Below are 144,179 nucleotides of genomic sequence, written 5' to 3'. Positions count from 1 at the left end.
TATATCCAGCCTGGGTCCAAGGTATTTCATTGCCCAAGGCAAAATGAGGCTTCTTTTCTTTTACAGCATGTAATTGGATTCATTTCAAAAAGGCTCACACTCTCTCCTCCCCCCTTCCTATTCCCCTTTGCCTCCTGAATTATAGATACACTGCTAAATTATCTGGCTGTAAGAATACTGGAATAGCCATTCCCTTCTCCAGGGGATCTTCTCAACCCAGGGATTAAACCCAGGTCTCCTACATTGCAGGCAGCTTCTTTACCATCTGAGCCACCAGGGAAGGCCATATGGCTGCAAGAGATCATAAATAAGTCCACGGTCTTGTAGGATTGGGAAAGATCAGAGCCTTTAGGAAGCACAAGTGTGGACTTGTGGAATAATTCACTTCATTTCTAAAAGCCTCCGTGTCTACATCTTTAAAACTGTACGATGACAAAAAATAAGGAAATGTATGTAAAAATAAGGAAGAGTATACAAGATTATTTGTAACACCTAAGGAATGATATAAAGTAAGTCTTTGTTCTTTTTTTATAATAATTCAGGCTTTCTTAGAAATAATAAAGTCACAAAATGACTACATGTGGAAGAAGTGCTATCGGTAATTCAGACTTTATGATTTCTCTGCTAGAAGTCTTCGGAATCGTGAAGGGTCTGTCGCTTAAATAAAATATTTAAGGACCATAAATATAATCCTACCTGGGAAGGGATTTTTTTTTTTTTTTCCAAGCTTTATTTCCCAGGCAAGGGTACTGGAGTGGGTTGCCATTTCCTCCTCCAGGGTGTCATCCCGAGCCAGAGATTGAACTGGCCGTTTCCTGCGTCTCCTGCCCTGGCAGGTGGACTCTTTAGCACTGAGCCCCTTGGGAAGCCCCTTTTCTATTGCTGTGTGCTGTGCTTAGTGGCTGAGTGGTATTCAACTCTTGGCAACCTCATGGACTGTAGCTCACCAGGCTCCTCTGTCCATGGGGGTTCTCCAGGCAAGAGTACTGGAGTGGGTCGCCATGCCCTCCTCCAGGAGATCTTCCCAACCCAGGGATCGAACCCAGGTGTTCCACTCAGCTATACATATACATGTATCTGTCCCCCCCCTTTCTCTCCCCCACCATCCAGGCTGCCACAGAACATTGAGCAGAATTACCTGGGTTCTAAGGTAGGTCCATTTTAAACACAGCAGTGTGTACATGTCCATCCCAAACTCTCTTGGGAGGGATTTCGTATAGATAAACAACTGACCTGCTGGCCATAAGGACCACCTCACTGGAGGAAGCACAGAAGCTGGCACAGGCAGCAGAGCAGCTGTCAGAACTCTCACCTGTGGAGCTCTGGGCCTGTGTACCATGCAAGGGAAGCAGGGCTGACGCAGCATAGCGGACATCTGGAGGCATGATGGGATCAATAGATACTCGGGGGAAAGACAATAAACTCCTGAGAGTGATTGTGATTGATCACCAATTAAAGTGTAATTGTGCAAGTCGGGGGCCTCCTTAAGCTATATACAGACTCTCATCTTTCACAACCAGAAGGTAAGAAAAATTTAGAATCCAATCCAGAACTTAAGAGTAGCTAAGCCCCGGGAGAGGCTGTATTCTCAACATGTAGTCATTCAGTACTCCAAAGTCAGGGTTCTGATTCTGATTCTTATGGACTGGGAATGTAAGATAGAGAGTGGCAATATCTAAGTTAAAACATTAAAAATCTTAAATTCTAAGACTTTCCTGAGACATCTGGGCCTGCATAAGTGGTTCACTCCTCCTTGTTAAAGGCTGGTGTCAATGCAAATAGTCACTAAACAATCTATGATAAGGAATAGAGGAAAGTTTTATTTGAGCCAAGGACTCTAGCCCAGGAAACAGAGATTCAAGAAGTACTTAAATTGTGTTTCACTGGACTACAAAATGGAGGAGGCTTACACAGGCAAAAACTGCAAAATCTCATAAACTGTTTGTCAAGAGCTGGCCAGAAGTAAGGATGCTTGTTAAACAAGCATTGGTCACACAGTAATGAGGGGAGACCTCAAGACAGACCATAAGGTTGCAGCTGGTAGCAGATAATTGTTTTGAGAATGGCTGCTGGTGTCCTTGAATTTGAAACAGTTCAGAAAATTCAAGTTCTCATTGATGCAGAAATAAGTCTGAAACCATATCCATAATGGCCATATCTATCCATGGCTCTATTTTGGATGCCTGAGCCACAGTTTATCCGTTTGATTTTTAAATGATTTTAAATACATCATCAGTAGTGACAGACCTCTCTTTCTTAAAAATTATAAAGGAACTTCTGCCTTACGAGATCACACACACACACACACACCCCATTCCTGATCTCTTCCAACCTCCTGCCCACCAGACAAGGACTAACTAGGACCAAGTCAAAATAAAATCCTAATAAAGTATATGATCTTCTTAACAAGCAAAGAGATAAAACCTTAATATTGCCACAAGACCCCATGATGTACCAGCAGAAACTGGAGGAGTACAACGGAACTCTGGGTACCACATCGGTAGGAGCAGGACATACACCTGGACAAAGAGTTTCTATGATGGCAGGAGGCTTCTGTGACAGAGCACTTCACCCCTGCCAAGACCTGCAGAGACAGTACTAATCCATAGCTAGGCTGGCCTTGGGAAGAAAGTGACAGCCCTCACTGAATGAACAGAAACATCGCAGCTATCATGGTTAATAGTAAAGAAGAGTCAAAAGACTCAGAGACGTGAGCAAGCCAGAGTGGAATAAATAAATGGTAAAAGTGAATGAGTAAATGAATAAATATCTTCCCTTTCCTTGGAAAGATACATTTACACATGAATGTCAGAATTTTCTTTCTAAAACTCAAATCTGATCACATGACTCTTCCTTCTCACATACCAAATAAAATTCAATCTCATTGTTTTAAATGTATTATTATTTTTTAATTACATGTGTCTGGCAGGTATTTGCCATATCAAAAAACATTTGTGACATAAATGAATGGACATAGTAGGCTCACAAGACTCAGTTCCTCCCACTACCTTCCCTTCTAAATACCTCTCATTTGAAAGGACAGACACAATGACTTTCTCGCCATTCCCCAAATACGACAGCCATTCACAGTCTGTGCCTTTGAATAAACTGATCACTCTGCCTCGAATGCTCTCTCAACTTTCTTTCATCCATTCACTCAACAAATATTTATTGAGTGCTACACACAACGCTCCCTGCCAACTCCAATTCACTCTTTACGGCATCTTCTCTAAGAAGGGGTTCCAGTCTTCCCCAAGATAAGTGGGGCCCTTTGGGCATGGCACCTTGAACCTTTCCCTCTAGACACCTCCTCTTTGAACTGCTATTTGTTGGTTTACATGTCCTTCTAGTTCACTGAGTACAATCAGAGCAGGAAGACCACCCTGTAGAACAGACCCCAGTAAACAGGAAGCTGTGTTGCAGATGCTATTTGTTTGCCCGGTCTCATCTTCAACATTCTTGCAGCAACGCTCCTGCTTCTTCAGGAAATGACTGTACAGGCTGTGAATGGCTGTCATATTTGGGGAATGGCGAGAAAGTCATTGTGTCTGTCCTTTCAAATGAGAGGTATTTAAAAGGGAACGTAGTGGGAGGAACTGAGTCTTGTGAGCTTAATAGGTCCATTCATTTATGGAACAAATATTTTTTGACATGGCAAATACCTGCCAGGCATATATAGTAAAAAATAAATAAATCTATAAAAACATAAATAAATTCTCTCCCTGCTCCCCACTCTGTGTGGCTCCAGCTGCTAATCACAGTTCATTAGTCATATATATCACATACACCTTTAGTCACAGAAGTGGGCATGTAACCCAGCTCTGGCCAGCAATGAGTCTCCTTGGACATCATGCTTTGTCCAAGAATGGACACGTGACCCAACCCAGGCCAATAAGAGTTCTTCTCTGGGATACTGTATATGGCTGCTGGCATAGGGAGGTGCTCCCTCTTCCCATGGGAGTCACGAACCTAAGACAGCCTGTGGCCATGACCTCCTGCTCTCACCAAACAAAGGAAGCACATCTGTAAGAGGGAGAATGCAGGCAATGAACAGAGACAAGCAGAGTGACAAGAGCAGACCCAACATCATTTTAGTCCCTGAAGTCCTTGAGGCCAGACACAGCCCTAGTCATTCAGGTTGTTGCTGTTGTTCAGTCATTCAGGTAAATCATCCCCCCAAAACTGGTGTTTTTTTTTTTGAAATGAAGTTTTTATATATTTTTTTTAATGTTTTTTTTTTTTTTACTTTATTTTGCTTTACAATACTGTATTGGTTTTGCCATACATTGACATGAATCCACCACAGGTGTACATGAGTTCCCAACCCTGAACCCCCCTCCCACCACCCTCCCCATATCATCTCTCTGGGTCATCCCAGTGCACCAGCCCCAAGCATCCTGTATCCTTAAAAAGATGGTAATGATAACCCTGTATGCGAGACAGCAAAAGAGACACAGATGTAAAGAACAGACTTTTGGACTCTGTGGGAGAGGGAGAGGGTGGGATGATTTGGGAGAATGGCATTGAAACATGTATACTATCGTGTAAGAAACAAATCACTAGTCTAGGTTAGATACAGGATACAGGATGCTTGGGGCTGGTGCACTGGGATGACCCCCCAAAACTGCTGAATGAACACAAATGGAATTTTAAAACTCCTTTCAAAACAGTATTCATTGTCAAAACTCCATTCAAATATATTAAGTCATTCCATAAATTATTATTCAGCCTCTCCTATGGGCTGGACATTCTTTTAGATGTTAGGTTGTCACAGCAAACACTTTGAAAGTGAAAGTTACTCAGTCATGTCTGACTCTTTGTGACTCCATGGATCATACAGTCCATGGAATTTTCCAGGCCAGAATACTGGAGTGGGTAGCCTTTTTCCCTTCTCCAGGGGCTCTTCCCAACCCAGGTCTCCCACATTGCAGGTGGATTCTTTACCAGCTGAGCCACCATTATACTGCTATTTGAAATTAGCGCTTATCTCAAAAAAATAAATAAATAAACAAGCCCTTAGAATTTTATTAAATGTTTGTATTTTAGAGTGATAAGCCCAACCTTCTTTTATTGTATTTATAATCATGGTTATTGGGATAATTTATACTCTAATGTGAAAACAGATAATATCCCTTCAAAATGGTATAGATATTGGATCAGTCATGCAAAAGTCAGCTAAAGATAATATATCAAATGAGGTCAGGAATAAAAAGGTATACTATATATGTGCGCTCAATCGAGTCTGACTCTTTGCAATCCCATGGACTGTAGCCCACCAGACTCATCTGTTCAGCAGATTTTCCAGACAAGTATACTGGGGTGGGTAGCCATTCCCTCCTCCGGGGGATCTTACCAACCCACAGATTGAATCCGAGTCTCCTGCATTTCCTGAATTGCCAGGCAGATTCTTTATGTTCCCCACATTGGCAGGCAGACTCTTAACCAATGAAGAAACAGGGAAGTCCCAGAACCATAGCTTTTTAAAACTACAGCTCTCTGGGTACTTACCTACCTGTCAGATTCTGAATCAACAGATCTAAAGTTTGAGACTCTGTATCTTTTTTTTCTCAGTTCCCAAGATCAAAGCCATGCAAAACCAGATATGAGATCTAGAAAACAGACCAGCACTCCTATCTGAATCAATCTTTCTTTTTGTCTACCAGTCATCACACACACTCAACTTTTGTTATGTTTATTAAATGAAATATAAAATTTCAGGTATTGATGTGATGGTAGCTTATATCATAAAGCTACACTTAGGAAACATGATGTATTTCCATATTCAAGAATTGGGGAATTCATGAAGATCTTAGAACAACACCCTCCTGGGGACATGTGTATACCTGTGACTGATTCATGTTGATGTACAGCAGAAACCAGCACAATATTGTAAAGCAATTATCCTCCAATTAAAAAATAAGAAAGTCTACTACATCACTAGTTCACTTGTTGTACAGCAGAACCTAACACACCATTGTAAAGCAATTATACACCAAAAATTTTTTAAAGAGCACCATATCTTATAAATTTTAAGATTGCAATGGGAGCCACATGATATTTAAAATCTTGAAGTTTAGAACTCACATAGACTTACGAATGCATTCAGTTTAACTCCTTCACTTTGTAGAAGAGAATTCAGAGCTAATGATTTCATTCAGATGGCAAATGAACTCTGAAATGTAATGTTTTAGTGTAAAATTTGCAAATCCTGCTTTGGCCAGCACAAACAGCAATCTCCCAAATCACAAAAGCTCTTCCAAAATACTGAAACCAATCCCTGGAGTTCATTGTATCCCTGGGTCAGTAAATTGGGAGCTGATTCCAGTTGGCAACTGTGGCTTCCTTCCACCTGTGAAAATTGTCAGTTGACCTGATCATTCATGCCCCTCATTTGAAAAACAAGGAAGATTCAAGAGCTCAAACTGAAAAAAAAAATGTTGACAGATTATGGTGCTGTGTTCTAAGATGGAGCATATTCTAAAAGAGGGTGGATCATAACATAGGTTGGATCATAACATAGGTGGTTCAGATTTACTTTCAGGAAACACTCAAGGTTTCTTGAGTGTGTTTAGTGTATCTAGGCAGAACATGTAACTTTCTAATTGTAACAAACATGTCATTCAAAAAGAATACTACTTGCTGGTTTTCAAGAGAATTCTACCTCAAGTGAAACTGCTATAACATTCTTTGTAGACATGCACAAATTGGTTCATGTTCATATACAGTGCCAATTTTTATAACATTGAGAATAAATACACTGCAAAGTTCTTAAAAGTTATCCTTAAATGTTTAATGCCTAACTGAAGACACTTGTGGCTTTAGGTGACTTACAGTATGTCTCCATTTTACATAGAAACATTCTAAAGAGATCTGTTAAATTTAGACTAAATTTGTACAAAGCAAGACTCAGTATAAAACCTATCTCAAATCACTTCAGACATTTTTAACATACATATAAAGCTGATCAGAGACAGAATGCCCACACCAGATCTACCACAAGTCTGTAGGGTTGTAGTTTGATTATAAAACCTGAAAGTCACATTCAGGTAGCTTAAGTCGTTGGTCAGCTATGCTTCAGGCTATAAGGGAAATATTCCTGAGAATATTATAATCAGGTGAAATTATAATTTGTAATGAACAAACATGTAAGACCAAGCCTGGAGACTTCCCTAGAAGTCCAGTGATTGAGGCTCCCTGCTTCTGTTGCAGGAGGCATGGGTTCGATCCCTGGTCATGGAAATAAGAGCCCACATACTACACAGCACAGCCAAAAAAAAAAAAAGATGATATCTACATTTTTTTTTAAAAAAAAAGAAGAACCAGGCCTGAAAGTGTCAGAGTTTTTAAGATTTTAACATTGTCTCTTTTGCTCATTAACTCCTTTAGGCAATAATCCAATGAATTAAGCACATTCATTACAAATATAAACTAGCAACTTAGATCTGGAGTTTTCCATCAATAAATTAATTGGTTATATAGTATAACCTTGTTTTTTTGAGATTTACTGAACTGGAGAAAGAAAATTTACTAGCTCAGTCTGAAAACTTGGAGAAAGAAAAATATATATTATCAGCTAGTTATTCATACTGTAGAAATTATTCCAACTATTATTTAGAAACTATTGCAAGATTGTGCCCTGAGATTTTCTAAATAAGGAAAATAAATTCTCACTTGAGTTTAAACCAGTAAGTTTAAGTGCAAAGTCAACAAGTAAGGTCATCCCATCTATGAAGATGTCTTTAAATGTGACATAATACAGTGTGCATACTTCCTCATACTTATTTAGTAATTTCATCTTAACACATCTGAAATTTTAAGAAATAGTAATATTTTCCTATGCCATCAAGTTTACTGGTTATTAATTCATGAATAATATGAGAGGTAATAAATACTACATTTAGGAAAAACAATATCACATGCTATACCAGGAGTTTTTAACAGAAAAGAATGGTTTGGAAAAAATAGAATTCAATGTCACATTAAACAAATTTTTATTCTAAATCTATTAGAGGAAATATTTAGATATTAGAGGAACAAATGTGCTAATTTCTAGTTCAGAACTTCCTATCAACTCTTTTTACTCAGTTAATGATTTTCTCATACTCCAAACACCTCTAACCTCTCCAAGACTGTATAATTTTTCTAAAAGCAGTTATCAAAATGCCCTAGTTGAGAAAAAAGGGCCAGAGGCAAAGAAAAACTTAATCTTTAGTTGAATTTCTCTTTTTTCCTATCTAAAAATGAGAAATATTTCAAAGTAAAAGTTAGTGGCATGTAGAAAAATCTGTGTGCCATATTGCATAATATGGAAAATACTTGGGACATTTGCAATACCATATTGTGTTACCTTAAAATGTTTTAAAGTCCTTCATCTCTCTCAAAAAAAAAAAAAAAAGCTTGAAAGAACAACAGAAAAAGACATCTTCACAATGATTAAGAAATGAAATTATGAAATAAAAACTAATTATTGAGGAAGATGCAAATATTCCAAAAATATAACTGAGAGTGAAATTCATCTATGAGTATCCTTGACAGGTAGGGCTAAAACAGGAAACACAATCACCTACGTCAATCCTTTGAACACAGAAGTGGGAGCACATCAGTGGCTTGACTAAAATAATAAACATTAATAATATCACCTAGTATTGTTATTACATATTTGTATATAAAGCTCTTGACAACAGTTTTTCAACAAATACAGAAGTCCTCTTTAATGACTCTTGCTTATATAATCTTTGCTTTCCAGAGAACACATTCTGGAGATAAAAATAGGATCATGAGAATTCTCCAATTCTATGCCACTTGAGAAAGTGTAACCCATTTTATGTTTTTATTTTGGGGGGCTGAGTAGTCATGTATGGATGTGAGAGTTGGAGTGTGAAGAAGGCTGAGCGCCGAAGAATTGATGCTTTTGAACTGTGGTGTTGGAGAAGACTCTTGAGGGTCCCTTGGACTGCAAGGAGATCCAACCAGTCCATTCTGAAGGAGATCAGCCCTGGGATTTCTTTGGAAGGGATGATGCTGAAGCTGAAGCTCCAGTACTTTGGCCACCTCATGCAAAGAGTTGACTCATTGGAAAAGACCCTGCTGCTGGGAGGGATTGGGGGCAGGAGGAGAAGGGGACAACAGAGGATGAGATGGCTGGATGGCATCACAGACTCGATGGATGTGAGTCTGAGTGAACTCCGGGAGTTGGTGATGGACAGGGAGGCGTGGCATGCTGCGGTTCATGGGGTCGCAAAGAGTCGGACACGACTGAGTGACTGAACTGAACTGAACTGAGTCTTCATTGCAGCTCGTGGGCTTCTCTACTTACGACGCACAGACTTAGTTGATTCCTGGCACGTGGAAACTTAATTCCCCCAATCAGGGTTTGATTCTGTGTCCCCTGAATTGAAAGGTGGATTCTTAACCACTGGACCACCAGGGAAGTCTCAGCACAACCCATTTTAAATTCCTCAGCAAAAGAAAAGTCCCCTAGAATGGCTACAATTTGGCATCCACCATTTTCTTGCTCTCCTCTTCTGCAGTGACAGCTCCTGTCACTGCTGAGGCCAAAATGGCAGCTCCGCACCCCTGGCTCACAGAAGTGGCCATCAGCAGCGGGTTAGTAAGGATACTGATGCTGCTGCTGAGCGCTGGTGTCTCTCCTGAGACCGCCATCTTCCACTGAATGCACCAAACTCAGCATTACCTTAGCACCTGGCCTGAGCTATTCCTCTGCCCAGGAAGGCTTTTCCTTGAATCTTTACATGGCCAACACTCTCCGAAATCCATGTCTCTCCTCATATAGCCTACATTTCCCCGAACACACTAGCTATCCTCATCCTCTAGTCTCTCTGCATCTCATAAACCTGCTTTATTTTGGACTTGGACCAAATCACCAAAACAACCAATCACTCCTTCTTATTCTTCCTAAAATGACCAAAATATAAAACCAATCAAGTCAAAATAAACAAGCAACAAAAACACTTAGGCAGGTTAATGGGCAGATAGCAGAATGACCTCCTCAAGGCTATGAAGCATCAAATAAATGAAGAGCAGACGGTGCTCTCCTCCTATCTGGTCATGAAATTCATGTTTACTTCTGATAAATTCTGACTGGACCTGTTGCAGCAATAAAGCAAAATATTAAAATGTGGCCAATACATTTCAGGATATTTTCCCCAAATTAAATATCTGCACAAATTAATGAGGTTAAGATACTACTAACCTCAAACTTTCCATTTGTCCCCAAATTACAATCAATTAAACATTTTTTTAAAAAAAAGAGAAAAAATACTGATTCCTAAAATAGAGATGTTGGCATATATGATGCAAAAGAGAATAATTTGAACTGAAACAAGTACATCTCTAAGAAACAGCACTCTAAATCTTAGAGCAGTCAGAAACCAAGAAAATTCAGGTAGCTATGGAGGGAAGTTCTTTACTTCATGGCAAGTCCGAGCATGCAAAGATGGCAGAACTCTTTCACAAGATTGCACAGCGGCTCCTTGCAAACTGAAAGGACTATTTAGCCATAATCTAAGTACTTTCCAAAACAATTACACTGTGATTACAGCATATGCTCCACGCTGATAAGAATATTTTTATTACTCACCAAGTTGACTTCGAAAACATTCAGGCTTCATTTGCAGAATTTAACACAGGATTTACACAAGCAAATAAGTATTTATTTATGTTGTCCTTTCGGAATGTTGGCACGGGGTGAGGCTGGTGACAAAATGTTAATGTGCCAACTGCAATGGTGTTCCCAGGTGGCACTAGTGGGAAAGAACCCACCTGCCCGTGCAAGAGACCTAAGAGGCACAGGTTCAATTCCTGGGTCAGGAAGATCCCCTGGAGAAAGGAATGGCAACCTATTCCAGTATTCTTGCCTGGAGAAGCCCATGGACAGAGAAACCCGGCAGGCTACAGTCGATAGGGTCAAAAAGAGTGGAACATGACTGAAGACTTAGCACAGCACAGCACAAGAGTGTTAGCTGAACCGGATGACCTGGCATTGCTATTGAAGTCTCAAGGCTGAAACAAGATCTATTAAACTTTGGGAATTACAGCCACAGGACTCACTAGCAGAACTCGAAAAATACCGCTGTGAGATCGCAAGGACTGTTTAGTTAGAATTCAGAGTTTATGTTTCCCAGCCAAGTGTCTTAAGACAGAAAACAAACTTGGCATTGCTAAAACTCTTCTACCTGGCCAGATTTTCAGGATCAAGTATTCACAAGACTTTATGACAACAAAATTTATTTTTTTCACTTCATGCCTGTTAGAATGGATATTATCAAAAGACAATAAATAAGGTGTTGGTGAAGATGTGGAGAAAAAGGAACACTTTTACGCTTTTGATGCAAAAGTAAGTTGATGCAATCACTGTGGAAAAGACTGTGGAGTTTCCTTAAAAAATTAAAAATAGACCTACTGTATGGTTCAGCAATTCTACTTCTGGGTATTTATCTGAAGAAAGTGAAAACACTAGAACATATTAAAAAGATATATGCATCCTTATGTTTATTGCAGCATTATTTACAATAGCCAAGATAAAGAGCCTAAGTGTCTATCCATGCTGCTGCTGCTGCTGCTGCTAAGTTACTTCAGTTGTGTCTGACTCTGTGCGACCCCACAGACGGCAGCCCACCAGGCTCCCCGTCCCTGGGATTCCTCCTCCAGTGCATGAAAGTGAAAAGTGAAAGTGAAGTCGTTCAGTCACATCCAACTCTTCGCGACCCCATGGACTGCAGCCGACCAGGCTCCTCCGCCCATGGGATTTTCCAGGCAAGAGTACTGGAGTGGGGTGCCATTGCCTTCTCCAGTCTATCCACGGATAATTGTATAAATAAAATCTGAGATATAGATATACATCACACACACACACAGTAGAATATTATTCAGTCATAAAAAATAAGGAAATCTTGCCATTTACAACAACATAGATAAACCTGAAGGGCATTATACTAAGTGAAATAAGTCCATCAGAAAATAGAAATACCAGATGTCTTATATGTATAATCTAAAAAACAAAACAAATAAAAAACACAGGAAATAAAAAACGAACACATAGATGCAAAGAATAGATTGATGGTGGCCAGAGCAGAAACAGGGGATGGGGAATGGGAGAAATGGGGGAAGGAAGAGGTCATTAAGTAAAAGAAAAAAAAATGTAGCATTCTTGGAATAAGCTGCATACTCACAAGTAGAGAGATAAAAACATTAGGTAAACTTATTTATTATGTGATGTGATGTAAAATGGTTTGTGGAAAATGTTTTGAGACTTCATACCTATGGTGGTAAGGAATTAATTTTGGATCTGGGCACGTGCTGTGTGCTTAGTTGCTCAGTCGTGTCTGACTCTTTGCGATCCCGTGGACTGTAGCCTACCAGGCTCCTCTGTCTATGGGGATTCTCCAGGCAAGAATACTGGAATGAGTTGCCACGCCCTCCTCCAGGGGACGTTCCCAATCCAGGGACTGAACCCAGGTCTCCCACATTGCACGTGGATTCTTTACTATCTGAGCAACCAGGGAAACCCATCTTTAAAAAAAGACCATAATCCAAGTTAGAGCTATAATAAATAAATAACTTTAAATCAAAAACATTTTAAACTGAGTATGAAACTTTACCTTACAGAAAGATAACTAGAGATTTTATGGACATGGATGGTTAAACATATATGTAGGCCACTGAATATTTAGTTGATATAAAAAAAACTTGCAGAAAATATTTCCTTATATGTATTTGTCCATAGTAGAGAAAGCTTTTAACCTGCAATCTGTCTAGTAATCAGAGAGATAATATTTAAGGAGAAAAATAAGAAAAGTAAGATGCCCAAAACAAACTGATAATAAAATTTGTAATTCATGTGAAAAAAAAAAGTATAATTTCTCTAATACCAGGAGCTTCTAAACATCTGTAAATAAAGACCAACAAAATGTAAGCAAAGTTTAGAAACGGTAAGTCACTGAAGAGTAAATATAAATATCTCCTAAAAATATGGAAAAATCTTCAATAAAGGATAATTTTAAAATGCTAGTTAAGCTATACTGAAATTCTGTTTTTCACCCACCAGATTAGCAAAGTTTAAAAAGTTTTATGATGTATAGTGATTCAAGTGTACAGTGAATCAGGAATTAAGTTGTTCCTGGTGGTGTGTAAATGAATCCAAATTTCATGGAAAGCAATGGCAATATCTATCAAAATGTACATGCACATACTTATGGAAACGCCACCTCCAGGAATTCATCCAATGGAAAGAACTATGTGTGTGCAAAAAGAGATCTACATAAAGACCATCAGGGCAACAACAACAAATTAGCAAAAGTTTGGAAATTGCAATCAGTTAAGACATTGCTTAAATAAGTGACAAGTCATCTCAACAATGGCAGCATTCTTGTTTACCTAGCCAGTGATTATTGCCCAACATCTATTCTGGTATGTGTGTGTACGCGTGCTCAGCTGTGTCCGACTCTTTTGTGACCCCATGGACTGTAGCCCATCAGGCTCCTCTGTCCATGAGATTTTCCAAGCAAGAATACTGGAGTGGGTTGCCATTTCCTCCTCCAGGGGATCTTCCCAACACAGGGGTGGAAGCCGTGTCTCTTGCGTCTCCTACATTGCCAGGTGGGTTCTTCATCACTGGCACCACTTACTGTCCATATTTCGCTAATTCTCTCCCCAGCACTAGGATATATTAGTCTTGAAGAGTGTAACTCAATCACGGTCATTCCATTCTCCCTGTTGGAATACAATAAAATCTCCAGACCACTATTTCTGGAGGAAACCAGTGGTTGGGGGATGGGGACTGAAAAGAGATTTACTTTTTTCTAAAAGCATCTTTGAACTCTAAATTTTTCAATAAGAACAAGCATGTATAGAAAAAAGCTATATAAAATTTGTAAATAACATCATCCTCCATTTTTTATTAAGAAACTGAAGCCTAAAAATTAAAATTTTAAAGGTTTTGAAAGCAGTAGCAGAAATGAAACCTCAATCTATGTTCTCTAGCTGTAAAGTGAGTCCCAGCAAGGCCCAGCCTACCTGGATACAAGGTTTGCTGTTATTTGCTTTAATATCATCTCTTCTCTCCCCTGGTGAATATGCAGCATGGTTTAAAAACTAATAACCATAAAGTCAGGCAGAAAGTTCAAATTCTGTCTCTGCCACTCCTTGAGAGCTCTGTGAATTTAAGCAGGTAATGTATTTTCGAACCCCAGCTTATTCATTATCAAACAAAATAATAATGAAACCTCAGGGTTGTGAGAATTCAATTTCAATTGACCCTTGAACAACACAGGTTTGAACTGCAGGAGTCCATTCATATTCGGATGTTTTTCAATAAATACAGTACCACTCTCCCCTCCCTTGGAGGAATCTGTGGGTGCAGAATCCTGGATGCGGAGGGCCCACCTTGGAACTTGAGTATGGAGTATCGATGGCTTTTGATATCCACCTCGGGTCCTGGAATCAATACCCCACAGTAACAAGGGAGCACAGTAGTTTAAATGAGATAAATTAGAAAAAGCCGTTAGTCTTGTGCTGGGCCTTAATGAGTGTTCTAATAGATGCTGGCTTCCCTGGTGGCTCAGACAGTAAAGAATTTGCCTGCAGTGCAGGAGACCCGGGTTCGATCCCTATATTGGGAAGATCCTCTGGAGAAGAAAATGGCAACCCACTCGAATGTTTCTGCCTGCTGAAGAATCCCATGGACAGATGATCCTGGTGGGCTACAGTCCATGGGGTCAAAAAGAGTCAGACACAACTGAGCTACTAACACACGCTAGTGGATGTTAGTTGTAACATGCTCACTTAAAGAAGATTTAAACAAACTTTTGGTTCAATAGCTCGGAAATTTCTCAGCACTTCTTAAAATAATCTGAAATACAGAATGTGTTTGTGTGTGTGTTAGTCGTTTAGTCACGTCCTCAGCCACCTGGGAAGCCAAAATATTGCATGCTGCTGCTGCTGCTGCTAAGTCGCTTCAGTCGTGTCCGACTCTACGCGACCCCATAGACGGCAGCCCACCAGGCTCCCCGTCCCTGGGTTTCTCCAGGCAAGAACACTGGAGTGGGGTGCCATTTCCTTCTCCAATACATGAAAGTGAAGAGTGAAAGGGAAGTCACTCAGTCGTGTCTGACTCTTAGCGACCCCATGGACTGCAGCCCACCAGGCTCCTCCGTATAAGGGATCATAAAACTAAGAATGGAATGCGTGCTTGTGTACGTGCTAAGTAGCTTCAGTGTGTCCGACTCTTTGTGACCCCATGGACTGTAGCCTGCCAGGCTTCTCTGTCCTTGGGATTCTCCAGGCAAGAATACTGGAGTGGGTGACCATTCCCTTCTTCAGGGGATCTTCCTGACCCATGCCTTGAACCTGAGTCTCGGTTGGAATAACTCCTTCTAAATTAGCAGAGAAGAGGATCCTGGGCTCTGTTTCTTACACTTTAGCTTTGCCTGAATACTAGAATTACTTGGAGTAACCAGGAGTTTTTTAAACTCTTGATGTCTGAGTCCCACCTTCAGCAACTCTGATTTAATTGGTTTGGGCTGCAGTCTGGACAATTGAATTTTAAAGTTCTAATGTGCAGCCAAGGTTGAGAACCAATGGTATAGACTCTTCATAAATCATCTGTTCTTAATTAACTTAGACCTATACTAATCATGTCGGTAGAGGTTTTGAAAGCTTATATATTTCCTTCAAAGATTAGCAGCTTCACTGGGACCAGAATTATTTCTTTATTTTCTAATTGTTTTTTAACCTCTGCCTTCTAGCTTTCCTTTCATCTCATTAAGGGCCCAGTTGAATCTCTATCTTCTGTTGACTGATTGGCTCTTAAAGACTGAAAACTCTGACAGCAGCTGGAAACCTCCCTCTTTTCGAGTTTTCTTCCTCAGGTGATAACCTGCTAGGTGAGAACCAGATCCATGAGGCGGGGCACTCAGCCATACTGCCACGGCTCCTTCTACAGGCAAATGTTGCAGAAATGGATTCCATTCCCAGCCAAAGCAGTATTTTACCACTTGTTTTTCCTTTCCTCCCATTTGTTTCAACTTTTGCTGAATTAAATCACGATGTGGGCTTCCCTGATGGCTCGGTGGTAAATAATCACCCTGCCAATTCAGGGGACACAGGTTTGATTCCTGGTCCAGGAAGAGCCCATATCCCACTGAGGAACCCAGCCCATGCACTGTTGCTCACTAAGCCCAGCTTACTGAGCTGTGCTCTAGAGCCCAGAAACTACAACTGCAGAGCCCATGTGCCACAGCTGCTGAAGCTCGCTTGCCCCAGAGCCTGTGCTGCACAAGAGAAGCCACTGCAAGGAAAAGCCCATGCACCGCAACTAGAGAATAGCCCTGCTCGTCGCAACTAGAGAAAAGGCCTCCCAGCAACGAAGACCCAGCACAGTCGAAAGTAAATATATAAATAAAATTATTTTTAAAATACAATAATGATGCATGTGAAACCATTCTCAGAAGTAACCAACTACTTTGATTTTCATTTCAGATGTTTAGGGAAGAAGAACAAATAGAAGAACAATTCTGGATCTGAAAGTAGGATATGGGTGTAAGCCTATAGTCTACCGCCTATGCTGGACAGTCATTTTGCTTCATTGCCTGCTAAGTCCTTTTGGAGTCCTTTAAGTCACTCTGCAACGCTATGGACTGTACCCTGACAGGATCCTCTGTCCATGGGGTTTTCTAGGCAAGAGCACTGGAGTGGGTTGCCATGTCCTTCTCCAAGAAATCTTCCCGACCCAGGGATCAAACCCATCTCTCTTTGTGAGGCCTCAATTTCCTAATGCAGGAGCTGAGTAATAATGATATAGGGTTGTTAGGATAATGGGATTAGGGGTCTGAAAAGCACTTTATAAAATATAAAGCATGTTTGAAATATTAATTATTATGATTGTGAAAGGAATGTGAAACCTTAAACAAATGATTAAATCGATTTTATATAAAAATCATTTAGCATCTCTTAGATTAGAAATATTTCCCTTAAGCCTTTCCTTGTTTGCCAGAATCAATCAGATCTCACATCTCTGTCTAAAATTTAACTTGGTTACCATTATTCTGTATAGTCAAAGCTATGATTTTTCCAGTTGTCATGTATGGATGTGAGAGTTGGACCATAAAGAAAGCTGAGTGCTGAAAAACTGATGAATTCAAATTGTGGTGCTGGAGAAGTCTCTTGAGAGTTCCTTGGACTGCAAGAAGTTAAAAACAATCAATCCTAAAGCAAATCAACCCTGAATATTCATTTGAAGGACTGATGCTGAAGCTCCAATATTTGGCCACCAGATGTGGAAAGCCAACTCATTGGAAAAGATCCTGATGCTGGGAAAGATTGAGGAATGGAGAAGGGAGCGATAGAGGATGAGATGGTTGGATAGCATCACTGAGTCAATGGACCTGAGTTTGGGCAAACTCCAGGATATAGTGAAGGACACGGAAGCCTGACATGCTGCAGTCCATGGGGTCACAGTCAGACACGACTGAGCAACTGAACAATAACAAACCGTTATTCCAAATATGGTAACATTTGTCATCTAAACACAAAGCAGGTATGCCATTGTGGAGACATTCCTTTCCCCAGTGAACTCTTGAAGGAAGATATGATGTAAAAAGCAAAAGGAAGGAAGCTATTAGGTATTAGCTCATTCATTCATTCTCCAGGTATGTACTAAGAATCTGCCAGCTTCTTGCGAGCCTGCTGGGTGGCAAGGGCCATATGAGGAACTGTGGTTGGAGTACCGACCGGGCCCAGCAGGGAAACATCATAAATGTTACAACTGAAAGATGGCGATCAGTGGCAGGAGATCTCACAGAGTCAAAATTTATAGAAGTAAAGCTTGAATTGGCCGCTCAAGGTGGGCTGGGCAGGATCGGTGCCTGGGCATGGAGAGCAGGAAGGTCTGGGTGAGAGAGAACGGTTCATTAGAATAACTGAAAGAAGTTCAGTGTACCTGGAGCACGTGAGAGGGAAGGTGGTGAGAGAAGAAGCTGGAAAGGCAAACAGGAGCCCTAAACCTTGGAACACCTGTCAAAGGATTTGGATTATATCCTGGGGGCGTTGGGAAATCATTAAAAGATCTGAAACGAGAGTGATGGCATCGGATTTCTAGGGCTTGTGCTTGTCTGTTTTTCTCTGTTTGTTTGGTTACAGTGTGTAGCAAGCTTTTGAGAGGAGAAAGGAGACTAGACGTGATACTCCATGGGAGAAATGCTTGGGATCTAGTCTTGTGACAGAAGGAATCAGAGAAAGGAACGGAGCATTCTTTGTAAAACTCCAATCTGATGATGTCACTCTCACACTTGAGACTCTTCAAACATTTCCCATTATGCTCAGGATAAAATTTCAAAAACTTTTAACATGGCTTATTAAAGGACGCTTCATGTTCTGGATGCCTCTTTCTGCCCTCTTATGCACTGACCCTCTCTGTTCCTTGTACCGTTGGGAATATTTGAAAGAGTTTACCCATCTACTTCTCTAATTCTTTGGACACTGAGGTCAAACACACATAACCTGCCTAGAAACTTCATACAAGTCATAACTGTTTCACTGAGGAATAAACAAATGACGTGAATGATTTGTATGTATCAATAAGACACGCAGTTCATCACACTTGGAGGGGAGAAGAATCCTAAGGATGAAACAAATGTTTCTGGCTTGAGTCACTGGTTGGTTTAGAGAAACTCTGGAAAGGAAGCAGAGAAGATGGTTCAATCTGACTTATACGAGTTTGAGGTAGTTGCAATTTATCTAAGAGGAGATGCTAAATAGGCAATTGGATCTAAGTATAAACATATGCCAGATTCTGTGCCAGGCACTTTCACACATATTATGTCACGTAATTAACTAAAGCCAAATGTAGATTTAAAAAATTAACTATATGATTTAATTTTAAAGTAGGCACTACACTAATTGTGTTAATCCAGGCTATGAGTAGCCCACATCTATTCATCTGGGGAAATGAGCAATTTATCCCTGGAAAAGTTAAGTCTAGTGATTTCAACTGTTTCATTTCCAAAGTATTTGCATGGCACATTTATAGGAAGACTTAAAAACAAATATAGATGGGTGAATGAATAATTTTATTCCCATGGAGGAGTTTTAGCCTGTCCCAGTCTTTGGCATGAGTAATCATGGGGCCCAGCTCATTTTAAATAAGCCCAAAAGAGAGAAAAAGGAAAATGCCTTACCACATTCAGCTCAACCAATATTTGGCAACCTGTTTATCCTTGACACCTCTCCCTGTAAGGGTTCTCCCTCCCTACTTTTGACATTGTATTAAAAGCCAGACCTGTGAAATATTTCCTCCACCTAATTTACATATTTTATGCATCTTTGTTGCATCTCTAGCTACAATATTAGCATTCCAGAAAACATTTCCATTGCATCCTCCAAACCTTCAGACTGTAAGTTTCCCAGCAATAGAAGTAAGCTATTTTACATACGGTAGTGAATATATATATCAGTCCAATCTCCCCAATTCATCCCACCCTTCTCTTCCCCTCTCCCATGTCCACATGTTCATTCTCTACGTCTGTGTATTTCTGCCCTGAAAATAGGTTCATCTGTACCATCTTTCTAGATTGCACATATATGCATTAATATATGATTTTCTCTTTTATCATATCTCTTTGTGATATTTGTTTTTCTCTTTCTGAATTATTTTACTCTATGGGAACCTGCTGTAAAGCCCAGAGAGCTCAGCTCAGTGCTGTGATGACCTAGATGGGTGGATGAGGGAGAGTGTGGGAAAGAAGTCCAAAAGGGAGAGGGTATACGTGTACATACGGCTGATTCACTTCACTGTACAACAGAAACTAATACAACATTGTAAGGCAATTCTACATCAGTAAAATTAAAACAATTAAAAAAAGAAGAACTAAGCCCTTTGCTCCATAAGGTTTTAAAATAAGGTTTCTCAAAGTATGATCTGAGGCCAGCAAACTGGAATCAACAGGGCTGCTTGCTTAAAATACGGACTTAAGTCCTTATCTCCACGTCTACTAAGTCAGTATTTCTCAAGATGGGATCCAGGAATCTACATTTGGAAAAGGTTGCCCAGGTGCTATCTGTCACACTAAAGTTGGAGAATTTGGATCCTTTTTCTTAAGTAAGGTAGACAATCCTCACTATACATCTTGCTGTCAGAAATAGCTATGCTATGCCTTCTCATGGAGAAGTAACATATCAGAACAATAAATACATTCAATAAATTTTTGAATTCACAAGTGAAAACAAGAGGCTGAACACTGAATTGGATTCCTTGAAAAAATATTTTAAAAGATTTTACCCACCTACTGTTGCCACTAGAGTAATTGCTGGAGAACAAATATTTTACACAGAACTACTAAATACCAGGTAAGTGTTCACTGATTACAAAAAAGTAAGCTAATTAACGGGAGTGCTTTATAATTAAGGTATCTATTGACAGTAGGGAAGATCCATGTTATAGAGTAACTCCTAGGTTATGAGAATTTTGTTTTTAGATTTTGCTTTCATTTTGTGCATATTTGTTTGGTTTTTGATTAGGACTTTTCAAAGTTTTCTAAAAGGAATGGCAGAATTGACTCACTGAATTTAACTCTTAGTTATTGCCCACAAACCTTCCTTCAACATCTGTATAATTCTCAGAGAAGGATTGTATGTGTGTGTGTTATATATATATATATTTAATACTCAACCTAAATATGGATATTTCAGTGTGTTTAAAATTCTTTTGTTTTCCAAAACAAATAGACTGTTATTTGAGAGATGCTGGACAAATAAAGATATGTGAGACCTGATCTCTGCTTTTCTCTGCATTTCTTAAATTTGAAAAAGAGAAGGAAAAATCATTTTTTTGCAAACATTTTCATTCACAAAGCTTAGTCTTTTTATTATTATTATTATTCAGACACTGAAAGGTTAATTTTTAAGTACTTTTCTTTGGCAAAGTAAGTAGAAAATTCTATTACCCATCAATTAAACATAGGTAAGAAGTAACAGAGTTTGAACAGAGGAGGGGTACATATTATGCATGCAAGGAAAATTAAAACTTGAGATCTTGTAGCGGGATGCGTGTGCTTTGATGTACAAAAGAACCACTGTTTGTGTGGGACAAAACCTCCCCAGTATAGAAAGAGATAAAAAGGAGGGAGTTTCTAGCTGATTAAGGTCAACTGAGATCTATGAATAACATAAATGCTATTAACCTAGTACTGAATGAATCACAGGAGTACAGCGGGGTATGGTTCTGTGGCAGAGTTCGTGGCAGGAGTGTTTTATGTCACTTTGTATTAGATAATGAGCATATCCATCCAGATTCCTAAATACAATCCAAACTGGTGCAGAAGAAGCCTTAAGGAGCTGGAGAGAACAAATCAAAGAGCTAGATCTGAAGTTCAGAAAGGTAATAGCGATGTTTAAACAGTGCAGCAAGTTGAGATGTTTGCAGGCTACCGTACAATCTCACCCCTCGGAAGCAGCATGAGAAAGGATTTCATAGTTCGATGGCGAACAGCTTATTATGTGTAATGTCACCTCCCTCTTTATGTCCTAGTTTAATGAAGAGACACAGACAGTAATGCCTTAAAAGACTGGATGCCAGAAAACATGGAATTCTTTCCCTCTGATGACTAATTTAAAATACAAAATGAGCTACTTCTTTCTTCAGGGAAACATTATAAACTCGGTAAGTAAATATCATTCTTTTTTCAAGGTTGAATCTATCTAAATGTTTGAGAGTCCTTTTATCTAAGTCTTATTGAAATATACATTTATTTTAAATATGTTTATGTATTGATTTACATTCCAGATCCATTTTTTCTTATTTTTTGCTCTTTATTGGAGTAGGTTGATTTACAATACTGTGTTAGCTTCAGTTGTACAGGAAAGTGAATCAGCCATATATATACCTACATTCACTCTTTTCTAGATTCTCTCCCTATATAAGTCATCATGGGCTTCCCAGGTGGCACTAGTGGTAAAGAATCTGCCTGCAATACAGGAGACATGGGTTCGATCCCTAGGTCAGGAAGATCCCCTGGAGTAGAGCATGGCAACCCACTCCAGTATTCTTGCCTGCAGAATCCCCACAGACAGAGGAGCCTGGCAGGCTACAGTTCATAGGGTCGCACAGAGTTGGACATGACTGAAGTGACTTAGCACTCACACACACACACACACACATGCATCTATAAGGCAGATAAAGTCCACAGTTGCCAGCAGCCCCAAAAACCTAAGAAAGCAGCACAGGACTTCTCTCTCAGCCTCTGGAGGAAACCAACCCTGCTGACAGCTTGATTTCAGATTTCCTGGCCTTCAATTGGCAAGAGAATGAATTTCTTAATACACTGGTGTTTTAAGCCACCCAATTTGTGGTCCTTTGTGATGGTAACCCTAAGAAACTTAGTGATGCACAGAATTCATGCAAATGTCAAAACCCAGACTACAGTACCAACGAGCAGCTGGAGGAAACAAAAATGTGCTGTTTTTAACAAAATCCTCGATAAAGGGATCAAAGAATGAAGGTGGGCTCACCATCGGAAGGGATTTTTGAGATCATCTAGTGTCATCCTGGAGCTTCCCTTTTGGCTCAGCTGGTAAAGAATGTGCCTGCAATGCGGGAGACCCAGGTTCGATCCCTGGGTTGGGAGGATCCCCTGGAGAAGGGAAAGGCTACCCCCTCCAGTAGTCTCATCTGGAAAATTTCATGGACAGAGGAGCTTGGTGGGCTACCATCCATGGGGTCACAAAGAGCTGGACATGACTGAACGACTAACACACACACAATGTCACCCTATTCATTTCACAGCTGAAGAAACCGAAGGAATCTATCCTTGGCTTCCTTTCTCCTTTGTCTCAAGTGAGATACAGATGGTCTGTTCTCACTCGGGCAGGAAATCTCTGTCTGGCTGAAACCCCAGATGATTCATCTGGATTCCCAGAGAGTGAGAAGTTCTCACCAGTAAGATGGTAGCTATAAAATGCATTTACTCTACAGTACCAACCCTGTAGGTGTTCTGTGCTTAGTCGCTCAGTCACGTGCATTCTTGCAACGCTGTGGACTGTAGCCCACGGAGATTGCTCTAGGCAAGAATACTGGAGTGGGTTGCAAGCCCTCCTCCAGGGGATCTTTCCAACTCAGGGATCGAACTCAGGTCTCCCGCACTGCAGGCAGATTCTTTACCACCTAGCCATCAGGGAAGCCCAGGTCACAATGGAAGAAGCTGGAAATATGAACCCCTGTCTTTTAAAACACATCCACAACCCCAAATATGAGACCTGTTACGTTGAAGCTGTAAGCAAAATCAATGAGTATATTTTTATTTCCTCAGGTTAAAACCAATGGCTCAGAACAAGGCAGAAGAAAGGGAAACTGTAGACTATTTCCATCTATGACATTTAAAACAAGGGCAGGATGTTGCTACCTGGCTGATAGCTGACCAATTGTATAAAACCAGAAAAGAAGGACAACACACACATATTATTTAATGATGCTGAAGGACTGTCAAGGCAGTCAAAAGCTTGAGAAGGTCAAGATCCTTGGCAGAAGGAAAGTTAATTGAGGGGCTGGAGAGAAAGTGGCTGCTGAGATGCAGAAAAATTGAGCTCAACCAGTGAGACCAGCAGCTTCCCTGTTAGCTCAATTGTTAAAGAATCTGCCTGCAATGCAGGGGACCCCGGTTCAACTCCTGGGTCAGGAAGATCCACTGGTGAAGGCATAGGCTACCCACTCCCGTATTCTTGGGCTTCCTTTGTGGTTCAACTGGTAAAGAATCCACCCACAGTGTGAGAGATCTGGGTTTGATCCCTGGGTTGAGAAGATCCCCTGGAGGAGGAAACAGCTACTCACTCTAGTATTCTGGTCTGGAGAATTCCATTGACTGTATAGTCCATGGGGTCGCAAAGAGTCAGACACGACTGAGTGACTTTCACATACATGCAGTGAGACCAGCGAGCAGTCTCTTGCATCAGGATCGTCAGGAGACCCAAGATGCAAGAAGCTAAGAGCCTAGATGGCTTCCCCTGTGTCTCAGCGGTAAAGAAGCTGCCTGTAAAGCAGGAGACCTGAGTTCAATCCCTGAGTTGAGAAGATGCCCTGGAGGAGGGCACAGCAACCCACTCCAGTATCCTTGCCTGGAAAATCCCATGGACAGAGGAGCCTTGTGGGCCACAGTTCATAGGGTTGCATAGAGTCAGACACCACAGAATCGACTTGGCCTGCATACACACACCAGATCCTAGAGAGAAGGGAAACGCAGGAAAATAAGCCACTTTTACTCTCGAGTTATTCATCCATTTGTCTGTGGTGCAGGCCAAGAGATGGGGAAGCAAATCCAAAAAGTCCTTTTTCTGCTAAGGAGCTGAAACACTAAGGAGGGCTATTGGCGGTCTCACTGTGCTGGGAGATTAAAAAAAAAAAAAAGTATAGCAGCTGCCAATGTGGAGATGCCCAGGCAGTCATTTCAAGGTTTCATGTGAGATGTCCTATACTTTTGAAGTAAAAGCAAAGCTCAAGTAAAGAAGGCATAAAGATTGGAACTTGGGCTCAAATCAGCTTGTCCCCTAATTGGACTAAGGGGATCTACTCCTCTAACTGCCTTCCAGAAGTTAAAGAAACTCTCTGGAGAAAGAGAATATCTTCGAGACCTTCTGCAGTTTTTCACACATGAGTTCCAGGCTTCCCTGGAAGATGGTCAGATACACTTGAGAGAGAGGACTAGGAGGTAAAAAATCCATCATGGAACCAGACCCAGTTGCGATTTGGATATCAAAGTGATCAGGCTCAAGCTTTAAGACCTGAGCAGATGTCCACCTTCCTTCACCACAGACTGTTCATAAAGGATCCCAGACAAACTTCTAGTGAGTGAAACTAGAATGGGACCTGGCTAAGCATCTTGGTGACTCAGAAACGGGCTTTTCCTCTGAAGACACTAGTTCTGTATGGAGAGGACTTGAGGGAAGAGGAGGGAATGCTGACTATTGCCCCAGAGACTCAGTCCTTTTACCCCCGAGGGGTTACTCACATGAAGCCAGTACTTCCCAAAACGCCTGGAGTCCTGAATTAGGACACAGCACTAGAATTTTTAAATAGTAAAGCTTAACTGGATGAGAGGATAGGAGAGGATGGACTGCCTTCATGGGCAAGCGAAGAACAGGAGCTCAGAATATCAGTGATGAGTTTCCTGTGAGTGGCAGTGAGGCTCAAACCTTGACACAGGCTGTGAGAAGAAAGAAAATGAAGTTCCCCTGGACTTCGCTGGCAGTCCAGTGGTTAAGAATCTGTGCTTCCAATGCAGGGGCACAGGTTCAATTCCTGGTCAGGAAACCAAGATTCCACATCCCATGCCGTATGGCCAAAAACTACATAAATAATAAACAAAACAAAAGTGAAAATGAGTTCCTACGTAGAATTATTATTCCTTTATTTTTCTTCATCAGAAGCTGGGAGAAAGCGGGATAAGGGTCTTTGAGAATTTTAGTTCCCCTTTCTATCTCATACTGCCCCCACACTCGTGAAGTTGCAAATTAAAGAATTAATACAATTAAGACAAATCTCTCCACTACCTGTGTGTGTGCTAAGGCGCTTCAGTCATATCCGACTCTTTGGGACCCTGTGAACTATATAGCCTGCCAGGCTCCTCTGTCCATGGGATTCTCCAGACAAGAATACTGGAGTGGGATGCCATGCCCTCCTCCAGGGGATCTTCCTGACTCAGGGATCAAGCCTGTGTCTCTTACATCTCCTGTGTTGGTGGGCGGGTTCTTTACCACTAGTACCACCTGGGAAGCCTCCATTACCTGACTCAGTATAATTTCTTTGTTCTTTTCTGTCTTGCTTCCTCTTCCTGAGTTCCTTCCTTGCATATTGCATTTTATCCTCTCTCCTTAAGGTGCCTAAAAAGCTATGTGGCTACCCCCAAACTTACCCCACAGTTCTGGTACAGGGTTAGCCCTGCGGAACACTTCTGGGACCACAAGAAGGTGGAAAAGTAAGTGAGGGAGCACTGACTTTCCCCACTTGCAGCATCAGGCAAGCTCAGAACAGAGGTGAGCCTCTGATGCTGACCAGTGCCCACCTGCGAGGGAACCACTGGCTCCATGGTACCAGGACACTTAACAGGCTGTGCTCTGGTCCCATCTGTGCTCTGGTGTCTGCAGGCTTTAACCAAGGACAGGGGTTTTGCCTTCTCTTTCCCTTCTGGCTCAGATGGTAAGGAATCCACCACCAATGCAAGAGATGCAAGAAACAAGGGTTCAGTGCCTGGGTAAGGAAGATCCCCTGGAGCTGGAAACGGCAACCCACTCCAGTACTCTTGCCTGGAAAATTCCATGAACAGAGGAGCCTGCTGGGCTATAGTCCATGGGGTCGCAAAGAGTCAGCTACGACTGAGCGCACGCACACACTCACAATCCTTTCCCATAATGACTCTTAGTGGTGAAGCAGTTAAGGCAGGATTCCTCCTCTTGGCTGGAACTTTGCATTTTTTGTTGGCACTGTCTCATCCCTGGAGACAATAGCAGATTGTGTGTGGTGTTCGCAGAGATCTTGTCCTGGCAGGCAGGCTTCCAGTCAACACGCTTAACATCCTCTGCAGAGACCGTGCCTTGTTCCAACCTGACTTTCAAGTGTCTTTTATAAAGACAATCATTCCAATCACAACGGGCAACCGTGTGAGGAACTTGCACAAAACTGAAAGCAAAAATCCTCCTAAGAGAGTCTCAGGGAGGAGCAGAGAAAAGGAGGATGCTCAAAAGAAGAGCGGAGGCAGCCTCGACTGAAATCCTGGGACCCAGATGCTCCTGACACCCTGTCTGTCCCCGGATTGGATTAGAAAAAGCCCTTCTCTTCCTCACACCTCTGACCCGGTTTCGCAGTCCTGAAAAGGCTTGCTGTTGACTAATCTTAACCACAGCCATCACCCAGGTGAGGGGCTTTCCTGGCAGGAAGGTGAAGAATTTCAAGCCATGCAGAACTTCCGACCAGGGCCCGAGGGTCTGGGTCCCCAACCAGCAACCACGCCCTGAAACCACAGACCCTCCTCCACCGTTGGCTGGTCCACTGTCCCCTCACCCCTCCCAGAGCCGGAGGTGAGGGGGAGCACCACACAGATAACCTCCAGGAAAGACTGCCTCGGGGGACAAGAAATCTGAACTAAGAGAAACAAACATAGAGTCACAGTTCATAAAGCACAAAGCAGTCTAGATTTCCATGTCTCAAAAACTGATGTGGAAGACAGATTTTAAAGATAAGGAGATGGGGAGGGAGGTGGGAGGGGGGTTCAGGATGGGGGACACATGTACACCCATGGCTGATTCATGTCAATGTATGGCAAAAACCACTGCAATACTGTAATTAGCCTCTGATTAAAATAAATAAATATAAAAAATAAAATAAAGATAAGGAGACAAATTCTTCAAGGTTAAGCAGCTCACCAGAGGTCACATAGCTTGCAAATGACCCAACTGGTTATGAACATGAACTTTCTAGGGGAGAAAAGACAAATCCATCATGCAGAAAAATTCCAGATAATTTATGGAGATGCCCAAGGGAGGTAGAAGAGAACTGCCCACTCCGTATGTGTGGGCAGTACATGGTGACGACCTTCCAGGAGGATGGCATGGGAGCATGGGGGTAACTGCACTGTGGAGAAACTGACAGAGCCTCAGCCACTAGCTGGTCAATGTCAACTGAGATGTGTCATGTAGACAGTATCTACCTTTTTTTGGTGGGGGAAGGGGAGGAGAGAAGCAGGGTCCTTCATAAGCATCTAGCAGATATAGTGGAGGTGGAGGTGAAGTCCTAGGCCTAGGCCTAGGCAAAGGCAGAGGTGAGGCAGAGGCCTCCGGAGCAGAGGCCAGGCCTCCCTGACTCCACCAGGCAAGCCCTCTCCTACCTCAGTTCCTCACTCCAGCCTCCCCCTGCCTCTGGGGACACAGAGCAGCCAGAACTGCCAGGCAGGACTCTCCAGGGTCCCCACTTAGAGCAGACCACAGGATCCAAGAGGCTCCCTCCCCACTGTGGGAGATCAGGGGGAGCTCGGTGTCCCGCTCTCCACCAGGATGAAGTGGGGAAGCTCTCTGTCCTCCAGGAGAACAAACTCTTGTTCTCCGTGATGGGGGGAGAGAGAGTGGGGCTTGGCCTCTAAGCAGAACCTAGAAAGAGGCCAGAGGTGGTGCCCCCAAAGGAGATTCTCAGATGCCACTTTCACACTTGCAGTATCTCCACTTTCCCTTTTCCTCGACTCTAGGGAGCAGCTCAGAGTCTGGGCCAGGGTGACTGATGGGAAAAGGGATCTGCTCCAAAGACATCTGTGGATTTCAGAGTGGGAGTTTCCCTGACACCAAATTCACCTCTATATACACAGGGCAGTAGTCATACATGGTTGTGAGAACTGGATCATAAAGAAGGCTGAGCACTGAAGAATTGATGTTTTTGAATTGTGGTGTTGGAGAAGACTCCTTGTACTGCAAGGATATCACACCAGTCAATCCTAAAGGAAATCAACCCTGAATGTTCATCGGAAGGACTGATGCTAAAGCTCCAAAACTTTGCCCACTTGATGCTAAGAGCCGACTCATTAGAATAAGACCTTGATGCTGGAAAAGATTGAAGGCAGGAGGAAAAAGGGACAACAAAGGATGGGATAGTTGGATGGCATCACTGACTCAATGGATATGAATTTGAGCAAGCTCTGGGAGATGGTGAAGGACAGGGAAGCATGGTATGCTGCTGTTCATGGGGTCACAAAGAGTCAGACATAACTGAGTGACTGAACAACAACATATATATGCAGGGCAGCACTCTGGTGGCAGAGGAGCAGCTTCAAAGGGACTAGAAAGAGTAGCCACCCTTGGGGCTAAAGAACTGGATGGGGCTCACCAGTTCTGGGAGGTTGAGCAGTATGTACCCTTGACTGGATGTGATGAGAGTGGCATTTACCTCTGTGGTCTGCCTGCCAAAAACCCATCACCCCAGTCTAATCATGAGAAAAACAGACAAATTCCAACTGAGGGACATTCTACAAACACTTGACCAGCACTCTGCAAAACTGTCGAGGTCAGCAAAGACAGGCAAATCTAAGAAACCATCTCAACCTAGAGGAGCCTATGGAGACACGATGATTAAAGTTACTGTGGTGTTCTAGATGGAATCTAGATGGAAAAGGTCATGAGGTGAAAGCTCCAGAAATCTGAAGAAATTGTGGACTTTGACGTTGTGGTACACATGTACAATGGAATAAAACAGAATACATTTGGGTCAGTTCTAATGAGGTAGATGAACCTAGAGCCTATCATAGAGTTAAGTAAGTCAGAAAGAGAAAAACATAAACACATATATATGGTGTTGGAGAAGACCCTTGAGAGTCCCTTGGACTGCAAGGAGATCCAACAAGTCCACTCTAAAGGGGATCAGTCCTGGGTGTTCATTGGAAGGACTGATGCTGAAGCTGAAGCTCCAGTACTTTGGCCACCTCATGCGAAGAGTTGACTCATTGGAAAAGACCCTGATGCTGGGAAGGATTGGGGGCAGGAGGAGAAGTGGATGACAGAGGATGAGATGGCTGGATTGCATCACCGACTCAATGGACATGAGTTTGGGTAAACTCTGGAGTTGGTGATGGACAGGGAGGTCTGGTGTGCTGCAATTCATGGGGTCACAAAGAGTCAGACACGACTGAGCAACTGAACTGAACTGATGGAATCTAGAAAGATGGTACTGATGAACCCATTTGCAGGGCAGCAACGGAGATACGGATATAGAGAACAGAATTATGGACATGGGCAGGTGGAAGAAGGAGAGGGTGGGACAGATGGAGAGGAGTATGGAAGCATACACACTACCATATGTAAAATAGATAGCCAATGGGAATTTGCCGTATGACTCAGGGAACTCAAACTGGGGCTCTGTAACAACTTAGAAGGGTGGGAGGGAAGGGGCAGGAGGTGGGAGAAAGGTTCAAAAGGGAGGGGACATATGTATACCTATGACTGATTCATGTTGACGTATGGCAGAAACCTATATCATATTGTAAAGCAATTATCCTTCAATTAAAAATAAATACATTTAAATAAATAAATAAATAAATGATGGACTTTAACTGATAATGTGTCAACAGCGGTGCATGAACTGTAACAAATATACCATAGGAATAAAAGATGTTAGTAACAGGAGAAACTGTGTGCCCAGTATACAAGGGTGAATGCTTGGTAGAGTCTTTTCAATTTTTCTGTAAATCTAAAACTGTCCAAAAGTTAAAATTTCATTTGACTAAGATGCCCAACATCTCTGCATAACATCTTTCTATAATAACACACAATTCTGTGTCTTATTAAGCAAGCATTTTCTTGGTATGTAACTCAGTTGATTAAGTCTAGCTCTCTGACCAGACACTAGATTCTGAGAAGGCAGGGATCATGCCTGTTTACTGGGCATCAGATCTCTGCAACTTGGCACAGTGCCTAGCACATAATCAGTTCAGTCAGTTCAGTCGCTCAGTCGTGTCCGACTCTTTGCAACCCCATGAATCGCAGCACTCCAGGCCTCCCTGTCCATCACCAACTCCCGGAGTTCACTCAGACTCACGTCCATTGAGTCAGTGATGCCATCCAGCCATCTCATCCTCTGTCGTCCCCTTCTCCTGCCCCCAATCTCTCCTAGCACATAATAGGAGTTCAATAATGCTAAATGAATGATACTAGTTCCAAGGGTATTTAGAGCAGCTTTCTCTACACACATTAAATTCAGACATTCAAGCCCAGGTCAGGAAAAATGCTAAAATATTTAAAATATCAAAACAAGAAAACAGGATCCCAGTAATTTCATTTAAGATGTTAATTCTGATGATAAGAGATTAACATGGACGTATAAGAACAAAGCACAAACTATATGATCCAGCAATGTGACTCCTGGGCATACATACTGCAAAGATGAAAACTCTAATTCATAAAGACACATGTACCCCAATGTTTATAGCACCAGTGTTCATCATAGCCAACAGATGAAAGCAAGTCAAGTGCCCATTGACAGATGATTGGTTTAGGATGTGGTGGATATATTTATACAATGGAATAGTACTCAGTCATAAAAATGAATGAAATATTGCCATTTGCAGCAACATGGATAGACCTAGAGAATATCGTACTAAGTAAACCAGAAAGACAAATATGATATTTCTTACATATGGAGTCTAAATAATACAAATGAAATTATATATAAAACAGAAATAGAAAACAAATCTGTTGATTACCAAAGGAAAAAGAATCGGCAGGGAGAAGGGATAAACCAGGAGGATGTAATTAAAACACACAAATTACTGTACACAAAGTAGATACACTACAAGGATTTACCATATAGCATAAGGAACTATATTCAATACCTTGTAATAACCTATAATGGAAAATAATCTGAAAATTATATATATAACTGAATCACTTTGCTATACTCATGAAACTATTACAGTATTGTGAAGCACCTCTACTTCAATAAAAACAAAAAACCTTTTTAAAAGAACAAAGCACAAACTAGAGCAAGGTTACAAACATGAGTTGGGAGCTACATTACAAAAAAGAGGAATCAAAGTCAACAAACTTCAGTATCAGTACAAACAATGCAGTATCACATTAAAAGCCAGTATTATCAGTGTGTACTCACAGAAATACAGCATTTGTAGGCCTGCAAGCTATCCTTTCACTTTCTTAGCTTCTTGACTTTATCCAAAATTCTGTGTCCAGTTTGAATTTCCCTACAGGAAGAAGACAAAACATTTAAATGTTTAAAAATAGATAATTACCCCTTAAGGAAAAGTTAAAAGTTGAGGAAAAATTAGCCAGAAAAGTAAAGAGCTAACAAGTGATCAATAATAACTACGTAATGTGTAACCAATGTTTGTGAAGAGAGACCTGAATAGCTTTGTGGCTTCACAGAAAACTAGACAAAAGATAAATGAGCTTAAACTGCCATAAACCTTTATCATTAGGAACTTTCTCTCTTATCCCCTGGATAGTTTTAAAATTAGAATGATCAGCCACTACTTGGTTGCCATGGCCCTACCAAGAAAGAAGGGTGGCCTTCGTGAAAGTCATATCAATCTATGACTCTATTATTTGACCCTCTGGGAAATATACACATAAATAAAATAATGGTCACAAGGCTTTCTCCCACCACCAACCAGTCCACCTGGGTAGAAACCAATTCTGTTCTGTTCATCTCTCTCCTTAGCACCTAACTTAGCATCTAGCTGTTGGTGCTCAAATCAAGATTTGTTGAACAAGCACATTAACAAGTAAATCAACCTTGAATCATGAAAAAGACAGCCAGTCATATTCTGCTTTTTTAGATTTATGGGAATGGCACTCCACTCCAGTACTCTTGCCTGGAAAATCCCATGGATGGAGGAGCCTGGTGGGCTGCAGTCCATGGGGTCTCTGAGGGTTGGACACAACTGAGCGACTTCACTTTCACTTTTCACTTTCATGCATTGGAGAAGGAAATGGCAACCCACTCCAGTGTTCTTGCCTGGAGAATCCCAGGGATGGGGGAGCCTGGTGGGCTGCCGTGTATGGGGTCGCACAGAGTGGGACACGACTGAAGTGACTTAGCATAGCATAGCAAAGTAGAAGAAAAGAGCAAAAAATGTTATCGTTGATTTCTGAACTAAAGAAACTGAAGTAGATATTCTAAAGGGAAAAAGCATTAACGCAGTATCTGACCCATTATAGACACTGTACCGTTTGTGCTGTGCTTAGTCCCTCAGTCATGTCCCACCCTCTGCAACTCTATGGACTGTACCCTGCCAGGCTCCTCTATCAATGGCGATTCTCTAGGAACAAATACTGGAGTGGGTTGCCATACCCTCCTCCAGAGGATCGTCCCAACCCAAGGATCAAACCCAGCTCTCCCACACCGTGGGCAGATTCTTCACCGTCTGAGCCACTGTGGCATATGTAACTCACAAACCCATCTCCCACGCTCTTCTTACAAAGTGACATTGATATGCCTCTGACATTCCCTTTCCTTGACCACAGACACACCTTATAACTATCCTAAATGTTACAAAAATGATGTAGTGTGATTTCTGAGGGTAAGTTATAGAAGGCTTTCTCTCTCTCTCTCTTAGAACGGTTACCCTCGAAACCCAGCCACCATATTGGGAAGAAGCCCAGGCCACATGGAAAGGCCGCTTGTGGTGACCCACTATCAAGCAGTAGACATGTGAACAAATGAACCTTAGGACAATTCCAGCCCGCAGCCTCTGAGCCTGCCCTTGGGGCCCCCAGTCATTATGAAGCCATTTCTCCTATGCTATGCCTAAAATCTGGACTCATCAACATTGTAAAAGATAATATATGATTATGTTTACTTTAAACTATTGAGTTTCAGGTAGTTTTCAACATAGCAATAGATAACTAATAGAGGTGTAACTAAATGTTAAATTGGTTTAATTGGCTTGAATATCTCCAGCTGAAAAAAATTTGCTGAATACCTACTCCTATGTGTCTGGCACCGTGTTAGGGGCTAGGAATGTGTATGTGTTAGTTGCTCAGTCATGTCTGACTCTTTGCAACCACATGGACCCCACCAGGCTCCTCTGTCCATGGACTTCTCCAGGCAAGAATACTGGAGTGGGTTGCCATGCCCTCCTGCAGGGGATCATCCCATTCCAGGGATCAAAGCCAGGTCTTCCACATTTCCAGCAGATTCTTTACAATCTGAGCCACCAGAGAAGCCCAGAGGCTAGGAATACACACACTTGAATCAATGCCCTCTCTTCTACTAGCTTCTTTTTAAGGGGAATAAACACTAAACAGTTAATTTCAGAATAATACGATCTAACTTTTTTATTATACTGGTGAGTCCTTCTGTAACTCAGCAGGACCCTATGAGGCCTTCCCGGAATAGACCCTCCCACCCATGATCTCCGCCTGCCTTTTGTCTGTAGAAAAACTTTACTCATATAACAAACTTAATCAGAGAAGTTAGAAAATGCAGAATGAAAGGAAAATAGTCAAGCAAGACAAACAATAATAATTTAGCCATTAAACAAACTTAAGGACCTTTAGTTCCTCCTCAAGAGCTTCCCTAGTGGCTCAGTTGGTAAAGAATCTGCCTGCAATGCAGGAGACCTGGGTCTGACCCCTGAGTTGGGAAGATCCCCTGAAGAAGGGAATGGCAACCGTCTCCAGTATTCTTGCCTGAGGAAATCCCATGGGCAGAGGAGCCTGGCGGGCTACAGTCCATGGGGTCACAAAGAGTCGGACACAACTGTGCAACTTTCACTTTCAGGGTCTCTAGATAATATTCTGAGCCATGTCCTTTGAGCTGTTTTGCATATACTGAAGCCCCCACCAAGTGGAAGAAATTAACTGTATGCTGTCCACAAGCACATAGACCCCAGACCAGCTGGAACCAGTACGTTGATGATGGTGACTCCCAATTACCTCACCGCCAACCAATCAGAAGAATGTCCATGAGCTGATAACACACCCCCAACCACCCTTCCTCACCCTATCTTTAAAAAAAGTTTCCCTGAAAGCCTTTGGGAGAGTTCAAGTCTTTTAAGCACTAGCTACTCTGGACTTCCTGCTTGGCAATAAAGCTATTTGGGGAACTTCCCTGGCAGTCTAGTAGTTAAGACTCTGTGCTCTCAATGCAGGGTGCACTAGTTCCCACATGCCACTTGGCGTGGCCAAAAAAAAGTTTAATAATGCTATTTTTTTTTCTATTTCACCCAAAGCTCTGTCTCCAAGATTTGAACCCACACCGATATACAGAGGTCAAATTTCAGCAACAATTGCTGGCTCAGGCTTGGATCCTGAAATGGAGAGCTGGTGACAGCTGTGAGCACCTCTTAGAACTTATTGACATGTGGTCTCCTGGCTTTTCTTGCGATGGTGGGACAGAAAATTACCTAAAGAGGAGGCAGAGGTTTTATTTTCAGTGGACGGATGCTCCTGAGCAGAGAAAGTGATACAGAATGAAGGTTGGCATTTGTAACACACCCCAGGCCTGATTTTGAGTCCCTCTGAGAGAGGAATCAATTGAAAAATGGACTTAAGTTCCTGAAGGAGCTTATGAAACCCTCAGAGGGGTCAGGGCTGTTTCAGGGGGGCCAGATGGTAAAAACATCAAGCCCTGTGTTACTGTATTGGTTATTTCTCATTGAACGAATACATTCATGGCCTTGAGTATTTATTATGATAAAATATATGTAACATACAATTTGCCATTTTAACCATTTTTAAGTGTGCAGTTCAATGGCATTACCTCTGTTTGCAATATCATATAACCATCACCACCATTTACCTCCAGGACTTTTTCATCATCCCAAACTGCAACTCCATCCTAAATAACTCCCCATCTGCACCCCCTGGCCCTGGTAACTTCTATTCTACTTTCTGTCTCTGCAAACTTTACTATTCTAGATGTTGGTTCACAAACTCAGCATCCCAGAGATATCCAAAATGGCAATGAAGGTACAGGGAGAGACCCAAGAAGCAGGCAGCTCACCCCAAATGGGTAGGTAGCAGTTTTCTCAAGCAAGAGAACTTACGAGGCTTGTCTTCAGCAGCCACAAGATGGGTATCTGTGCACACTAGCCAGAGCATCTTAACAGTTTATACAGAAGCCTTAAGGGGGCTCAGTTATAAGTGTATCCAGACAGTCTAAGCAACACACTGCTCTCTCTCGAGTCTGTGTCCTTGAAAATGGTTCCCAGCGTGGGAACAGCAGGTGAAATGTACATTCACGGGACTCAGGCGGAAGGAGGGGAAGAGCCTCCCCCGGCCGGATTCAGCTCAAGGGTGAACCAGCGATCACACCACCCCCACGACCAGCTGTTACAATTTTACATGCTCCCTTTCCCACCCCCGCCCCCAACAATTTTCACCTGAGCGGTCATCAAGGGGTTTCACTAATTTGGTGACTCTCTGGCTGCACTGGAGGCAGTAACAATACAGGGAGATGCAGGAGAAAACACAGGTTAAGATAGTGATTCCCAAAATAAGTAACATGCTTTCCTATTAAAAGTCTCATCAGGACTTCTCTGGCAGTCCAGTGATTCGCCTTTCAATGCAGGAGGTGGGGCTGGTTCGGATCCCTGGCCAGAGAGCTAAGATCTCACATGCCTCTAGGCCAGAAAAAATAAAAATAAATAAAAATAAAACAGAAGCAATATTATAACAAATTCAATGAAGATTAAAAAAAAAAAAAGGCTCACCATCCAAACTACTGGTTTTTTAAGTCCCTTAGGGCCAGGTTTCCACTCATTTGGAACATTCGCTTGTGCTCTCGTGTGACTTAATAAAGACACATTAGCAGACTCATCGGATGTGAACACACAACAGTCTGTCTGGATCCTGACACAGGTGCCTCCTCCAGGGCTGTATAATGTCCAAGTCCATCCTGTTTGGGAGGGCAGCTTTTCTCATTAGAGATTTCAGTATTCGGTAATTGCCAGGTCTCATTTAAGTCTTGCTGCAGGCCAGCAGAAGGGACAAAGACTGTGGCCAAATGATCGTACTCATGGTAAACAAAACATGCTCATCTGGCCCCAAGGAGAGGAAGGTTGGCAGTGTTTGTTACTATGGGGTGGGTTCTGTCCTGTGCCCAGGGAAAACCCAAGCTGGAACTAGCATGCTTAATTCATCTGATGTGACAGAATGATTGCAAGATTCCAGTGATATTCATCCCCTATTCCTCATACAATTAGGTTGGTTATTTTTATAGTGTAATTGTTCCATCCCCAACATAGGGGTGCCCAGGGGCTCAAATGCCTATTACCTGGATGATGGACATGAACACCCCCAATCTGTGTAGCTACCCAGGGCGCTGGTGGTGGTATTTTTAGGACTCTGTTGGTCAGCCGTTTGATGGGCTACCTGTGTAGTTTGACTGACAGAAAATGAATACCCAGACATAGTGATAGCATGTGTCACAGGCCAGGTTTCCAGATCAGCATGGGCAATACCAGAGGAATTAAGCATGCGAGTTCCAGCTTGTTCTTCCCTTACGTGCTTTAGTGCTTTCCACTTCCCTTCCTGGAAAGGTGATACCCACCATCCTGACCAGCGAGAGGGGGCAGCTGCCCACATACCCCATAGATGGATCAATTCCTTTGCCAGGCATACAAGTGGGCCCCCTGTAGAAAGGTATTTCCATCCTTGACCCATTCCATGACCAAACACCATAAGAGGAGAGGAAGTCTAATGCTGAAAAGACAGATCAGTAACTTGTACGGGAAGGTCTTCCACTTCTATAAGAATTACACTTGTGTGGGCTTCCCTGGTGGCTCGGGGGTAAAAAAAAATCTGCCTGCCAATGCAGCAGTCACAGGTTCAATCCCTGGTCTGGGAGGATCCCACCTGCCACGGATCAACTAATCCCATGGGCCACAACTACTGAGCCTGTGGTCTAGAGCCCAGGGTCCACAACTACCGAGCCCTTTTGCCACAAATACTGAAATCCATGTGCCCTAGAGCCTGTGCTCTAGGGAGAGAAGCCACTGCAGGGAGAAATCTGTGCACTACAAGCAAGAGTAGCTCCCACTCACCCCAACTAGAGGAAAGCCTGCGCAGCAACAAAGACACAGCACAGCCAAAAATAAAATTAATTCTCTCTATATGTGGCCTGATCCTTCGATGTGAATGGGACGGCAGATTTAGAAATCTACCCGGTTGTACAGACCCTCCATGTTGGCTGGGAAGGCAGCACGGTGAGGGGATGCACTGGGGGTGGGAAGGCCAGAGGAGATCCGCCACCTTCTCTCTTTAGTCGTGCAACATGCCATTCCAGCATCTCAGCAGGTCCTGTTTGCAACAAGACAACAGGATCCCAGTAAAGACTGAGTGCTTCCCCCTCACCCGAGGGTGCCAATTAACCCATCCATCCCAGTGGGCCATCCCATCGAACATTCTAGTGGATTAATGCCTTTCCCAGCACGATGGGACATGATGTTCTCAGCATACAGACAGTGATCCATGGTAAGAATCAGAAGAGTGTTTTTTTCTTTTCTTTGAAGGAGGTGGAACCACTTCAACGTCATGTTCTTTTACCCAGTCTTTCCTATCATGAGTTTTGAAATGTGACCCTTGATTATCATCAATTTGATAAGGGGATTCGTACATGGTGGGCTTTCCAGGTGGCTCAGTGGTAAAGCATCTGCCTGCCAATGAAGGAGCCTCAGAAGTTTCACTCCCTGGGTTGGGAAGAACCCCTGGAGAAGGGCATGGCAACCCACTCCAGGATTCTTGTCTGGAGAATCCCATGGATAGAGACTGGTTGGCTACAGTCCATGGGGTTGCAAAGAGTTGGACACGACTGAGCAACTAAGCACACAGCACAGCATCCTATGAGCCAGGGCAAGGAAGAGGGCGAGGGTGTCTTTCCACACATTCTGACCCCACAAGGGCATATTCACAATCATCTGTCCCTTGGCTTCCCACTGTCCTAGCCACAGGGTTAATCCCTTCAAAATAGCCCAGCTATCAGTGCCAACGGCTAGGGCCAGGACTCCTGAGTGAGCACCACCCAGACCACTCCGTTCAGCCCATGGGCTGCTATGGGTCGTTCCTGTTTCCATCCAGATGGTGTCACTGTTGGGCTAATAGAGTGCAGTCCATGGAAGATGGATTGCCCCACTATATCATCACATACCAGACATCAGCAGGAACTTCCCCAACCCCCATGGGCTGCAGGGGAAGCGGGGGTGAGCATCTGGAGAATCCCCATCCAACACAGGGCCTAGGGGCACCCCCCATTTCTAGAGACAATGGGCTGGCCGACAGGGCACTCTTGTGCTACAAAGTGTTAGTTGCTCGGTCATGTCTGACTCTGCAACCCCATAGAGTGTAGCCTGCCAGGCTCCTCTGTCCATGGGATTCTCCAGGCAACAGTATTGGAGTGAGTTGCCATGCCCTCCTCCAGGGGATCTTCCCAACCCAGGGATCGAACCCGGGTCTCCCGCATCGCAGGCAGATTCTTTACCGTCCAAGCCACTAGGGAAGCGTGCTACAAAGGGGCATGTCATTCAGTCAGTGTGGGAGCTTGAGCCATGAGAGAGAAGGGGCAGCAGAACATATTTTTAACCCACACCTTGATAGCCTCAGTGTCAACCAGAGCTGTCACCTTTAGTTTATTTCTAGGGGATCAGGGAATAGTGACCTCAACATGAGGTCTTCTGTGGCTCCAATGGCCCTTAGATGGAGGTGAGCTTGGCCTGCATCCTAAACCCCAGGTGTGGGGGGTACCCACCCTGACTAGGACAGTATCCCTGAGGCCTCTGATGGAGCGGGTGGGGCATCGGAGATGGGCAGGGCAGGTGGGTAGGTCTGCACTGTCCAGGTTTTCACAGGAGACCAATACTGCATTTCAGGTGGGTCCTGGTTAGCCATGAGGTCAAACGACATTTGCTTTCAGGTTATTAATACTTTTACCAGATCCTCAAAAGCTGTTTGGGATAGCTTTTAAAGCTCCCTTTCTGTTTTCGGTTTTTCCAAAGCCCCTACTCGTCCCCAGGATATGTCAGTTTCCCCCAGATCAGCAGTGGGTCACCCCCATGTCATAAATGTCTGGCCCACCACGGGGTTCAACATGGGTATCAGTGTCCTATGCCAGGGCTGGCTGTATTTCAGTCTCTGTTCCTGCAGAGAATGTGGTCCAATCAGGGCCTTCCAAGGCAGGGGCTGGTTGGTCTATCTCACCACCAGCTCCCCAAGAAGCAGTGGCACCTCCTCTGTAAGATTCCCAGGGTCAGGCATGCCCAGCAAGGCCTCCCCTCATTAGGCCAAGCCTTCCCACAGGCCAGAACAATCCAACCCATAAGGGAGTGAGAACAAAGGGTGAACCCAACCCCCCAGGGCACCGCGGGAGCATAGGGTGTGCAGTGATGTTCCTCATTTTCTCTGCCTCCTGGTGGGTCATAAAAATGCCACTACGCCCTGGTTGTTGTTCAGTCGCTAAGTCTTGTCCAACTCTTTGTGACTCCATGGACGCCAGTCTTTCCTGTCCTTCACTATTTCCCGGAGTTAGTTCAAACTCATGTCCATTGAGTCAGTGATGCCATCCAACCATCCCATCCCCTGTCATCCCCTTCTCCTTCTGCCTTCAATCTTTCCCAGCATCAGTGTCTTTTCAAATGAGTTGGCTCTTCGCAACAGGTGGCCAAAGTATTGGAGCTTTAGCATCAGTCCTTCCAATGAACATTCAGGGTTGATTTCCTGTAGGATTGACTGGTTTGATCTCCTTGCTGTCCAAGGGACTCTCAAGAGTCTACTCCAGCACCACAGTTCAAAAGCAGCTCAGCCTTCTTTATGGTCCAACTCTCACATCCATACATGACTAGTGGAAAAACCATAGCTTTGACTATACAGATCTTTGTTAGCAAAGTAAATGTCTCTGCTTTTTAATATGCTGTCTAGGTCTGTCATAGCTTTTCTTCCAAAGAGCAAATGTCTCTTAATTTCATGGCTTTCATCACCGTGATTTTGGAGTGCAATTATTTTGGAGCCCAAGAAAATAAAGTTTGTCACTGTTTCCCCATGTATTTTCCATGAAGTGATGGGATCGGATATCAATAACCTCAGATATGCAGACGACACCACCCTTACGGCAGAAAGTGAAGAGGAACTAAAAAGCCTCTTGATAAAAGAGAAGAAGAGAGTGAAAAAGTTGGCTCAACATTCAGAAAACGAAGATCATGGCATCTGGTCCCATTACTTCATGGAAAATAGATAGGGAAACAGTGGAAACAGTGTCAGACTTTATTTTGGGGGGCTCCAAAATCACTGCAGATGGTGATTGCAGCCATGAAATTAAAAGACACTTACTCCTTGGAAGGAAAGTTATGACCAACCTAGATAGCATATTCAAAAGCAGAGACATTACTTTGTCAACAAAGGTCCATCTAGTCAAGGCTATGGTTTTTCCAGTAGTCATGTATGGATGTGAGAGTTGGACTATAAAGAAAGCTGAGTGCCGAAGAATTGATGCTTTTGAACTGTGATGTTGGAGAAGACTCTTGAGAGTCCCTTGGACTGCGAAAAGATCCAACCAGTCCATCCTAAAGGAGATCAGTCCTGGGTGTTCATTGGAAGGACTGATGTTGAAGCTGAAACTCCAATACTTTGGCCACCTCATGTGAAGAGTTGACTCATTGGAAAAGACACTAATGCTGGGAAGGATTGGGAGCAGGAGGAGAAGGGGATGGAAGAGGATGAGATGGCTGGATGGCATCACTGACTTGATGGACATGGCTTTGGGCAGACTCCAGGAGTTGGTGATGGACAGGGAGGCCTGGTGTGCTGCGGTTCATGGGGTCGCAAAGAGTTGGACATGAATGAGCGACTGAACTGAACTGAACTGATGGGATCGGATGCCATGATTTTCATTTTTTGAATGGTGAGTTTTAAGTCAGCTTTTTCACTCTCCTTTTCACCCTCATCAAGAGGGTGTATACCCAGAAATAGAATAGTACCACATGGACAATTACAGAGATGCCTTTATCAGAGTCTGTCTCAATTCTCCTGCATTTCCAATCCATGCTCAAAGCCTCCCAAGTAAAACCCCAGCCTGGGATCCAGGCCACCTTCACTGTCCTTGCCTCAGGTGGCTGGGAGGCTCTTGTACAGCCATGTAGATAGGCTGGAGTACAAAAGTCACATGCCTCCAGCCTCAGCTGGGCCCACCCCACCCATAATATTTCCATTGTTCTAGAACTCGATATCCACTCATGCAGTGGCTATTCCAAACCTTCACCACAACCCTCCAGCCCTTCAACCTTCCTGGGTTCTCTCTGTTCAACACCTCACTTCACCTCTTAAGTCAAGGTTTCTCCAACCTCCTTCATTCACATTGCACCTTCATGATTTTTGCTCTAATCATCTACCCTCAGTCTATCACTTAATATATCTCTTTAAATCATTTAATTTTCAATTGGTAATAACATCCAGAAATGTCCCATCTGTGCTATACAAGATCTTTTTTCTGTGACAGAACTATTCAAAATATTCGTCCACACACCATTTAGAATTATTGCCATCACTAAGTGTACTATAATTTGGAAAAGTCTTCAGTGAATGAGATGAATGGTATTGAGCACGTACCTGTTCAACCTCCACAAAGTCTCTTACATCCACACCCAGGACACCCCACCACCTGGAATCTTAACTCTTACCACCTGCTGTCTTATTAGGAAATTTGATCCATCAGAAATCTCCTCTCTCCTCTCATATTTTGACCTCTTGCAGCTCATCTGGCTCCCATCTCACCTGTCACCACTTAAGTCTCCATGTTCTTCTGCTATCACACCCTCTAACTTTTTGCTCAGAAACACTGGACTGGTTTTACTCTCACCATCTTACCAGTGCCCTTACTTTTCTCTGACTGTAATTCCTTTCTCTGCCTCTCTTCTTCAGGTGTAAAAGAAAAACTAAGAACCTATGAACAGATGGACTTCCCTGATGGTTCATCTGTTAAGCCCCTACAGTTTCACCGCAGGAGGCATGTGTTCCATCCCTTGTGGAGGAACTAAGGAACTAAGATCCCACATGCTACACACTAAGCCAGAAAAAAAAAGAATCTCTGAACGGAAAGACGATAAGAAATTTGATTTCTTTCTTTTTATGTTCTCTAATTCTAAATGGACACAGCATATGGGCCAGTTACTCACGTTCCTCAGTTTTATCACCATCCTTGATTCCCAGCCACCACCAATCTTTTATAAAACTCTATCATAAAAATTTTAATGTTTTTTCCATTCTATACTCTGGTATCAAAAGACTTTGTGGATGCATAATACTGACAGTAACACTATCAAGTCCAAAAGTTCTGCTCTGAGTACAAAGTAAAAGAAATGTGTCCAAAATGTCTTTTGTCACAATATAAAATTGCTCTCAGTAGAAACATACTTTTGTCTGTTCAGTTCAGTTCAGTTCAGTTCATTCACTCAGTCCTGTCTGACTCTGCGACCCCATGAATCACAGCACGCCAGGCCTCCCTGTCTATCACCAACTTCCGGAGTTCACTCAGACTCATGTCCATCAAGTCCGTGATGCCATCCAGCCATCTCATCCTCTGTCGTCCCCTTCTCCTCCTGCCCCCAATCCCTCCCAGCATCAGAGTCTTTTCCAATGAGTCAACTCTTCGCATGAGGTGGCCAAAGTACTGGAGTTTCAGCTTCACCATCATTTCTTCCAAAGAAATCCCAGGGCTGATGTCCTTCAGAATGGACTGGTTGGATCTCCTTGCAGTCCAACAGACTCTCAAGAGTCTTCTCCAACACCACAGTTCAAAAGCATCAATTCTTCGGTGCTCAGCCTTCTTCACAGTCCAACTCTCACATCAAACATGACCACAGGAAAAACCATAGCCTTCTCTAGACAGACCTTAGTCGGCAAAGTAATGTCTCTGCTTTTGAATATGCTATCTAGGTTGGTCATAACTTTTCTTCCAAGGAGTAAACATAAATTAAATCTTTATACCCTATTAAGATAAAAGTGCTAATTTTATCTAGATATCAGACAATATAAGTATTTAGAAAGTCTATTACACTTAATATGACCATCTTTCTATTACCAATTAATAATTATAGAATTACTATATATAGTATAATGCTTATGATTTGCTCAAATTATTTGACCAAGGTAATCTTTCCTAGAACATATCAAATGGATGAATTTTGTCATCAGTATTTTTATTCATGTTAATATTTGCAGGAAAAAGAAAAGCTAAAATCTAAACTCAAATTTAAAAATAATTAGACAGTATTTAAAGGGAAAATATTCCCTTTCAGAGACACAAGTCTCTTGAGGATCTTATGAAATTTCTTCTTAAGTTTAATTTTTCCAAAGTCACAAAGAAGAACAGAAATTTTAGTTTGCCATTTCAGTTTCCATGTCTAATATAGGACATGAAACTTTCTATTACAACAGTAAAGCAGCAGGAATTGCAAGACCTTTCCTTCTTGCTATAGCCCCCCATAAATCCCATATTCCCCTGGATTCTGGACAGCGGTTATTAGATGAAGGACATTTCAAATGTCAGCTTTTCATAGAACATCTCTGCTGCTGCTGCTGCTAAGTCACTTCAGTCGTGTCCGACTCTGTGCGACCCCATAGGTGGCAGCCCACCAGGCTCCTCTGTCCCTGGGATTCTCCAGGCAAGAATTCTGGAGTGGGTTGCCATTTCCTTCTCTAATGCATGCATGCATGCTAAGTCACTTCAGTCGTTTCCAACTCTACAAAAAGATTAATCATTTCAATGTTGTTCACAATTATCCTTGAAACTTGATAAGCTAGTAGTTAGAAAATGTCCCATATTTTACGCTTCAACGTGCTCAACCTATAATATCTTACATTGTTTTGTTCTTTCACATATCTCACGTCATCTCAACCATAATCCTGCTTGTGTGGCAAGTGCCCTCTTTCCTTATTCCACTTCCTACTGGGAGACACTTACCTTAACCTGCATTTTGGGAAGCATGTGCTGCAGGGGACGGTGGATAATTCTGCCGTCTTGTTAGCTCATCAGCTGTGATGATGAGTTTGCCTTTGCCGGTGACTGGTTTGGAAATAACAAAGAAATGTGAGGAGACATCTCTGAGGGACCACCAGAATGGGAAAAGCCACCAGGGAATCGAGAAAAATGGTACAGATGAACCTATTTGCAAGGTAGGAATAGAGATACAGACAGAGGAATGGACACGGTGGAGGAAGGAGAGAGGGTGGGATGAATCGATAGAGCAGCATTGCCATATATCCGCGACCATGTGTAAAATAGCTAATGGGAAGCAGCTCGGTAACCCAGGAACTCAGCTCTGTGCTCTGTGACGACCTCGATGGGTGGGGTGGGGTGGGGAGGCTCAAGAGAGAGGGGATATATGTATTTTTACAGCTGGTTCACTTGGTCTTAAAGCAGAAATGAACACAGCGATGTAAAGCAATTATACTCCAATAATAACATTTTACAAATGAATGAAGCACGCCAGGGGAAACTCTCCCTTTCTCTGCCCCTGAATATTGTAGCCACAGAGGAAGAAATGAGCTCATGAGAGATGGTGGGTCCAAAACCCAGGCATTAAAGGGAGTAGATGGGAGGGAGGAAGCAAAAGGACTAAACACTTACAAATAATAAACAATATATATAAATGTAAAATAAATATATATGCAGCATATAAAAAATGTACAATAGCATGCTGACATATATCCTTAAGGCTGCAACCAAAACTGCAAAGCAACAACACATCTCAACAGAAGAGAAGCTGAAGCAAAAAACGCCAAGGAATAAATGACAACTATAATATTCTTCTGTGCTGCTTATTTGTGGCACATGTGTGTACATGTGCTCCGTTGCATCCAACTCTGCGACCACACAAGCAGTAGCCCGCCAGGTTCCTCTGTCCATGGGATTCTCCAGGCAAGAATACTGGAGTGGATTCCATTTCCTCCAACAGGGGATCTTCCCAACCCAGTGATGGAATTTGTGTCTCTTCCATCTCCTGTGTTGGCAGCTGGATTTTTGACCACTGCGCCGCCTGGGAAGCTCATATTGTAATTATAGTTGGGCTCTTCAGAATTCTGATTTTTGGCACTAATTTTCTTCCAGTGAAAACTCTTATCTTCAACTACTGCCCCTGCCGTGAATGTCATATGTGCATTTGAGAACATGAAACTGAAAATTGCCTGTTTGTTTGTTATAAGTCAAGGCCCCTACTTGATAGTCCTGGCATTCCTGTTCTAATAGCCAGACAGAGACCTGTAGTGGGCTTCCCTTGTGGCTCAGCTGGTAAAGATTCCACCTGCAATGAAAGAGATCTGGGTTTGATCCCTGGGTTGGGGAGATCTCCTGGAGAAGGGAAAGGCTACCCACTCCAGTATTCTGGCCTGGAGAATTCCATGGACTACAATCCAGAGTGTGACATGACTGAGCAACTTTCACTTTCACTTTTGGGGGCTTCCCTGTGGTTTAGATGGTAAAAAATCTGCCAGTGAGACCCTTAGTATTACCTCCCCTGTTGCCTGACTGGAGAACATATAGTATGACTCATGAGGCAGCCAAGGAAAGAAGTATAGGTTAATATTTTAGGTTATTGCCTCATTACACCAAAGAAAATTCTGCAGCTGTTTTTTTTTTAAAGAATTTTTTAATTGATAAAGTTTTTGTTTTTATTGTTTGTTTTTGTTTTTATTGTGGGATCTTATTTCCTTAACCAGGGATCAAACCAGTGCCCCTTGCATTGGAATCACAGAATCTTAACAACTAGACCGCCTGGGGGAATCCCTGCAATTATTTTTTGCTATTTCATTTCAAAATAAGTATGGTAAAATAAATATGGTCAAATGTATGATATTTTCCTTTAACTTATCCTAAATAAGTGAAATGGAACATTTATTAATGCATACTAATAAGCAGCAAATCTATTCATGAAAACCCTGATTTATTTTCATTTTCAGTTTAATTTTGACATAATGTGCGGGTTCTTAGTTAAAGATGGGGGTGTGAACATTTCTTAGGTATATTTCCAATAGGACAACCATATCCAACAAAGACCCAAAGTCCCAGTTTGTCTAGCCAATCCAATGGATGTAGGTCAGAACTGCAAAGGATCCATGGGCGTCAGTCATAAGCTCGGCTCTTTCTATCAAAGAACATTTACAGTTTGCACTGGGAGCTGGAAATGTGACCTCTATGGGACCAGCCTCACCAGGCTGCCTGCGTCCAAGGTTTCAGTGCAGTTTAGCCCAGTCCGTCTGTACTCTTTTCCTATCAAGTTACTTTCTCCTAGTTTGGATTCCAGAGCCAGGTGACTGGGGTCAGCTCCACACAATCGTGCTTCCTTAAGGGAGAGCTTGATGGGAAAGAACAATGTCTACAACTTGTCAACTCATCTCTGCCTGTGGCACTGCCAAATTTGGGGGAGTGTTTCACTTCTGTTTTGCTCTCAATGCCAATGAATAGTTGGGCCATCCCTGGGGCTCCCTTATTCATGAGTCTTCTCCTCTCATTCTGTCAGTCAAGTGAATTTTTTGTTCAAGATATAACACAGAAGGCACTGCTGTAAGACTATTCAGGCCGCTGTGACAATCAGCTTGACCATCAGGGTCCCAGGAGCTGACCAAAGAGCCACAATCAGAACCTTGATCCTTTTGGCTACTGTTGAAAAAAGCTCTGATGTCATATTCTGTACAATTTATAGGCCATGCTTTATCACTGCTCGACAGTGATCACAGTCATCATTTTATTATCACCTATAAGGCTACCATGAACTCTTTATAAATAATTTTTTTCTTCACTTGAATGTTTTCCACATGATAAATTCCCATAAGTGAAATTATTAAAACTATCACAAATAATAATTATGACAACTGTATAGAATTCAAATTTAGGGTAAACTATCATTAAGAAAAAAAAGAAAACACAACTTGCCTGAAAACTTACAGGCACTCTATATGAGGTCGAGACCTGGGTGGAAAGTGTCAAAATGGAAAGTGTATCAAGATAATGAGATTCTGATTTTTTTTTCCCCAAAATAAGTAATTTTAAATTTTGCTGGAATTTTTAAAAAGAGCATTGAAGTTTTCTAATATAGGAGCACATTAGTTTCTTCTTGAAAAGGTATTTATTCTTATTCTCTAAAGAGTATATGGGGAAATAGCTGCTTTTCTCAGAACATTATAGCTTTTTAATGACATAGTCAAGTATACTTGCATTGTTTGCTGGGGTTTCAATATTTGAAAAGCATCTAAAGAACAACAAAAAGAATTGCTAAGTACTTTGTTTTTATTGTACTGCTCTTTCTCATAAATATGCACATTTAGGGATTGTAATACTGCCTGCTCTATTAATTCAACAAAATTGAATAATCATTTTTTCATATTTTGGTCTTCATTCATCCAGATTTGAATTTAGTTTACATCTTGTACATAAATTCCAGAGGAAAGACAAACAATGAGAAGGAACAAAGACAAACAATAAGTGGCCTTGCTTTATATGGACAAGTATTAAACATTTCTTCCATTTGTAAAATTGCCTTTTAAAAATGGATAATAGCATTAACGGTTCTAGTTGTTTACTTTAAATCAATATTTAGGTCTTTATTCCTTTTGCTTCTAAGTATCATCATGTATTACTTTGTCCTTCCTTCAACAATTAGGTAAGCTCTAGTATTGAATAGAAAGTTTTTGTTTTATCTAAAATGCCTATTTAGGTTAAAGCAGATACTATATTTCAATGCCAATGTGCCTAATTAATTCCATTCAGAAAAATCACAGTACAAAAATGCTGTAGATGGCTGCTGTGAATGCTGGCGAGTCGTTTTTGGAGGGAGGGGTTGTGTGTTTGGTTTGGGTTTGGTTTGGGTTTTTGCTTAAGAGTTTAACGCCATTGTATGGGGGCTGTGTGTGAGAGACAGAGAAAGATTCCTACCTTGGTAAAGTTCAGATGGGAGAAATACAGGAGAAAAGTTACAAGGTAAAAGTTTCTATCAGCTTGTATTTGCTAATCCGGAAGAGAGTTTTGCAAATAGGTCACTCATTAAAAGTTTATGTGGTTGAAAAAAAAGTTTATGTGGTAAATTCAGGAAGGCTCATCACTAGGAGAACAAGAGTGAAGGTTTTATAGAGCATTCTGGGTGGGCAGAAGTGTCTGCAGAACTGAAAGCTTACATAAACTGTTGCTCTTCTTTTAAATTCAGATCTCAGCTTTTACTATTTTAATTTTTATTGGAGTCTAGTTGCTTTACAATGTTGTGTCAGTTTCTGCTGTACAGCAAAGTGAATCTGCTAAATGTGTACATATATCCACTCTTTTTTGGATTTCCTCCCTTTTAGGTCACCACAGAGCACTAAGTAGAGTTTCCTGGGAGATACAGTAGGTTCTCGTTAGTTATCTATTTCATACATTAATGTGTGCTAAGTCGCTTCAATCGTGTCTAACTCTGCAATCTTATGTACTGAAGCCCACAAGGCTCCTCTGTTCATGGGATTCTCCAGGCAAGAATGCTGAAGCGGGTCAACCCAGGGATCAAACCCGGGTCTCCTGCATTGCAGGTGGATTTTTTTTACTGTCTGAGCCACTGCTGTTGCTGCTGCTGCTGCTAAGTCGCTTCAGTTGTGTCCGACTCTGTGCCACCCCATAGATGGCAGCCTACAAGGCTCCCCTGTCCCTGGGATTCTCCAGGCAAGAACACTGGAGTGGGTTGCCATTTCATTCTCCAATGCATGGAAGTAAAAAGTAAAAGCGAAAGCGCTCAGTCGTGTCCGACTCTGTGCGACCCCATAGACGGCAGCCCACCAGGCTCCCCCGTCCATGGGATTTTCCAGGCAAGAGTACTGGAGGGGAGTGCCATTGCCTTCTCCGGTCTGAGCCACTAGGAAAGCCCTATTTTGTACATAGCAGTGTATGCATGTCAACCCATTGCTCTTTCAAATACTCTTCCAGCCCTTCAATGAGCATTCAGTTACTCCTTCCCCTTAAGTAAACACATCTAATTGCTGTTTTCCTTCTCAGGACATCAAAGGGAGACAAACTCAGTTAATACAACTAAACATGTTATCCGTTTCTCATGCACCTTTTTACTGATACAAGAATGCTAAAGAGTGCTGGACCTGGGGGAGAGGAGTGAACTATTTAAGGAATTAGTGGTACTCTTTTATTTTCTTTACTGAAGAATGTCATTGTTTCCATCTTTAAAGATTTTCAAAAGTCACCCCCAAATCTGTGGCATCATTAGCAACAATATATACTAGAAAGAGAAATGTTTAAGGTTTTTTAGAGCATTTTAGATTTTTACAGACATGAGCAACTATTACTATATAATCTACTTCCTTCTCCAATAAAAGCTAAAAACTATTCCTACCTCCAAGAATCTTGCTAGCTTTATTTTCCAGATATTTCTGGAAAATTTTCAGCATTTGCAGGCCCCATTGTATACCTGGACTCTTTAGTCTCACGATTTAAGGTCATTGCTTTATGGTTCTCTGGGTAATGTGTCCTTTGGGATAGCAAAAACCCAAGCTCCCATCACCAGGGCTCTATGTTTCACACAGCACCAAGTTCAAGACTTAATAATCATAAAGCTTTACCTGCTTCTATTAGCATTATTGAAACACACTGAAATAAATAACCACTGACTATAACTGGTATGGTTTTTCTCCTATCTAAATGACTTATAGGATTTAAGTACTTACTTGAACAGTCACGTGAAAATTTCTTGACATTTTTTTTTCCTGGTTTAGATTTTAGTAACTGCACAGCTGAAATCCTCGTTATATGGCAAGAGATTTTGAATGAAACCTGCACCTTTCATGCTAAACTATGAGCCTCTGGATCTTGGTGAATACCTTCTGTTTTCTCTGGCTTTCTCTAGCCAGGAAAAGGAGTTGTGGCCTTGGTATTGAAGGCAGAGTAGAAACCCAGATCCCCTATTTGGATTGCTCTGATGCTCAAGAAGGAGACCTCCTCATTACTGCTGAGGAAGGAAGTGTATTCCAGCTCCTCACGTGGTGTCCACTCACCCTGAGGAAGGGTGGCCTTGTTATCACTGTTGGTGAAAGTCCTAACTCCCACTAGACATCTTCTGCTTTTCATTTTTACTGATTTATTTATAGAGTTATTTGGCTGCCCCAGGTCTTAGTTGCAGTATGTGGGATCTAGTTCCCTGACCAGGCAATGAATCTCGAACCCCTGCCTTGGGAGCATGGAGTCTTAACCACTGGACCACCAAGGAAGTCCCAGTCATAGACATTAAAAATAAATAAATAAATCCAAGACGAAGAACCCATCATTTGTAAGAGGAAGCTGGTGAAATAACCTATCCGAGAATCAGAATCAAGCTGCCCACCAACCTACTTTCTGATCACTTCCCAACCATGTCTGCAGTGCACTGGCTCCCTGAGCGAAAGCCACAAGTCACCAATGACCAAGTAACAGCATCTCATCGTGAAATTCTAAGGGACTAGCCTGCAGGCTTCCAAGCTTCACCCCAGAGAGACATGTGCACGCTTCCTCTGCCCCTACCAGCCAGAGCACCTCACTGCTTGGCACACAGGTACCTCCCTTCCACTCTGTGTGTGATTACGCCTCTTAAAATTAATGGTCACCTAAGCAACATTTGCTTGAATTCCCACTTGCTTCAGAGAAGATACGAGGAGCAAGTACTGGGTCCACATGATCCTGCTGTGATCACTCTTGTCAGAGGGTCTGGCAGATCAAATGCCCATAGCAGGCAGGGCCCTGCTTCAAGTCCTGGAGACATCAGCTAACACTAATTGGCAGCCTGGTCAGCAAACACACAATATAATGTCTACCTCTTTCGCATAAACCTCATGTAATCCTCAGATACATACACACTGTGCTTCCCAACAAACAGGTGAGGAAACTGAGACGTTGGTTAAAGAAACTGCCTGAGCTGGCATGAGGGCTGATATTTGAGTTCAGGTTTAGCCTGGCTCCAAAACCCTGTCTTTCTGTTACACAAAGCCACCTCCCTTAATCAGCCACAGGCTCTTCAAGGATAGAGAAGGCAAGATACAAGTGAGAAAAAATTACTTTTTCTTTTTTTGAAGCAAAAAAAAAAAAAAAAAATCAACTGGATGATCAGTCCAATTCTGCTCGTGTTCCAGAAGATGGAGAAAGAAATTGTCTTCTCAGCACAAACAGTTCTATTCTGTCCCAAGTCTCCCACACGACCCTGGAGACACAGCCTTGCAGACAGCCATGTAGGATGTTTAAAGGCAGGAAAATCAGAAGGCTCTCAGTGAGAGAGGTCAAAAAACAACTCTAGAAATGCTCATTAATGTTTTAAGATCTGTTTTATGCACCTTTTCCTTGCCCGGGAAAAGTCTGATCGATGCGTTGATCCTGACACTTGTAACTTTCTATCCTTAGTACACAAGGAGCTAGATACAGAGAGGGACACCTGATAAGAGAGGAATCAGCAGTACTGCTAGATCGAACTCCCACCACTTCACACTATGGAAAGAAAACGTGCGGTCATGGGGCAGACGTATTGCATCGGAACCTCTGGAAATTGAGGCTGGGGTGTTAACTTGCCCCAAATTCTGGGTTGATTATAATGCACTGTACTGATTAATGGACTTCCCTGGTGGCTCAGATGATAAAGAATCTGCCTGTAATGCAGGAGACCCAGGTTTGATCCCTGGGCTGAAAAGATTCCCCTGGAGAAGGGCATAGCAACCCAGTCTAGTATTCTTGCCTGGAGAATCCCATGGACAGAGGAGCCTGGCAGGCTACAGTCTATGCAGTCGCAAAGAGTTAGACACAACTGAGTGACTGACACACATACTGAAAGACAACCACAGCTCTAAAGGAAGGTTCTGAGAATCGTTCCATCAGGAATTCATCCCTGGACATCCTGTAGAATCAGGGAAATTTATGACTCAGCTGTCTCTCAAGTTTGTAACTCTCAGCTGAAGATTTAAGGTGAGGGTTTTTGCCATTTTGGCAAGTTACTGTTTTTCTGGGTCTCTCCCATGTTTACATATTAAACTTTTGTTCGATTTTATCCAGTTTGGGCGGGTGGAGTTCATTAATTAGGTGAACTGATGCTTTCCATAGTAATCATCATTTTAAAAGCCTGGATTTAAGAAGTGATATTTTACTTCCACTATCACCACCTATCATATTAGGATGAATGGTCAATGCTTGTTAGCAATTAATGGTCTTCAGGTCTTCTCTCTGAATGAATAAAATGGGAATTAAAATTTTAGAGCCCAAATGCAAGTTAGTAAAACCAAATTACTATGCAGGAATTTAGATGGCTGAGAAGCTAAGTTTGATGGAAAAGAAACAACGTATTTCTACACTAGGGATTCCTGCACAAGTACAGTTCTTATACCTCCACAGAAGAGTTCATACTTTCCAACAGGGTAATTTGTTGCTTTTCACATTCTGAGAGCAGAGGCTGCCCTCCAGGTTTCTTCTGAGCTTTGAACAAACTCTGGTCTTTTGTGGATCCCATGATGCTCTGGTAAAGCTACAAGATGACACAGCTTTAAGGAAGGATAACCAGTGTCACTAAAGGTAAAACACTGATTTAAACATGAAAGAAGTAGGAATGTAACTGAAAAATGAGTTTTTCAGTTTGTTTTGGAAGCTTGAAAGAGAGGAAAACTGCCTCCAAGATTCTGTGGACCAGGGGCTTCCCTCCTACCAATGCAGGAGACACGGGTTCAGTCCCTCATCTGGGAAGATCTCACATGTCGCAGAGCAGCTAAACCCGTGCACCATGGCTATTGAGCCTGTGCTCTAGCCCTCGGGAGGTGCAACTACTGTGCCCTAGAGCCCCTAACAAGAGAAGCCATGGAAATGAGCAGCCCACACAGGAACAAAGCCCCAGCACAGCCAAAAACAAATAAAATTATTATATCTATAAAAGGTTTTGTGAACCAGTATGGGATTTGGGTGTGCTATAAGCTCAGCTGTTAAAGGGGCAATAACTCTATCTCTTCCTTATTTGGGGCTCAGTGGTAAAGAATCCACCTGCCAATGCAGGAGACGCATATTAGATCCGTGGGTCAGGAAGATCCCCTGGAGAAGGAAATGGCAACCCACTCTTCTTGCCTGGAAAAATCCCACAGACAGAGGAGCCTGAGAGTTACAGTCCATGGAGTCGAAAGAGTCAGATATGACTTAACAACTAAACAAGTTCCTTATTTAGCTGCTGGATTTTTCACTGGTTTCCATGAAAACCAAATGGGTTTTTAAAAGCATATAGCTCAACCTCTCAAAATCAAACAAAAATTGAAAGCTAAGTTAAAAACATCAAGAAAAATTAAAACAAGAAAACATACTGAGCTCTAAACAAACATTTTCCTTTTAACTTTTATGAAGTAGGGAATGAGTTTTTTCTTTTTTTCTAACTAACTACAGGGTAGGTTGCATTTTAGGTCGTATGCCCCTGGTGGCTTAGAAGGTAAAGCGTCTGCCTGCAATGTCGGAGACCTGGGTTTGATCCCTGGGTCAGAAAGATCCCCTGAAGAAGGTAAAAGAAGGTAATGGCAACCCACTCCAGTACTCTTGCCTGGAAAATCCCACGGACGGAGGAGCCTGGTAGGCTACAGTCCATGGGGCCCCAAAGAGTCGGACACAACTGAGCGACTTCACTTTCCTTTCCTTTCTTTCCCTAATGAGTATATACCCATAAGCAGGTCTGATCTATGGTGACCACTAATCTTTTGCAAAGTAGAAATAAACATGTTATTTGCATTTATTAAAGTTAAACTGCAACCTATCTCCCAACATACAAATTACTCACTCTCCAACCTAATTCCATGCCAGTTGTTTTCCACATAACGTAAGTTCAAGCATATGAACATTTTGTGGGGCCAAGATGTTGCTAATATATTGTCGATCAAACTGATTTTCAAAAGGATGCATGACAGGTTCACAGTTCCACATTTACTGAACTTTATTAACAAGTAACACACATATCAACATGTTCTATATATGGGAAAGGACATTCAATAATAAATGGCACATTATCATCTAACAGTTGAACTTTATCAACAATGAAGTTTTAAAAAATAATACACATATTTCATGACTACTTGAATTAACAAAAAAATTTAACAGCAGTTTAAACATATAAAAGCTCACTATTTACTAGTTACCGTAAGTGGAATCATTTCAATACTTCTATTTAAAACAAAAAACAAAAAAAGGAAAAAATATATATGTACTGTATCTTCTACAGGCCTAACAGGTGTCTAGGCAAGGCTGTGACAACAGTAATTGACTCCTGCCTTGATACTGCAGTTCCCTCTCTCAAGGCAGTAGATTTAGGCAGTCACTTCTCAATACAGTGGAGAGTTATACACAGGGTGATCATACAAATTCTCCTCCAAATTAGGACACTTATGAGAAAGGAGGCACGACTTAAGCTCAGGAAATAGTAATCACCAGGTCTGTTATGAGCAACTCAGGATATATGTCACTCTAGTGAAATTCAGTTACCCGATGCACTGTCATTACCTTTGTGCTTCATGTCGATAGACCAGTTGGAAAAAAACTGTGGTAAATTAAGAAACCCTGAATTCTTCTCCAACTAGACCCTTGGAACTCCACTTTTCCTGTCATTAGAGGTTTTGCTTGAAATATTAGTGATTATTGTCTTAGGTTAACATTTATGATCTTCAAAGGCATGGGATATAGCTTATAGACTCAAAAGGCTAGCATTAGTATTTTTTTTCTATTAAAAAGAGGTTTTCATTTTAACCAGGTATAATAGAATTTGCATTTTAAATTCCTAAAATGTATTCTGGACACACTGTATAGAAAATGTATTTTTACTTTAAATTCAGGCTTTTTTTTTTTTTCCATGAAAACATAAAGATGGATTTTTCTGGTCATAATGAGCTATTTCAAATATAACAGAAATAATATAATACATTTTTTTTTGTATTAGCTTCCAGCCTCCAATTCACATTCATTCAAAAATTGTTCATAGGTACCCTAACAGGGATTTTAATTTTCAATTTATTTAAGGCAGAGTGCAAAGGCGGTTAAGTGTCTCCAAAACACAGCAGCAGCTATGCTGTCCAAGCTCACAGGAAATGAAGGGAAGTGTGTAGGATTTGATAAATCCAGGAGAGAATGCTGTTTTCTAAAAGAATATTCTGAGTCTCCTCATTGGATGATGAGATTTAAGACTAAAAATGAACTCTACCAATTAAAGAGGATTAAGTAACAACACACTTGAATCTTACAGATTTGTGGGGGTAAAAATCAAAACAAAAAGTGAAGTTTTGATGTCGGGTCAACATCTACATGCATAAACCAAGCATTAAGATCACAAAAACAAAAATAAAAATTTAATAAATTGATGTATGATAGATGATCTAGTAATTTTAACTTACTCTGTATCATTTAAAAACTATTACAAAGTACAAGTTTATAGGAAATTAATACACAATAAAAATTCTAACATGAGCTCACATTTCTTATAAATAAATTCTAATTTTAATTAATTTCCAATACAGGCAACTAAATCAAATATTTTGTTTTCTTTATCCCCGGCTATTGTTAAAGGGTACCTTAATCAATAATCAAGGGTTCAAGATATTTTAATCAATAATAAAAAGGTTATGCAGGGGAGGAGAATAAATGATGGAAACAAAAAATAGGAGGCTCAATCAGAAAAACAAAATGACATGTTCAGTTTACTAAAGACAATGAAGTAAATGAGAAAACACAGAGAAATACAAAAAAGTTATAAAGCATAATAAATTTTATTTTTTCAGAAGTGGAAAATGACCCTGAATAGTTTTAAATGTATCTCTTAGTAGTTGGTGTCTAATAATAAACAAGCAATCAATTTTAAATGTTCTATATATAGTTGTATTAACTGATTTTTAAGTTTAAAAGGTAATTTTTAATGTTGGCATTCAAAAGCAAAGATATAACTGAAAAGAAGACAGATGAACCATAAAATGATCTGCAAAATGTAGTAGCTTATGAATGCAAAATAGATTCCAGTTGTAATAACACATATTCACATACACTTTCGCAACACACTCACACCCCCATATTCCACAGACACATTTCCATAACTTGAAAACAAATATTTCATGTATCTTGATTCAGGAAATGATTTTTACAAGTTAACCTTACAATCAGAAAGCAAGAAGATATTAAAAGCACAAGTTTTTATTTGCTAAGCTAAACATCTAAAGGAAAAAAATATTACAATGATACTGAAAGATATTTTTATTGGTTTTTTAAAAGATAAAATGTAAATGAGAGTATCTTATTCAGAAAATTAATTTTCAAAAAGTCTTAAATGAAATAAATATAATACCTAATACAATCTCTTCCTCTAAGAATCTATAAGATGGACAATGCTAAAAACCAAGCTTCTCATCTGAGAATCCCCAAAGTTGGCATGTCCTTTTAAAAAAAAGAAAAAAAGATTTTCTTATAAAGGAAATGTGGCATACCCACGTTTTCTAAAATTTGTCCTAAAACTATCTTTAACACCCAAATTTTCTAAATATATTAAGTCCACTTAAATTAAGGAAAAGATACCTAGATACAATTTCTAAGAAAACAATGCAGAAAGTAATTTATGCATGGTTTGCATGGTTATTTACAGAAAGTTTTACTAAATAATGATATAACTATCATGTTCAAAAGTCTGACAAATCCTTTCTAATAATCAGCACTGCAGGTTTCAAAAAAACTTTATATATAACAAAGAATGTTTCCTGTGTAGAGTTACTAGATAAATCTGAAAGCCAGAAACTAAAGCATTTGACATGGTTAATAATTTCATTTTTATTATACTAAATGTCAGGTCAGAAGTCAATGGCATTTACATGCTGGAAGACTGTTTATCACTCAACTCTTTCAATTATATCAAACACTGATTAATCAAATGTGACTGGACTTGACTGCAACAACTGCATGGTTTCTTTCAAGTATATGCAACTCTTTTAAATGGGCACATATGCAACTATGCAAAACCAATGAAACATAAATATTTAAAAGAATGAACAGAAATGGCTGTTAAGCATAAACCACTCTGCCATTCAATTTTGAAACTCTATCTTTTCTTCACAAATTTGTCTTCTGTGTTTAGTAGTCTTCTATCCCATTAAAGTTGCAGGTTTACAGATGATCTGGAAATTTCACATTGATGTAAGAAAGGAATGTCTGGTCGATGCAGTCTAGGAACAGAGAAAGAATTAGTCTTAAAGTGTATTAAGCTGCAATTATCCAAATGATGGTACAATGAATATAGTATGACATCAAGAATATAATAGCCTTTTGGTAAGAATGACATAAGTAGCACAGATCAAAATATATTCTAAAGTAAACTTCTAAAGGAGAGCATCTAAAAAATATTTACATTATATTTTAAACTCCTGAAGAGGAAAACAAGATAATCACACTGAATATTCACAGAATATCATTTACATTAATAAAATTACAAACTCTTCAGGTCACTGTAGACAAGTTAAAGAGAAAATGTGACATCTTCAAGGGGAAGGAAGAAACCTTAATGGAACATTTAAAATAATACTTAAATACAATCCAGAAATGCAACTGCAATCATCTTCAGCAGAATTAAGTAAATTATGTTAGCTTAGGTAACATATAAGCATAAAATTTAAGCAACCAAATCACAAACCATATAATTTACATATACTTAGTCATAGCAACTGTGAAACATCTTGTACTTGGAGACACATCAGGAAATTAAGTGTTTCAGTAGACCTTTGGCTAATGCAGTTCAAATACTTGAAAAGTTCAAAACAATGAAGTGTATAGTACTTGCTTTTAAAGTACTGCAGTGAGGTATGAGGTCTCTTCACTGACGATCTACTAGCCCCACAATAAATAAATGCCTGTACTATAAACACAGCCTCCAGAAACTTACTTGATAACTAGTAAGACAATCTCTGCTCATTTCTTTATTCTTCCATTTATTCAAGTTGTAGCCTCCCATTGTTGATATAAACTGGTACATGTTAAGAGAACAGTAGCAGAGCTCCTATTTTCTTTGCACAACCTTTACTCCTTGATCCAGTTTGTTAAGATCAGTGTATGGCACTGCTTACAATAGCCAAAACATGGAAGCAACCTAAATGTCCACTCAAAGAGGAACGGATGAAGAAGATGTACTACACATACACAATGGAGTATTGCTCAGCCACTAAAAAGAAGGAAATGACGCCATTTGCAGCAACATGGATGGATGCAGATTGTCATACTGAGTGGAGTAAGTCAGAGAAGGAGAAATAGCATATGACATCTCTTATTTGGTTGCCAGGGGGAAGGGACAGTTAAGGAGTTTGGGATGGACAGGTACACACTGCTATATTTAAAATGGATGATCAACAAGGACCTACTGTGTAACACAGGGAACTCTGCTCAATGTTATGTAGCAGCCTGGATGGGAGGGGAGACTGCGGGATAATGGATACATGGATATGCATGGCTGAGTCCCTTAGCTGTTCACCTGAAATTATCACAACATTGTTTATCAGCTAAACCTCAATAAATCATAAAGATTAAAAAAAAAAATCAGTGCATAGCAAATTGCTTTTCAGTCACAGATTTGGTTTTTTGTCTGTTTTAGCCTGCAGATATCTCTGTGAAATTCACAGTGATGCAAAATGCTCATTCTTTCTGTGTAAGTGCTTTGTCTTACTGTTTTTCAAGCCTTTAGATGCTGTGCTAGTGGTTACTTCGTATACAACCTGTAGCCAAGCTTTAAACAGAAATTTAAAGGTCTGATTTAAAGTTTTAGTTTACTCATAATGTATTTTTTAAAACTAAAATGTAATGAAATTCAATTTTTTAAATGGAAGTTATCTTAAAAGTTTGTAATTTTTAAAATTTCAATACTGTTAACAGTATTAAAAATCTATTAAAAATGCTAAATTTGAGTAAACAACATGAATACACATTAAGCATTTAATATGCCTGGGGTGAAGGGCTTCCTTGGTGGCTCAGTGGTAAAGTAATCCGCTTGCCAACACAAGAGACAAGGGTTTGATCCCTGGGTTGGGAAGATCCCCTGGAGGAGGAAATGACAACTCATTCCAGTATTTTTATCTGCAAAATCCCATGGACAGAGGAGCCTGGCGATCTATAGTCCACGGGGTCTCAAAAGAGTCAGACACAATTTAGTGACTAAACAACAAATGCATGGGGTGAATTTGAATACAAAGGGAATAAACAGTTAATATATTAATATTTCTTACCTCTATAATAAGAAGAAATACCTTGTTCTATGAGCAGCTGCCATACTTTCAGACATGTTTCTGACTTTTAGATAATTAACAAATCCTCTGAAGAAAAGAAGCAGGCCTGAGGAGGTTGAAATATATGGATATATTATGCTCTTAAAAAGAAAGGGGACATGATAAATTTGAAATAGACAATTACAAACAAGGTCCTCTTGGTCAAAGGAATTTAACGTGTAGGATTCCATTCATTCCACATTTTACACTATAATGATAGCTCTATTGTAAGGAAATATAATAAAATTTTACTGCTACCTCCAAATTCTTTCAATTTGTTAAGCCTAGATGTATCTAAAGTAAAGCAAATGTAGCCATGAAGGTCCTAACTTACACAAAAATACACACTTATTAAAGTATTTTTTTAGCAAGGAAAACTACCTAATGTGTTTAAACTGATTCAACTCACAGATACCTCATTTTACATGCAACTTTTAAATCACTATAATGACTAAGCAAACTAAGACGTATTTACTGATATAAAGTATTCAAGAGAGAACATATGCAGCATATGTAATTGCTAACAATTGTAGGATAAAACCAGTAATAAGCCTGTCTAGCCAGATCAGGTGCCTGTCAGCTGCAAAATCTATATTTAGATATGTGAATTGTGTAAATAATTAAATTATTAGTTCTTATTTCCAAGGAATAACAGTAGGTTAATTTATAATTAAAAATTTGAGAAAAATCAAGACAGGAGACTTTGGAAGTAGCCACTCTAGTGAGTTCTTGAATGATTTGAGATACATCTTCTATTTCAGTGTTCTCCTCTGTAAAACAGTATTTTTAAATAATAACCATTTACATCACAAGTATCTTTAGTAATCAATAAAACAAAGCCTGTGAAATGTATCAAAGTTTCAGATGAAAAATATTAGCTAAGTGTCAAAAGCATTACCATTATTAGTGGAGTCTTTGATATACTTAAGCATACAATTCTAAGGGAAATATTTTTTAACTCTGGTAAATTTCTAACCAGGTAATAAGGGGGTGAGGTGGAGGTGGGACAAGAAGCAGATGATATGTACGCAGGGAACTTTCCTCACCAGGAGGACGAGCCTGTCAATTTAAATTCAAAGTCTCAAATGAAACTTGTAACCCAATTCTAAGACAATAATCGAAGCCCTAAAATAAGAAGCATGGTTACAATAAATTAGAGACAGAAGAGAGGCACAAATAATGACTTAAAACAAGCGGTGTAAATTTCACCTAAATCTGATCCCATCTGCTTCCCATATCCTCTTTTCCATGTGTGACTCCCACTCGGAATTCCGCCCTTATGCCCTTCCAGATGCTGTTCAAAGATAATGACATTGTGATCCAAACATAAAAGTATTACTGAAAAATGTAAACCAAAATTACTTGTGAAATCCCTTCTTTAGTCTATGAAGCTGCTGTTGCTAAGACCTATTTTGCTCTGCTCAGGCATTTTCCAAAATTAGCCAATTCCCACCTAGAAACCAATCAAGCAGCAGCTATGGTTTCTCAGCGTTCCGGGGTGTGTGCAACATTCTTCTGGGTATGTGACAGCAACATTCCCATCACGGATTAAGCTTTCATATTCCCCTAAATGCTAGATTATGGCTCTGATGAGGAACTGGGGCTGTGCCTGCATTCTACTGTGTTCCACGGTTGTCTTCATAAGACTCCTCAATCCCCTAATAATATTTATAAGCAAGAATCTCACTCAATGTGCTTAAACACCTAAAAGACATTATAAATTTTTTCACTTTTGAGTAAGAAACTCAGTCAAGCACACAACTGGTCAGAAAACAAGTAACAAGACAAAAAAACTGGTTAAACTTTTGTCCAATCTTACACCCCAACAAAATCACAAGAGATATAAAAATAATTGGGATAATTTCACTATAATATCAGAAAAAGAATCTAGGCTCTTTAGTGACCTTCGCTAACCACTAAGATTTTGTTTCCTGAAAGATCCTACAGATGCAACAGCAGGACTAAATAAAAATGCCAGGGGAACACTGCCACCTACTGAAGTGCTGTTTTCCGGTACAAGTAATTTACTACAGAAATGGCTCCTAAACCTAAAGAGAAACAACCTGTATTTTTCATGCTGGTAAATAAATTTGAAATGTGGATTACAAGTATAATGTGATTTTAAGATTAACTTAATTATCATACATCCAAAGAGGAAAACACAAGAAAACACAGATTGGAAATCCATAAAATTCATCAATATTAATAAATGACATGCCTGGTAAGAAGAAAACTCAACAGAAGCACTGTGATCATTAAGCATGAAGCCTTCCCTTACGCCTGACTGATTAATGATTAATGCAGAGTGCACTTCAAAAGTGTAAAGAATGTTTCAATGATCCAAAAATAAAAGAATAGGTAGAATATCCAATTAGCCTCCTCTCAACATTTCCTACGATCATTAAAAGAAACTCACGCATGTCTATTTTCCAAAATAAATGCTGAAGGCAATTATTTTTTAATCATTTTATGATTTTCAAGTTTTGCAGTATTCAGTTCATTCAACCACTGATTCTTTAAATTGACAGGCTCTGAATTTTAAATCAGAAACCAGAGTGTTATGTAGAACTATCTAGATAGCCAAGATGACATGTGTTTGGATATGAGAATTTTTCAATAGAAAATTTTTCTTTCACTTAAATAACACAGTATATTTACATCTTACAATTTTAGGAAATACCAAAGTTAAACTAAATGCAAATTAGTCATACTGAAATGCATTAAGAATAAACTTACCAAGTACAAGAAATATCCACCAAAGCCAGTATTGTCCATTGAAATATCCAGTAAAATAATCAGAAAACTATGGAATGAACATAAATATATTTACTGTATTTATGGACCTAAATTTGAAAATCATAATTAACCTCAGTTTCAGAATGATTTAATTCAAATAATCGTCAGCACATAAAACAGCACAAAAAGAAAAAGAGAAAAGAAAAATATTACACATAAAATTATTTGAGGAAAAAAAAACTTTTAGAAGTTTTTTATCAGCAAACAAACTTATGCAAAATATTTAAGAAATAAAAATTAGTTTCAAACTGCCTGTAAGGAAGAAAGATAAGTGTTATGTATCCGAATCCAACATTTTTCTCATTAAAGAGTTCACATGTCAGTTCTTTTCTCATAATCTCTCAAAGCCACAACTACCATCCCAAACACACTACAGCAACCCGCTGCTTTAGATATTAACACCAAAAGCCACATTAGTTTAATCTTATCAGATGGGGATGTTCTGCTGACCTCTAAAAAGAAGAGCTTTTGACCTTCTGCACACCCCCTACTGTTAATCACTGCCAAGAATACTAGGCACATAAAGACCCCCAACTCATTAGAGTCTTTTTTATTTTCAAACTAGATGCTCCAGCATTCATTTCCCAACAGTGAGCTGAGAACAGCTAAATGAACCTTGAAGTGGCATTTCAACAGCTCCTATTAGTGGCCATGGTAGACAGTTTATAAATTCTCTGTGAAATGAGAACGTGAACAGACAGATGGAAGGTAGGGTTTGATGCCACTGAACACAGGTATCTTTTCCTTGATTTGACTGTGGACATGATGATATATTATTTTTTAAAAGTTTTCTTTTTAGATCTGTCTCATTTTCCTGTTTGTTTTATCTACTCTGTTTCTACCAGTCTCCAACCTGAATTTAACTAAAAATGAGTTTGTTAAAAGCATGTTTGTCCTCAGATGTATCTAATTCCAAATTTGTACATAACTATTTCCAACTTTTCACTGGTAATTTCCACAAAAGATTTAAAAAAAAAATCTTACAAGTTTGGTAAGAATAAAAACGCTTACAAACTGTAAATAATGTTACTGTGTGGGAAAGCACATCCACTAGAGGGTATCTAAATGTTTCTTAAAGCTTTTAAAGTAATTTCCCAGGAAGTATTTATAATACATGAACCATGATCTAAGTTCTCACCTTTGAGTCTGAGAAATTTCAAAGAATAGAGATTTCAAAGTACCATTATAGATACAAAGCCCATGTATTCCTATACCTTTAAAATATGTACAATGAAAGAAGAATTGGAAAACTGTGAAAATATAGCTTGTAAAGTAGGACAGCTGCATTACTTTTTAATCAAATGATTAATAAGAAACAAAAGGCTTTCATATAGGTTCTAGAGATTATAAGAACAAAAGGAGTAAAGAACTAAAACCACACATTTTTACCTTTCTAATTCTTAAAATATATTTAATATACAATATCCACAACAAGAGGCAACCAGAAAAGAACAATGTAATTCTTCACCAGAAGTACCAACCTGCAGCTGTTCTTTATCTGTTCCCAAGTAAAGAATATAATTATCTTCATTTTGAAGTCAAAGGGAAAAACTCACTACATAAAAAGAGTAAACTAATAAGCTTTGGAGCTCATTAGTAAGTTATCAAACGTGTTTCAAAATACTAAAATATCAGAGGGCTCAGTCAAGTTGTGTTTTTGGTTTTTTAATAACTCATATTTAGTAGTCAACCACAGGCTGCAAGAAATCAAACTTTGGAAAATAAATTAACGAACAGTAAGAATTTATCTGACTTAAATTTTTGAAATAATTATGATTTTATTTTGTTTAAATATGACAGCAGTATTTTTTTGTTTACTTCCTACTTTTAAAATAAACTGTCAGCTTTTAATAAAATATATATGCAATTTTAAACAAATAATAAAAACATTAAAAGCCTTGGAGAGAATCTTGGGCTAAACATATTTACACTAAATGTGAGGCTCACAGCAATTCAGAAACAAAAAGAAAAGCAGCAATGTGATTTATAAATTACTTATTATCTAATAAAAGGAAATGCCAGGCTTTTAGGAAAAAACCTTTCCCTCAGCACTGAACTCCAAGGAGAATTTATTGCTTGGAGCATTGTAACAAAAGTCAAAGTACAGTCAAAGTTACAGAGGCAGTACAAAATTAGGGAAACAGGCACTGAAAGGAAGTCAAGCTAGATTCTAATCCACAAACTGTGGGACACTCAGCAAGCTATTAGGCTTTTTATTCTGTTTCATCATCAATAAAAGGGCTAGCTTGTCTCCAGCATCATTGATGGATGACACAGGATTATTCGGTGTTTATAATGAATCATACCTGGAACATAGTAAGTACTCACTGAATGACAACTATTATTTTAAAACAGAACATTCCTTAAAATCCTTTTCTTATATCAATTCTCAATATACACTGCAGGTATAACATTAACCTTAACTCAGTAAAGGTATTTTAAAGGGAAACAGTCCCAGGGATTAAACTTCATGCTATTAAATTCCTTACAAAACTTTGAGAAACTCCAGTCTTTGAATTTAAGGTCCCATCTTATCACACTGACTGGAGCTGATGAGGAGACAATCTAACTCCTTCGGAACCTGGGGTTCTACGAAAGAACTAGGCCTTAATATACTAGAGTCGAACATTGCATATAATGCACTGATCTATTTTTTATGTTCTAGAATGATAGTGAAAGTGAAGTCGCTCAGTCATGTCCAACTCTTTGTGACCCCATGGACTGTAGCCCGCCAGGCTCCTCTGTCCATGGGATTCTCCAGGCAAGAATACTAGAGTTGGTTGCCAATGATACTAGCAATTCAATAACCTTAGGAAAACTGAGAAAGTCAAATCATTTTCCATGTTCTGTGACTCAGACCAGAAATCCCATTTGAATAATAGTCATTAATTCTATTACTAACATAACCAGGGTTGGACTAGATTATCTAGTTCCAACTCTTGAGTTTTTCCTACTAGTAACTTCTGCAGGGGCAGGGACTGTCTCTTTATCTCTGCATGCCTCATAACACCTAACAGTTTTAGCTTGTGGTGAGAACCTACTTTACATTTTTCAAATAAAATTAAAACAAGGAACTGCCAGGGGCAGTTCTTACAATGGCCAGGTTTTAATCACCTTAAAGGAAGCCAGTTTGCAGGTCCCACCAAGAATCTGGGAGTGTTTAATAACCACAGCCTATAATCTGGTCTGAACAGAGACACAGTCTGACAAGATTACTGAAACCCTGGGAAGTAATAAAATAAGTTTAAAATTAATGAAAAAACACATAAAATTCAGTTTTAGTATTTTTGTAATGGGTGATTTTCTTAAGATATTTGATAATGTAGGTGCGTAAATGAAGTGTCTGAAGCACTGAAGCTGACATATTAGTATGTGGTTCTACTGAAAGTTTCAGGAGGACTTGACTCATTCAATTAGAAGTCATTGTTTAAATACACATGATCTGTGGAAAGTATATATTTTATTAATTGTATATAGCATTAAAATGTGTGGGTTACTTTTAATAAGAGTAACTAATTAACAAAGCCACTTTCTTAGCTGAAGAAACCAGGGGAAAATCATTGTAAAAAGGAACCAAAGGGGCCTTCAAGAGGCAAAGGAAAAGAGCTGGGGGAAGATTATGCTGACAATAGTACTACCTGTGCAATGGTTACAAAAATTTTATTTTTTTGCCGAGACGGGAGAAAGGAAAGAACTTACTGTTATCTCCCTACACTTCATTTTGTAAATGACATGAGGGAGACAGAGGGTGATTTCCAGAACAACTGGAAAATGAGAAGAAAGGCTTAGAAGGAACATAAGGGTTGAACCCAGGTCTCCCACATTGCAGGCAGATTCTTTACCAGCTGAGCCACAAGGGAAGCCCAAGAATACTGGAGTGGGTAGTGTATCCCTTTTCCACCGGATCTTTACGACCCAGGAATCGAACCGGGGTCTCCTGCACTGCAGGCAGATTCTTTACCAACTGGGCTATCAGGGAAGCCGATAAAGGAAAAGATGAGTTCTAATAACTACCTTAAAGGCGTGTACTTTTACTTTTGGGGGCCTCCCCAGTGGCTCAGTAAGAGAATATTTAAATCCATGATAATTTCACTAGCCAATGGAAATGTTTATGTCTTAACTAATTCCAAGCAGACCTATGCTTTATCACAATAGTGGCAGCCATGATTCACTGAGCACATATACCTGAGCAGTAACTGGGCAAGGTACTCAAAATATGTCCTGTTCTTAGCTCACAAAAATACTGAAAGGCACCTATTATCTATTATGAAGAAACTAACGCTCTGAACAATTTAAAAACTTAAAAGTCAGAACAATGATATAAAAATGATGAGATTCAAACTCAAATTTATCTGATTCCAAAGTTCTTTCCACATACTAACGAGTTCTCATACAATACAGTCGGGAAATTCACACCACAGAGATCACTATAATAATTAAGGACAGAAGTTAAGAATAAGTCTCAAAATAACTGAACTCATATACACAAAATATACAAAATGAACATTTACAAATCACAGAGGAAATTTCATGTACTTTAATTTTAGCAATTAAAGTGGTAGAGGCTATCAAGACACTCACCCTGACAATAAGGATCCATTTGATCAATGAAAGGCCAAATCCACAGATTGCACCATACCTTCCAGCGATGGTGTTGGTGATACAGAAGGATAAACAAAATCCAAGCCAGTTGAAAATAAATGCCACTGAAAGCAAGAGAAATAATTCTTTTAAAAGACCACACACTGGAAACAAATGAACAGAGACCTAATTCAGAAGACCTGAGTTTGATCCCTCGGTTGGGAAGATCCCTTGGAGAAAGGCATGGCAACGCACTCCAGTATTCTTGCCTGGAATTCCATGTACAGAGAAGCCTAGCAGGCTACAGTTCATCATGTCTCAAAGAGTAGGACATGACTGAGCGACTAATGCCACTACTACTTCGTGGAATATAAATAATACTTCACTGCTCAATGGAAATAGCAGTTCTCTTTCTTTTAACTCTGTACTAATTAAGTCTTCCTTACAAACTGTAGTCTACCTTTTTCAAACATCTTTAGTTGTTTACTATCCATTAACAAATGGGTAAGCTTGGTTTCTTGTCAGTTTGGTCAAAAATCAATACCTTAGAGCTTAAAATCCAAAAGGTGAACTGTAATTTTAAACCAGTTAAAAATTAAGTCACAAAGTGGCTGCCATGCAATCCTACCCAAAAAGTCTAGTCTAAGACACCAGCTGACCAAATCAGCTTTTTAAAAAAGCAGTATTAAAGATGAGCTGAATAAATTATGTATTTTAATAATATATAAATTATACTAATGTTCCAGGAGCAAATACTGTTCACAGCCTCCTCCTACCTAACAAAACCTGTGGTTCCCCTTCCCAGGAACCCACTCACTTCTAGAGCCTGTATTTAAGGGGTGGCTGGACTCCGTACTTAGCCCCCAAAGGTGAGTCCTGAGTAGTCTGGGAAAAATCACAGGAGGCCCAAATCCCCTGCCAGTGATTTTATTTTGTAAATAGGACTTCTGAAAAACATTCTTAAAAACACAGGAAGGACATAGAGGATGGAATTTAGGATAAATGACAGTAGCTCTAAATTGATCCTTGTTGAAGCTGGGTGATGGATATGCAGATGCTTTGTTTTTTTAATTGAAATGGACTTGATTTACAATGTTGTGTGTGCTTACTTTAAATTTCTGGCCACATCCTAGAGCATGTGGGATCTTAGTTCTCCAACCAGGGATCAAACCCTGCACCCCCTTGCACTGGAAGACTGAGTCTTAACCACTAGACCACCAAGGAAATCCTACAGAGATGTTTAATATACTCTCATCCAGCTTGAGAATTTCTACAATAAAAGCTTTAAAAAAAGGAAGAAGAAGAAAAAGAAGAGGCCCTTCTTCTTCCACTGGATGTCACATTTAATCCTCATACCTGAAACTGCTACCATCATCCTGCTATCAGCCTGAGAACTAAACCACCATCCTGTCTGCTGGGGAGGACTGTGGAGGGGCAGATGGGTAGATGGTGGCTGGGAGGGTTTGTGTGCACGTGAGCATGTATGTGTGTGTTGTTTTCGTGAAGAAGAAAGTAAAGCAGAGCCACAGCACTGGCAGTCTGTGCCTGAGGTCTGCCTATCCAGAGACTTCTGCTTTTATGGGACAGTCTCCTAACTATTTACAACAGCTGAGTGAGGGTTTCCTACTATTTGTAGCATAAACCATTCTGATCTGGGATTATATCCCAGGTCCCTGAGATATAATCAGAGTGCCATATTTATGTTCACGATACCAACAATATCACAATGATAATAGCAATAATAAAACTGAAGACCAACGTGAACATAAGTCTTGTTCACTGCTCATCCTCTCACCCTAAATATCTCCAACCAAGCCCCAGGGAGAATAAAGTAAATTACCTAGAGAAATTCTGGTTTTTCAAAATTCTAAAGACCTAGAGGAAATGTTTTAAGATAAGTTTAAATGAAATGGCTATTTCTTTGAAGCAATGCCCCTACTATTATCATTTTTTCCTTCCTAAAACTTTCTAGATGCAGCCTTTTTGATCATTAATGGGAAGCTATAATACATGGTGATACAATAGCCAGAAAAATGAATTTTTAAATAAGAGACTTGTGTGTTGAGTCACAACTCACTCACTGGATATACAACCTTGGACTCACTGCTGACTTCTGTTGAGCCACAGTCCTCTTATCTTTAAGCACTGACTTGTGAGATTGATAAGAGGATTAAGTGAGAATGTAAAAAGCTTAGCACAGCACCTGGCACATGGTGGTTGCTAAAAAACGTCTGCCACCATCCCTATACATACAAAACGATCTCTCCACGTAGGTCCCATCTTTCCTACCAAAAACATTTCAGGAGACACTACTATAAATAAAGTGTGTCGAAGTGTGGAAGTCTCTCAGTGGTGTCCAACTCTGCAACCCCATGGACTGTAGTCCTCCAGGCTTCTCTGTCCATGGGATTCTTCAGGTAAGAATACTAGAGTGGGTTGCCATGTCCTCCTCCAGGGATGTTCCTGATCCAGGGATTGAACCTGGGTCTCCTGCACTGCAGGCAGACTCTTTACATCTGAGCCACCAGGGAAGCTACACTATATAAAGCTTGTTTATTCTCTAATTTTAGCTGCCATACTGGACAACAGAGATAGAACATTTCCATTGTTCTAGAATAATCTATTGCATATAGCAGCTCTCTATCTAACTGGCTGATGTTTGTGTTAACTGTGGGGAAAGCAGATAACAAAACCAGTTTTATATCTATTTAAAGAACTGACATTACCAAGCAGCAGTGGAGATTACCAACTGGTTGCTGCATATGTGCTAATGGCAAGCTGAGGTATTTCTCTCCTCAACCCTTAGGGCAGGCAGGAGAGGTCTGGGGCAGAGGACAGATATCGCCAGTCCTGAGCACCCCATCCCAGTGTGCTACGAACATTCTATCATTTTGCAAGTATCTCACGTCACAGGTTATCTTCCTACATTAAAACACAGGAAGCACTGACGGGAGAAATCCAAAACAGCAAAATATTTCAAAAGTGTTATTTTTTTTTGTACCATTGAGCATGTATATGTTTAGCTTTGGGGGAAAAAAGCATTTAAACACTGTCCAGTTTCCTCAAAATCAGACCTACCACCATCTACTAGACATATCATTGTGCCTTAAAAGAGGAACAAGATTCAAAAGGATGAAAAAGTACTTAATGAGGTGTCATGTTTTCTTTATGGGCTCCACCAGTGGTATCAATTCCTATCAACTGTGCTCACGTGATATAATTTGTTATTGACTGAACTGCATCCTCCTCGAAACTTGTAGATTAAAGCCAGGAAGAGAACCCTCAGTGTGACTTACATAGAGATAGGGTCTTTAAGGAGGGAGTCACAAGTACCTGAGGTTATAAGGGTAAAGCCGTAATACAACAGGACTGGAGTCCCTAGAGGAAGAGGCAGAGATGGCAGAGAGTTCTCTGTGTACACACGCAGAGGAGAGGCCATGTGAGGACACCGCAAGAAGACAGCCATCTGCAAGCCAGGAGGACCCTCACCAGAAACCAAAGTTTCTGGCTCTCTGATCTCAGACTTCTAGCTTCCAGAACCGTGAGAAAATAAATTTCCATTGTTTAAGCCACCCAGGCTGTGATATTTTGTTACAGCAGCCTGAATAGACAAACATGTAACTTAATCACCTTTAACTGCCCTCACATACACATGCGCTAGTTAAACAGGGAAGCTGTGACTACTGAGGCATAGATAGATCCACTTTTTATGCCCTTTGGCCTATAAGACAGAAAGTAAAGCTGAGTAAGTCTTTAAGGTACAGAAAGGGCAGAGCATTCCATTCTGGATCCTCACAGGGTCCCCAGCCTCTGGGATCTAAAGCCTGATGATCTGAGGTAGAGCTGATGTAACAGTTGAAATAAAGTATACAATAAATGCAATGCACATAAACCATCCCAAAACCAGCCCCCTCCTCCCTGGTCTGTGGAAAAATTATCTTCCATGAAACTGGTCCCCGGTGCCAAAATGTTGAGTACTGCTAAGACATGTCTGAATCGTCAGGAGAAGGATTTAATAAACATACACTAAACCTTAGGTATGGAAAATCCATAAAAGACTGTGTAGTAGAGACAGGTGAACAGATATCAATACCTGCCTAAGAGAGAAGACATGAATACTTTTCTTTCAGCTCCACCTTCATTTATGCATGTTCCGCTAGAGAGCTAGAACAAAATAAGGAAGCTTAAAAGGTGTAGGGAAGGGACTTTCCTGCTGGTCAAGTGGCTTTGACTCCATACTCCCAATCAGAAGTCTGAGATCAATGAGTCAGAAAATTCCGTTTCTAGTGAGGGTTCTCTTCCTGGCTTGCAGATGGCTGGTCAGGGAACTAGATCCCACGTATCAAAATTAAAAATCCACATGCCACAACTGAAAAGATCTCACAGACAGCAGTGAAAACTGAAGATCCTGCATGTCGCAACTAAGACCTGGCATAGCAAAATAAATCAATTTTAAAAAAAGAAAAAAGGTGGCGGTCACCTATTCCCAACACAGCAAGGCCCAAGATGGAACCCAGAGAAGCAACAGGTCCATATAAGCTATACTCCTGTGGAAAAGTAAGATTTGGAGGAGTAAATAACAGGGAAGTAGGAAAATTAGCACAGGAAAGTTGGTAAAGTATGCTCAGTGTTGCTCCAATTACAATTCTCCGCTTGCGGTCCTTTTTTTTCCCTAAGAGCAAATAAGGCAGGTTTAGACAGGTGAATGTCATCTGAAAGAAGGCTGCCAATCAAATGACTTACTGGAACTCAGAGGTGAAGCCTCAGTTAAGCATGAGGAAGGAGAACACCACCTGCAGTTAACAGCACTCATAATTCACGGCACTTCACTATATTAACTCATTTGATCCTTACATTAGCCTTTTAAGAAGGACAAGATCAGAATTAATTCCCTTTCACAGAAGGGCAAATGAAGACTCAGAACAGTCAGGCTCCACACACAAAGTCACAAGGTAAGAAGCGTTGTAGGTAGGACTGTGGCACCCAAGTCTTTTTCTTTTTTTGCAACCAAGTCTTTTACACTTGTATACACTGATCATTTTATATATATACCTCCCACCTACCCAAAGAATTTGTCGGGTAATCAGAAAGCAATAGTATATACTATAGTTTATCCATTAACTTAGTATGGCTACACTTTTAAATTTTCAATAGCCACAAGATATGTATTAATAATAAAGGGGAAAAGAGTAACTCCACAGTGGAGAAAGCTGACGGACACTACCTTATCCTGATGAGAGTTAACATCACTAGTAATAAGATACCTAGTAACAAAATACCCAGTAATAAGGTATCTAGATCATTGCCTTCTGATATGACGCACTGAAAACACAGCATTTCTGTGGTATTCTTGGTGGTGGGGGGGGCGGTGCGAAGTGGGGGCAGAATGTACCACCTGAATCTAATAACTGGGAAACATTAGCTAAATCCAAATTGAAAGACATTCTACAAAATACCTGACCAGGACTCTACAGAAGAATCAAAATTGTTACAAAACAAAGACAGACTAAGAAACTGTTCTGGATTGAGGCAGATGATGGAAACACAGAGGCTAATGACTTCCCTGATAGCTCAGACAGTAAAGCGTCTGCCTACAATGCGGAAGACCTGGGTTCAATCCCTGGGTTGGGAAGGTCTCCTGGAGAAGGAAATGGCAACCCACTCCAGGATTCTTGCTTGGAAAATCCCATGGACAGAGGAGCCTGGTAGGCTACAGTCCATGGGGTTGCAAAGAGTCATACACGACAGAGCAACTTCACTTCACAATACAATGCGTAATCCCAAAACAGATGCTAGACCGAGAAAAAAGACATCTGTGGGACAGCTGGGAAAATCTGAAAAAGGTCTACAAACTAATCAGTGTTATTTCATGATGTTAATTTAATTTCTCAGTGTTGATCACTAAAGTTATGTATGTTAACACTTGGAAAAGCTGGATGAAAGCTATATGCCAATTGTACTGTTTCTGCATTTTTCTTCCTAAATTTGAAATTATTTCAAAAATGAAAAGTTTAAAATGTTTAAAATTTAAACAATTTAATACTTGCTCTGAAAACAAACAAGTGAATATTACAAATGAATGAACACCAATATAATACTGACATTAAGCACTTATTAATTTTATCAAAGAAAAATCCTCATTATATATAAATGCACCACATTTCAAATACAGTGAATTCCCAAAGTATAATCGATTTTACTATACTTGATTCTGAACTGCATAAAGGCAAATTTCTGTCTTATCCTCATGCAATTCTCTTTATTTAAACCATCAACAGTTGAGAAAAACATGAAGCTAACAACATATTAATTTTCAGCCATTTCCATTAAGCTAGAAGCGATGAAATGACCAAAAAATTATTTTCCTTATAAACAGAACAAATTCAATAAAATTTAATACTTCACAAATATGAGTTTCTTAAGGTACAGTTATAACTCTTAGATATCTCCCTTTTCTGGATGCAATTACAATATGTGAGCCCAAAGCTATATAAAAACCTAGCTCTATATGAAGAGAGTAAGTCACTGATGCCTAACAAGGCAATCGATGCATGGTACCCAGATAACCTCTTTAAGAACTGTTGCTTATATGACTCATCCATGGTAGGTACTTCAAAGTACTTACTGAATAAAGATGTTCAATATCACTAATCATTGGGGAAATGCAAATTAGACCACAACTAGATACCACCACACAACTATTAGATTTCTAAAATTTTTTAAACTCTCAGTACCAAATGCTGATGAGGATGGAGCAATAGGAACACTCATTCACTGCTGGTGGGAACGAAGAATGGAACCGGCAGAATTTCTTACAAATCAGAATTCACATTTCAAAACATCCTTCTAATTCTTTTTAAACTTACTTGAAAGTGAAAGTGAAGTAGCCCAGCTATGTGCAACTCTTTGCGACCCCATGGACGGTAGCTTGCCAGACTCCTCCGTCCATGTGATTTTCCAGGCAAAGATACTGGAGTGGGTTGCCATTTCCTTCTCCATGGGATCTTCATGACCCAGTGGTTGAACCCGGCTCTCCAGCACTGCAGGCAGACTCTTTACCGTCTGAGCCACCAGGGAAGCCCAACTTACAAACAACCTAGTATCTCTTTAACTATGTTTCCCTCAAGTCTAAAATGGGAATAATGCAAGTGATTAATTATTATGATAGCACGCTGATATGAAGACTCACGCATGGTACAAAAGGATAAACCTCAGAAAAGTTTTCTAAGCTAAATACAGATTATGTTTTTAAGCACTAGGGTTCAAGGTAATTTCCACAGAATGTCACTTATCCAATGAACCAAACCTTAATTTCTAGTTTTTAACTAACGGATGTATACCTGACTTCTATTTCATTCCCTTTGAGAGAAAATCTGTTAAAAATAGGCTCAGACACAAGGAGATAAGACATATATAAGGCATTTTGTGGTGACACTTCAAAGGATTTACGAGAAGGAAAGCATCATCAGGGGATATACACATTTCTTTCTTTACATTTTCTGAACATGAGCAAGCAACTATCTTACCAAATTTATGTGTAAACTTAAGGTAACATGTAGTAAGAGACTGAATCATGGATGGTGAAAACAGAGAAAGTAAAATAAAACCAACAAAAGGTTTAAATTGAAATATTCTTACTGAAAATCACTATAGTTTTATTTGCACAACTTATATAATCTGAAATGTTTAAATTATAAACCATGTTAAAGAAAATCTATTTCCAGACCTTAGACAGCAGAACAGAATCTAAACAATAACTTGTTATTGTTTAGTCGCTAAGTCATGCTCAACTAGCTGCTGCTGCTAAGTCGCTTCAGTCCTGTCCAACTCTGTGCGACCCCATAGACGGCAGCCTACCAGGCTCCTCTGTCCCTGAGATTCTCCAGGCAAGAATACTGGAGTGGGTTGTCATTTCCTCCTCCAGTGCATGAAACTGAAAAGTGAAAGTAAAGTTGCCCAGTCATGTCCGACTCTTCGCGACCCCGGGGACTGTAGCCTACCAGGCACCTCTGTCCTTGGGATATTCCAGGCAAGAGTAGTGGAGTGGGGTGCCACTGCCTAGCTACTGTATAGTTTATTATGTGGAAAATGTAGCACATTGCAATTTGTAAACAGCCACTAGATGGCAGTGACTACAAATAAATCTGAAGCACTGGCCTATAGCCTTTACCCAAAGAAATGTATCACTAAATGAAGGTGACAATTTATATAATCTTACTCTTATAATATCAGTGCAATATTTGTCTACAAAGATTCCTATTCTAATAGGAAGCATAAAGATATAAATTGTAGAAACTTAATTTAATAAAACTGTAATAATAAGCAGATAATTCACATTAACATATTAAATGTAAACATTTACATTCATATCAATTAATATACCACCACTGACCAAAAACAGAGGCAACCAAGTGCCTAGGTTACTGTGCATTTACAACACTGGTGTATCAGTAAAATGCTTTCAGACCTAAAAACACAGATAGAGAAGATAGCACAGTTAAGTGAAATACAGAAACGCAGAGATGATAACTAAGCTCGAGTCAAATAATTAGATGGTGTCAAATAACATGTTTTTATTTCTAAGAAAGAGGTATTTATACTACAAATAACTACAATAAATTTAAATTCTTCCTTTACCAATTAAGATTTCTTAAAAGACAACCATGTAAGGAATTAATGCTTACGCTGCTCTTTTCGTAAAGAAAATTTGTGGGAAGCCTGTAATTAATATAAAGAATTACCAGTTGAACTAAGAAAAAAATTAAAGTTTACTAGACTAACAGAACAAAGACGAATTATTTTGCAGCCAAAGTGTGACTTTCCTTTTCGTTATACTGAGCATGTGTGCATTAGCCACTCAGTCGCACCCAACTCTTTGCAGCCCATGGACTGTAGTCCTCCAGGCTCCTCTGTCCATGAAAGTCTCCAGGCAAGAACACTGGAGTGGGGCAGCTGTTCCCTTCCAGGGGATCTTCCAACCCAGGGATCAAACCCAGGGCTCCTGCATCGCAGGCAGATTCTTTACCGTTTGAGCCACCAGGGAAGTCCCGTACTTAACATATCTAACGACAAATTGTAACTAAAACCACAGGATATAAATATTGCATATACATTATCTGATTGCCAACCTGCATATAATTTAGTAAATCTGAAGAGGAAAATATAACTGCCTGCACATCCATCCACATACTTCTGATACTTCTATTCTTCAGCAGATGAAATGAAAGAAAGAAAAGAAGCAAGAAACCATTTCAAAATGGAGGAAAAGGTAACTGAATTTTTAGACTCAGAAGTAATTCAACTCGGGAAGTATGTATTTTCTATACTGCCTATTATTAAAGTTGCATGTTGTACTTTAGGTAAAACATTCCTCAGTTTTATTATCAAAATTAACTAGACAGTTCAAATACATTAAGTCAGCATGCAATCAAAGAAGGTATCAAAGCTTGATCACTTTACTAGTTGAGGGCAGAAATTAACCCTATCGTAATCTGATAAATTTACCTACTTGAATACTGGGTTTCTTTTTTTTTTTTTTTTGAATACTGGGTTTCTAAGAATTATTTTAGCAATTTAAACAGTTTGAGTGTCACATTATTATTTACGGAGTGTACTATGTGCCAATCCCTGAGTTAGGGAATGAAATAATGAAGACTATGACGAAGTCTTCTTAAAGCATAATCTACTTTATCAAGTCCAATGCTAAATTAAGAGTGTTGCAAAACATTAAAATAACTATTACTCAGGTTTCTGGTCTTCTAGTGATTCACCATTCTCCACAAATAGGACAAACTCCTATTTCTGTGTCTCAAATCACATTGTCCCATTTGCCCAGATTACCTCCTGTTTAAAGACACTCAAGTGGATGTTGTCTGCTCCAAAAACAGAATTTACCATTTCATTATACATATTCCTATGGCCCCAAATGGACATGTAGAACTTCACATACAAAAACATATCTAGCTTTCAATATGCTTATATGTATCTCTATACAGTAAGCATCTAGCATAATAACTGCAATATAAAGTTACCTGGTAGGTGCTGAACAAATTCAAGGACTTGCATCATAAATATGATCACAGTTAGTTCAAAATCAAGAGCAATTTACATTTTAAACAATGTCACACACACTGACAATACTTGTCTTCCTTCACTGTCCACATTACTTTAAATACACACACAACTAACACCTGCAAGAAAAAGGTCTGGAAATGAAATATTACTTACTGAAAAATGCCAGCATGAAAATCCCATCATTACCCACTCTGAGCTGGTCTGCGTCATTGAAGTCATCTCTTGGTGGACACTCTTCCTCTTGAATCTGTAAAAAATTCACCATTAGAATAGTTCACTAAACTAATTACAACTTTATTACCTTAAGTGAAAAGACAAAAATTTAAATAAAGTCTAATGTCCTCAATGTAATATATAAGCAAAAGGGTTGAGATGATACAACGTCTGGCACGTAATAAGTACTCAAAAAATGTCAGTAATTATTAGTTTCCATGGGCACCCTTAAAAAGAGTAACTTTGAAAGAGAACACAAAAAAGATAAAAACTGAGTAACACTGTATTAATGAAAATGGTACCAGAAAAGAAAGATGTGACACTGCTACCTTAGTGTCAAAGTGAGAAAGGATTTTTCATAATCAACAGTGAACTCTGATACAAACTCCATGGTTGGCAATTTGGCAATATTTATCAAAAATTAAAATGTATACATCCTTTGACACAGTGACTCCAGCTCTTGAAAATCACTTGTAAGAAATGATGTATTAAAGACAATTCACTGCAGCAATGTTAATAAGGGTAAAAAATTAGACACAATATAAATGCCCATCAGTAGTGGGCTACTGTCAGGAGACAATTATCTGTGAGTCTTCGGTGTTTCTACATCTTCCAGGTAGAGGTACTAGCTGTGTATTATCTTTTCAAGGATGTTTATATAGTACACAGCTTTGAGAGAGACAAACAGTATCCCCCTCCAGAGCAGGGATCCCTGAAAGCTCAGTTGGTAAATAATCTGCATGCAATGCAGGAGACCCCGGTTCCATTCCAGAGTCTGGAAGATCCCCTGGAGAAGGGATAGGCTACCCACTCCAGTATTCTTGGGTTTCCCTGGTGGCTCAGCTGGTAAAGAATCCGCCTGCAATGCAAGAGACCTGGGTTCGATCCCTGGGTTGGGAAGATCCCCTAGAGAAGGGAAAGGCTACCCACTCCAGTATTCTGGCCTGGAGAATTCCTGGACTATACAGTCCATGGGGTCACAAAGAGTCAGACATGACTGAGTGACTTTCACCAGAGCAGAGAGGTAGGTGTGCTTATTGACCATTAGAAAATATTGGGTTCCCCTAAACTCAGGGTTCCACACTACAAGTAGAGGCATCACTGGCTTTGTTTGAGCTGCTGTGTGGGATCTGAAGCTCAGGAAACTGGCATGAGCAAATGATAATACTCTGACTACTACTACTGCTGCTGTGAATAATAAAGTTTCTGTCTGATGTCTTCTGTGAGCATCCACAAAACTGTGACAAGCTAATCAGACAGCTTGCAAGCAGGGTAAGACTGTTGATAATTCTGAGACCAGTGAAATAAATTATTGTATATTGAAAGCAATGAAATTCAAACAGCAAATATTTAAAAATAAATGACAATTTCCAAAATATACTAAGTGAAAGTCATTTGTACAGTACAATGCTTTTGTGTACAAAAATTATACAAACACATTAATGTAGTTGCTTGTAAATGTTGAGAAAGTTCTCTGAACGTACATACAAAGTTTGTTATCACTAATTGCCTCTAATATTCAACAAACATTGAGTATTTTTGTTGACAGAACACCCATTCTACATACGACTTCACTTCCTGGTACTTGGGATACATGAACGTAAGTAAAACCAAGATGTTTGTCTTTCTGAAGCCTATATCCCAGTGAGGGGAACCAGACAACAAACAAAGATATAACAAACAAGTTACTTATAAAATTATTAAAAGGTGTAAATGTTCCACAAAAAAAAGGCGGGGGGGAGGATGTTTAGAATGTTAAGTAAGGATTACTGTTTTAAATATGGAGGTTGCACTGGCCTCATTAAGGCAAAGACTTAAAGGAGAGATAAGGTACGGTGGCTATACAGATATCTCATAGAGGAGTGTTTCAGGCAGAGGGACAAGCCAGTGCCAAGGACCTAAGATAGAATCAGACCCGGAATGTTACAGAAATAGCAAGGAAGCTGACATGGTTGAGACTACTGAAAGCAAACAGGAAGAAATGTCAGAGAGTCCACGAAAGGACCCTAAGTTTTACTGAGTGAACTAGGAGGTCTTACAGAATTTTTAACAAGTAAGTGACATGACCTGATCTACAAATATATTATCTCCATGTTACATACACGTACTCTCTCTGGGTGTTTTGTTTCAACTTTGTGTTGGTACAGACAGAGCTCAGAGAAGCTAAGTACCCTGCCCAAGATCATATAATTAGCTAGGTCAAGGCAGGACTTGAACCCAGGATACCAATGTTCTTTCCATCCAAGCATGGCTGTCTCACTACATATATTGTTTTCCTGAAGGAAAAAGATTTTCAAAACCATACTGCTCATTATTTAGGCAAAAAGATCCCTTAAACTCTGCAATCCTATATCCAAGGCAACCTTTTGATGGTCAGTGTAATCACTAGCAATGATTAAATGCGTATTAATAAATTTTTGTATCATTTTAAGCTAATTCAAGAAATAAACACTAAAGCATAGTAGGAGCTCCAAATAAACACTGTCAATATAATGGCAAGCATATAAATATTTCATATTCTTCTGAAACACCAGTCCAGTCCAAGAGATTTTACCATAGGGACATCATTTTTACAAAGATAGGTGACATATACACAAAGCTATCCTTCATAACATTAACACTGGAAACACACTCTTGAAAAGATTCTAACTGTTCACTAGAGAGAAATGGCCCCTATATTAGAGTATATTGATTCCATGGGATCTCACTCAACCATTAACATAACAGAAAATACATAAAATGCTTAAAAAAATAAAAGATGGTAGCTACACAATAATTTCAATTACATTAAACATTGACTTAGAAGCCCTTTTAAGAAAAAATTTAAAACAAACAGCCGTCTTAGGACAACAATAGTATTTTTTCTAAATTCCCACACTGGCTATTGTAAAGACAGCATCCATTAACCTAATTAACTTATCTACTAAACACCAAGGATGTGCTAGGTAATAGCAGGTATTAGAAATAGTTTCAGGGTTGTGCATAATTTATCAAGTGCTAGCTTTTGTGTCAAAATTGTACTCACAATTTTAAACAAGGTGCAAAAAATGAATTCTATCCACCTTATAAGATGAGACCAAGTGGCAAGCCATGTTTAAAAGTTTTATAAAGTGAATTATGTGAAATTCAAATATTTTTCATCAGTTCAGTTCAGTTCAGTCGCTCAGTCATGTCCGACTCTTTGTAACTCCAGGAACTACAGCACACCAGGCCTCCCTCTCCATCACCAACTCCCAGAGTCCACCCAAACCTATGTCCATTGAGTCAGTGATGCCATCCAACCATCTCATCCTCTGTCGTCCCCTTCTCCTGCCCTTAATCTTTCCCAGCATCAGGGTCTTTTCCAATGAGTCAGCTCTTCGCATCAGGTGGCCAAAGCACTGGAGTTTCAGCTTCAACATCAGTCCTACCAATGAACACCCAGGATCGATTTCCTTTAGGATGGACTGGATGGATCTCCTTGCAGTCCAAGGGACTCTCAAGAGTCTTCTTCAACACCACAGTTCAAAAGCATCAATTCTTCAGCACTCAGCTTTCTTCACAGTCCAACTTTCACATCCATACATGACTACTAGAAAACTATAGCCTTGACTAGATGGACCTTTGTTGGCAAAGTAATGTCTCTGCTTTTTTAATATGCTATCTAGGTTGGTCATAACTTTCCTTCCAAGGAGTAAGCGTCTTTTAATTTCATGGCTGCAATCACCATCTGCAGTGATTTTGGAGCTCAGAAAAATAAAGTCAGCCACTGTTTCCCCATCTATCTGCCATGAAGTGATGGGACTGGACGCCATGATCTTAGTTTTCTGAATGTAGAGCTTTAAGCCAATTTTTTCACTCTCCTCTTTCACTTTCATCAAGAGGCTCTTTAGTTCTTTTTTTTTATAGAAATATTAAAAATGGGTAATGCATTTCAGTAAATCTACTGAGTCATCACATAATCATACCTGCAACCCTACACAATAAAAATAAATAGTAGAAAACAGTATTGTTTCCAAGTGTCCTGACTGCCTACATTCCCCCAATGAAACTGGGTTTAAGAAATAAACTTTCAGTTAATCTAGTTGAGATTTATTTACAACTGAAGTACTCAAGTGCTAATCAGATCAGTTTTTTATCCGAATCAGGTAGAGAAACTCATACTTGATGATAATCTGCAGAAAGAGGGTGCTGGAGCAGGGGGACAGAAACAGACAAATTTGAAAGATATTTTACAAGGGTCAAAGTTAGTTTCTTTGTACAACTCTGTTTCTACTTTCCGTAATATTTTCCACAATCTTCACAAGCTAGAGTTAAAATGGTCTCAGAAACAAGTAAAAACAGAAAACTTTTCTTTATGGGCATATTCCAATTCAGGCAGAGAATCACATTACTTTCTAAAACAAGACACTGGAAATGACAACAGTGAGAGGTTCTAACAGTAACACTTCAGTTTTCTCTCTAAAAGGTAAAATCACTTCTATCTCAAGACACAGAGAACAAGACTTAATGGTTCTTACTTTCTCTTTAGTTTTGATCCAATGGAGTGGAAGTTAGGGCAACAGAGGACGTAAAGTCCTTAACATCCTTTACTGGAGTGGGTACCCATTCCTTTCTCTAGGGGATCTTCCCAACCCAGAGATCGAACCCGGGTCTCCTGCCCTGCAGGCAGATTCTTTACCATCTGAGCCACCAGGAAAGCCCTAAAGACCTTTCAGTTCAGTTCAGTCGCTCAGTCATGTCCGACTCTTTGTGACCCCATGAACCTCAGCACGCCAGGCCTCCCTGCCCGTCACCATCTCCCAGAGTTCACTCAGACTCATGTCCATCGAGTCAGTGATGTTACCATTTCCAAAGTCCCCAGGGAGACATTCCCTGAGAAAAGGAGCTGCTGTCCCACGTCACCAAGAGAGTGTGTGAATGTCTATACAAACACGTACATAAGCACACATGCACTAGTAAAGACCCCACAACTTACAGGTCTGTCCTCCTGCTCTATAATGCTCCCCTCCCAACACCAAAAATCCTTGCTGACTGAGCTATATTTATACCACGGTCTTAACAGAAACTTACTTAACTCTCAGATGGAAAATGCATCAATAATAAATTTGTGGTTTATTATCTTTACTTATGTGCCTCAAACTACTTATGATGATGTTTAACTCTGTGTGTGCTGGAGGACGTGAGGGGGAAAAGGTGTGGAGACGGTTGTGGCTGATGAAAGAAACCCGACCGCTCACCCATCAGACAATCTACTTGTTGGGCGCTGGCCTGTTGGTGGCAGGGTGAGAATGCTGCACGTACAAACACGCTCCTCCCCACCTTGGGCCCTCACCTCATTCGCACTTTCCTCCATGACATATGTTGTGTTCTTTTCCTGAACAAAATGGGGATGAATCCAAGATTTGAAATGACATCTCTAAATTCTAAGGCAAGGAAAAAAGGTAACAAACTCTAGTCCTGCTTGCAGCCACAGTAAAATGTAATTCCCCACTTTTTACATGACTGAAGAATAACAGCATACATACAGCTCATTCCCTTTTATCGAGATAGCCACTCCTTTACCAGGACAGGAAATAACATATGCATCTATCACTAACTTGATTACCAAGACAGGGAGGATGGGGGAGAAAGGGTGGTGGAATCTTTGACCATCATTCCCAAATCCTGGGGTGGCATGTGTTCAAAGGACAGAAAAAGAAAAAAAAGTGAACTGACAAACAAGTTTGTAGGCCTGGTAAATTCTTTGTGTTTTAACCTCAGTTCAGTTTAGTTCAGGTCAATCGCTCAGTTGTGTCCAGTTCTTTTCGACTCCATAGACTGCAGCACACCAGGCTTCCCTGGTCATCACCAACTCCCGGACCTTACTCAAACTCATGTCCATTGAGTTGGTGATGCCATCCAACCATCTCATCCTCTATCGTCCCCTTCTCCTCCTGCCTTCAATCTTTCCTAGCATCAGGGTCTTTTCAAACGAGTAAGTTCTTCACATCAGGTGGCCAAAGTACTGGAGTTTCAGCTTCAGCATGAGTCCTTCCAATGAATATTCAGGACTGATCTCCTTCAGAATGGACTGGTTGGATCTCCTTGCTGTCCAAGGGACTCTCAAGCATCTTCTCTAGCACCACAGTTCGAAAGAATCAATTCTTTGGCACTCAGCTTTCTTTATGGTCCAACTCTCACATCCGTAAATGACTACTGGAAAAACCATAGCTTCGACTAGACAGACTTTTGTTGGCAAAGTCATATCTCTGTTCTTTAATATGCTGTCTAGGTTTATCATAGCTTTTCTTCCAAGGAGCAAGTGTCTTTTATTTTCACGGCTGCAGTCACCATCTGCAGTGATTTTGGAGACCCCAAAAATAAAGTCTCTCACTGTTTCCATTGTTTCCCCATCTATTTGCCATGAAGTGGTGGGACTGGATGCCATGATCTTATTTTTCTGAATGTTGAGTCTTAAGCCAACTTTTTCACTCTCCTCTTTCACTTTCATCAAGAGGCTCTTTACTTCTTCTTCATCTTCTGCCATAAGGGTGGTGTCATCTGTGTATCTGAGGTTATTAATATTTCTTCCAGCAATCTTGATTCCAGCTTGTGCTTCAGCCCAGCATTTCTCATGATGTACTCTGCATGTAAGTTAAATAAGCAGGGTGACAACAAACAGCCTTAATGTACTCCTTTTCCTGATTTGGAACCAGTCTGTTGTTGCATGTCCAGTTCTAACTGTTGCTTCTTGACCTGAATATACATGTCTCAGGGGGCAGATAAAGTGATCTGGTATTCCCATCTTTTGAAGAATTTTCCACAGTTTATTGTGATCCACACAGTCAAAGGCTTTGGCATTGTCAATAAAGCAGAAGTAGATGTTTTTCTGGAACTCTTGTTTTTTTGATGATCCAATGGATGTTGGCAACTTGATCTCTGGTTCCTCTGCCTTTTCTAAATCCAGTTTAAACATCTGCAAGTTCACGGTTCATGTATTCTTGAAGCCTAGATTGGAGAATTTTGAGCATAACTTTGCTAGCATGTGAGATAAGTGCAATTGTGCGGTAGTGTGAGCATTCTTTGGAATTGCCTTTCTTTGGGATTGGAATGAAAACTGACCTTTTCCAGTTCTGTGGCCATTGCTGAGTTCTCCAAATTTGCTGGTATATTGAGTACAGCACTTTCACAGCATCATCTTTTAGGACTTGAAATAGCTCAACTGGAACTCTATCACCTACACTAGCTTTGTTCCTAGTGATGCTTCCTAAGGCCCACTTGACTTCACATTTCAGGATGTCTGGCTCTAGGTGAGTTATCACACCACTGTGGTTATCTGGGTCATGAATATCTTTTTTGTATAGTTAGTCTGTGTATTCTTGCCACCTCTTCTTAATATCTTCTGCTTCTGTTAGGTCCACACCATTTCTGTCCTTTATTGTGCCCACATTTGCATGAAATGTTCCCTTGGTATCTGTAATTTTCTTGACGAGATCTCTGGTCTTTCTCCTTCTATTGTTTTTCTCTATTTCTTTGCACTGACCACAGAGGAAGGCTTTCTCTTATCTCTCCTTGTTATTCTTTGGAACTCTGCATTCAAATGAGTACATCCTTCCTTTTCTCCTTTGTCTTTAGCTTCTCTTCTTTTCTCAGCTATTTGTAAGGCCCCCTTAGACAACCATTTGTAAGGCCTCCTCAGACACCAAAGAGAGATACCTCATGTCAAAGGGCAAAGGAGAAGCCCCAGCAAGATGGTAGGAGGGGCAAAATCATGTTTAGAATCAAACTCCATACCTGCCAGAGACGCTCAGAGGGCTCAAACAAAACCTTGTCCTCACAGAGACTGAACCAGACCTGCTTTTGAGTGCCTGAATGTCTCCTGCAGAGGTGCGGGTCAGCAGTGGCCTGCTGCAGGGGCAGGGGCTCTGGGTGCAGCAGACCTGGGTATGGCTAAGCCCTCTTGGAGGAGGTTGCCATTAACCCCACCACAGAGCTGCCAGAACTTACACAGGACTGGGGAAACAGACTCTTAGAGGGCACAAACAAAACCTTGTGCATACCAGGACCCAGGAGAAAGGAGCAGTGAGCCCACAAGAGACTGACCCAGACTTGCCTGTGAGTGTTTTAACCTACCGCAAGTACACTCATAGAGTCACTGGACTGGCTGTGCTAATGTATAAAAAAATGAATAGAAAATAATGATTTATAATTATAGTTATGGACCACAGAATCTAAGCTACATAAGAAAGAAAGTAAAGACACTAAAGGCACTTCATTAAGAGTGAAGAGGTCAACAGGGTGGGGGTAACTTGCATGAGGAAGTCAGAGGGATGGCAGGAGGAAGGGTGGGAGGGATGAGTCTTAGTGCAGGAGATGCCTGAAATCAAGTTTAGAAAATGATACATTAGTGGTAAAAAGAACACCTAGATGACCACAATCTGAGACAGGGTGCAGGAAAAGACCAATAGAAACAAAAATGAGGGGGATCAAGGAATGCAGAAGGTATATTTCACTCAGAGAGTGCCAAAACACAATGACACAATGAGCAGCAGTATAGAAACTACTGAAAAAAAAAGAAAAATGCATGCAGAGAGAACTATCTTGGATATTATTCTCAAAAGGAAACAGTAACAGTGTCTTACTCTTTGAGATGTTTCTGCTGCTGCAGCTGCCATTGCAGCAGCTTTGGCCTTTTCAGCTTCATCGTACGTGGGAAGAGAGGTAGCAACACTGTAAGGAGGCGGCACAGGATAAAACTCACTGTAAACTTCTGTATCTGAAGGAAAGGGTTTTAAAAAAAGATAACCATTAAAACAAACTAATGACATTTTTACAGCCATAATACATTTAACAAGTTACAGAATACCACTGAGGATGATCACTGCCATTTGTAGTCCTACATTAGAAGCTGTACAACATATAAATTTTTACTACATCATATTCTTGGAGTCCTGTATTTATTGAGAAAGGACTGATAAATATCATCCAGAGACTGATACACAAAACAAGAGCATCAAGAAGGAGACTCTGAAAATGTGTGCAACACAAATGAGGTAAGAAACTCACCATATGTGAACATGCTCTGTGCGCCCACTTGCTGTGCTCAGAGAATTTATCTGCCCATAATCTCTCAGTCAAAAAAAGTAAAAGCAGCAGGAATAATAGTTTAAAAAAAACCCAAAACACTGAAATAGCACTAGCCACCTCCTATACCACTTCTAAATACATTAACCTCAGCAACCCTGAGGTTCAGAAAAGGTAGGTGATTTGCCCAGGATCACACAATCAAGAAGTGGCAGAACCCAGAAATTTCCGGACTCCATAGACTTTGTTCCGCTAATATATGACGTTAATTTTTCTACATGGGTCAATTTTAGCAACTCCTAAGCAAACTCAGGATTTCTCTTTGCTAAAAGATTAATGCTTTTAACTCTTTTTTACTCTTATCCCTTCTCCCATTTTCTCTGCATCTACCTAGCTCTTTAAGTTTTCCTTTTTTGGAAGAGTTTGCCCTCCCCAATTTTTAAGCTATTTTTGAAATATGATCTCCAGAAGTATATTACAATAAACTATTTTAAGCTGCAACATTTATTGCCAACTTGTGTATAAGTAAAATCATATACATAGGTCAATCAGTCGACTAAGATGTGCTAGAATTACTGACATAAGTAACAGGCAGATTCTAAAAGTAGTACATACCAGTGTTTAACACTACTTTTGTGATTTCCTCTATTATAATGACAGCATTTTCACATTTTCTATATTGTTTATAATTTTACCTATCTTTATCAGACTTTCTTGCATTTTCTACACTCCAGCAAAATTTTTCCTATTGTGTTTTAATGTCTATAGGTTTTAAAAATAAGTATTTTTAATGCTATCAATAAGAGCTAAGGGTCTGAAGTTAGGCAATTTCTCACTTAATAACAGGAAGTGGTGAGCGGCAGCATAATACTGAATGTTATTCAGTGCCAACAAAAGGCACAAGAGTCACAAAGTCTTAGAGAAGACTTATTATTAGGATGTAAAAACACTGCACACAGTCAAATAAATAGATTTCTTTAGTTCTGAAGACTAAAGTAGAAGCAAAACTTCAGTAAAAACAATGATTATGAAGTTTAAGGCAATAACATTAAAATTATAAACTTTTAAAACTGAAACAATGGTGGCTTCCCTGGTGGTCTAGTGGTTAAGAATCCACCTTGTACTGCAGAGGATGCAAGTTCAATCCCTGGTCCAGAAAGATCCAACATGCCTCGGGCCAACTAAGCCTGCGTACCACAACTACTGCAGCCCAAGCACCCTAGAGCCTGATCTTGCAACAAGAGGCGACATGACAATGAGAAGCCCACACACCGCACTGAAGAGCAGCCCCTGCTCACTGCAACTGGAGAAAACCCACATGCAGCAATGAAGATTCAGCACAGTCAAAAATAAGATAAATAAATATTTATTTAAAAACCTGGAACACTGGCATATATATTATCCAAGGTAATAAGATCCTTTACCTTAAAACTAGATGTGAAACACTGTAAAGCAATTATTCTCCAATTAAAAAAATATATATAAGTTATTAAAAAGTTTTAACACCCATGATAGAAAAAATACCTCTGCCAATAACAGGTAAAAGTTGAGAAGACGCATCTTTAATTTTCACTTGTCAATTTTACTTCCTTTTTTCTCCCTTTTAAGGCAAAGGTTGGTTCTCAACCACAGAATCTTAAGTCTGGGGAGTTCCAACCGTAGCCTTCCTTCTTGGAAGTTGTGTAACCTCAAGCACATCACTTAAGTCTTATGAAATCCTCCTTTCTCATCTATGAAGCTGACCCAGCGATGTATTACTTGCTATTATGGGATAAAATAGAACAGTATTCAAGAGGACTCTGTAAAAAGTGAAGCATTATATACAAATGTCACCTTTTATAACTGATGTTGCTCAGATCTATAAAAATAGTCATAAAGTGACCTACTGAAGAACATAATCTCCAAAGAAAACAGGCACTGTCCATACCAAAAATTTAACATTGACCAAAAAGCTAAAGAAAAATAGTATAATAGCTTTCATTAAGCAGAGACCCAAAATTCTAGAATTACCTAGTTCTTACTCTCCATTAGTCAGGGATGGACTTTTAGCAGAGGTGAAAAAATTTAAACGACCAGGAATCACAAAGGAGATGGTGAGAATAACTGAACATCTAGGTACCAGGCTTCACTTGTTTCACAGCTGAAATTCACCTAACCTTTAAAAATATCATGCTACTTTATCAAAACTACTATACATCATAGAAAAATGAGAAGCTTCTCAAGTCATTTTATGTTGCTTTCATAAAATTTTGCTTTCAACTTTGCTTTCCAACAGTTTGCTTTTTCCAAACCAAAAAGACAGTTACAGATCACATCAAAAAAGCTGCAAAAACACTAAAATATTAATGAATTCAAATCCAGGAAACACTGGAACATGATGACAAAAAGTTCAAGCACATAGGGATGGATTAGCTTCAAGAAGAAATATGTTAATAAAATATTTCATGACAACAAAAACTGAAGGAGAAAAACCATATGATTTTGTAATAAGATACCAAAAAGCTGACTCCCCAGTTTCTGGCCTGCTAGAGCCATTTACTGAAATAGGGGAGACTGTCAAAGGAGCAGGCCTGGTGGCAAGGAGGCTGAGGCTGTATACAGCTGTGGTGGTTTTAAACCACAGTCTACTCTTTGAAACACTTCCCATGAAGAGGCAGAGACTAATTCTTCAATAATCCTGAAGAGAGACTAAACTGACTCACTTCTAACAACCTGCACTGTGACTTTTGAGGCAATATAACCCGTTCCATCTGGGTTTCTCTCAGAACGCTTGTTCTTAGAAGCCAGCCTGCATTCAGAGAGGAGCCCAGACCACAAGACGAGGCCACCAATAACTGTTCTGGCCAAGAGCCTCAGCTGAGGCCCCAGCTGAAGCCTGCCTCAACCAGTAAATAAATGTGTGAATAAGTAAGCATGCAATTGCCTCCATCGGACAACAATCACAGGAGACTCTAGCAGAGAACTTCATCATGGAGCCAAGTTCACCCTCCAAATTCTGAGAATTGATAATAATGATTGTTATTTTACTCCATCAGGTTTGAGGTGGTCTGTTAAACAAATCGTAGCTACAACAGAGGGACATTTAGCAAAGGGACTTTCACTCTTAGCATCTTCCATCACAGAATGATTAACTTAGCATTACTGGGAAAATATAAATTGTGGCCAGAGAAACAGATGAGGGTATTCTTGAGAATGACCTGAAAGGATGAGGCGAGAATCACTGCCTTATATTCAAGAAATATTACCATGTGCAGGGGGGAACATTATGTACACCCTTCACCTCCATTCACATATGCAAACCACATTCCCACTCACGTTCATCATGAATAATACCTGGTTTTATGACTATACAGGTAAACACACACATGTATGAGTATGTTAATACATGCATGTCTGTAGGCATTATATGTGTGCATGAATCTATAGGTATGTATATTTCTTCCAAAAGTTATATAGGTTAGTCCACTGGAAATGGATTCTAGCAAGCATAAGAAAGCTTGACAAGCTACATTTTTAAATTAATTTTTAAAATGTGAGACACATAAGGCACAGAGTAAATTATTTTATAAACTACCTTTAGAAAAATTTGTTTTAAAAAATCATAAAACTAGAGAAGCCCATTAACAGACTTGATAATTATACAAAACCATACTGGTAAAAAAAAAAATTAATTGGTTATTAAAACCAATACTAGTAGTTCCCTACTAAGAAGAGCAACAATACCTGAAGTTGTAGGTACTTCCACGGTAATACTACTGTAAGGAGGAGGAGAAGAGTCAGTCTCATGTCCAGATGCTGAAGAAGCAGCCTGCACGGTGTGTGGTGCTGGGTTTGAAGTAGATGGCTGCTCTACAGCAGATGATTCTGAATTATCCTCTTCATTGTGAAGCTGAGAGAACAAAGGAAAATGAAAACATTAATGTGAAGCACATTTTTTTTTAATTTTTAAAGATTATTTCAGGCAAAGAATCATTTTTATTTTTTTAGCTAAAAACAAGCTAAAATAGCATTTAAAAAGATGAATAAAATTTTTGAGAGACATAATCAGTCATTAAGTTTAGAATTTTTATAATTTATAAGAATAAAGGTCAAATTTTTAGTAATTTATAGGAAAAAAAGATAATGATAACAAACAGATTCAAGTTCACTCAATCCTGCAATACATATTGTCTACCACGTATTAATCACTGTATACATCAAAGAAAAGTAAAACTCCTAATACAACCATCCATATCTATTATACTAGTATCTTATGTAAAATGAATTAATGAAATATAATAACAATTTATAAACATTCTAAAAATGTGGAATACTCTGAGGTTGTCCTAAGTACCAAAAGAATTACTTATAAAGCAAAATAAGTCACTGTGCATATAAAACTTTGAAAACTATTCTTCATTACAACCAATTTATTCAAAGTTCAATAAACATTAGATAATATACTGAGATCTTTATGGTTTAACTCATTTAATCCTCACAACAAACAAGAGACTGTTAGACTATTATCCCCATTTGACAGGCTAAAAGAAAAAAGGGAAAAAAAAAACCAACCAACCAAACCAAAACCACCTTGGACATGAAGACTTAGAGTAATTTGCCAAACATCACAATAGGTAGGAAGGCTAAGCCATGAATCAAATCCAAGCAATGTGGCTGCACACCTCCTGCTTTATAGTAAAAAAAAAAAAAAAAGGCTTGTCAAGAGAATAAATCTGCATGCTGTGATATAACGCATTTTTAATTTTAGAACATGAAAATTATTACTCCACTTTCTATAAGCTTTACTAAACTTATTTTCTCTGTACCTTAGTGACTACACATGTAAATTCTAAATGAAATGAAAATCCTCACAGAACTGTAAAATAATATTTGAAAATCAACTAGTGTAATGCCAAACACACAAAAGGCATTTAGCAAATACTAGTTCTACCCTTCTTCTCTTTTAATATACTTTATTTTATAAACTCAAAAACAGAAATTATGCAGTGCTTCAGTCTAATAAGTAGTCACTAAAGAATTTTTTTTTAATATGTGAAGTAAAACAGGAGGTCAATTTACTTCATTGCTGTTTGGATGTGTCTTGGGCTAAGAGATTACACTAGCAAAACACTTTTTTAAGTTCATAAATGTATTATAATTTTTAACAAAACAAATCAACCTAAAATCATCTCAAGAATACAACCTTTTTCATAACACTGTGGAAAAATGTTGCCTGTCATTCCAGCAAACAATGAAGGTTGCCTACCATCAAGCTACCAACCAACACCACCAACCACATTCACTGTACCCTGAGAGATACTCAGGATGGTGAAAGAGAGGATACAGGTCCTGGGTAGTTAAGAAGCACATGTGAAGAATAATTTCAATAAGCCCAGACTAACATCTTTTGCACAAAGGGCCTCCCAGGTGGCACAGTGGTAAAGAATCCACCTGCCAATGCAGGAGACACAGGAGGGACTGGTTCGATCCCTGGGTCAGGAAGATCCCCTGAAGGAGGAAATAGCAACCTGCTCCAGTATTCTTGCCTGGAAAATCTCATGGACAGAAGAGCCTGGCGGATTACAGTCCATGCAATCACAAAGAATCGGACATAAGTGAGCAACTGAACACACGTGCACACATAGCTGCTGCTAAGTCGCTTGAGTCGTGTCCGACTCTGTGAGACCCCATAGACGGCAGCCCACCAGGCTCCCCCGTCCCTGGGATTCTCCAGGCAAGAACACTGGAGTGGGTTGCCACTGCCTTCCCCAATGCGTGAAAGTGAAGTCGCTCAGTGGTAGAAAAGAACTAAAATCATTAACTTCAGATGTCTGTTTTTTGTGATTAACAGTATTCTTTTCATGTTCTACTACTCCCCTGACCTTCCCCCAGAAAAAAACTCCTACGAATCCTGGCTTCTCCCTAACCTCTTCAGAACAGTTCCTCAGACCTACCTGAGAGGTTGTCTCCGGGGCTACAGTCCTCACTAAGGTCTCCAAATAAAACATAACTTGCAACTTTTAGGTTATGTGTTTTTATTCCATCGACAGCATCAAAATTTATTTAACAAAATTCACTCACAGAAAGTGAATTCAAATAAGCACAAAGTCAACTCTATGAACTTTTACATTTATTTACCTGCAGGGCTTTTCTAAGTAGGCACTAAATGAGCAACCTCTTGACTAGCAACACTCTGCTCTAGGGTCATAAAGCATATTCTATGTTTCCCATTACAAGGCACTCAGGAGAGCTCCCAATGCATTCAGCCACCTTTGACCACATTTTTAAGAGCAAAAATGTCAGATGAACAAGTCAAGTCAAACAAAGTACAGATATATACTTAGAAATAGCTTATATTTAGTAATTTAGCCTATATGAGTATATTTAGTATATGTAGAAGTTAGTGTTACTAAACAAATAATTGGAGAAGGCAATGGCAACCCACTCCAGTACTCTCACCTGGAAAATCCCATGGATGGAGGAGCCTGGAAGGCTGCAGTCCATGGGGTCGCTAAGAGTCAGACATGACTAAGAGACTTCACTTTCACTTTTCCTTTCATGCATTGGAGAAGGAAATGGCAACCCATTCCAGTGTTCTTGCCTGGAGAATCCCAGGGATGGGGGAGCCTGGTGGGCTGCCATCTATGGGGTCACACAGAGTCAGACACAACTGAAGCGACTCAGCAGTAGCAGTAGCAAACAAATAATAGTGAAGGTGTCCAAATAAAAAAAAAGGGGGGAAACCATTTTCCAAATCTACTATTAACATTGCAAATGGAGATGAACTGTACTAAAAAGAAAACCCTGTATGACAAACAGTTCTGCCCTAATTCCTCACAGGAAAACACCCCTACCACATCGAATATGCTCCCCAGAATGACCAACTCTCTTCTTCAACCTATCAAAACACATTCACATAACTACAATAAAAACAGTTACTACAGACATTTTTACATATGATCTCAGAAATAAAGTTTTGGAATTTACACAACAGACCAATTAATTTCAACCGCCCTACTAACACCTTCAGTTTCATTTTTACAAAATTATAGTATACAGTGAACAGTTGCTCTGTGTCAACAGTAAAACCCAATAATTCAGTCAATAGTCTCTGTCCACTGCGGCACAGAACTTCCAACTCACTTTAAATGTAACACTGTAATTTTGTATATATCTTTGGTGTCTCTACAGGTTAACCTATAATGTGATAAAACAAACTTATTTTTAAGGCAGGACAAGAAAAATTTTAGCATAAACATTTTTCTGCTGTTTTGAGTCACCACCCCTTCCCTTCTACTGTGCATTGTGCATTCACTATTGCCTAGACTGGATCCCCTTAGAAGACAAAGGAATGCCTGCTCACCCCCAAAATGCAATCTCCATCTGGCACCAGCAAGGTGACTCCTCAGGAGGTAACCCTGCTCTCTCGGTCCTGTGCGGAGTCACAGTGACCCCACTCCCTACCTTGTTGGACTATGTAAAGCGTCAGGATGTTGTTCAGTCACTAAGTCATGTCCAACGCCTTCAAGATCCCATAGACTGTTGCCTGCCAGGCTCCTCTGTCCGTGTGATCTTCCAGACAAGAATACAAGAGTGGGTTGCCATTTCCTCCTCCTCCAGGGAATCTTCCCAACCCAGTTACTATGATGTATAACTTTTTGTCTCAAAAACTTACACATTTGTGCTTTTACTTTTAACAGCAATCAGAACTTTCTGAAAGACTGTCTCCTGAGTTACAATCCTCAGATCGGCTCCAAGAAGAATCTCCACTCCTTTCTCAGATGGACTACTGTTTAATTTTTTCAACACCTGACTGCCTTTCCTCTAAATTCACACAAGGATTCAAATTAAGCAATACGTTTATCAAATTAGACAATGCCATTTGTAGAAATTTTTCCCTAATTATGCTGTTATGCTGTTCAATGGTTCTATTTTACATTCTGTATCAACTTCCTAAATAGCAGAAAAAGAGGGGAAGAGTGGAATGGGACCCATATATACACAGTAATGAACCAGGCTCTGTGTCGCATCCATACATCACCTCAAAAGTTATCCTCCTAGCTTGTCCTATTTATGGGCCTCCTGGGGAAAAAAAAAAAAATGGGCAACAGCACATGAAAATTAAAGTATCTTTAACCCAGTGACCAGAGTGATGAAAAGCTGTACAGGAAAACACAATTTTTTAGTCTGAAGGATATAACTGTAGCTAGTTATTATACATGTACATAAGTATTTTTAATGATGAGAAAACTGTAAGCATTGTGATTAGCTAGCTGGAGATCTAGCCTTCCTGTGTATAAACTACTGTTTCTTTAATTGGAATTGGCATGCTCCTATACGTATTCCTTCATTCTATCTTAAGGTGATAAAACATTAAGATAATAACTGGAAAGTCTGCTTTTGAGAAGCTAGAGATCTCACTGAAAGTTTTCTAAACATACAAAGATAACAATTATGGATGTGCTGTAAAATGTTGTTTAGTGAATTCTACCCAGTACCAGGGCCTGGTGGGTTAGTCAGCAGCATGGTCTTTTCTTTTTTTTCTCTAGCACAGAAACTGAATTACAGGGAAGAACTGTAAGACTGCAGGGCAGGGGGGTAAGGGGGGACTATTTTTTTGGTGGTTTTTTTTTAATTTCTAAAGAGCTAATATATTTTGTATACTGCCATATACTGACTACGTTTAGTACCAGAGGGCAAAAGCTGGAAAGAAGTTAGTAGTTCCAAGGAGACAAACTTTAGCTCAATTTAAAATTTTTTAGTTAGTACCTTTTAATTTTTAGAATACTAGCTTTTCTGTGGGGCAACAAATCCTTTCAGGCAGATTTTGAATGACTATCTGGCAAGACTTGTATAACTAGGATGACCATACAGCTGTTTTCCCCAGGACACTTTATGCCTGTTGCACCAGGGCCCCACTCATTTTAGACTTTTCTTCACCTCTTTCATTCTCAAAAAAAATAGCAGGGTCAGTCAACCAACATCTAATGGGATTCTTATCCTTCATACAAAAGTAGGAGATGATAAGGGTTTCTTCTAACCCTAAGGTAACAAGACTCTAGGAAAAAAAACTCTGGTAATCTCTGTCAGTCAATGTTGCCTTATCCAACACCTGATTTAGAGAAGCAAACAGATAAGGGCTACAATAAAATCAATCTGTAGCTGTAGAGTCAAGCTACTGAGTTTAGTCACCCAAGAAGAAAGTAAGCTGCTGTATCTATACTCCCAGGGGTAAGGTAATAGCCAGTGCTAAGAAATTTCTACAAACAACCCAAGTGTTAGAACCAGTAGCTCAGAAGACAGTCACACAAAACACCGATGCTTAGCAAATGGAACTAGATTTTCGTACAAATAAAAGTGAATTTCAGCAGACTTCCTCATGCACACATATACCATTAAACAAATTAACAGAATCTTTAGTTTATTTCCCCACCAAATTTTTTCCACTAAACTTCTGCAGTGTCTGCATACCTTTCCGTTAATGAGAAAGAACCTATAATAAAGCAGTGATCAGGAAATGATATAAATGTTTAGAAAAGAGTACATAAGCAACAAGTAAATATTAATGGAAAAATATGCCTAATTTTTAGCTTCTTCTTTTGAAAATACAGAAGTTTGGTTGCAGTTTTATATTTCATAATATAATACAGGCATATTTCTGCTGGTCAAAACCTTTCTTGCTCATACAAGAGAATACCATTATTTCATGGTGCTCCACAAATAACACCATGGGCTTCAGAGTCTCCATGACCTGAAGGAGTCTGTAAAACAAATGTTTAAAGCCAAGGATCAACAGATATTTTATCAAGACACAATTGTCTTTTAAATAAACAGGGCTTTTATTTTATTTGTAAACTGCTACTGTCTGCTCATGATATGTAAACTGAAAGAAAGGTATAAAAAATTATCTACAGTATAACTGAATTTTTTAAATAAGAAGAAACACAACATCACAAGTCAACTGTATATCAACAAAATATTTTTGAAAGCTATTTCCTACAAACTTCCCCTCCCCCTAAAGAAGAGAAAAAGATTATCTGTGTAATATATATAGGCAATCAAGATTTCTGGAAAGATACAGAAGAAACTACAAAGAGCTGCAGGCAGGGAAGAGACTTCATCATCCTCTACTATTTGACTTTTCACCCTAAACATAAATTAATTTGAATTTTTAAATTTTTAATAACTAAAACCAAAATGCAAAAATCCTCTAATTTCTGGTTTGGCATGTCTCAGAAGCAACAACGTTAAGGTAAACATGATATCCTAGGATAAAAAAGCTTTTTCCACATAAAATACCATCATAATATTATAATAGTTCTTTTGGTTTATGTATGTACAATCTTCTGCTGAGAATGACACAATCTGAAACTGTAACCACAGAAAAAATACATTTGAAGAACAAATGAGCAACTCTATCTGTTTTTTTGAAAAGAAAAAAGAGGTAGAGGCATAATTAACAGGAATAGAGTGATTAAAGAATACAAGACTAATTTTATACTGTCACACTGGACAGTTCTGGGCTGCTGACCTAAATATCCACTCATTATATCCACTTCTTAAAATTAAGCATAATCACATACTACAAGGGGGTTCTACATTAGTCGCTCAGTTGTGTCCAACTCTGACCCTACAGACTATAGCCTGCCAGGCTCCTCTGTCCTTTGGAATTTTTTTCAGGCAAGAATACTGGACTAGATTGCCATTTTCCTCCTCCAGGGGATCTTCCCGACCCAGGGATAGAACCAGCATCTCCTGTGTCTCCTCAATTGCAGGCAGATTCTTGACCTGCTGAGCCATCAGCGAAGGCCGAAAAGGGGCTCTAGGCTCTGTTAAATAACACACATACTGCACTGCCTACTTGACTTTTACACACTGTTCAGATTTTAGCTTAAAATCAAGTTCACAAGAAAATCTTTCCTACCTCTCAAAAGTAGATGAGGACTCTAACACAATCTTTTAAGCCAGCTTTTCACTCTCCTCTTTTACCTTCATCAAGAGGTTCTTCAGTCCTCTTCACTTTCTGCCATTAGGGTGATGTCATCCTGAAGTTACTGATATATCTCCCGGCAATCTTGATTCCAGCTTGTGATTCAAAAAACTAAGATTATGGGATCCGGTCCTATCACTTCATGGCAAACAGATGGGGGAAAACTGGAAACAGTGACAGACTTCATTTTCTTGGGCTCCAAAATCACTGCAGATGGTGACTGCAGCCATGAAATTAAAAGACACTTGCTTCTTGGAAGAAAAGCTATGATAAAACTAGGCAGCATATTAAAGAACAGAGACATCACTTTGCTGACAAAGGTCAGTATAGTCAAAGCTGTGGTTTTTCCAGTAGTCATGTATGGATGCAAGAGTTGGACCATAAAGAAGGCTGAGCACCAAAGAGTTGATCCTTTTGAATTGTGCTGGAGAAGACTCTTGAGAATCCCTTGGACTGCAAGATCAAACCAGTCAATCTTAAAGGAAATCAGTCCCAAATGTTCATTGGAAGGACTGATGCTGAAGCTGAAGCTTCAAAGCTTTGGCCTCCTTTTGGCCATGTGAAGAGCCGACTCATTGGAAAAGACCCTGATGCTGGGAAATACTGAAGGCAGGAGGAGAAGGTGATGACAGAGGATGAGATGGTTGGATGGCATCACTGACTCAATGGACATGAGTTTGAGCAAACTCTGGGAGCTGGTGAAGGACAAGGAAGTCTGGCATGCTGCAGACCATGAGGTCGCAGAGCTGGGCTGGACATGACTTCCAACTGAACAACAACAAAACAACACAATCTTAAAGCACCCTGTTCTTCTCAGCTCTTATCACAATAGAAAGTATTTGTGTAATCATTCACTTACAGTCTGTTTTCCCAGATAAAGTAAGAGCTCTACAAAACTGGATGTTATGTCTGTCTTGTTGAACACTATGAAAATAAGCTCCAAGGTATTTGGAATCAGCCTTGATTAAAATGAAAAGAAAATGCAATGTAAGTCACTCGGCACAACAGTATAAAATGCAAAGGCTGGAGAAATAACCTTGCTATAACCCAAGTACTCTGAAGTCTCTGAGAGAGTGAAGTCACTCAGTCATGTCCAACTCTTTGCAACCCCATAGACTGCAGCCTGCCAGGCTCCTCTTTCCATAGGATTTTCCAGGCAAGAATACTGGAGTGGGTTGTCATTTCCTTCTCCAGGGGATTTTCCTGACCCAGGAATTGAATCCAGGTCTCCCACACGGCAGGCAGACTCTTTACCATCTGAGCCACCAGGGAAGCTGAGATCCAGGCTGCGATCGCAGGCTCAGGAACTGATCCTGAAGTCTCTAACAGTTAGTTATTGCATTAGGAAGTTAAAGGAGAAAGAGTATATTTACATCCCAAAGACCTCCAAGGAACAAAGAAACCAAACAGATGGGATAAAGATCTTATATAAACTTCTATTTTTAAAAGAATTTAGGCTCCCGTTAAATTCCTTTTTATATGCTAAAACTGCAACCTAAATACGCTAGATTCTAAGATTATTCTCTTTGACTACAAAATGCTCTATATACTACACTCATTATTCGTGTTCATAACCCTTTAATTAATGGGTCTGTAGCCTGCCAGGCTCTTCAGTCCATGGACTTCTCCAAGCAAGAATACTGGAGACGGCAGTTATTCCCTTCTCCAGGCAATCTTCGTAACCCAGGGATAGACCCCTGGTTTCCAGCATTGCAGGCAGATTCCTCACCATCTGAGCCACCAGGGACGTTCAAATGACAAGAACCTGACCTTATTCTGAAATGTTTATGTCGACAGAAAAACAGTTTCCTCAAAATTCTGTTTGGCTTTCTCAGACCTTACCTAAGAAAACACGTATTTACAAATCTGCCCTACAATTATGCCTCTCTAGCAACAGATAGATATGATCTTAACACAGATTACCAACAGATTATCATAGACCAAGGGGGAAAAAGAGAGAAAAGACAAAAAGAAAAAAGAATCTGTGTACCAACTGGACTGGCAGCTTCTCATACTTTGTTACACCTAAAGTTGTCTGTTTACATAGCACATCTGCCTCTCAGTCTTCATGGACCTTCTCAGTCTCCCCATAATCTCTCAATCTAGCTCACATTAACTCAGCATGAAAAGACCATAAATGTCTATATATTTCATCACAGGAAGATGGTAGTTTCAGCCCTGCCTGCCATGGTTTGGTTTTGTACCAAAATACGTGTTATATAACATAAATATGTTTAAGTTTACTTTAAAAAAAAAAAAACACCTCATTTTTCAAACCTGGTCACGAACTTGGGTTTGTGTCTCTCTACAATTCAAGCAGTGTTTTGAGGTATACTTATTCATGACTATGCTGTGGTCTTAAGCAATCAGGTTATCTATGGCAGACATGGGACTGTCCCCCTTAAAATCCTGTCCATCACTCTTCCATTACAGATACCTTACAATACCTTGGGTGAGGCTGAAGCCACCATATTCCAAAACTATACCCGGACACTCTACATCAGTCAGGGTACATCAACTCCTTTGGCACAGCAACTGTTTCCCAATCAACCTCGCCCTCCTCCTGGGCAGGGTGCCTGGGTCAAAGGTGGGCAATAAAATAAGCAAAGATTATCCACTTAGAGAACATAGAAAACTGCTGTGGAAATAATAATACAGAGCAAATTCAGGGTTTACGATTCCCTTAAGTAGTTTGAAGACCATAATTTAGAAACCCCAATGGAGAAAGTACTGCTACACATTTTTTATAAGCAGAAGAAATTTTTAATGATGATGTTTAAACTTACAAATCTATTCAAATTTGGAGCTTTCAAAATAGCTCCATGCTTTGATATTTACAAGCTAACATATCGGTATTTGTAAAGAAAGGAATGTGACCTGCCATTCCAGTTCTACAAGGATCAAGCCATTAGCTACTGCGGTGGAAGGGCCACGCACTCTGAGGGGAATTCAGGATGGTGAAAGATGAGGAACTTTCTGGGCTTTGGATGTATAGCCCTTAGATAGTGAAGATACACATCTAAGAAAACATTTCAAATGATCTCAGATTCTTATGTCTTCCTATCCACAGAAAAGTACTAAAATCACTCACTTCAGATGTCTGATTTTGTGATGAGTTCAGTTCAGTTCAGTTCAGTCGCTCAGTCGTGTCTGACTCTTCGCGACCCCATGAATCGCAGCATGCCAGGCCTCTCTGTCCATCACCAACTCCCGTAGTTCACTCAGATTCACGTCCATCGAGTCAGTGATGCCATCCAGCCAGTCAGTGATGCCATCCAGCCATCTCATCCTCTGTAGTCCCCTTCTCCTCCTGTCCCCAATCCCTCCCAGCATCAGTCTCTTCCAATGAGCCAACTCTTCAGTAATCTTTTTATGCTTCACTATAGCATTTTCCCAGCAAATAAAGCTCATATACATTCTGGTTCCTCCCTTACCCTCTTTTCTTTGAGGAGTTCTAAGCTGAGGGGCTATCTCTCAGGCTACAGTCCTCAGTAAGATCCCCAAACTCACAACATGTACACTGTGCATGTTTATTTCGGTCAACATATCCTTTCCAGCATAAGCAATGATCAGTATAGTGACAATGGCAGCATGCAATGAAAGGTTTCCTTCTGTTTACATAATCAAATTAAATAAGAACACTTCCATAGATTCTCCAAAGAGTTACTTATTTGTATGTGCCAAAGTAAGCCAGCAAATGCAATACCAGGTCAAGTACAAGAAACCAAACTGGCTAAGGAGCATACTTCATAATAACGAATTGAATCTCAGATATTAAAGTGTGTGTGTGTGTGTGTTAGTTGCTCAGTCGTGTCTGAATCTTTGCAACCCCATGGACTGTAGCCCACCAGGCTTCTCTGTCCATGGAATTCTTCAGGCAAGAATACTGGAGTGGGCTGCCACGCCCTTCTCCAGGGTAGCTTCCCACCCCAGGGATTGAACCCAGGTCTCCCACATTGTAGGCAGATTCTTTACAGCTTGAGCTACTTGGAAAGCCACATTAAAGTATAGCAATATTGAAGAATCCTTGCAGCACTATTTCTTATTTATTTTTTTATACTCTTTTAATTTTAGTGAAATCCTATAGAACCTAACAACTCTGTGGACAGAAATCTTTATCTAGAATTCAGCAGTTCTTTAAAGATTTCTTTCCTTGCCATTAAAGTCAAACAAAATTGTATTTCATACTCTCCTTTAAAAAAAAATAGTATGATCTCTTTCTTATTACATTATTCCTGTCTATAAGCACAAATGGAAAGACGTCCACCAAATGTCAACATAAGGTATTTTGGGCTAGTAGGATTTGGGTGCCTAACTTGCTTCTTTTTCTGTACTTATACTGCCTGTATTTTTAAAAATAGTTATGTATCCTTTTTTATGAAAATTTAAAAATTATTATAAAAACATACTTTAGCCCAGTGATTGACTGGGAAAGTTTTAAGACTACATTTTAAGACTACATCCAAAGAAACTAATCAGAAACAAAATTTCTTCATAAAGCTGTTCAACACAGTGTTATAATAATGGAAAACTGGAAACATCCTATTCATCCAAAATAGAATAAACACTGTTATCAACATAATAGAATACAGCCATTTAAGATGGTGCTTCCAAAGGGACTTCCCAGGTGGTGCAGTGTTAAAGAACCCGCCTGCCAACGTAGGAGACACAAGAGACCCAGGTTCAATCTCTGGGTCAGGAAGATCCCCTGATGGAGGAAATGGCAACCCGTGCCACTATTCTTGCCTGGAAAATCTCATGAGACTACAGAGAATCAGACAGGACTGAGAGGCCAAAGGATACTTGATGAAACAGGAAACGTTCATGATACAGTGTTAAAGAATTAACAAGACTGTGTGTGTGTAAATCATATATTCTTCATCTTATTTGAAGTAAGATGAAATGTTAGCAGTTTCAAAATGACTGTTAACAGACAAATGGCTAGCATGGGTGCTTGCAAACGATTCTCTTGGGTTTTTTTTTTTTTTAACTTTTCAGAACAGAGATCAAAGAAAGTATAAAACAATCTTTTTTTTGTTCTTAATGCAGGACAGCATGTGATAAGTTAAAAAGGTTTCCATCTATGCTTTAAAGGAACAAGTTTCTACAAGTCAGAAAACCAACATTTGTAAAACTTCTCAATAATACTATAAAGAAAATCACCACAGTCTCTGCATCCACTCAGTAACCTTTTATAACTACTACCCCATCACTGTATTTACAAGAAAAGAAAGTCACGTACATAAACCCAGATACTATGATGTTTGTTATTTTCCATCAACCAGTTAATGGTACTACACATAAAGCAGTATCAGCATGTATCCATTTGAATGTGATTATATTCTATTCTTTTTCTTTAATTGGAGGCTAATTAGTTTACAGTATTGTAGTGGTTTTTGCCATACATTGACATGAATCATCCATGGGTTTACATGTGTTCCTCATCCTGAACCTCCCTCCCCATCCCATAAATGTGATGATATTCTAAAGAAACCCATTCTAGAGGTCAAACTGATTCATGAAGCTTTTTCTTTGTCTCTTTCCCACCTATAACAAGTGTATTCTCCAGGGTGCTCTCTGGCCTTAAATAGTTGTTAATCACGTTATGTATTTGTCTACATAATCTGTGTGTGTCGTGTCCAACTCTATATGACCCTATGGACTGTAGTCTACCAGGCTCCTCTGTCCATGGAATTCTCCAGGCAAGAACACTGGAGTGGGTTGCCATTATCTTCTCCCGGGGATCTTCCCAACTCAGGGATGGAACCTGGGTCTCCCTCACTGCAGGCAGATTCTTTACCATCTGAGCCACCACAGTAATATTATCTAGTCCTCAGAGCTTCAGTGAGGATGGCACTAGCACTGTCAGCAGCACAACACCAATGTTCCAACTGCTTTATTCTATGGCCTAGCTGAAAAAAAAAACACTAAAACTCCACAAACTTTCCACTAACGACTCTGAGAAAACGTTCATTAAGCACCCAGCACACCAGCAGTAAACTACTGTGGCAACAATGATTGTGTCAGTCACTGCTCTTCCACTGCAGCCCTACATATAAAGCGTAGACGGTGCTTCCCCCATCCAAACTGAACTGCAGAAATCAGATATGTTCACATCATCTAACTGCTGGATGGCAGGAAAGTGCAAAAATGATGGGGACTTGTCACAAGCACATAGGAACAGATGGTCAACCTGAGATCATCTGAGTCTCAAAACGATGGTAGTATGAGAGTATAATCAACCAAGTTAAAACCCATGAATTCGTACTAACTGAGATGAATAAGTAAACTGGAGGCTACAAATGTTCTTCCTTACAGAATTCTACAGAATAAATGCAGAAGAAACGACAGAATTCAGAAATCGCCATTTGACAACCATCACTGTAAATCTTTCAGATAATAATAACCAGGGAGTTCTAAAAATCAATGCGTCAAAGTATAATTAAAGGTCCTTTGTAGGGTATACTATGAAATACTTCATATGAATCTTTCCAAAACATTAATCTAATCTGTAACAAAGAAGATTAAAGAATTGTTCCAGATTAAGGGAGACAAAAAGACACAATAACTAAGAACAATAGCTGATCAGGGACTAAGATCCTAATCTAAAAATAAGTTGCTGTGTTTTTTTTTCACAATAAAAGACATTAATAGAGAAGCTGGTAAAATATATTTATAGATTACAGTAATGCATTCATGTCACTGACTTTGATAACTGCACATTGGCTTGTAAAAGAATGTCTTTTTTTTTTTTTTTTAGAAAATATACACTGAAATATTTAGACGTAAACAGATAACATATCTGCCATTTACTTTCAAGTGTTTCAGAAAAATATAGCCTGTGTGTATATATACACATATATACAAACAAAATATCACAAGGCATATGTAATAAAATATCAACATTTGAGGAAATTATATGAATGGTATACAGGAATCCTTTGTACTAATTTCCCATACTTATAAGTCTAAAATTATTTTAAAATAAAGTTAAAAATCAAAATGCAATAGGACAAGAAAACAGAAAAAATACATTGCATAAACAGATTAATTTAAAACTCTACAATCCCAGCTTCTAATTTCCACTCTATCACTAGAAACCTATATGATCATTAAAAACCTGAACACTGTATAGACTGGTCACTTTTGAAAATGATTTCTCCATATTTCATCAAAACCCTATTTTCCCTGAATGGCATTACAGTACATCTCTCAAAAGCCTCTCAAACAAGAATGTTAATCCTCACCCCACTCTCCCTTATCTGGAAACAAGAAGACAAAGAAAATGTTCTTGGATACAGCCAATACAAGAAGTTCACAATTCCACACAGTCCTCCAGACTTCTCTAATCCTGTTCTTATATAATTCCACAGGGAATTAAACTTACAAGACAGCCCCCTACACCTCCAATACCGTCTCCTCTACCTTAATTCCTACTACAATGTAAGATGTATGCACGTTTAAGTCAGTCATGTTCAACTCTTTGCGACCCCATGGACTGTAGCCCACCAAAATCCTCTGTCCGTGGAATTCTCCAGGCAAGAATACTGGAGAGGGTTGTCATTCCCTTCTCTAGGGGATCTTCATGACCCAGGGGTTGAATCCAGGTCTGCACTGCAGGCAGATTCTTTCCTGTCTGAGCCACCAGCTAAACCACCTTACACTTGAGCTAAGAAACAGGAAGTAATAATATTCAAAGTTGAGTGGTCTAGTAACTCCATCAGTTCTCTATTTCCCTGACCTAACGATCATCTAAAATGCTTCTACTAGAAAACACTAGATTGCTACATCTTAATTACTGATCACAACCTCCTCACCTTTACCTTTTTCACTCCCTTACTTCCATTAAGTTTCTTCCTTGGGCCCTCCACTCACTGTCACCTGGTTTCACTCTCTATCCTATGTGAAGCAGCCTGGACTTTAAAGTGAAAAACTCGAATGACACTCACCCTCAGTTTCCTAGCTCCCATATCCTCTGCCACATCTACCCCACTGAGACTCAATTTGAGAGGAGTCTGTCTACTATCTCCTGGTAGAAGGAGGGAAGCAAATCCCATAACTGTATAGATGGGTCCTGTAAAAATTTGGTTTCCAATTCCAGCAAGGCCATCAGAACTAGTCATCACCATGGCAGATGTTTCAGCTCACCACTCTTCTAGCCCCCACTTCCAACCATGGAACTCTCAGTCAAAATTTTTGCTTCCTACTTCACAAAGGAAAACAGGATTTCGAGCAAAAACTCCTTCAATTTCTCTCCCATGCAACTCTAAATTTAGCATATGGCTTCCACTTATATTCTTTACTCCTAAATGCGAGATAACCACACAGAAAAGATCCTGCCTCCCAAAGGATTGGGTTGTTTTTTTTTACATTATGTCTCTTCTTTCTTTTCTCCACTAACTTCTTTCTCTCTGCTCACATGTATATTCTATTCACACCATACTTAGGAAAAAAACCTGTTCCTAGCTAAAATTTAAATTTCTATCTCATGCTTTTTGAGCTACTTCCATCTTATACTTCTTTTCCTTTAGTGACAAACATCCTATAAGAAAAACAAAAATTCGGTGCACTTCTAATTCTCATTTCCTCCTGAATCCATTACCATCTGGCCTTTGCTCAAATAGTTCTTGCTAAGAACTATGACCTTCTTCCTAACTGTAAGGTCCAAAAACCCACTCATTCTATCAAAAATCTTGAATGCAATTGTCCCTGGATAACCTGGTATTCTAGGATCCTCACTCCCACAGTGCAGATACTCAAATCCTATATAAAATGGCATAATGAGAGTCCAGCCTCTGTATCTGCGGATTTCAGAACCGAAGAACACAGAGGGGGTACTATGTACATTCAACACAGTTGACTGTAGTTCTAATTGGTTCTTCTTTGGCTTCCAGAGAAATATTTCCTCTGGTTTGCCTCCTATCTTTGACTATTCACTGCTTCTTTTCTAAGGGTCCTTATTTTCTTCTGCCAACTTTAAAGAGTCTTAGCAAAAATTGAATCCATAGCCGTGGATACTGCCTATTACACACTGAGGACGATAGTCTGATGGGAAAAAAATCTAAATTTAAGATACAGATTTACCATCTCCTGTATAATCCTGACTGGGTTTTTTAGCCTCATCTTCTTTCTGTGATTCATTCATTTTCACTCAGTTATTAGTCACTCAACCAGTAGTTACTAAATGCCTACTACATTATGTCTGAGATCCTAAACTGGATGCAGGAAATATGTGCAAATCCCAACCCATCAGTCCCTAGAACTTCTAACAACTAGGAGTTCTGACGCAAGGGCATAATTCAACACGACCAGGGCAGCCACATGGGGCATTCAAATAAAAAGTCTGCATATTCTACCACAGGTAAATTAGGGAGCCAAGATCAGCAAGGACCAGGCCTGAAATACCAGCCTTCTTCAGAGCAAGTTTCATTCTCTCCTCAACTGAAACAGAGAAGCTAACTCTCAGACAAAGCTCAATACAGTAATATCAATTACCTGGACATGCTGCTGGTGGTGAGTCATCTAGGAAGCAGAGCAAACGCCAAGATGCCACTGCCAGAGAGAGCTAAAAGGACTCATCCATTAAAGCGTTACATGCCAAAGCAAAGCCTCAAAAGCCGGTTGATAAATATGAATATGTGATCTGAATAACTTCATGCTATCAAAAGCCAAACACATACACACCCACTCTCTCTCTCAAAAAGTTGGTAATTATGTGCCCCTGAACTGATTCACCTTATATAATTCCTTGTGTAAATGATACTTACTCTCTATTAAAATGATTATTATAATGCTACAACTCTAAGGTATTTATCAATTTAAAAAAAAAGAAACTATTTCAACAAGATTTTCCACAACACTGACATTTTCTAGTAAAAATTTACACACACATGAATTCATTACTGCAAGGATGCACAAGACCAAAATACATTATAAATTGTGCCTCTGAAAAAACCAGAGCGAAAATCCTATCCCAAGAGGAACTGGATAGGTGATTCTTTATGGCACACAAATTCTGTCAGCAAAGCCATCTCAGCACACACACACAAAACAAACTTACCATATAGTTTTGGAGAGGAAAACCTCTGGTAAACTAAAATTTTAACTTTACCTTTTGAAAGACTAGATTTTGGTTTAAAGAGAAACCTGAGTTAGCATAAGTAAAACATTGATAAAGATGGGCCTAAAATATTTCATTAGACACTACAGTAATTTTGCTTTCAATTAATAAGTTGTGTAATAATAATTAATAATTACTGTGTAGGACAATATCATGTACCAAAAAGCAAATTGGGACAAACAGTTCTAAGCCTGTCCTCAACCACCTACACTGGGCTAAGGATATGAAACATACTGGTTAAGTACAAAGGCTTCGGAAACAACTTTTTAAGACTCAAACCTAGGCTCCGACACTTACCAACTCTGTGACCTACTTGGGCATTTTTATCATCTACAAAATGGGAGTCTATTTCTCTTACAGAGCTTTCATAAGGATTACAAAAGTTAATACCTGTAAACACTTAAAACAAACCCTGACATAGTAAAGGTCCAATAAATGTTACTTTTTAAAAAACAGAACAAAACAAAGGCACTTTACTTATAGCATCTACCCTACTTCCTACAACAACCCTCTGAGATGAGTATACTGGAACAAGCTTTAAACAACTGAACTGACACACCTCGTTGGGGCAAAAACAAGATTCAGACTCAGGTTTTACTGTCTCTAAATTCAGATTCTCTATTTCAAAATGCCTCAAATAAAAACTCACAGGTAGTAATCTACTCTGCCACAGCATTACCTTCATGAGTACTTCTGATTCTAATTCAAGTACACACACACACACTCCATCACCACCACACCACACACATCTTTGAATCCACCCATCTACTTCTCTTTAATGCTACTAATTATCTAATTACCTAATCCAAGCTACCAGGACTGCCTACCTAAACTACTGCCATAGCTTCCTAACTAAATGGCAGACTCTGACACGGGAGGCCCCCCAGTGAAAAGGCTGGCTCACCAAGAAATGACACAATCCTGGATGAACAAGTCAAGAAACACAAACACAGCTTACAGAACATAAATAAGCAAAGAAAGAGCACCCAAATTTAAAGAAAACCTCTCACATGAAAGAAAAACAAACAAAAATAATAGGAATAAAGTTAATGCAGGGAGTAGAAAAACAAAAACCTCACAAATCTATAGTTGGCTCAAGTTCCAGCATGGCAGGCCCCTACAGTAGAGCCCTCCCCCAGACAGCCACTACAAACTTGAAGTATAAAAAAGAACTATCTGCACATTCTGAAACGTAAGGAAAATAGGGATTTGGAGGGAAATTAAACCTTGGAGCAACCTGCACAAAGGAGAGTGTTCCCTTTCTGTTCATTTTGCAGCCTTGCTGTGAGGCAGAACCATAGTTGTGGTGAGGCACCTAGGCTGGGGCTACCAAACCCCCAATAGAACCCTTGCTATTTCCATCCAGAGGAAGTGAGGAACAAACGGAACCCAGGCAGGCCAGGGAGTGAGGGGAAATCACCACTCTTCGAACCATGCATATGCAGGACTGAAACTAAAATAGATGAATGAAGGCCTAAGGAATTAAGCTTAGATCTGAACCACTACACACAGAATGGGAGACAGTACTTAAAATCTGAAGCTGAACTGACTGCTTCTAAAACAAAAGACGTATGTTTTCCAGAGGACCATAGCAAAACACTCAGAAGATCCAGGATAAAATCCAAAGTTACTAGAAATACAAAATATTAAGGAATATAAATCACTCTCCAGGGAAAAGGCCATCAAGAGATGCCAATCCCAGGATGATTCAGATTACAGTTACTATGTGTATGCATGCTAAGTCACTTCAGTTGTGTCCGACTCTGTGCAACCCTATGGACTGCAGCCCACCAGGCTCCTCGGTCCACAGGGATTCTCCAGGCGAGACTACTGAAGTGGGTTACCATGCCCTCCCCTCCAGGGGATCTTCCTGACCCAGGGATCGAAGCTGCATCTCTTATGTCTAACCTACATTAGCAGGTGGGTTCTTTACCACTAGCACCACATACAAACATTTTAAAGCTGGTATTACAATTATGTTTTGGGAAATAAACCAATATCACCTTGAAACCAATAAAATGAGAGGGAATCTCAGAAGGTTCTATTTCTGCTTTATTGACTATGCCAAAGCTTTTCACTGTGTGGATCACAATAAACTGTGAAAAATTCTGAGAGAGATGGGAATACCAGACCTGGCTCCTGAGAAACCTATACGCAGGTCAGGAAGCAACAGTTAGAACTGGACATGGAACAACAGACTGGCTCCAAATAGGAAAAGGAGTATGTCAAGGCTATATATTGTCACCCTGCTTATTTAACTTAGATGCAGAGTACATCATGAGAAACGCTGGGCTGGAAGAAGCACAAGCTGGAATCAAGATTGCCGGAAAAAATATCAATAACCTCACATATGCAGATGACACCACCCTTATGGCAGAAAGTGAAGAGGAATTAAAAAGCCTCTTGATGAAAGTGAAAGAGGAGAGTGAAAAAGTTGGCTTAAAGCTCAACATTCAGAAAAATAAGATCATGGCATCCAGTCCCATCACTTCATGGCAAATAGATGGGCAACAGTGGAAACGGTGGCTGACTTTATTTTTCTGGGCTCCAAAATCACTGCAGAAATCAAAAGACGCTTACTCCTTGGAAGGAAAGTTATGACCAACCTAGACAGCATATTAAAAAGCAGAGGCATTACTTTGCCAACAAAGGTCCATCTAGTCAAGGCTATGGTTTTCCCAGTGGTCTTGTATGAATGTGAGAGTTGGACTATATAAAGAAGGCTGGGCGCCAAAGAATTGCTGCTTTTGAACTGTGGTGCTAGAGAAGACTCTTGAGAGTCCCTTGGACTGTGAGGAGATCCAACCAGTCCATCCTAAAGGAGATTAGTCCTGGGTGTTCATTGGAAAGATGTTGAAGCTGAAACTCCAATACTTTGGCCCCCTGATGTGAAGAGCTGACTCATTGGAAAAGACCCTGATGCTGGGAAGGATTGAGGACAGGAGGAGAAGAGGATGACAGAGGATGAGATGGCAGGATGGCATCACCGACTTAATGGATATGGGTTTGGGTAAACTCTGGGAGTTGGTGATGGACAGGGAAGCCTGGTGTGCTGCAGTTCATGGGGTTGCAAAGAGTCAGATACAATTGAGCAACTGAACTGAACTCAGAAGGTAAATAGAAAACAAAAAACTGAACCAAATAAAACCTTTAGACTGGAAAAATTAAATACATGAAACAAAAAATTCACTGGTGGGACCCACAGCACAGTGAATTTAAATTGATTTAGAGAATTCACCCATTCTAAAGAACAGGAAAGAAAAAGAACAGAAAAAATAAATATGTTAACAAACAGAGCCACCAGAACTCTAAACCTTTAAAAGGTGTAGAAAACAAGCAACTTGAAACTCACAGAAAAACAGGAAAAAGAAACTGAAGAAATAATGTCCATAACTCATCAAAGTAATGAAAGGAGTAAATTAACAAATTCAACTTCAGTGAGGCTAAAGCAGAACAGATTCAAAGAAAATTACACCTAGACAGATCATAATAGAACTTCTAAAAATCAAAGATAGGGACTTTCCTGGCAGTCCAGTGGTTAAGACTCTCCACTTCCAATGCAGGGGGCAAGGGTGCCATCCCTGGTCAGGGAACTAATACCCTACATGCTGCAAGGTGCAGCCAAAATAGAAAAAAATAAATAAAAATCAAAGATGAAAGTGAATGGAGCAGGCTGAAAAACAATATATTACATACAGAGAAACAAGGATTCAAATAAATACAGGTTTGTCATCAGAAACCACAAATCATCACAAGAAAATGGAACAAAATCTTAAACGGCTGAAAGAAAACAAACTCAGTCAGGAATTTTCTGTTCCCAAAACATGTATCTATAGGGAGTCCCCTGGTGGCCTAGTGGCTAGGAGCGCACACTTTCACTGCCCTGGCCTGGGTTCAAATTCTGGTTAAGGGGGCTGAGATCCCACAAGCTGAGATCTGACATTTATACAACACTGTATCCAACAACTGAAGAATATACATTCTTTTCAAGTGCACACAATACATCACCAAGGTAATATACTAGGCCATAAAACAAGTCTCAATAAATTTAAAAGGAATCAGACCACAGTGAATGTGGTCTCTTGCCACCAAAAGAAAAAAAAAATTAGAAAATTTTATAAAGACATATAACAAAATCCCAAATAAATGGAAATCAAATGGAATTCAAAATATAGAGGATCCAACATAGCAAAGTGATGAAGAGGAAAGTCTCGGTATGACAGCTGTGTGCCAGGCCTAAAGAACAAATATTATTAGTTAGAAACAGCAGGATGGAGGGCTCTAGGAAGAATGTCTTCAAAGAACAAAATGAAGGAACTAATACCTATCCAATCCATGTGATCAAGCCAAAAACACAGCTGAAAAGCAAATTCTGAAAAATGACAGAAGATCTGTAAAGAATTAACCACAGATACATAAGGGGGTGGGGGTAAGGGATAAATTAGAGGAGGTTGGGATTAACACATACACACTACTGTGCATAAAACAGGTAAACAGCAAGGACCTGTTGCATAGCACAAGGAACTATACTCTATATCCTGAATGCAGTTATATACACAACTGAATCACTTTGCTGTATACTTAAAACTACTGCAGTACTGTAAATTAACTATACCTCAATAACAATAAAGAAACAATGAAGAAATAAAAACTAGGCAACCCTATGAAAAATTTTAAAAGTTATACAAAACACACCACTTTGACTCACCAGTGAACAATGCTTTCATAATCATAAAATGTAAACACTATTTATCGACTTAACCAAATGTTAGGAGCCTTTCACACATTTGCTCTTCCCAATAATTCTATCTATTAGCAGTAAGGGAAGTACCTACACTATATCCTTACTTTACAGGTGAGGAAGCTATGGCACAGAGAAGTTACGTAATCAGCCCAAGGGTTACAGTAATTTAAGTGAGAAGCCAATATGTGAGCCTATGAGGTGAGACTACAGAGATGATCTGGGAAGGAAAAGCAGGTCATGGAAGAATCCAAAGCAAAACAAACAAATCAAGTAATATCATTACATTTAAAATACAAAGTTAAATAACCAAAGCAGCTAAAACAGTTAAAGACTGTGTTCTTTTGAGGAGAAAGCTTGGAGGACCAAGCCTGGGAAAGGAGAACTGATGTTTCTCATTGTCTTTTTCGACTCTAACTTTTGAAACTGTATACTTGTATTGTTTTGATTTTAAAAAACATATGCTGGTCAAAGAAAACTCACTTCCAAGCTGAATCCAGCCCACTGAAAGATTACACAGTTTTGGGTTCTCGACAATCGGCTGGCCAGTGACTACCAGGTTCTTCCTATACTGGTCAAGCCCGGCAGTATCACCATGTCTGGTATCGCCATCAATAAAAGGAAGGTAACCAAAATGACGGAGAAGGCAATGGTATCCCACTCCAGTACTCCTGCCTGGAAAATCCCATGGACAGAGGAGCCTGGTGGGCTGCAGTCCATGGGGTCACTAAGAGTCGGACACGACTGAGTGACTTCACTTTCCCTTTTCACTTTCATGCATTGGAGAAGGAAATGGCAACCCACTCCAGTGTTCTTGCCTGGAGAATCCCACGGACGGGGGAGCTTGGTAGGCTGCCGTCCATGGGGTTGCACAGAGTCGGACACGACTAAAGTGACTTAGCAGCAGCAGCAACCAAAATGAAAGTTCTGTTTCCCAGCTTTTAACTCAGCTGATAATGCTTATAAGTAAGAGAAAAAAAATCTGTCCTCCAAGCTTTGCTGAAAAACCCCTGAACAGATCCTCCCTCAGGCAGTCTTCTGTAAAATGAGATGGCTGAAGAAAGTGATCCCTGCTTTCACAATATCTGGGAACAGTTTTCTTCTGTCCATAAGTAAACCAAATAACCTAACCATGGTTAATTATTTGCAAATGCAAGTCACCAGTCAGATGAGGAATTATGTAAAACTACCAGAATCCATCTAAAGAGATTTCTCTGCACTATTCTAAAAGCAAAGTATATACTCTAATTATGGACATCCAAAATATCACTGTATGGACTGCGCAATATAATGTCACTTTTACATAAAAGTACTCTGGAAATCTATTCACTTTATAAATATATCAGTAATCTCATGGATATACTTGAATTCATTCAGAAATAGCATGTTTATTTCTTCAGTAAGCATTTACAATGCACTATACGATGGGCCCAGACCTACACTACGTACTATTATAAATAAGACAGACCTAAGCCCTAATTCGCACTGAGTTTACAAAATGAGTACCATGGAGCAAAGACTATGACAAGAGCACAGTATTAAAAGCGTACAGCGAGCTTGGTAGGAAAGGGGGGAAATGGAGATGGGGAGGCAGAGGATGATGGGGGGTTTTCCGGAGAAAAGAACATCTAAACAGATTTGGATAAAGAATAGAAATTCATCCTGGAGGAAGAAGAATGAAAAGAGAAAAGGGCAACAGTATGTTCCAAAGCCAGAAGGCAACGGAGAGCATGGTGTGGAGTGGTGGCTGGCAAGGTACAAGGTAAGAAAACAAAAAGATTACCGTTCAAAACATGCACACGTGCAGTGCAGTAACAAATAAAGCAGAGAGAAGTTAGCAGGGACTCATACTGAGCTCTAAGCTCTAATGTTTGACAAACAAAAATTTAAAAGGGTCAAGTAGTATTTCAAGTGCTCATCCTTCCCCTTTGGAGGAAATCACACAAAGTCACCCTGATATAAATGAACACTCTACCCAAATGAGAACAAATGTTCTTTGAAACTACTGGGTTTCTTCAGTCTAGCATTCAACAGGCCACAAGTCCCAAGAGCCTCAAAATTCGTTAAGAAATAAAACTATCCAGTTTATTTCCTTATTCTCAAAGCCTCTGCCAAACAGTCCAATTTCTTTACATAATGTAATGGGTAATTCTGGAGAAACACCACAGAGAACCTAAACCACAGCACATTCCTAAACTTTTAAAAATTAAAGTACTGATGTTCACATCTTAAAAGTAGGCAAGTCAAAACCCTGAAATAATCTGATAGTAAACCTCAGACTACTGCAGCATTTCCCAACTTGCACTTGGCATGTCTTAAACAAGAATCTTACCCACACCTTAGTTCCAGCTAAGTGACCAAACTTTTGGAAGAAACCATAACATGAAAACACAGATGACGATTCATAATCACATGATAGATAGGCTAGCCCTAACTACAATGCTCTTTTGAGTAAATTTACATTTAATAAGGTCAGCAGAATGTATTCCATAGTTATTTAAGCTTAAGTCAGGCCTCTGCATGTAGAATATATATAAACTTTTAAAATAATGTATTATTAATACACATATAATCAGTGTTTTAGCATGTAGATGTGACATTAAAGAAAGAATAAAAAGAAAATACTCTGTAAGTAGTCAATATAAAACAGATGAGGAAAATAAAAGCAGGACCCACAACTCCACAGTCAATGAAGGTAGTAAGTAGAGCCACTGCACAAGGCTCCGTGAGTTCCTTACTGAACAACTCTATGGGGCCAATCACGCGTGTGTGCACATGTGCGTGTAGAGAACGAGTAGGGGAAGGGAGAGGAAAAGACACACATAACACTAAGAAGCATACATTAAGCTAGAAGGTAATGCAAAACACACACATACAACCTGAGAGAGTCCAAGTCTCGGTAGCAGGGAAAAAACAAAAGAATTCTTATAAAAATGAGAATTAGAATAAAAAAACAGACACAAGGTTTTGAATCTATGGAACTGGCCTTGAGCTGACACCAATCACTCATTCTTATTAAATACTTCCTAAGTGCCTAGCATATGCCACATATTGACAGATATCAATCAGTCAGGTCAGTCACGTCCAACTCTTTGCAACCCCATGGACTGCAGCATGCCAGGCCTCCCTGTCCTTCAGCAACTCCCGGAGCTTACTCATGGCCATGAGTCAGTGATGCCAGACACGGCAGTAAACAAAACAGATAGGTCCTTGTGAAGCTTACACATGGGGGGTGGGGGGCAGAAATTAAACAAATATTTGAAAATATCAGGTGGTGACAAGTACCACGGAAAAAAATGAAACAGAAAATGGGAGTACTGTGAAGGGGGTACTGTGTTTTAAATGGCCTCAGTGATGTGACAATTCTAACAGAATGAAGATTCTATGAAATATGAAAAACTTAGTCTCTGCTTTTTTCACAGGAAATGTCATATTGTAATTGGGGTCTCCACACCAATTCTAGTGATAGACTAGGTGCCTGCCTGATTACCAGTTACAAGAAGTAAGAGATGCAAAACAACTTTAACACAGTTCCTAAGGATTTAGTTCAAGACTGAATGAAATAAACATCTGTCAGAAGCATCCTGCAACACGCCCAAACTTATGGCCTTTACGAGGTACATTCCTCTTTCATCTACATCTGCTGCTGCTACTGCTGCTAAGTCACTTCAGTCGTGTCCGACTCTGTGCGACCCCAGAGATGGCAGCCCACCAGGCTCCCCTGTCCCTGGGATTCTCCAGGCAAGAACACTGGAGTGGGTTGTCATTTCCTTCTCCAATGCATGGAAGTGAAAAGTGAAAGTGAACATCGAGGGTGGGCAAATTACAGCTAGCAGGCCAAATGCAGTCTACCATCTGTTTTTGTAAATAAAGCTTTCTTAGAACACAGCCATGTTAACTTGCTTATATATTAAGTTGGATACTTTTGCACTGAGACAGCCAATCTGGTACCCAATTGTGACAGAAACCACATGACCTGGAAAGCCTAAAATTCTTACTATCTGGTCCTTTACAAGAACGTGTGCTGACCTCTAGCCCAGACCACCACCGCCACAACCCTCACAGTGAAATGCCTTTCAGGGGTCTCTTTAGGAGCATGTGACCAGGGCAGTCACATGGACCCAGCCACTGGAGAGCCTCATGCCTGGGGCTTAATGCTCCATGGTCACCTTAAAAAAAAAAAACAAAAAAAAACCTCCTTCCTTTCATTCTTTATTCGGCTGCACTGGGAGCCTGTGTGCCACAACTACGGAACCGCAACCGACGCTCCCACAGAAACCTGGGCTGGATTTACGGCTGCTTTAACCAAGTGAAAGAAAGTGAAAGTGCAGTCGCTCAGTCACGTCCGACTCTTTGCGACCCCATGGACTGTAGCCTACCAGGCTTCCCCATCCATCGGATTTTCCAGGCAAGGGTACTGGAGTGGGTTGCCATTTCCTTCTCCAGGAGATCTTCCTGACCCAGGGATTGAACCCAGGTCTCCTGCATTGTAGGCAGACGCTTTACCATCTGAGCCACCAGGGAAGTCTCTTAACCAATAGAACGCAGCACAGATGACATTCTGGAGTTCTAAGTCCAAGCCTTAAGAGGAATGGCAGCTTTGTTTTCCCTTCTATGATGGGAAAGGCCACAGTCACACTGGGAGGGCACATGAAGAGGACACCCAGAGGAGAACCAAAATGATCGCTGGTCAAAGCTGAGCTTCCAGTCAATAGGCATCATCAACAGCTAGTGAAAGGAGTGAGTCATCTTGAATGTTCCCATCCAATCAAGTCCCCAAATGGCTGGAGCCCCAGTTAACAGCCCATGGAGCAGAAGCACCGGTCTACTGATCACAGCCAAACTGAAGCATAATAAAATGCTTGTGTTTTGAGTAGTCTGTTATGAAACAATATAAAACTAAAGCATCAAGATGTGAATACCAGATCCATCACACCTGGATTCATACACATGCCTATTATTTAACCTCTTTATGTCTCATTTTTCTCCATCTGCAAAATGAGGATCATGACGTTATCTATTTCACAGAATTGTTCTAAAGAATAACGTGCTCTTAAGTGTAAAAGCACACAGCGGAGTTCACAGCATATTCCTGACATATAACACAAAAAAATATTATTGTTCTACTATTGCTACTTCATTATTGATAAAATGTATTATTTATTCCAGCATCCTGCTTCACTTTCTTTAAACCACCTATTACTATCTGAAATTATGCTTACTTATTTACCTGCCTTCCCTCCAACAAAGTATGAGCCATGAGATAAGAACTGTCTTGTTTACCAGTACCTAACACAGAATTTGGCAGATAGAGATACTTTAAAATTAATATTGAATAAATGAGTTATAGGACCTTGGTTTCACAGTTAATCAATAATGATATCTAAAAACTGCTCCCATGCCTTATTTTAAGTATAAACCTGACAAGAGGCACTCAAAACATACAACATGCACATATGCTATCTATAATGTTATTTTTAGGACATAATCCCAATGCATTTACTTGGGACTGCCGAACACTACACCATTATTAGCTCATGGAATGCTCAAATATGCATAAGTGATGGCTAGCATCTGATTCAGCATTGTTCAGGCATTCTCAGGTAGCTCACTTGTTTGTATAATTTTTTTAAATGAGTTGTACTCAAGCAAACTAATGACACACTCTTAGCCACTATTGCTACATGCACAAAAATGGCCAGAGAAACTTTAACGTGGGGTCTGTCCAAAAACAAACTACCCTGGCAACACAAATTAACATAATATTAATCTTTGAGCTACGGAAACCTGGTTTTAAACACACCTGAGTGTGCATTTCCTCAAAGTTTAAAATCTATATTAAAGAGACAATAAAAATCAGACATTCCCAGAACCCTGAAGCACCTCTAGAAGGTGCACAAAAAAGTACAAAAACACGATTCAGAATAACAAGTTCTCTGACACTGTGATTCTCAACTTTCCTTCTGCCATGATGGAGAGATGACAGATCCATGAAACTCACCCTGCCTCCTCTTCCAATATAATTTCATAGGAGTTTTTACATTTAGGAACCGGATTTTATAAAGCAAAAGAAACCACAGGGTTGCGGCACAGAACTTTAGATGAGAAACAAACACGTGTGAAGTCAGGGAAGCACGAGAGAAGACATTAGGGCCGACGCTAATAAGAAGCACGTCCTCCTGGACTTCAGTGGTTATTGCATAAAAATTAAGGGGGAGGGGGAGATTGCTAAGATGCAGCATTGTATAGGTATGGAAAGGTCCAGTCAAGGAATCTGCATGTTAAAAACCTAAATTTAGTGGCTTCCCTGGTGGTTCAGTGGTAAAGAGTCTGCCTGCCAATGCAGGGGATACGGATTCGATTCCTGGTCTGGCAAGATCCCACATGCCACCGAGTGACTGAGCCCGTGAGCTACAACTACTGAAGCTCATGCGCCTACAGTCCGTTCTTCCCAAGGAGAGAAGCCACTGCAATGAGAAGCTGGAGCACCACAACTAGAGAAAAGTCCACATATTATCAAAGACCCTGCACAGCCAAAAATAAGCAATTTTTTTAAAAAGACTCATTTAAAAAAGAACAAAAATTTATACTTCAAAATTCAGTAAGCCCACTAAAATGGCTGAAAGTATAAAGTCTGAAAATATCAAAATTCTGGCAAGGTGGTGAAGCAGCCAAAGCTTCTATACATTGGTGGTCTAAGTGTAAAATGGTACACGTGGAAACAGTACACAGACTTGGAAAAAAAGTCTCATAAAATTAAGCATACATCTACCCTATTACCCAGTAATTTCACCAAAGAGAAATAAAAACATATAACCACAGAAAGATCTGCATTAGAATATTCCTAACCACTTTATCTGTAATAGCCAAAAAGTGGAAACAACCCAAACGTTGCTCTATCAACAGAGCAATGGATAAACAAACAGTCATACATCCATACAATGAAATACCATTCAACAATAAAAAGGGATGCACTAATATATACAATAACATGGATCAATCTCCTAAACGGCATGCAGAGTGAAAGAAGCTTGGCAAACCATATGCTGTGTGATTCTAGAATTAGGTAAATCTAATTTGAAGTGAAAAACAAAAGAGTATAACAATCACCTGGTGGGTATGAACCAACAGGGAAGAGTCCTGAGTGAACTTTCTATAATAACAGCAGCATTCTGTCCCAATGGTCAGTAAACTTTTTCCATAAAGGGCAGAAGGGCAAATATTTCAGGCTTTCTGGCCTCTACCTCAAAAGCCAATCTGCCACTGTAAATGAATGACATGGCTACACTACCATAACACTTTACAAAACAAGAGTTAGAATGTAGTTTGCTGGTCCCTGCTCTATATATTAAAAGTGGTTTGGGTTACACTGATGTTATGTACTTGTTAAAACTCATCTAATAGGCCACGGAAGATCTGTGCATTTCAATATACGTCAATTTTACACAAAAACCAAAAAGCAACAGTTAACTCTAGGCTTATGATAAGCATGTGGTTTTCAGTGAGGTACACCGATATCTGCAACTTATTCTGAAAGCTCAAAAAATAAGATGGATACAGTAACACAAATACTAAATTGCCAACATCTGCTGAATCATCAAAAAAGCAAGAGTTCCAGAACAACATCTATTTCTGCTTTATTGACTATGCCAAAGCCTTTGACTGTGTGGATCACAACAAACTGTGGAAAATTCTGAGAGAGATGGGAATACCAGAGCACCTGACTTGCCTCTAGAGAAACCTACATGCAGGTCAGGAAGCAACAGTTAGAACTGGACATGGAACAACAGACTGGCTCCAAATAGGAAAAGGAGTGCATCAAGGCTGTATATTGTCACCCTAGTTATTTAACTTATATGCAGAATACATCATGAGAAACAATGGGCTGGAAGAAACACAATCTGGAATCAAGATTGCCGGGAGAAATATCAATAACCTCACATATGCAGATGACACCACCCTTATGGCAGAAAGTGAAGAGGAATTAAAAAGCCTCTTGATGAAAGTGAAAGAGGAGAGTGAAAAAGTTGGCTTAAAGCTCAACATTCAGAAAACTAAGATCATGGCATCCAGTTCCATCGCTTCATGGCAAATAGATGGGGAAACAGGGGAAACAGTGGAAACAGTGTCAGACTTTATTTTGGGGGGTCCAAAATCACTGCAGATGGTGACTGCAGCCATGAAATTAAAAGACGCTTACTCCTTGGAAGGAAAGTTATGCCCAACCTAGATAGCATATTAAAAAGCAGAGACAGTACTTTGCCAACAAAGGTCCGTCTAGTCAAGGCTATGGATTTTCCTGTGGTCGTGTACCAATGTGAGAGTTGGGTTATAAAGAAAGCTGAGCACCGAAGAATTGATGCTTTTGAACTGTGGTGTTGGAAAAGACTCTTGAGAGTCCCTTGGACTGCAAGGAGATCCAACCAGTCCATCCTAAAGGAAATCAGTCCTGAAGTCATTGGAAGGACTGATGTTGAGGCTGAAACGCCAATACTCTGGCCACCTGATGCAAAGAGCTGACTCATTGGAAAAGACCCTAATGCTGGGAAAGATTGAGAGCAGGAGGAGAAGGGGACGACAGAGGATGAGATGGTTGGACGGCATCACCGACTCAATGGACATGAGTTTGGGTGGCCTCTGGGAGTTGGTGATGGACAGGGAGGCCTGGTGTGCTGCAGTTCATGGTGTCAAAGAGTTGAACATGATTGAGCAACTGAACTGAACTGAACTGGGAAATGTAGGCCCAAGAACTGGTATATGGTATATGGAAGTTACTGTACAATTCTTTCAACTTTTGAATATATTTGAAAGCTTTTGTTTTGTTTTTGGCCGCATTGTGTGGTCTGTGGGATCTTAGTTCGCTGACCAGACATCGAACCCACGCCCTTAGAAGTGGAATCACAGAGTCCTAACCAACAGACCACCAGGGAATTCCCTGAAAGTTTTAATATTAAACTAGGGGGTGGGGGAGATTCAATGAGGCCACGGAAGATTTTTAAGCAAGGAAATGAAAATCAAATTTATATTCTACAATTCATGCAGTGCAAGCATATACCAAAGGATGATCAGATGAAGGAAGAAAGTTCTAAGCAGGCTATTACAACAGTCCATGCCATAGAAAATATCAACATTTGAAGAGTAAGTACAAAGTGAATTCACGGACAGAAGAAAAATCAGGGCAGTCAGTGCTTAGCTGCTCAATCACATCCAACTCTTTGCGATCCCATGGGCTGTGGCCCACCAGGCTCTTCTGTCCATGGGATTTTCCAGGCAAGAATATGGGTTACCATTTCCTCCTCCAGGGGATATTCCTGACTCACGGATCAAACCTACATCTCCTCTGCCTCCTGCACGGCAGGCCGAGTAGAGAGCTCCTTTATTTCAGGAATGAGGAAAGAGTTTCAAGGAAAAGTTCACAATGTCAACATAAAAGAACTTAAGCATGAAAAGAACGAAAAGTACCTAGATTAAGCAATGGACCCTGATGATGTAAATAAAAGAGGTGTGGGAAGAATGTAAATCAGATAAAGGATATTAATAAGTTCAAAGGAAACAAACAAGTGGCAAGTAATCTCACTGGGACAAGAGAGGAAGGAAAAACTGAAGCATAAAGTAAAAGACTGAAATATTTCTTTTAAATGTGAAACAAAAGTACATGACTACACCTAAAAGTCACATCTTGCCCAGAACCTGTACTCTTGGCTAAGGCAGCCAGCCGTGGGTCTGAGTGTCCCTGCACATTTTTACTGTGTGTGACAGTCTGCAAAGCTTGTCCATTTCATGATACTTCGGGGATTCTTATAAGTCACACAGGCAACAAAGAAGGTCAAGGTGACCACAGCTGACAACTGCCTCTCAGGGAGAGGTAAACTAGCTTGTCTGTTGTTTGCTTTAATGCCTGCAGCTTGCTTTAAAAAAAAAAAAAAAGTGCTGGCCCCTTGGTCCTGAGTTCCTTAGCTGTGATCCACTATTTGCATCCATCTAGACCCATCATCCTCATGCGACCTGGTTACAAGGAAAGACAGCACAAACAGCCTAACGTTCATGAGTGTGCAGTGCTGTGAGTAATAACATCACTTGTTTCTGACCTGGGAGTCTCCTGTTTGTCTGCCAGCAACCATGAAACATTAACAGACTAAGTGTCAGCTTGTAAATATGGCAAAATCAAATCTTGAGATTTTTCAGAGTTCTTGACATGGACCACAAAGAGCTAGTTGATTTTTATGTTGCTAAATAAGAGACAAAAACACAGACACCAGCAAAAACTGCAATTTATGTAACATTTTATAGTTTGTTTACCTTGCATTATTCATAGTATTTATTATATATCCGTCTCTACACTATATTTTATACATGTATTACATTATATAATTCTTGTAATAATCCTAATGAGGTAGGTACTAACATGAGGAAACTGAGGCTTTAAGATGTTAGATAAGTAAGGCAAGGTCTCACAAATTGTAATCAACACAACCTAAATATAGGCTCAGATGATGTTAAAAGATGTGAGGGTTTTGTTTAATCATTAATAGTCAACCTCCTTCCCAGCTGGTTTATCAAGAGCAACTCTAATTCACCATACGTTAGAGCAAAGCAGCTATATCATCATAGTACGAATACTTCATTCTTATAGAAAACTAACGTTTTGGAAATGTTAATAGAATCAAAGTTGTCTCTAATCAAAGTTGTCTCTAAAAACCTGTGGTTTAGGGAGAGCTAGGTTAAACAAATTCAAACCACTGTCTTCAGGGCAGAAGCTCTCACAGTTTTAATATGCAACTATATGTTCTTCCAGGTGGCGCTAATGGTAAAGAACCTGCCTGCCAATGCAGGAGATTTAAAAGGCCTAGGTTTGATCCCTGGGTCGGGGAAGATCCCATGGAAAAGGGAATGGCAACCTACTCCAAAACTCTCGCCTGGAGAATGCCATGGACAGAGGAGCCTCACAGGCTACAGTCCATAGGGTCACAAAGAGTCAGACATGACTGAAGCAACTTAGCACACACATATGCTAATATGTATTCTATTTCTTCTAAAACCATCTATTATCTTCATTCTGAATGCTCCAGTTTGGAAAACTACTGCTGCAATCAACAGTGCCAATTGAACTTGTACACAAAATACCTTTGAAAACTTAGCAGTCAGCTTGGTGGTTCAAGTACACAAGTCCTTTAAAATAGAGAACGTCAAAGTCAGAAAGTGGCGTAACAGCTCCAAGCCAAGTCAACTGCTTCATAGTCTGGTAACACTGCCCATTTCCTACCAAACAAAAGTCAGCTTCCCATAACACAATGGAACTACATGGTTTTTCTGAAATTAGAAGGGTAACAAGGCAAGGTGTTTATATGTGTAGCTCTGTACATTGTAAACACTGTTTTACTGAACAAAATTTAGACACTTAACAATGGAGCAGAGATCACAGAAAAAGTAATTTTCACATAAAGCTTGTGAATTCGTAAATGACGGTAAGTTATTCTGATGGTCCTAGGCATCACCGTTAACTCATCTGTTCCTGGGATTCTCCAAGCAAGAATACTGAAGTGGGTAGCCATTCCCTTTTCTAGGGGATTTTTCTGACCCAAGGATGGAACCTAAGTCTCCCAAATAGCAAGCAGATTCTTTACCATCTGAGCCACCAGGGAAGCCCCAACTTATCGATACGGAAAACTAAATTTTAACTCTATGAATAAGTGGAAAATTAACATCGTATATACCATTTCGTCACCGAGCATATTTTCCTGTCTTCTACTTAGTCATCTCTAAACATTCGACAACTGAAACTGCTCACTGCTCCGTTGTTATTAATCATTCCAGAGTTTTCAAAAAAGCCAGCCGCACAAAAGTTGTGTTAGTCACACAAGCCAGAGCTGTAGACTGGTCCCTAGCTTAATGCCAACCAAATCGGCCGCCTTTTTGGTTTTTTTTTTCCTTGCCCTCTGTTCTGAAGGAATACCTCCACCCATTCAAAGTCTACATAGGACATATCTCTAATGGGGGGGTTCGGGGTCAGGGATGTGGGGAATATACCAAGAAAAAGTTATTGATCAGGCCATTCTCAACAAAACCAAGAGTTATTCTAGACAGATGAGATTACCATGTAATTACACAGGAACTGGAATTTAAATCTAAACGTAAACTGTACTAAGATTCTCAAACACTTCACCTTACAAGGGAAGTGATATCCTACCTACTTGAATCGAGAAGTATCTTTAGAAGGGCAGATTTTTGCCCTCTGCTCTGAAAGATTGCCTCCACCTATTCAAAGTCTATGTGGGGCACATATCCACCTAGGAAAAAAAAAGAAGGGCAATAAAATATCATACTGTCCACTATTTTGAAAGCAGTTGTAGAGAAAAAGAAAGTATCTTAAAGGTCACAGAGCAATTTCTAACATTTTGGTTTTAGGAATTCTTAAAAATATACAATTAACCATAACTACTGAAAGCAAATGTGATATTATAATAAATCACTTTAAAGCATAGATACATCAGTTAATAATGTTTTGAATAGGGATCTGTATATGAGAACATGGTTGATTCTTATAAGCAAAACCCCAAAGAGAAAGAAGTTGAATCGGCTAACACTATTAAGGGAAACAAACAGGAAAAGGAAAGAAACGTGATAAGAGAAAAGAAATAAACCCACTGGTAACAATATTCAATATTTTATTTTTACTAACATCTGCAAAAATAGGAATATGCCTTAAAAAATTAAACCATCAAAAGTGCATACACTAACAACTTGAAAAATGTCTTCCCATACTGGCAGCAATATTTTCCAAACCATTCTGAAAACACTGATAAATTTTTACAGAATTCAGAACAATAACTTTATCGTGGTATACCCCCCACACCCCCACTTTACAGAATTCAGAATTCCAAACGAACATACATCATTTGGAGGTTTTACCAGATGTAAACAGATGAAACTGATGCATCGTGAGTTTTTATCTTAAAAAAAAAAAAAAAAACGCAAAACTACATACATTGGGATTTTAACTTTCAGTACCCTTCATATTTGTCAAAGTACACTTATTAATAGAAATTCTTAGTTCACAATAAGTCTCACCTGTGTAAATAGATTTGAAGCATGAAATCTGCACTAACATATCTAGATTTGTAATTCTCACAAACAGTACTGTCAATTGTACCATCGGTGCTCCACAATTAACGTTTTTCTCCTTTCCCTCAGAAAATAGGCTTAACTAAATTACCACCTCAAAGTTTACAGAATAACATGCTACCTAGCTGCAAGGAAGTAGTCAACTATAGCTGAGTCCATTTTTAAACAGGGTTTACCTAGGACTCTCCAATGACACCATCGGAATTAGTATCAGAAGAAAAATATATATTAGAAAAACGGACACGGGAAAAACAGAGGGGCACTTTTCACTCATTTCAACTTACAAAGGATTTATATGGTTAAACTGGAAAACCTTGTACTTAAAATTTATTTTTCAAACACGATGAGCATTTTAAGGAAAACTTCCTGTTTCCCCTCCCACCAATTAAAAAAAATAGGAAAAAAAAAAGTCGCTTTTCTAATAAAAACAGAAAAGGCCAAAATGACAAGGTTAACTAGGACTAAGAAATAAGATCAGCCCCACGACTATTCTCTACGGTTGCGCAATTTTTAAACCCACACTTTTTTTTTTTTTTAAACCAAATCCACATCCCACCCCACGTAGGGCTTACCTCTCCCTCCTTCCCACCCACTCCATCTATGACGGCGATCACCTTCCCAGCAGGTATGTGAACTCATTTCCAGTATTCAATCCACTGGAAAATCTCTGAAGTAACTGGGTCAGGGCATGACGAAATGATCGAGAAAGTGAGAAATAAAAGACATATAAGTTCTAAAAGGGGAGGGGGGGTGTCTAACAGCGGAAGGATGAGGACCTAAAAGACGACCTGGGTCTAGAAAAGAAGGGACTCAAAGGACCCACAGGCAGCCTCCAATACGAGAGATGTGAAGGAAGCACGGTCCTGCCAGAAGAGCCAAAAGCAAATTAGCCAACATGCCCCACCGGGCATAACCCGTGGAAAGGGGCTCTGGAGTCCGCGGGGGCGTGGGGGGACAATCCCGGGGTTCCGGGCGGCGCAGGAGGCCGGGGCCGGGGACAGAAACTCACCACCTGGTAGCGGCCAGTCCCCGCCTGGTGGTGATCCATCCTGCCCGGCTCGGGGTCCGGCTTCTGAGCGGGTGAGTCCCCTCGGCACTCAGCCCCCTCGGCCACCCCCTTCAACGACGTCGTCGCCTCAGCGACTCTTCCGCCTCTGTTTCTGCGGCCGCGGTCGCCCGGCCCGGCCGCCTCACTTCCCGTCGCTGCCGCAGAAGCCGCGGAAACCTCCGCGTCGGCCGCAGCTGGGGGGCGAAGCTCCGGGGCGCCGCGCGCGCTACTGAGCATGCTCGGGATGGTCGCGCATGCTCGCTGGGTCCTCCGGCGGCCCATCCGCGTCGCGAGGAGGGGTTTCGCTGGGTGGGATGAGATGGAAAAGTCAGGCAAGTCGGGGGGAGCGACCTAGGTTGTCAGCCTGTCGGGAGTGGGTGGTGGCTAAAGGAGCGGAGAAAAAAAAAATATCACCGTCCTTGATTGGTCTTTTCAGTCCGACGGATTGCGAGCAGGCAGAGTCACACTGTCGAGGAGAAAAGAGACGCATTCCAGGAACACCTGAGGACAGGTCATCGTGTTTCCTCACTTCGTCTTGTTATCCACCCAGCCTAGAACAATGGTAGGACACTCCTAAAAGACTTATTCAAAAACCATTAGTGAGTTAAGGGATATCTTTTTAGGTTGTTTTGTTTGTCCCCTTCTTGATAATGAGATGTAAGAATCCAACAAGGAGTCTTCAGCCATACTCATGTATCTCGCAGAGGAAAGGAGCTCCTAGAGTACTAGGTTACTGAAAGGATACACGAAGATAATGAAATAATATAGGACTCTTCTAGGGTCATATTCACATCAGTAATTCCAAAGGGCTTAGTAAAGATTCGCTTTGTGTGCAGTAAGACGATCTCAATAACCGGTTAACCACACTTGACCTACCGTGTGTATCTCCCACCAGACACAAAGCATGTTTCTCTAGCAAGTAAAAGAATATGATGGGGCGGCGTACTTTTTAACCCAAAGAGTTTCTATACACTGAAAACTATGATTCCACGTGGTCTGGCTCAGTTGTCTTTTCTATTTCACTTCCCTCCTGAATCCCCAAAGGAGATTCCCTGCAATGAAAAAGGCTACTGGATGCGCCTCATCACCTAGTTAAAAACAGCAAAAATACAATAAGGAGAGACATTCATTGAGAGAGCAACTGAAAAGTGTAAGCCTTCCCCGTTGTTTTATTTAAAGCATTGATCAGTTCTTGGTATTTCTGCCATCTTGACACATCCAGTGGTGGAAAGTATTAATAGGCTGATACAATAAGAGGCAACGATGTCATACTTAAATGTCTTTAACCTTTCTTTGTGCTTAGTTGCTGAGTTGCTGAGTCCTGTCCCACTTATTGCGATCCCGTGGACTTTTGCCTGCTGCTCTCCTGTCCATGGAATTTCCCAGGCAAGAATACTGGGAGTGGGTAACTATTTCCTCCTCCAGGATATCTTCCCTACCCAGGGATTGAATCCAAGTTTCCCACATTGCAAGCAGATTCTTTACCATCTGAGCCACCAGGGAAGCCCAGGCTTTCTTCAGGTATAACTTAACGCATTTTTGATTCTAAGATAATAAACATGACATTTCATTGTGTGGCTATACAGGAACTCACTCTCACAATTTCATCCCAAATGGTATTACCTTTCAACAATCAAGACAACCACCAGTGTCAGCAAAATGAAATTAGAGCCCTACATCACTTATGATCTATACCGTTCGTTTAGAACTTAATTTTATATGCAGCTGCACTTTCATTAATCATTTATATGTCCATTTGTCTTTCAAACAAGCCACTGCACAGAAGGGAGGCCATTGTTTACACCTAGCACACCCAGAACAGTAATGAGAACACAATGGTGAAAACCAGTGACCTGACCCAAAGTAAACGTCCTAAATCTTATTAGAGTAACAGATCTTTCAGTTTTACTCTCCTCCCACGTTTTGTGAATGGTTTGCTAACCTAGAGAGCAGGTGACAAAATTCAACAGGAAAGTGTCTTTTCAGTGAAGAGGAGGAAGAGAAAGAGGGGAAAGAGAAGGAGAAGAAGAGCTGGTATGTGTTGACCCCTTCCCAAGCCAAGACCTGCATGAGCTATGTTATTTTGTCTTCACAGCATCTCCATGATGTGGGCACGATTGTCATCCGGGTTTAACAAATCAGGAAACTAAGGCACTGGGAGGTTCAGGAACTTTCCAAAGCCAATTGCTAACAAGTGGTGACAGATTCCAGAGCCTCCACTATGTTAAGCACCATGCTGTAATACACCCTTAAAATGAACCATCCGACCAGCAAACCAACTCCTTTCTCTTTCCCTCCTCTGTTGCACTGTTGCACTTCGTTGTGAAATGGGCAGAAGGAGCTCAGAATGGCTCTCCAGAGGACAATGAGAATTTCTGATCTCACACAGATCAAGGACGTGGCGTTTCAGGAAGTCAGATTGGATCTTTGAGGCATCACAAGCAGAAGAGGCCCTGAGTTGTCCCATAGGAGCAACTTTTGGGGGAAGGCATGGGGGTAATGATATCCCTGATCATTTTAGAGGCCTTAAGCAACATTTGATATTTTTCATCTTTAATCTTTTGGTGGTGACAAGTCTAGTTACCCAAGGTGGTGGTCTACCACCATAAACTCAAGTGGAATTTTGTAAATATTTATTTGTTTTATTATTTATTTGGCTGCATTAGATCTTAGGTGTGGCATGTGGGATCTTTGCTGTGTCACCTGGGATTTTTCATTGTGGTGCTTGGTGTCAGTATCTGCAACATACAGGCCCAGCTGCTCCAATTCATGTAGGATCCTACTTGCCTGACCAGGGATCGAGCCCAAGTCCCCAACATTGCAAGGTGGACTCTCAACCGCTGAACCACCAGGGAAGTCCCTCAGGTGGAATTTTAGAATTAGAGTACACCTCACAAAGACCTCTTCATCACCAAATACACTGCCAGCAAAAATTTAATTAGTGTCCCACTTCGGTACTGGGGCAGATGTGGAGATAAGATGTCTGGATTCCCTGTCATGAAAGTACCCTCTGCCTAGAGCCATCCAGCTGTTAGTTTTGTTGGGATTTCCTTCAGCTTTTTACTCTGAGGTCCCGCTATTTTAAAGGCAGAGGCACACGTCTAACTGTTTTGCCTGACACTGGACCCCTTTAAGGGGCCATCTGCTCCAGAGTTCCCTGCTGAACTAGCAGAGATTTTGTCAGCTCTGCAGTATGTTGTGACAGCTCTCCACACCCAATCCTCTGTGCTTTCACAGATGTTAACTCTCTAATAAAGCTCCTGCACTCATAATTTCATAACAGTATCTGCTTCCTTGAGAGCCCAACCTAGACAAGTACCAAGATGGTCAGTCGAAAGAAAAAACACACAAAATGGCTTTGAGTTAAGTTTTACCTGAGGAACTTTTGTAAGGCTGCGGCCCCAAAACAGCTTGTCAGATAGCTCTGAGGAGCTACTCGGAAGAGGGAAAGGAGGACCCAGGATACCTATAAAGTTTTTTTGCTGGGGAAAAAATATGTAGTCAAGCCTTAAACAATTACTGCTAATCACAAAGAACAGATATCTCACATTAAAATTATCTTTAGTCTGCCTAACTCTGTATGGGAAGATGAAAGAGTCTGAGGTCCTTTGAAATTTTTCCTTAGATGTTCTTCTGAACTAAGGGCCAGTATACCCAAAGCAAAGAATGTTTTCTGATGTTTTCCGTCCTCAATTCCCTTCAGGTCACACTCTAAAATATGTGATGCGTAATGGCTTGATCCTTGTAGAACTGAAATGTAGTCAGCATTTTTTTTACATAAGATAAAAAGTGATGGGTCATCCCTGGTGATCCAGCAGTTAAGAATCTGCCTGCCTCGATCCAAAAGTCTACAAGCAATAAATGCTGGAGAGGGTGTGGAGAAAAAGGAACCCTCTTACACTGATGGTGGGAATGCAAACTAGTACAGCCACTATGGAGAACAGTGTGGAGATTCCTTAAAAAATTGCAAATAGAACTGCCTTATGACCCAGCAATCCCACTGCTGGGCATACACACTGAGGAAACCAGAATTGAAAGAGACACGTGTACCCCAATGTTCATCGCAGCACTGTTTATAATAGCCAGGACATGGCAACAACCTAGATGTCCATCAGCAGATGAATGGATAAGAAAGCTGTGGTACATATACACAGTGGAGTATTAGCCATTAAAAAGAATACATTTGAATCAGTTCTAATGAGGTGGATGAAACTGGAGCCGATTATAGGGAGTGAAGTAAGCCAGAAAGAAAAACACCAATACAGTATACTAACACATATATATGGAATTTAGAAAGATGGTAATGATAACCCTGTATGCGAGACAGCAAAAGAGACACAGATGTTTAGAACGGACTTTTGGACTCTGTGGGAGAGGGAGAGGGTGGGATGATTTGAGAGAATGGCATTGAAACATGTATACTATCATGTAAGAAATGAATCGCCAGTCTATGTTCAATACAGGATACAGGTTGCTTGGGGCTGCTGCATGGGGATGATCCAGAGAGATGATGTGGGGTAGGAGGCGGGAGGGGGGTTCAGGATGGGGAACTCATGTACATCCGTGGCTGATTCATGTCAATATATGGCAAAACCAATACAGCATTGTAAAGCAAAATAAAGTAAAAATTAAAATTAAAAAAAAAAAAGAAGAAGAATCTGCCTGCCAATGCAGGTGACAGGGGTTCAATCCCTGGTCTGGGAAGATCCCACATGCAGCGGAGCAACTAAGCCCTCGAGCCACAACTACTGAAGCATACACACCTAGAGCCTGTCCTCTGCAACAAGGGAAGCCATCGCACTGAGAAGCCCACACACCGCAACCAGAGAGCAGCCCCCACTCGCTGAAACTGGAGAGATCCCGCGCATAGCAACAAAGGCCCAGCACAGCCAAAAATAAATGAAGAAAATAGATATTTAAAAAAAATTAAGTGATTGAACGTTGTTATTATCAAAATTGTGTTAAATGACTGCAACTGTCCTTTCACTTAACTGATATTTCATCTCCAGAATAACCCTAAGTACCCTCCATTGTGATCATTTTCTCATGGGGATGCAATGTATCTATAACCTTCCTGTTAAGAATGACTTTGATTTTGTTCTTTAGAGTGATGCTGTCAGGCCAAGTCACAGGGCCCCTTTACCTGGACATACTTCCCACTGGGAATCCCTCTTATTCTTCCAAAAGCAGAGGAATTCCCTCCAGAAGTCAACCCAGTTCTTATCCTCCTTGAAAGAAAGTGAAACTGTTAGCCACTCAGTCATGTCTGACTCTTGGTGACCCCATGGACTGTAGCCCACCAGACTCCTCTGCCCATGAAATTCTCCAGGCAAGAATACTGGAGTGGGTAGCCATTCCCTTCTCCAAAGGATCTTCCCAACTCAGGAATTGAACCCAGACCTCCTGCATTGTAAGCAGATTCTTTACAGTCTGAGCCACCAGGGAAGCCCTCCACATCCTCCTCTTATCTCTAACCAGGTATGCAGGATTTTTGTTGAGATTCCCATCTGTTAAAGAGCAGTAGACATGCCATTGCTTGCAGATGACCATCTACAGAGGCCTAAATCAAGGCAGGAAAAACTCCAAATTTTCTTTACTTCTTCAATGATTTTTAGTTTTTTTATATCACTTCCTCTACAACATACAACATATTGGGTTGGAAAAATAGTTCGTTCAGGTTTTTCCATATGATGTTACAGAAAAATCCAAATGAACGTTTTGGCCAACTCAGTAGAACTACTCCTCAGTAGGTATTGATGGTTAGTGTGACCACAGCTTTATCTAGAGAATTATCAAAAAGAGGTAGAATCACATTCTCTATCTGGAGCACACATCTGCAGATTTCTATGTCTCTAATAAAAATTCATTAGCCATTATTTTCAGTACATGAATTCTAAAGTAGATTTTGGAAAACATAACTGTTATCATTTAGTAAATAAAAATAAGCATACTTATTACTGCAGTTTTATCTCTGTTACCATGTATGTGGATCTCTTAGGCAGTTTGTAGGCATGAACCTCAATTTAGCTTCACATAGTGTTCCTTATTTAACTGTTTCTGAGATTCCTGTCATCTGTTCAGCTCTATAATTTTAGAGAGGAAATCTTGTAAAATGAGCAACTTGACAATCAGGTATCTACTTCCTGTGCCTCTTTCTTCTCTTTCCAGTATGTTTGAAGAATCTAAAACACAACTAATGTTCTTTATCAGTCAGCTCAACCAAAGAGATAGAACCAATAGAAGATGTACATAAAGAGATTTATTGCAAGGAATTGTCTTACACTGTTTGGGGGGCTTGCTAGGCAAGTCCAAATCCATTGCACAGGCCACTGGAACTCTAGAAACTGCTGTCTACAGACAGAATTTCTTCTTCCTCTGAGAAGTCTCAATTCTGCTCTTAAAGCCTACCCAGATTATAGAAGATAATCCCCTTTACTTAAAATCAACTTATTTTGGAACTTGAAAGTGAAAGTCGCTCAGTCATGTCACTCAGTCGCTTTGCAACCCCATGGACTATACAGTCCATGGAATTCTCCAGGCCAGAATACTAGAGTGGGTAGCCTATCCCTTCTCCAGCAGATCTGCCCGACCCAGGAATCGAAACAGGGTCTCCTGCATTACAGATGGGTTCTTTACCAACTGAGCTATCAGGGAAGCCCCTTTTGAACTTTAATCATATCTACAAGATAAGTGCACAGCATGCTTAGATTAGTATTTGATTGAATAGTTGGGACTATAGCATAACCAAGTTGACAAAGCAAACTATTGCAAGTTTTTTAAACACTACAAAAAGAAATTGTCTCTGTACAATCAAGGATAAAGGGAAAAGGGAGAACGAGAGAGAGAAAGGAAGTACCAGAGAATTAGCTTACAGATTTAAAATAAATTTTCATAGTAAGTATTTCCTCTCAGCTTTATTTTATACATGGATTGTTGGATATAGAGGGACCAACAGGTAACAGTTAGAAAACATTTGATTTTTGATAAGCTACTTCTCAGGTAACAATATTTTTTATTAAAATTTTTATTTTTTCTTTGTTAGGTCATGAGCAGCAAACCTAAGCAAATCAGCAGCCATTTTGCCTTCAGGATTACATATTTTTTAAGTTGGGCTAAGTTATAAGTCACTGGGGCTTCTCTGGTAGCTCAGACAGTGAAGAATCCGCCTGCAATGCAGGAGAACCTGGTTAGATCCCTGGGTCAGGAAGATCCCCTGGAGATGGGAATCTAGTATTCTAGAGTACCCACTCTAGTATTCTTGCCTGGAGAATCCCTTGGACAGAAGAGACTGGTGGGCTACCAATCCCAACCCCAATTGGTGGGCTACCAATCCCAGTGGGGTCGCAAAGAGCTGGACATGACTGAGCGACTAAGCACACAAGTTATAAGTTATTAAAATGGTCATTGCTTTACCTTGAACATGGAAGACTATTCTTTAACCACACTAAAGCATGACTTTTTGTGTTGTTCTTTTTTTCTCTGAAAGCCTGATAATCACTTTCATCACAGAAGAGCAGGGCTGGCACTGAGAATATTGCCTATTCAGGTTTCCCTTGACTTACATTTGATTATTGTGTAAGAAAAGAAAATAAACACTATTTGTATGTGGAGGGGAGGGGGGAGTGTAAAAAATATAAGAAAGAAAAGTGTCTTCTACATATCAAAGTGTTCTTTACATTTTAAAGATAATGTGCTCACTTTCTTCATAGGAGGCACCAGGCTTTATTTGTTAAGTAGCCTGCAGTCAATATGCTGCTTCACTGTTAACAACATAATACAACATTAACAATAAGGTCACCATATAACAAAGTTGTCTCATTTCAGTACTGAGGGTAAAGGACATGGATTAAAAAAAAATCTGAAGGGACAAAATGATGTCAGTAATTAGACAGAGTGACTTACCACATGGAACTAGGGAAAAATTCATACCCATTACCCAGCCTTAAGATTCAAACTGGGGAGGGACGTCCTTGGTGGTCCAGTGACTGAGATTCTGAGTGTCCTATGCAGGGGCCCCAGATTCAATCCCTGGTCAGGAAACTGAGATCCCACGTGTGGTGCAGGCAAATAAATAAAAAAAATTTTTTAAGAGATTCAAATAGGGGGAAAAAGACCTAAGGGCTTAACAGAGCCAATGTAAGCCCAGATAACGGGTAAAAAAGAGGTGGTGGTGGAATTCCCTTTATATCTGGAAGTTTTATTCTAGAATAAGTAAAATAAATCCCAGTTTACCTGTCAGTAATAAAGTTTCCATGAAATATGTATAAATTATGCTTATAGAGAATGATCATTGAGAAATCTGATGTTATTTCCCCAATACATCAAGTTCAAATCCTCTTCTTTATCCAGTGTCTTAGTCTGTTTGGGTTGCTATGACAGATTACCACAGATTGGGTGGTTTATAAACAATGGATATTTATTTCTTGCAGTTTTGGGCGTTGGAAGTCCAAAATCCGAGTGCAGCGTGGTCTGGTTTTCCCCAGAGTCCCTTTCTAGGTTTCAGAGCTTGGCATTCTTGTTCCCACAGGGCAGAAGGGCCAGTGAGGGACCTCTCTAGGGACTTTTTTTTATAGTTACTTTAGTCCCATTTACGAGAGCCCCATCTCTGGACTTAACCACCTCCTGAAGACCCCCTTCTTAATGCCATCAACCTGGGCATTAGATTTTCAACAGCTGAATCTAGGGGAACACAAACATTCACACCATACCATCCAGATACTGACTTTTTAAAAGAAAAGCATCAGTGTTACAAAAACACACACACAGATACACATAGAGTAGAAAATTGAATGTAATTTATTCTTGGTTTGAATGAGGCAGATGATCTGGTTCACTACAGGCCCTTGAAATTTCCTTAGAATCCGTCTGTTTGGAAAAGAGAGGAATGTTTGTTTTCATGGAGCTATAAAAACTCTAGCACTTGAAGGGACTTTCCAGATCACCCACCCAGACACCTTGGTTTTGAAAATATGGAAACTGAGGCTCAGAGAGGTAATGCAACCTTAAAGGGCTATCTGTAAAGCTACCAGTCTACTTTCAGCTTGGTTCAAATGTGGTAACTCATAAAACAATCCAAAATACTCCACTGACTGTTTCCACCACATCCAGCCAGAAATAACCCTCCAAAACAGTACAAATCAGAATAAACATTTAGAACTCTGACACATCAAGAACTCAACACATCAAAATTTCTTTGGAAGAGATATTAGTCAAATGTTTTACCACAAAAGGATTAATTCTAAGATAGTTGCTAATCCTCTCAGGGGTTGCTGCTTTGGAACAAGTAAATATTCTTGAAAAATTCTTTTTAAAATAAAATGAATAGGTCCTTCAAAAACATAGTCTTTGAAAACAGAATAGGTACCTAACATTAGTTGTATGTGTATAAGCTTAAACATCAAACAATCCCAACCCCATACATACTTATACATCTGTTCATGTAAGGTTGAAGATGACCTAACCATATAGAATTAGCCCAGTTCCAACCCCGACCATGGGACTTGACCTTGATTCCTGAAACAATATAACTACACATATATGCAATAGCCCCTAGCTACATGCAACCAGGGATTCCCAGGTGGCTCACTGGTAAAGAATTCGCCTGGCAATATAGGAGGTGGAGGAGACTTGGATTCGATCCCTGGGTCAGGAAGATCCCCTGGAGGAGGAAATGGCAACCCACTCCAGTATTCTTTCTTGGAAAATCCCATGGACAGAGAAACCTGGCAGGCTACAGTCCATTGGGCCTCAAAGAGATGGACAAGACTTAACTGAGCATGCATGCACATGTGACAATATAAATTCAAATTAATAATATTAAAATTTTACCTCCTCATTGACACTAGCCACAGGTGTTTAGTGGCTACCATATTGGGCAGTGCTGATAAAAAACATTTGCATCTTCACTGAAGTTTCCTTTGGACACCATTGCTCAAAAACTCTCTTACTATTCACCTTAAATTAATCTCCTTCATTTACTTCCTGAATGAGCCACACAATTTTCTAATGGCTTGTGTCCCAACTATGCCATATCTTAGCAATGAGGCTGCTGAGTAAGTCACTTAACCTGCTGAGCTTGTTTGCTCATCTTTAAAATCAGAATACTAATTCCTTCCCTGTCTCACAGATTGTTTTGACGTTCACAGGAAATGTAACCATACAAATAAAGCAGGTAGTTGTTTCTGAAGGCCCTTTTCTCTTCTTTCATTTTCTAGTGACTGCCAGAAAAAAAGTGATGTTTAACACCTTTTACACCTAACATGTGGAACAAATATCACAACATACGGGGACTTCCTTGGTGATCCAGTGGCTAAGACGCCACATTCCCAATGCAGGGGAGCAAAGTTCCATTCCTGGCCAGGGTATTAGATCACACATGCTACAGCTAAGACATAACACAGACAAATAAATAGCATAAATAAATATTTTTTAAAATATCACAATGTAGGGAAGATGAAGACTAAAAACACAGAAGCTGGTTAGGCCTCCCAGCTTGGTCACATCTTATTTTTCCTAGCCCAAGTGACTGGACTTATGCTCTACATAAGTCATTATAAAATAATAACTCCTGCTTTCGAACTGTGGTGCTGGAGAAGACTCATGATAGTCGCTTGGACTGCAAGGAGTTCAAATCAATCAGTCCTAAAGGAAATCAACATCAACCCTGAATACTTATTGGAAGGACTGATGTTGAAGCTGAAGCTCCAATACTTTGACCACCTGTTGGCCAAAGTATTGGAGGAAGAGCCTACCCGTTAGAAAAGACCAGGATGCTGGGAAAGATAGAAGGAAGGAGGAGAAGAGGGCAACAGAGGATGAGATGGTTGGATGGTATCACCGACTCAATGGACATGAAGCGTTTGCACAAACTCTGGGAGACTGTGATGGTCACAGAAGCCTGCCATACTGCAGTCCATGGGGACGTAAAGAATGGGACCTAACTTAATGACTGAACAGCAACCACAAACAGTGTGTATAAGTACACAGAGTACTCATTGTACACACTCTTCTATGACATGTATAGAAAGTATGTCAGTTGTTGTTCAGTTCAGTCGCTCAGTCATGTCCGACTCTTTGTGACCCCATGAATCGCAGCACACCAGGCCTCCCTGTCCATCACCATCTCCCGGAGTTCACTCAGACTCACATCCATCAAGTCCATGATGCCATCCAGCCATCTCATCCTCGGTCGTCCCCTTCTCCAACTATTCTGTAGTATATTGTTGGGCTTTATAATTGTGGTGATAATGGATAAGTGCTTTTACTTAGGGCTTTCCTAGTAGCTCAGGTGGTAAAGAATCTGCCTTCAATGTAGAAGACCTGGGTTTAATCCCTGGGTGGGGAAGAATCCTGGAGAAGGGAATGGCAACCCACTTCAGTATTCTTGCCTAGAGAATTCCATGGACCGAGGAGCTTGGCGGGCTATAGTCCATGGGGTCGCAAAGAGTCAGACAGGACTGAGCAACTTTCACTCACTCACTCATATATATCTCACTATATTTCACACCAAACACATGCAGTTATTACATGTTGTTATTACAATTTTACATATCAGGAAAGTGAGTTATAGAATCTTAAGGAATTTACCACAGGTCACAAATCAAGTGGGGGAAAGGGGATTTGCTGAGTTTTCTTTTTTTAACTTTAAACAGTTTTTTTAACTGAAACAAACATATATACACAAAAGCATGAAATTCCTAAGTGAACAGCACAAAGATTTTTCACAAACTGAGCCTCTGCGAACAGCAACCGTATTAAGAACTAGGATATTTCCAGAATCCCAGGAAACCCCGTGGCCCACTCCCAGTCTCTACTCCCATACAAATATTAGCCATAATCCTGACTTTTAATATTTGTATACAAACTTTTGACTTTATCTGCATGGAATTGTACCTTTTGTTCCCTGCAAGTCTGATTGTCTTGATTAACTTTATGTTTGTAAAATTTATTCATACTGTTTTTTTTGTTTCTTTGTTTTGGGTTTTGTTTTTTTTTTTTTGCTGTGACACACAGCTTGTGGGATCTTATTTTCCCAACCAGAGATCAAACCCATGCCCCTTTCATTGGAAGCACAAAGTCTTAACCACTAAACCACCAGGGAAGTCCTGATTTATTCATATTGTTGGGGTAGTTGTAGTTAGTTCACTTTGCTGTTGTATAGGATTCCATTGTGTGAATATACCATACATTATTTAACTATTTACTGAGTAAATTGGCATTCAGTTTGTTTCTAGTTTGGGACTTGTATTAGTTTCCTAGTGCTATGGTAACAGAGAACCACAAATTGAGAGGCTAAAGCAACAAAAATTTATTTTCTCACTATTTTAGAGGCTAGAAGTCACAGATGAAATGTCGGCAGGATTGTTTCTTTGGAAGGATGTGAGGAAGAATCTATCCCACACTTCTCCCCTAGCTTCTAGTGGCTCACTAGCTCCTCTGTCCATGGAATTTTCGAGATAAGAATACTGGAGTGTGTTGCCATTTCCTCCTCCAGGGATCTTCCCAAGCCAGGGATTGAACCTGCATCTCTGATGTCTCCTGCGTTGGCAGGCAGGTTCTTTACCACCACGCCACCTGGGAAGCCCCTCTTCTGTTATGCTTGTGTTTAAAATACCAAAGGAGAGGGTGGGGGAAATCATACTCCAAATTAGGGTCAAGAGGGACTTCCCTGAGTGTCCAGTGGCTAAGACTCAGCGCTCCCAATCCAGAGGTGGGGGCTGGGTTTGATCCCTGATCAGGGAACTAGATCCCACATGCCACAGCTAAGTGTTTGCATGCCTCAACTAAAGATCCCAAAAGATCCCACGTGCTGCAACTAAGACGCAGCCAAATAAATAAATAATAAAATAGGGTTAGGAGGAATACATTGGTACAGAACTATCCATCAGCATCTCATCTATTTGAATATATTTTTAAATCTGACCTTTAGTTTCAGAGAGTAAAACTTGCTTGTCCACGTGAGTATGAGACTGCCCATCTTAGTGTCTATTCCTTTCAACATCACCTTCAAAAGGCTTTAGCCGTTTGGCCTGCTCACCTCTCTTTTTCACACCTTTTTATGAGACTTACTTCTCCTGCCTTCAGGCCCTACCTGCAGAGGATAGGATGTGTCTACTTTTAGTAACCAACATGGGACCTTGCATAAAGTAGGCCCTGATTATTGATTTATTGTCTATAACTGATTGAAGCCTCCATTTCAGGGCTAGGCTCAGAAGGTAAGAAATCTGCCTGCATTGCAGGAGACCTGAATTCGATCCCTGGATTGGGAAGATCCCTTGGAGTAGGAAATGGGAACCCACTCCAGTATTCTTGCCTAGAGAATCCCATGGACATAGGAGCCTGGTGGCCTACAGTCCATAGGGTCAGAAAGAGTCGGACACCACTTTGCGATTAATACTTTCTTCTTTCAATAGATGCATAACATCCATTCTTAGGAAGCTGTCTTATTTTTTAAAGAGTTTTTAATATCAACAAAGAAATACTCCAAAAGGAAAACAAAATATATACTTTGTAAATGAGATTTAGGAAATACCTAATCGTTCCCTATGAAATTTTCCCTGGTTTATCCTAAATGTAAATAGAACTAGGTCTGGCCACTTAAACAACATCTCATTAATGATCTCCTTCCCACTTCCATTTATTTTTATAGATTAGTCTCTTATGATCCTCAATCTTGACTTGGTTCTATAAAGGGCTAAAGTGAAAGTGAAAGTGAAGTCGCTCAGTCATGTCCAACTCTTTGCAACCCCATGGACTGTGGCCTGCACCAGGCTCCTCCATCCATGGGATGTTCCAGGCAAGAGTACTGGAGTTGGTTGCCATTTCCTCCTCCAGGGGATCTTCCCGACTCAGGGATCAAACCCGTGTCTCCTGCACTGCAGGCAGACGCTTTACCCTCTGAGACACCAGGGAAGCTCATAATGGGCTAGAACTCTACTATAGAGTCTTCATGAGTTGCTTCTTATTGATTATTTTAACTGAGGCTTTCCAGGTGGCACTAGTGGTAAAGTGCCAATGCAGGAGATAATAAGAGACATGTGTTTGATCCCTGGGTTGGGAAAATTCTCTGGAGGAGGGCATGGCAACTCATTCCAGTATTCTTGCCTGGAGAGTCCCATGGACAGAGGAGGCTGGTGGGCTACAGTCCATGGGGTTGCAGAGTCAGACACCACTTAAGCAACTAAACACAGCACATTTTTACCTGAACAGTTCAGTGGCATTAGTACAATCATACTTTGTTGTGCCATCATCACCACCATCTGTTTCCAGAACTTCTTTATAATCCCAGGTAGAAACTGTACCCATTAAACCCTAATGCCCCTTTCCCTTCCCCCCAGCCCCTAGCCACCATCATTCTACTTGATGTCTCTATTTGACTATTTTGAGTACCTCAAACAAGTGGACTGTACAATATTTGTCCTCTTGTGTCTGACTTATTACACTTAGCATTATTTCCTCAGGCGCATCCATGTTGTAATATATTTCAGAATTTCATTCCTTTTTTAAGACTGATTAATGATTCATTATATTGTATACCGGGCTTCCACAGTAGCTCAGCTGGTAAAGAATCTGCCTGCAATCCAGGAGACCCTGGTTTGATTCCTGGGTCAGGGAGATTCCCTGGGGAAGAGATATGCTGCTCACTCCAGTATTCTTGGGCTGCCCTGGTGGCTCAAATGGTAAAGAATCTGCCTGCAATGTGGGAGACCTGGGTTTGATCCCTGGGTTGGGAAGAGGAAGGCATGGCAGCCCACTCCAGTATTCTTGCCTGGAGAATCCCCATGGACAGAGGAGCCTGGTGAGTTGCAGTCCATAGGGTCAGCAAGACTGAACGACTAAGCACAGCACACATATGTATATACCACACTTTGTTTATCCATTCATCCATCAGTGGATGTTTGGGTTGTTTTCTCCTGGGCTCTTTTATTTAATCTTCAGAATTAATACCCATGGTAGAACTGAGTATCAAAGTTGGCTCTGTCACTTATACAGAAACTGACTCAGCCACATTGAATTTCCCTTTTGAATATCAATTTTCTCATTTGTAAAATGGAAATGAAATTACTCATCTCACTGGACTAGAGTGCCTTCCAGAGAGTCAGTGTTCAATAAATGACAGCTAGAAACAATGATTCATGTTGCTAGTCAGCAATTAAAAAGCCAGTTTCATAAATTTCAGGAGAAGTCCTGACTAACGTGTGTGATGTAGCCCCCTTTATGAAAAAGTCATCTTAAGTCATGTACATATGGCATATCCAAAAGGTATTTTTAGCTTCTAAAATACTCAAATCAATAATGGAAGACAAATCATTTGTGAAATATGTACTTTTTATTCTACCCACTATCTATTTGCCAGCCTCACAGAGGTTAAAATGTCAGTTCAAAGAGTTCCATTTTAAGGCCTACCAAAGACTTGTCTCTTTAGGTTAAAAAAAAAAAGTTTCATTTTGTTTAGCAGACAAATAAGTAAAACCATATCTTTAAGGAATGTGGACCTAATAACTTATTAGAAATAAAAGTATTTTCAGAGTCAACTAACACTAAGTCTCAGACTGAGCATCTGGGAAAATAAATAGCTAAAATTTTCAAGAGAATTTTTAATAAGCTTTCCTAACAAACTCAATTTAGATTTCCTCTAATACCAAATATTAATATTGACCATAAAGAAGTTTTAAATATGCTTTATGATTTTAGTAACTAAAGTTTTTTCATAAACATTTTTCTTATAGAAAATTCGAACATACAAAAAAGACAAAATATTTATTTCTGGTCTTTTTCCCTAAGTATAGTTTCTTAGAGGGGCAAGGAGGAATAAACATAGTAAGTGATTCTCTGTATCCAATTTTACATCCTTTTTTACTTAACCTTGTAATACAATACCTTACATAGGTTTTTTCCTAGTGATGAGAAACTATGAACACATTTTTTTCTTTGAACATTTTTCTTCAAACTATGAACACATTAATTAGTGGACACACTAATTCATCATTCATTCTTACTCCTTTTCTGGCCAAATTATTTCAAAAGAGGAAATATAGCAAAGCAATTAAGAATATGAACTTAAGCCAAATTTCTGGGTTCAAATCCCCAACCCTAGAAGTTGTTAGCATAAGCTTGAGTAGGTTACTTCTTTATTTCAGTTTCTTCACTGAAAAATGGAAATGTTAATAGTGTACCTACCTGTTAAGGTTGGTATAAGGATTAAATTTGTTAATCTTTAATATGTTGAATACATATAAAATACCTAAATAGTGCCTCACATATGCTAAGCATTCTATAAATATTACCTGTTTTTAGCTATTAAAAATCTTTGATATCGTATACTAAAAACTGAAATTGTAAAGCAAGATAAATGTAATTGACTAACTAAATTTAAAATCTTTTAACTTTATTTGTAGATAATATTTATAATACTTTCTAAGCTTAAATTTTAACATCATCTATAAAGCTGTATTAGACTTCTAATCACCAATTTTAAATTTATGGACTAAATTTGTAATTGTTTTTTACTTGTCAAAGGGATATACATCTTCACTGAAAAATATGAGTTGTCAGATCTTCTAATGAAAAGCACTTAAAAGTACAAGTGAAAATCAATAGAATTTAAATTTTAATTCTACAGTTTCACTAGCCACTTGGTCATGACAACCAGCTCAATATCCATATGTATAGTGGCTACTATATTGGAAAGCACTGATATAGAACATTTCCATCACTGCAGAAAGTTCTATTGGACAGAGCTGTGGTACATCTTTCAGCAAAAGTAGACTTTGCATTATGGGTCTATTTATGAGTAATGTGCTTTTGCCTCAATTTTATTCAACTAATCAAGCAAATTTTAGTAATTAAAATGTTTTCTAATATTATACAAGCTTAATATAATTTGAGAACACCATCAGTCGTCTATGCTAAGATTAAATGCAAGAAAAACAATATGTGACTGTGATATACATGTTTTATTTCACTTTACTTTCTGCATTAAGTGAAAAGCTACTCTCACCATACTACCATACTTCTTTTAATATACTTAACTTACAGGATTAAACACAGCTTAAAAAAACGTTTTATAAAGAGAAACTATAATTTCCTCAGAAGACATGGTACCCCACTCCAGTACTCCTGCTTGGAAAATCCCATGGATGGAGGAGCCTGGAAGGCTGCAGTCCATGGGGTCGCTGAAGATCGGACACGACTGAGCGACTTCACTTTCCCTTTTCACTTTCATGCATTGGAGAAGGAAATGGCAACCCACTCCAGTGTTCCTGCCTGGAGAATCCCAGGGGTCGGGGAGCCTGGTGGGCTGCCGTCTATGGGGTCTCACAGAGTCGGACACGACTGAAGCGACTTAGCAGCAGCAGCAAAGACACTAATACAGCAAACCTCCCTGAATCTATCACTGAGCTTCAACAGTTATCAGTTAATGACCTATCTTTTTTCATCTGTAACCTACCGGCTCTCACCTTCCACCATCCACTGGATGATTTTAGAGCACATTTCAGATATCATTTCATTTTTCTCTGTAAACATTTTTTTTTAATTTGAAAATATTTATTTAATTTCTTGGCTGCACTGGGTCTTAGTTGTGACACGAGAGGTCTTTCAGTTGCAGTGTGCAGGATCTTGTCTCCCTACCAGTGATCAAACCTGGGGCCCCTGCGTCAGGAGCTCAGAGTCTCAATCACTGGACCACCAGGGAAGTCCCTTTGTAAACATTTTAATATATATC

The 144,179-nt window shown here is 40.0% G+C and overlaps 1 protein-coding gene across 1 annotated transcript; it reads right to left on the bottom strand.

The window, feature by feature from the left end:
- Positions 1-54,382: 54,382 nt before the first annotated feature.
- Positions 54,383-126,821, bottom strand: NDFIP2 (Nedd4 family interacting protein 2). The gene is made up of 8 exons (XM_040267320.1): positions 126,416-126,821; positions 90,178-90,343; positions 86,013-86,146; positions 77,350-77,443; positions 67,123-67,247; positions 62,482-62,548; positions 59,707-59,812; positions 54,383-57,663 (listed from the first exon to the last, which is right to left on the bottom strand). Exons 1-7 carry the CDS (start codon positions 126,734-126,736, stop codon positions 59,709-59,711), a joined length of 1,011 nt encoding a protein of 336 aa, XP_040123254.1. The 5' UTR covers positions 126,737-126,821; the 3' UTR covers positions 54,383-57,663; positions 59,707-59,708.
- Between the last annotated feature and the right edge of the window lie 17,358 nt (positions 126,822-144,179).

This window comes from Oryx dammah, unplaced genomic scaffold, assembly GCF_014754425.2.
Source record: "Oryx dammah isolate SB20612 unplaced genomic scaffold, SCBI_Odam_1.1 HiC_scaffold_24, whole genome shotgun sequence".
NCBI lineage: Eukaryota > Metazoa > Chordata > Mammalia > Artiodactyla > Bovidae > Oryx > Oryx dammah.
Note: the sequence above shows the minus strand (reverse complement) of the source record. Positions and strands in the feature narration are given on the sequence as shown.

Coding starts and splice junctions, on each gene's coding strand:
- NDFIP2 (XM_040267320.1), bottom strand. CDS start 126,736: ATGGGCCGCCGGAGGACCCAGCGAGCATGCGCGACCATCCCGAGCATG. Junction 67,248..77,349: donor TTTCATGCTGGCATTTTTCA/GTAAGTAATATT, acceptor TCTTGCTTTCAG/TGGCATTTATTTTCAACTGG. Junction 62,549..67,122: donor AATGGATCCTTATTGTCAGG/GTGAGTGTCTTG, acceptor TTCATTCCATAG/TTTTCTGATTATTTTACTGG.